Source organism: Arvicanthis niloticus, chromosome 1 (assembly GCF_011762505.2).
Source record: "Arvicanthis niloticus isolate mArvNil1 chromosome 1, mArvNil1.pat.X, whole genome shotgun sequence".
Classification (NCBI taxonomy): domain Eukaryota; kingdom Metazoa; phylum Chordata; class Mammalia; order Rodentia; family Muridae; genus Arvicanthis; species Arvicanthis niloticus.
In genome coordinates this window covers 24,061,435-24,195,331 of record NC_047658.1, presented here as the reverse complement: position 1 = coordinate 24,195,331, position 133,897 = coordinate 24,061,435, and the positions used below count along the sequence as shown (strand labels likewise).

At 39.2% G+C, this 133,897-nt stretch overlaps 1 protein-coding gene and 3 long non-coding RNA genes across 5 annotated transcripts in view; 3 read left to right on the top strand and 1 right to left on the bottom strand.

The window, feature by feature from the left end:
- LOC143442862 (uncharacterized) overlaps nucleotides 1–38,715 on the top strand; it is a 54,561-nt gene extending 15,846 nt beyond the window's left edge. For both annotated transcript variants that reach the window (XR_013111421.1, XR_013111420.1), the window contains exons 7-9: nucleotides 1,976–2,176; nucleotides 3,039–3,115; nucleotides 38,247–38,715. This is a non-coding gene — a long non-coding RNA (uncharacterized LOC143442862). The remainder of the gene's footprint in view (nucleotides 1–1,975; nucleotides 2,177–3,038; nucleotides 3,116–38,246) is intronic.
- Nucleotides 38,716–71,302: 32,587 nt separating this feature from the next.
- Nucleotides 71,303–112,179, bottom strand: Slc17a6 (solute carrier family 17 member 6). Its single transcript, XM_034521055.2, has 12 exons — nucleotides 111,690–112,179; nucleotides 108,823–109,075; nucleotides 107,353–107,471; nucleotides 91,830–91,944; nucleotides 90,674–90,761; nucleotides 88,804–88,890; nucleotides 85,562–85,704; nucleotides 80,416–80,565; nucleotides 76,010–76,142; nucleotides 74,708–74,818; nucleotides 74,200–74,327; nucleotides 71,303–73,388 (listed from the first exon to the last, which is right to left on the bottom strand). The coding sequence occupies exons 1-12, from the start codon at nucleotides 111,773–111,775 to the stop codon at nucleotides 73,053–73,055; spliced, it is 1,749 nt and encodes a 582-aa protein (XP_034376946.1). The 5' UTR covers nucleotides 111,776–112,179; the 3' UTR covers nucleotides 71,303–73,052.
- On the top strand, nucleotides 111,487–116,533 carry LOC143442460 (uncharacterized). The gene is made up of 2 exons (XR_013110698.1): nucleotides 111,487–111,663; nucleotides 112,176–116,533. It is a non-coding gene; the product is annotated as an uncharacterized LOC143442460 (long non-coding RNA).
- Nucleotides 116,534–121,479: 4,946 nt separating this feature from the next.
- Nucleotides 121,480–127,178, top strand: LOC143442461 (uncharacterized). Its single transcript, XR_013110699.1, has 2 exons — nucleotides 121,480–121,596; nucleotides 125,439–127,178. It is a non-coding gene; the product is annotated as an uncharacterized LOC143442461 (long non-coding RNA).
- The last annotated feature ends 6,719 nt before the right edge of the window (nucleotides 127,179–133,897 follow it).

Here is a 133,897-nt window from a genome sequence, read left to right as displayed (position 1 = left end):
GAAATGTACCATGTTCTGCTGACACAGCATGGCAGAGAGTGCCTGGAACCTCAATGCTCAGGACACAGATCCAGGAGCATCACAAGATACAGAGTGAATCCCAGATGGTGAAACTTAGTATCAACAAAGAAACAATAGTGTGGTGAAAGAAAGAGGGGGCAGAAAAGAAAGAAGGAAGAGAGGGGGAGAGACACAGATGCAGGCAGGGCAGAGGGAGGCAAGCATACATCAACTGTTAAATTGTTATTTCCAAATGCGAAAGCATTCTTTTTAAAAAATCTTTTCTGTGAACCAGACACAACCTACTATATGGTGAATCTGAGAAGCCTGTGATCTAGCATAGAAGCATTCATTCACCTGGAAAGAAACAGTGCTTTTAAACATGCAAAGCAAGAGGAAGGTGAAAGCAAACCCACGTGTGGGGCCTGCACACAGCTCACTCTGCTTCTGGAGCATGGTTCATTCCAATGCACACACATCTAGGTGCCGGCCTTAGCATCATTCCTTGACAGCTGTACTTTCTTAGGTGTCTGGGACCCCAAACCAAACCCGATCATGTGTCAGAATTCCAAGGGCAGCGGTTGATGAAGAGCACTGCACTGCCATTGCTGAGAAAGCAAACAAAGTGTGCTGTTCGAGACATAGGTTCAGTTATCATCTGCAAATAAACCCTGGTAATGAGGTTTAGGGTTCCTCTCGGTTGCATGTTGATGATAAATTCTCAGTGGAACTGCCTCAGACCCATTAAAGCAAGCTTGCTCCTGCCACCGTGGCTGTTAATTTGACAGGACACTGTCACATTAAGTAGAACAAACATGTTTTCGCCCAGTCGGCCATCCAGAACCGATACGGCTGTTACTTTAACAACTGGATATTGATTGGAGTCGGTCACCCCTCCCGACCCTCCGCTGGGAAGTGGAAACCAATCTGAGGCTGGCTGAAGCTCTGCCTGTTTGGCACACATGGGTACCCTGTTAAGAACAGCCACAAATTTTAAACCATTTAGCTTCCTGTCATGCTCATCCTTTAGAAACCGCCTGCTTCTCATTTGTATCAGGGGGCAATAGGCTCTGAATAAATCAGTATCGTTAATTTTGTGCATCTACACAATCAGCTGGGAGAGCTATTGTTTTTAGTATTTGCCATTTAGTATAAATACAAAACACCCATAAAAAGATTTTATAGCAAATCCAAAAAAAAAAAAAAAAAAAAACTTAAAAAAAATAAGAATCATTGAATTCTAAAGGAAATGAGTTTAACATCATTTTGTTTTAAATTATGCATTAGGAGACATCTATTTGTTGTTTTAAATTATATTCCACTTGCCAGGTAACATATCTGAAATCCTGTAAATCAAGTTACCAAATATCATACTGATATCTAACCTATTAGTAGCTATTGGCTTTTTGCCTCCCTTACTAATATAATAGACATACCTGGTATTTAGCAAAATTTGCTTTCTAGCCAGTAATTGACTTTCCAGAGACAAAATTCAGTGTGTGAAATTGCTGGGCCTCTAGTGACTACAGTAATGCGGTGCTTTGTGCCTAAAATTCTATTTATTGTTGAACCTATATCTGAAAAGGTAATTTAAAGAATATGGGGTGAAGTTGTCCTAGAACATTCAAAGAAGTGGGCATCTGATATTTTCTTGATATTTCCAATGACTGCAAGCTCATTGAATTCATGACCCCTCTGGAACTTGCATTAAAAAAAGACATTGTTTTACTTGGCAAAGATGTATTGGCATAAAATCTAACTCACTGCTTATAAATCCCCTAGTTATGTAGTATAGCTCACATTCCTGTTCATCATGGGTGTAATTCAAATACCTGAAAATAGACATAGTGCACTTCTGTCTATTCCAAGTCAAACAACACGAGTCTTTCTACTAGTCCCGTGACAGCTCTTAAGGTTTGGGTCTAAATATGCAGTGTCCCCCACAGGCTCATGTACTGACTACATTTCCCAGCAGGAGGTGCTCTTTGGGAGGTTGTGGAAACCTTAAGAAGTGGAGCCTTTCTGGAAGAGATGGGTCCCTAAGGTCTTGGGAAGGTTATATGCAGCCATGGATACTATCTCCTCTGCAGGGACAACCACTCTGTTCTGCTGCATCCTCCCTGCCATGGAGACTGCAGCCTCAGAGACTATGAGCCAAAATCAAGGCTTCCCTGGTGTAAGTAAGTTATTAAGTTGGGTATTTTGTCACAGTGATTAAAAATCTAATTAACATAGTGACCTACATATAGAACATATCTATTTATTTACATGTTTTTCATAGCCACTTGTGCTACAATAGCAGAACTGAGTAACATGGATAGACTGTGTGGGCTGAATGAGAAAAAAAATATATAATTGTGTCATCTGTCCATAGATATAGCAGGGTTGCTGATTGTTGCCCTATACCACAGTGTGTCTTAAGCCCTCTTAACATGCTTGGTTTGGTCATCTTTTAGTTTTCTCTACTCTCATGAGAGTGGCATCCCCTAAAACATGAGAAACATGTGTGACTTCTTGTGCAAGTTATATCTACTGATGCAGGGAGAAATCAGCCCATCAACATTAAAAACTCTCTCATGATAAAAGACCATAAAAGCAAATAAATAAATAAATAAATAAATAAATGCTAAAAACTCATGATAAAAGACCACATAAATGAATAAATAAAGAACCCAAATTCTCAGAAAAGCCACTGAGATTGTCTGGTACAAGTACAATCTGTACTTTATCTCCAAGTCTATGTTTGCTTTAGATGCTTCTTTGAAATGATGGTGTGGCTCAGAGGAAAGCCTGCCTTAGCCAGTGTAAGATTGTGGGCTCCATCCCTGGCACTAAAACCCAAACAAATAAGAACCTTTGAGCACCTGTTTCTTTATAGTCTTGTTCTAGATTCTGTATGAAACAGAAAAGATAGAAACGCACCAGCCTCTGGTTACACAGACACATGCCTTTGTGAAATGTGTTAATTACTTTGTTTTATTTTTAGTCTCCCCTGAGTGCCGCCAGAGTGGTTACTTTGCTCCCTCGTGTTTCCACAGAGTCAAGTACAGCTCCTGGCATGCAACTGATGCCCAGTGTACATTAGCTGCATGGGCAAAGTAATAAGAAAGTGGAGGTGAGTGCAATCACACAGTAAAGTTACTGATACAGGCTAACTTAGAGGTATGGGCTCCCTGAAAATTTGGATTCCTTGATGTAGATAGATCAACCTGGACATGACAGGGAACTGGTTGGAGACTACATTGTGTAATGAACTTCCACTTTAAGAAAAGTTCCTTTTTATGGTGGCTATGTTGACACTTCTCACATGAACCTTCTAGTTTGTGATTTAAAATAGAGATTCTGACTGGGTGTGGCAGCACTTACCTATAACACTAGCACTGATTAGGAGTTTTAGGAGGACAAGGTTAGGCTCAGCTCTAAGGTCACCCGGGTCTTTGAGAGGCCCTGCCTCCAAAAACATTAGAAATCCCTGATACCCATGACTGACATATTGAGGAAACGTAAATAATACACCCACTGCACCAGAGTCTTTTGTCCTGAGTATGTAGCTCCAGTGAAAACTTGCAATTGAATACTCTCAATAGAAGATGAGATAGTTCCAATATGAATACCACTAGTCGTCAAGAACTCTGATACTCAAGGACTACTTCTCATTTTTGTTAACTTTGGGTTTTTACAAAAGAGATGCTTGTCAATCTGCTTTCTGAGGGCTCCAGTTGTTTTCACTGGCACATGTGAAGTCACACGTGGAAAACCTCCACCCTATTCTCCCACTTGAAAACTTCACATGTGACCAAAGTCCTATAAAGTTTCTTCTCCAAGCAAAAACTTGTTTAGACAGTTTGACTTTTCATTTCTGTTTGCTGGTAGAACATTCTGAGGTCTGTTTGCCCAGGATAAAACATTTTGTTCCTGGGAAACCTGCTACACTCTGAAGAGAGCACATGGTCCAAGAATCCATGGATAAACCTCTTGTCTTTGTATTCAGTGAGAAACAGCTCAGTAAAACTCTATGCTCATCTGTATCCAAAAACACATCATGTACCTCGTACATGTTCCTTGATGTTCTGTCTCAGGAGACTCCTGGGAAGGCCATAGTGCAGTTTCCTGTATCCAGACAAATCTTGACTGCTGGTTTATAATCTTGCTATGTGTCTCCATGAACAAACTATACTACAGCCAGGGTACAAGCTGTAGGAGTCAGATGTAACTGTGAGTTCCATGTGAATCTGTAGGTGGTTATAGCTTCTACTTTCTTTTGATCTCTACCTGGTCCACAGTGAGCTTTCAGGAAATACTAGCCACTGTTTCTACCCTCCTGATACATTAATTATATTACTTCCCAGATATCCTATAATTGTCATAAGATTTCTGATTTATATTTGACCTCTATTTGCCAATGATAAATGAGAACACATCTGGTTTATCTCTAGCTTCAGCTACTAAAATAGCCCTGGGGGAACTTGGGCTTATAAGTTCAATGCTATCTACATACTTTATATTGTCAAGCTCTCATATCCTGAAGCTAAGCTAGGTCACACATACCTCTGAAGGAAATGGATTATTTTTTAATTTTATTTGTATATTTTGTGTATGAGGGCTCTTTCTGCATGCATGCTTGGATGTCAGAAGAGGGCATCAGATCCCATTATAGACATTGTTGGAACTGAACTCAGGGTCTCTAGAAGAACAGGCCATGGCATCTAGAAGAATAGCTATCACTCCAGGACCCAAGGGGGATGAATTTTTTTAAAGTTACCATCTCAGCATTCTTGTCTTGGTGACTGTCTTGCGTTCAGTTTTTCTTCATCCTGCTCTGTGAAGAAAGTCTGTCTGTTCTTTACACTTGATCCTCTGGCTTAGATGCAATACTTAGGTAATTACTCATCTTGTGTAGCTAAGGTCAAATTTTAACTCAATCGATGAGTCACCTCACTTCTGACTCTTATGGCCACTTGGATACCTTAGCTATAGCTTGCACAAATTAGGGCACCATCTTGTATTGGTCTTATGGCCAGTGCTCTAGCATGCTTGCAGTATCATGTCTAGAAAAGACCCATGATTCCAGCTTAGCTGCACACCTGTCTGATTTGTCCTCAGTTTTTTTTTTTTTTGTTTGTTTTTTGTTTTTTTTTGTCTGTGAAGATATAGGGTGAGAATACCACACTGTTAATAATTCATTGCATAGTCAGCACTGATGGGTCTGTGGAACTACATCAGAAAGTCTTGGGGTCGAGTACATAAAGCCCCCAAAATTTCATTATCAAGCTTCACAAGCCAGAGAGGATGAGGCTGCTATCCTGTCTTAAAAGCAAACTGTGAGTGGTGAATCTGACCTCCTTTGTTTTTGTGGCAGTGACCCAACACCGGCTCAGTCTCAGAGCAGGGGCATAATGCTCTGCACAGACGAGGCTGCTGCATGTCAGCTGAGCGAGCAGGCTGATGGAAAGTGATTCCGGCCCCGCTGAGTTCAGATGGAATTAAGGATTCATGAGAGCACAGAGCACGCAGAAAGCACAAAGCCCCGAATGAATCCTGAATGAGTCACAAGGGAGATCTGGCCAGGCTTCGAAGCCCAAATAAGGAAGGAATTGCCTTTTGATGATGCTGTAAATATCATCATCACCTCAGAAAACTAGATCCTCCTTTAATTCTATCAGGAATGAGCAAGGGATAGTGCAGGGCCTGTCATCCTGACGGTTTGTCTAGCTAAAGCTGCCTACGCAGAGCAATTCTTCTAGGACTTTTGAAGAAAATGATTTTATTAAGTTGTTACTTTAATTTTTCAGCCATACCAAAAATCATAGGTGGGATTCAGATAAATTCATCTTCTTTCAGCCACTCACCAGATAATAGAGTTACGACGTCCCTGTTCTTCTCTCGATGGGGCTGTAGGATTGCTGACGGTGACGCATTGCATGTCAGGAGAAACTCGATGTGTCAGGCTTGCCTGATGGATCTATCCTTCTAGTTCTGAACTTTCTGCTATAGACAGAAAGCAGAATAAGAATTGTGTATTTGCCACAATGTTCTTAAAGGCACTTGGCTGAATGTGCCCAGAATCTCTGTGCAGCTGCTGAGAGACCTCTCCCTGCAGGACTGAATGGAGCCGACCTCACTCCCAGCCCACATGTGTGCTTAGGGCTGCTGCCTTGTCCATATCTGCCAGGGAGGACAGACCATTCTTCAGCCCAGACTATTCTTTCAAACTAGGGGAGGACGAAGGCCCTGTTTTAAGCACCAATGCCATGCTGTGTTAGCGATCGGGAACATAGCGGCCTGCCTTACATACTGGAGGTCTATGCTGGAATTCTTCAAAGATGAACAGAGATGCACACCCTACATAAACCTGTTACAGGGCTGTATTCCTTCCATCGAAGCTTTCAAAGTAACACCAAAAGGAGGGAGTGAACCGAGACCTAATTTAGAGAAAAATAAATTATGTATGTGTAGCCTCCATCGACATGGCTGTTCCCGACTCTAATGTTCAGCAAGCTGATTAAACCAAGGCAGCTCTGAGCTCTGGGCTACGTGACCAGAATCCCATTAAGGGAGACTGCTTGATGGAGAAGGCTTCAGCTTCCTCCAGGCTCTTCTAGCCTCTGAGTGTTCCTTTTGTGGTTATTTGTCTGCAGAGGGAAAAGAAGAAAAAGAAAAAAGAAAGAGAAAAAAAGAAAAAAGGAAAGGAAGCCAAAAGGGTCCCATTTTAGCAGACGTCTTCTAGAAAAATTACTGCCCCTTGCCTGACAAATGCAAATATTTTATCCATTTAACCTATCACCACAATACTACAGAATGGTCATTGTTTGTCAGAAAACCATCTTTGGATTTCAAGAATTATCTGGTGGTTTTAATTACTTTCCTCAATTTACACTGATAACAAAAAAAGAAAAAGAAAGAAAGAAAGTGGGTTTATGTAAGTAAAGTACAGCCTGCATTCAAAGCTAAGGAGTATATATTTCTCTGCACTGAAGTGCTATAGCTTGGAGGGTGTAATGCATAAGATACTGTATTCTTACAATTGCTCATGCCCTGTCTGTACACTGCAACCAGGTTTTGATCACTGAACATCCATATATGACTGAGATTAATGTAAAACCCTTACATTTATTTTTACTATTTTTAATTGTGTATGTATGTATTTCTCTCTCTCTCTCTCTCTCTCTCTCTCTCTCTCTCTCTCTCTCTCTCTCTGTGTGTGTGTGTGTGTGTCCCTGTGGAAGTAAGCATATCTGAATGTAAATACCCTTGGAGGCCAGAAACTTTGCAAACCCTTGGGCATGGAGTCACACATGTTTTGAACCATCCAATGTGAGAGAATTGAACTTGGGTCCTCTAGAAGAGCAGAAAGCACTCTTATCCACTAAGCCATCTTTCCAACCTTTGATGACTTTTCTTTTCTTTTCTCTTTCTTTCTTTCTTTCTTTCTTTCTTTCTTTCTTTCTTTCTTTCTTTCTTTCTTTCTGTAACTTGTTTGTGAAGTTCTCCAGCATGAAATTTGTAGAAGAAAATGTGTTACAACATTAAAAGTTTGGGCAGCCTGCTTAGATTAAACAAAATAGAGAAAAAGCTGGCTGTTTTATGTATTCATTGAGGCAGGGTCATACTGGGAGTCTTAGCTGACCTGAATCTATTTTGTATACAGACTCTAGGCTTCCCTAAGACTTGTGATCCTCCTGCCTCAATATCCTAAGTGCTAAAATGACAATATGGGCAGCATCTGAGAATGGTCTTGAGTGGTGTCCTCTATGGAAGTAATTGAAGCTGATAAAACTCAATCCACTTATTCATTCAGTAACCATTTTCTTCATGTCAATATATGTATAACAATATATAAAAGCCATCCAGATGCACATTTAGCTTATGTCCTGGTAGAAAAAAAGGCCCAGATATTAAACAGAATAGATAAGTATCAGCATAACAATACCTATATGTGTGTATTTATACATGTGTCTACATCTATTTACTTTTCCGGTGTCTATTAAATCAGCGGGTGGCAAGTGCTGCGGAAAAGCAAGTTTACAAACAGAATAAGAGAGTAATATGTTAAGAATAAAGACAGTGCCTATGTTACAATATATTCAGAGAAGGAACAATGGCTCTTTCTTCCTAATAAATACTGGCTGATTGATGAGAAAGAGAAGGGACAGGAGAGACAGGTTAGGCAGTGCTCAGGCAGAAGGGACATAGTCTGTTGTGTGTATCAGACTGGCTTGTCTTAATGAGAAAAGAAATTCCATTGAAATAGGAGAATCATGGAATACACAGAAAGTGATGAATTAAGTTGAAGGAATTGCGTGCAGAGGAAACACCAGGGCCTTGAAGGCCAAGGTGAATATAGGTTTGAGTGATGAAAAGCTGAAGAAGCTATTAAATTAATAGGAAAAGGTAATACTCTTCAATTCAACCTATCAGTTCTTACAGTGATCCCACATGAAACTGTAGCTGACAGAAGTCAGGCAGAAGCAATGGCCAGGGTGAGCAGCTACTGGGTTACACTGAGGGTTTGGAGACTGCGCTGATGGAAGTCTCCCTGGGCTTCAAATGCGCATTTTGAGATGGAGGGAACTGAAGACCATGATGAGTGTTGAAGCCTGTGGGGGTGGAAAGCCAGAGGCTGTGCTTGGGAGAATAGGGGAGACTTGCAGAAGGAGCAGACAGAGCAAGACAGAGCTTGCATGTGTGCTTTGGAGATGGACCCATTGTGAGGTCTCTTAAGCATTCTAGAGGACATGTGTGGTAGCTCACTAGGCAAGACCCTAGAACTCAGGAGCAGGAGATATTCTTAGATTTACACCTTGGATCATTGTGGCTGGAGCTTCCGCCACAGCTGGGAAACTGGGTGAGAGCATCCGGAATGAAGTAGATAGAAACGATGGGTGACAAATAGCACATCACCATCGTAAGAGATGGAGAATATGAAAAAGCCAGTGACAGCGGGAATTAGGTAACATGGCTGGGACTAAGCGATGGGTGATGTCAAAAGGAGGATGGACCTTAGGAAGCAGCTGAGGTGCAATGGGCGGATCTTGGAGCCGACATTCTCCACTGAATTGGGTCTAGTCATAGCCATTCTCAACCTCATGCTTAGCAGGGACTTCATAATGTCTTCATGTTCTGTCTGAATTCTTGTGCTCAGCATTATTCTATGCCTGACAGCCTGAGCTGGCTATGAGGAGCCAATAAGACCTGTCTGCAAGTTCTACTACATTAGCATCAGGGATACAGTTCAGTGGCAGTAAGCAGGTATTGTTTTAAAATGTGCCTCACTCACTACCACCCAGCTACATGCCTTTACCCCTACACACCCCCCTACCACCACCCCTACACACCACCACCCTGACCACCCATAAACACAACATCAATACCACCACCCATACACAAGCCACCACTACCTCTCCTACACACACTAACACACACACACACACACACACACACACACACACACATACAGTCGATCAATTAATAAAAGGTTTTAAAGTTAAATGGGGATGGGGAAATAGCAAACCCATAGTAGCTTTCTGTCTATTATGTGTAAGATTTGGCATTATAAATAGGGGCTGGGGTTTGCATGGACAATGGCTATAATTGTAGATGTTATTAATTGCTTATATTTTTAGAATCATCATGGAATATTAGGACACACACACACATACACATTCATTTCAACAAGCCCTCTGACATCCTAGGCTAATGGTAAGTTGCCTTGACTGAGTTTAAGAACAGGTTCTGAAGCCACTGAGAGTCAAATAGCTCTTCTAAGTTCACACATGTAGCAAGCTAATACCCACTCCCCAAAAGAAAAAAAACAAAAAAACAAAAAAACAGAAGTCTGTGTCTGGGGCTCTCAGCTTGGGAATTCAGGGTGGAGGTGTTCGTCTCCCAAGTCTTTGGCAATACATGAACCTTCACCTCTGTTATCAACTACCCTTCTGCAATTTCCCACAGAGTTTATAGTCTGCAGCAATCTCTCAAGTTTTCTATCAGATGCTGCTAAAAGCATTTTGTGGTCAGTCTGACTAACAAGTATCCAAGAGACATTTGAGATGTGTCCTTTTGTTCCTTCAGGTACCTAAGATGGACTTGACAGTGTCACTAGCTAGTGGTTTGGGAATCACCTTGACGTGACCTTGTCAGCCTCTGGTTTTCTTCTTTTGCCCCCATTCCAAAGCCCACCTACCATACCTACAATGAGGGCAAAAACTAGAACATCAATAACAATCAAGACCATATTTGCAAAGAAATACGATTTTTTTTTATTATCATCTTTGCTTAAGAGAATTGTGTCTGGGATGACTGTTAAATAAAACAGAAAAGTTAAGCTTTTTGCCAGAGGAGAAACGGAATAATTTGAATGCCTTAGTATGGAAAGTACATAAAAATATCTGTGCTACTGGAAGGGTATGAAGCTGTTTCACTTTCCTCTCCTTAAATGCAAACATTCCAGACAAATCTGTCCATTTCCTCCCAAGTCATTGGAAAATATTGCTTCATTGATAATATCATTCAGTAACTCTAAACTATGTTTAATGAATGCCAGAAAAACTGTGAAGTACTTCAATTATTCAACATGGCTTTCCCATCTAACAGTCCAATCAGATCATATAAATCTTTGCAACATTCCACAGAGGAGGAACAACTGGCTGGGTGGTGTGAAGCCTTTGTCTGTTATTCTTACAAGCTCTGCTGGGTCACACATAGCCTCACCAGCATTTCCTGTTCTTCCAAGACCTTCTACATATCTTTGGAAAAGGTGTCCCTATGATCTGATATGTGGTCTTGAGCAGTGATTCTCTATCTATCTATCTATCTATCTATCTATCTATCTATCTACCTACCTACCTGTGTGTGGTGTGTGAGTGTGTGTGGTGTGTGATACAGATGTGTGTGCATGCAATGTAGTTTGTGATATGTGTGTGAGTGTGTGTGTTTGTGTGTGTGTGTTGTGTTCTATGTAGTATGTGATGTGTGTTTGTGATGTATGTGATTTGTGTGCTTTGTTGTGTGTAATGTGTGTGTGATGTATGTATATGAGATGTGTGTGTGTGCAGTGTGTGTGTTACATAGTGTGATATGTATTGTGTGTGGTGTGTGCAACATAGTGTATGATGTGCTATGTGTCATGTGCTATGTGATGTGTGTATGGACACAGGTACAGATAGAACTATTCATCTCCATAAAAAACAAAAGGTTTTGGCCAACAGAATTATCTGGTGCATTTAGCCATGACATTGATCATGTAATTTCTCTTGGGAGAAACATATAGTACATTCTACATTCTCAATCCTATACCATCCTAGAAAATCATTTACATACTGAGACTGGATGTTCCCACCTTATCAAAGGGAGAGAATGCATTTGTGATGATGCCTGAAGGATGCTGGGGTGATAGGGAGTACACACACACACACACACACACACACACACACACACTCCTTTCTTTGTGAACATCAATGAAGACAAAAATAGTTTTATCTTCAGTTGTTCAGTATTATCTCCTCTGATCTTCTGTAGTGTCTCTCCCCTGAGTAGTCCATGTTTGTATCTTTGACTCTGCTGGGCTCTTCTTTTTCTCTTGGTCTTTTTATTAAGCCTATATTAAAATATATTTAAGAAGCTCTCTAATTTTGTCTCATAAAAGTAGTCATTCTTCACTAGAATATAAAGTTACCAAACTATTTTTAAATAAAGTGAGAATATATAATTGGTTTTTGTTGAGGCCTGAGCTGCCCCACTTTGGGCGGCCAAAAATGTTGGGGCTCTCTCCACTCTAAGCGTGGCGGCCACTGTTTCCCGGCCCAAGCTGCCGCTCCGGTCTGCGGGTCAGGGTTCAGCAAGAGAGAAAGAGAGTGAGGATGAACTCGAAGAATGGAGACCAGACAGAGTGTGATTCAATCCCATTTATTCTTCAGTCTCTCTTCCTAGTCCAAGTCCCAAGTCTTGAGTTCCTAGTTCCTACTTCCTAGTTGTACTCCTTCTAGTTCTCTTCCGAGTATCTAATGTCTACTCCTACTCCTAGTGTCTGAATCTCTGTTACTCCAAAATGTTCTGTCCAAATTGTTCTCTCCTGTTTGCCTCTTATATGTCTCAATTCTAAGACATGCCTTTTGGTCACGCCTTTAATCATGCCCTTAGGTCTTGTCTCTAAATCTGATCTCTAAGTCACACTCTTAAGTCACACATCTTTAATCTTACACAACTTTAATCTCACACACCCAAGGAAAGTCATGGGTATCTAAAGCAAGATGTTATCAGAGTGTGCTCTGCTGTTGTAGGCTATTGTAATCCAAGTCTCATGTCAGGGTATATGGCCCAAGATGGCTGCAAAGCAGATAGCTGCTTTCTGCTAAAAGTCGGCTCCCAACAGGTTTTGAGCTTAAAAATTATTTCAAAATTAAATTAAATATTAACATAAACTAGCCTTGATTATATAACAAATGTGCCCAAGTGACTAAAACATTTCTGTAACTACTGATTGCTAAGAGGCAGTGATGGCAGAAAAAAATGGAGGGTAAAGCTCTCTGCTTTATAACAATGAAGAAGCCTTAGGAACTAAGCACATGCAGATGGCTTCCTCTAGAGAAAGTGTCAGCCACTACATTCTTTATGATCCAGGCATTGAAAGTGAAGTCACAGAAACCAGCCAATTGCCAGGAGAAGAGAGCAGAGACCCACCTCTTCAAGAAATGACTGTCATTATCCGAATTCGTGGACCTATTTGAAACCACCACACTTTACCTCAGAGATAAGATGGGAACTATTCCATTTAATTTGAACCATAACTGGGCAAGGTCAGGAATGACTACATCTCAGTTTAATAGGTGAGAAAGCTGACATCAGAAAGTTTAAGCATCTCCCACTATGTGTGATTACAAAACAGCTAGGCAGAAATTAGGGACAAAATATTTTGGATCTCAAAATAAAGCATTATTTTCTTTAGATAGATCTTTAAATGTTTCCTTGAAATTGATAATCAATTCTTACAATATTTAGCAATTTTTGGTTAGTCATAATAAATGTATTATGTTAAAATACATATTTGGATAAAGTGAAATAAAAGAATCTATGGCTTTGAGCTAGATCAATTGAAACAAGTTAATGTTCTGCCATATTTTCTGTATATGCTATATTTTCATTATCAAACAAAACACATCTTAGAAGAATAAGTCTTAGAAAGTGGGAAATAAAAAGCATAGCCGCTTAACCAATGAGGTTGAAGATTTTGGGAGATTCTAGGAGTCTGGTGTGAACGTATCTTGGTATCTTTTTCACCCTGCTATATTTTTTGTGCCCTATGTTTTATTTTCAACATTCATCTCCTGAATGTATTGAGAGTAGAAGAGTTCCATAGATGGGTAACACACTGTCTCTTCTGCCAACAATGGCTTGAATTGAATTTAAAAAGGGGGATGAAATTGCAGTTGTTGAACAAATCAAGAAAAGGGAGGCAATGACTGATGGTCCAGGCAAGATTCCAGGTACAAGCAAGTGAAAAATCAGAAAGATGTTTAATTAAACAGAGGAAGAAAGGGAAGGGTCCCTAGCTATTACAGGGCCCTCCTGGCTTGCGTACCCTGTCTTTTTCCCTAAAGTTCTCCACCCAAGAGCCTTGGGTTGCCCTTTAGTTGCCCTTCCCCTACTGACCTACATAATACAATCACTTCAGTTACCTGGTCCTTTTCTCTCTTGGCCATTCTCTTGGTCCAGGCTGCCCATCTTGCTCAGCATCTGCTCTTCTTTCTTTCCTTCCCTTCAGTCTGGTTTCTCCCAGATGTCCCTCTCTCTTTTATCTATTTTTATCCCTTTTATTTGCAAAAAGCTTTCTCCTCCACTATACTTAGGATCAGTCATGACCTTTTCTTTTTCTTTTCTTTTCATTGGGGGAGGGGGGAGGTGATTCAAATGGAGAGGGCAAGGGAGGGAGAGGGATCCATGAGAACAAGAAGTGAGCCTGCCAGTGTCTGAATGTGTAAGCCCAGATTCATGGGATGAAATGAAGTGGCCAATGTGGTAACAATACTAAAGGTAGGAATTCAGAGATAATTAAGTCATGTGGGGGGATCCCTTATGAAAGGGCTTCAGGGAGGGAATCCATGTTCTTCTACTCCTCACAACTGAGGACACTGAATTCACTTTGTCTAAGTGATGCATTCCTGACCATCATTTTCATGGCATAGACACTGAATCTTCACCTGAATCTGGACATGGTAGCGGTTTGCTCCTGGCAATTCCCACACTCTAGAAATGTGAAAAAAGTTACAATACTATATTGACCAGACATGTGCATTTTCTTAATTCAACATTAATGAATAGGTTGTAGCCAGACTGAAAGATTAAAAGAAGAAAAGATAATGGAGGTGAAATGTCCTTTGAATTGGGGAGAATAAGGAAGTCAGCTATTTCCAACAGCTGATAATCACTTCCAGCTGTCACAGCAAGAATAAGAGAACTCTTGTCCACTGGTGCTTTTACTACCAAGAGTACTACCAACTAAGGGAAGAGCTGATCTGCAATGAGCCTCAGAAGAAAGTGTTTGGAAGGGAAGGAAGACACAGAAAGCAGGGCTCAGAACCTTTGCCATCCCATCATCCCTTGCTGATGTGGACAGTAAATTATTTGTGTTGATTTGTTGACAAAGGGAAATATTCTGCTTCAAAGGTACTAAAGTCAAATTTCATCTGTGTGTCTGAGAACTAAAGACAGTCCACAGGTTTATTAGACCATTGCAGTGACAATTATCTGAGATAAATCAAGGCAAGCATTTAGCACAGTACTGTGCCAACACAATTACTATTTTTCTTAACTATATTGTTGACCCATTATTCCAACAAACGCAGCAAAGTTAAAGATTAATATAGAGCTTAAATGATGTACACATCCTGAGATCTCTAAATGTGCTTAATAAATGACACCTTTGTGATTACTCTGAGATCTTCACAAAATATAAAATCAAGGAATGGTGGTGGACGCCCCAACATTACATGTAACTGACACAATGTGAGCCAGGATACTAATGTCTGCATTCAAGGATAAGGAAGTTGAGCCAACTCAATCAGGTTTTCACAGGGCCAGCACTAGATCTGCAAGAGCAGAGAAGACTGCTTCAAAGGCTGGCACAGGGTTGGGGATGGGGCTAGGGCTGGAGCTGAGGCAGGGCTGGGGCAGGGTTGGAGCTGGGGCTCAGTTGGCAGAGTGCTTGTCTGGCACTCATGAAACTAGATAATAAAAGACTGCAACAGCTAGACTATGCAAGATGACTCCTTATTCACTCATTCACTGACCAGGGTTTGGGAAGAAAACACCAGGAAGACATTTCTAACTGAGCTACTTCTCACTGAGGAAACCTCTAGGTTTCAAAGAAGCCCCAACTCTGTGCCAGGTTTCCCCCAACCTTAACTTGGACCTGGGCTCAGAGAAATCTACAGAGGAGTTCTGAATATGTAAGCCTTCTAGTGTTGTGTGGCACATTCTTCTATAGACAACACATTGTTTTAGTGATATATATTTCACCCACTGAAACTTTTTTCCACATAGTTTACTAGATTATTAAAGCCTCCTAAAATAATCTCTTCATAAACAAATAATTCTTAGAGTAAACCTTTGGTTACAGTTGACTAACTTGGAGACATTGGAGCAGTCGATAGAATCCCTGAAAACCTTAACTTACAAACAAAAATCTCATTTTTCCATCCCACCTCAGTCACTCTTTAGCTGCATAGACTAGAAATCTAAAGTCTGATGTGGTAACAGATCTGCAAATAGTAGAGTGTGCTTTACTCAGGGAGGCCGAGAACACTGAGAAAAGCTGGAAGTAAAAAGCTCTTTGAGGGTGCTGGGCATGTGGCTTTAGAATCTTGAAGAACTTCAAATGAGATCTAATCACAATGAAAAAAAAAAAAAAAAAAAACAATCCATACCTCACAGCCATAAGTAAAGAAATAGAAACCACTGGTGTTTGATGTGACAGCCAGGCACAAAGAGAAGAGGGGAAAGGGGATTTTGTCTTTTTCCACTTATAAATCCATTAATTTTTCATGATGTACTCAGCCTTGGAGAGATTTTATATACAAGAGGGGTTTTTATGAGTCCCCGAGCAGAATATATGGGAATCAATAAGTTGTCAAACAATTGGATGTTTCGTGTGGACAGAAAACTGCTGTATTCATTCTTTAAAAAAAAAATGAAATCAGGCAGAATCTATTGTATCTTATTATGAATGCTTTTTATTCAAACCTGAGACAAAAGGCTTGCTGCTGCCAAGGGAGTCAAGGTCTAGAATAGCTATGTACCCTCTTATTATAATTCTTTTCTTTAAAATATGCATTCATGTCCCTGAAGGACAAGCCTTGAAGGACCCAGCTCCAGGACCTGATTAATGTCTCGTTGTGTGATGTATATTTAAGTCAGAGTTGTGGCCCATTAGCTGCGCAGACCCCATGTCTCTGCCTACTGCTTTGCTCTGCTCCATTCTGCATCACAGAGGATTCATAAGCCTGCCTCTGTTCCCACAATGCTTTATAAACACATCAGCAAATCACATGTGTATCAAGGAAAGGTAGGTAGGTTATAAATTTATAACAGCCTCAGGCTATTCTGTGACAAATTAAATATCACCCTGACTATTGAGGTCCTTCCCAGGTCAGAAGGAACTACAGACAGATTAAAAACAACTCAGTAGCAGGCCCAAATGTTATATACTCTAACCCTGAACTAGGCAGAAAATTACAGAACACTAATGACTAACCTCTCATTTCTATAAGACTGTTGGTTGAGATTTTCATAGGAATCTGGCTTTATGCTGAATCATAAAGATCATAGCCATGAGTGGCTGGTGGGGTTGGGAGATGCTGGGACAGAGCCATGTCTATATTCCCAGACCACGACATAGTTTTCATTTTCATGAAGAATGGGTTTCAGATTAATTAAAAATCCGAAATGCAGAAGTTGTCAGTTTTCATAAGAATTCACATCTATTTTATTTCACTTTCTCCTCACCTGTGGAAACCCATCAGACACGAGAACAATGGTTCTCATCCTGTGCGTATTGACTCCTCTGGGGGGGGGGGGGTTTCATGTATCAGATATCCTGCATAATAAATATTTACAGTATCGTTTATAACACTAGCAAAATTACAGTTAGGAAGTGGCAATAAAACTAATTTTATTGTGGGGCATCACCACAACATGAACTGTATTAAAGGATCACAGCATTAGGAAGGTTGAGAACCCACTGCTCTAGAATTTGGGTAGAAATGAGGTGAGAACCACACAGGTTTTCCCACACTGTGTTTACCCTGATTTTCAACAGGCTTTAGTTTCAAAAAAAAAAAAAAAAAAGCCCCCCCGCCCCATATCACCCTGAGGGACTCCAATCTGAGGGACTCCAGTTAAGTCTGGATTTAAAATCTACAAGGTTTGTTCAATGGTAGTTGTCAAACTAAGTCTACACAGGAACTGGTTCTCCTGAAAGGACCTGCCACCAATTGTAGGGTTTATCTGTTAAAGCTGTAAGCTTGTAAAATAAGATGTTATCATTTATGTTATGTATATATCCTCCCTATAGTAAGGCTATGAACAAGAGCAACAATATATTTTCTTTCTTTATATTAATTAGAATAGAAGATGTTTCCTATGCTTAGATCATGGAATTGAAAGCTTTCAGAGCTGAGTTTCTAAAACAGGTCTGTGAAGGGTTTTTCAACGGTGGAGTCTACAGCTAGTTTAACATACCAATAAGCAAGAAAGGTTCCAGGATGCTGGGTGTCATTTGTTCTGTCTGGCTTTCTCAACAGGTACTTCCAGGCTCCTTTCTTTCTGGATAAGTCACCACCAGTTTCCACGATGGTGTGTGCTGTTATTTCTGAGTGGATGGGTGGTTAATATCCTTTAAAAAAAAAAAATTCAGGAAACCACAATAAACAGAAAGAAGAGAGGGGAAGTAAAGTTTGGATTCGGTTGTTCTTGTTATGTAATCTAGCATAGCCTGACGTGTTTGAAGGTCACTTAAGGTCACCAAGACTACAGATACACACAGGTTTCTGTACCAGGAAACTATCAAGGCTCATAAGAAACGTCAATATTCAAGAGAAGGATTATTTGGAGAGATTTTTTCCCCCTTGTATCTATTTACCTCAACTGCATAATATGTATCAGGATGTCAAAGACTGTATTATTCCAAAAGCAATTAGGGAAATGAGGGTGTGGGTGTTTTTGTCCAATTTAAGCAGTTTATAAAATACTTTAAGTTCAAAGAAAGGATGTGTTCTACAAGATCAGATTCAGGTGGGTAGATAGCAGACGTGGAAGGTCTCTTGGCAAGATAAAGTACTTCCACAAATGCTTCTGATATTGGCTATTTTCCATGCCTCTTATATAAGTTTTCAAAGGATCGACATAGCATGAGGATCCAAGCCTAGAAGCCAGGCTTGGCAACATGTGCTTGTAATCTCTGCTGGAGAAGCAGGTTAATGGAATTTGCTGTCTACTGAGACAAATTCTAGACCAGTAAGAAACCCTGCCCACCAAGTTAAACTAAATCCAAAGTATGGAAGGTGGGAAGGAGACTCAGTGACTAAGAGCACTTTGCAAAGAATTTAATCTTTGCAGTAATAAATTGAAAACGTATAAATTTATAGTTAATAAAATTATAAATTTATAATGAATAAATAAATAAGCAAGTTAAATAAACAAGGTAAAAATCCAATTATGTTTTTCTTACAGAGACTTGATATAAGGAAATCACAAAACCTTTCTAAGACAAAAGCTGGATTCAGTGGTTTTGGTTTTGGTTTTGGGTTAGATATTTTTCCTTTTTTTTTCCATTTTAAATTTTTTATTGGTTATTTTATTTATTTACGTTTCAAATGTTATCCTTCTTCCCAGGTTCCCCTCTACTTGCAGCCTATCCCTCCTCCCTTACCTCTGACTTTATGAGGGTGCTCCCCCACTCGCCCACCCTAGGCTGGATATTTTTTTTTGTCATTGTTTTTGCTTTTGTTTTCAATGTGGAAAACAAAACAAAACAAAATCTAAGACTTATCTTTGGAACTGTAGCTCCTAGGTCTCTAGAGTAGCTCCATTTCCTTTCTAAAAACCGAGAGAGAGAAAGAGAGAGAGAGAGAGAGAGAGAGAGAGAGAGAGAGAGAGAGAAGAGAGAAGAGAGATCTCAGCCTGAGCTGAAAGGAAAAATACCTAGTTGCTGAGCTTCTCTTTACAGAAGACAGGCTTGGAAGCATTTCCTTTTTACTAATGCAGATACACTGGCAGAAACCCCCGCCCCCAGCTTAACAAATCCACAGCGGTGAGAGCCATGATGCTTCTGTGGCAGAGGGAGGAGGTCCTTGGGCAGCCTTTGGGTTTAAGCACCATATAACAAGAGAGGAACAAAAAGCTGCTTTTTCTGTAAACACAAAAGAAACTGAATATGGCCACATATTTCTTAATTGAGAGAATCTTCAAAATTCATTTCTTACGGTTACCTTTGGAGTCAGCCCTCAGCTTGCCCTCTGGGCTTCACTGCAGCATAAATCATTAGGCAATGCCTTATTACATAAATTGCAGACAGGTCCTAACTGTAGCTACCTTAAAACGTGGCTGCAGAAAGAAGCCTTTCCAGGGCTCTAGGAAGTACCCAGATTGCACTGGCTTCCTTACGTTGGTGAAATGAGATTTTTAGTTACAAAGTAATGAAATGTGATTAAAGTATAAATAATTTAAAAGATCTGGGTATTGGCTGAACACTGGTGTGTGAATAATTTCATGTCATGCACCAGGGAGTATACTGGTAGGCAGGCACAGGTGGGGTGTACAAAATGCTATAGACTGCCTTGAGGGGATCAGATATAATAGCTAGAGCAAACAAACCTCTTTTCTGTTTAGCCAAAAACCCTCCTTCAAATGCCTGCTGCTGCTCTTCTTCCTTCTGTGGAGCACATTGGTTCAAGAGTCCAGCAAAGTGCCCTCTGCCTCAACAGACATGTGTCACTGAAGGGCCAGTCTTAGAGCATCACCCCACAGAAAAAGACAGCATATTGTGCTAAATAGGAATTGAAATACGGATGATTTTGAAGTATGACTGCTGTATCAAAGGGCTCCCATGAGGGATAGGAATATGTGATAGAAGCTCCAATAAGGACTTGGAAGGAAGTAAACACTTGAAATCCACCTCTTCAGAAACATTGTTTTCCCCAGAGAACCCCCCTCCCACATCAAATAGAATGTCTGCACTTGGTAAGGTTCATTTGTCAGTAAGCAGAGTCTGTATTAGTAAAGAATTGTGGTCATGATAGGCTTTTCAAACATCTGTTTAGGGCTGGAAGAGATGGCTCAGTAGTTAAGATCACGTGCCACTCTCTTGGAGGACCAGAGCCTGGTTCCCAGAACCCACATCAGTGACTCACAGCTGCCTGTAACCCCAGCTCCAGTGAGTCAAATGGTCTCTTCCAGTGTCCACAAGCAAAAAACAACCAACCAAACCAAAGCTGTCTGGTTGGACCCCCCTTCCTGGCTTCCCAGTCATGCCTACACCTTGCAAGCATGGTCATCTTAAAGGTCAGCATCTTTTCTTCCTTGTGACCCACTTCTTTCATATTTGCCTTTACTGTGATCTAGTAAGAGCACTCTCTGGGAAGTGTTCTAGATCTGACAGCCTTTTAAAATCTTGTTCCAAGAGCTATGATTTCTAAAGAGAAAATGATAACTGTCATAGTTCAGAATAATGCATTTCGAAAGGTGGGCTTCCTAATTTTCCTCTCATTGATTTGTAGGAGAACAAGAGGCATCCACTTGCTAACCAAGCTGAGAGCAGAAAGTATGGACCAATCTTATCATGCCTTTCTCTAATTAGTATAGTTTATAAACATGTCATGGAGTCTGGTAAAGCTGAGCTGTGTGCACATTACCAACACATATGTAAAGATCCTCAAAGACACAGATGTCCATCTGAGGAAATTTGCAGTTTGGTGAGATAAACAGATATTCAAACAAATACTTAAAACACAGAGCAGAAGGAAAAGAGGTAAACGTAACCACAACATGCTATAGAAGACAGATAGGTGAGCAAATGGCTGAACAGGAAGATGTGGTACTGATGGGAGCCTGGAATTGGAGATGGAACTCCATTCATGGAAGAGAGGGAGTGTACACACAATGGTCTGATACAGGTGTGGGCTAAGGGGGCATGGCTAACCACAGAGACAGAATTAGACTAGTGAACAAGATTGTACAGGTCTCTGCAGGGTGTGTTTGAGGAAGCCCATTAGTAACTTCATTTGTTTTTTACATCTGCTATAACAAATTACTACAACCTGTATGGTTACACATAATGAGGCAGTTTCTTTCATGACTTTAGGACGGAATCCTACAGTCAAGCTCTAGTGACTAGAATTACAGTCAAGATACAAGGGAAGCCACAATATCACTGAGGTTTCTGGAGAATAATCTCACTTTTCCTATTTTCTAGATAATAATTCCTAAATTTTCAGCATTTCTTTTTAATTAATTTCTTAATTTCTGTTTAAATTCTGTCTCTTTCTTTTTCTGACTAACTTCCTACTGGATCTGTTTTCTCCTCCAATAATGAACAGTAATTGGGTTATGAATTCTTCTTAACAAAACTATAGACACTATTTTCCAATAGGATTGAATTATGAGACTTGAAGCAGACATGAATTTAGGAAAAAAATATGAAAAATCAATTCAGTAATCAATGTCAATTTTGAAGAAAGGAGTAGAATAACCTGATACGCACAATTCAGGAAGCACCAAGTATTGTGCATGGTCTCAAAACTCTTCATAAACACAGGTACACTGACTATTCCAAAAGTAACATAGACTAGTGTGGAGTGGTAGTTCAGGTATCAGGAATGAGTGAGAAGAGGTGATAAAGACATGATAATGGTGGTGGTGGTGGTGGTGGTGGTGGTGGTGGTGGTGGTGTCAATGATGAAGGTAATGAATGATGCAGATTATATCACCGTTAACAGCGGCTTCCTACAGCTAATAATGTTGAGGATGATGGTGATGAGGATGCGAATGAGGATGCCCACAATGAGAATGATGATGTTGATGATGATGATGAAACTGAACATGATGATGATGTCTTGGCCATCATGATGATAACATCAAAATGCTCCCTTGCTTAAAGCTCTCTGATGGTCTATGAAGTATATTTATTGTTTTTACATGGCTTACAGAATAGCCATGATGGTACAAGTGTCATATTCTTTTCTCAGTTAAACTTAAATTTCAGCTAGATTAATATTCTCCACCTTGTTTAAATAGGCCATGCTTTCATGTCTATCATTGTAAAGGCTGCATGTTCTGACCTAAATCCTCCTCCTATATTACTGACCTTTTCCAAAAATTTTCAACCAAGTTCTTCACCACCAACATACCACAAAGCACATGTAAACATATTCAAGCATGCAGTATACTTTCTTCTGGTCAGTATAATTGATTTTCTGAAAAAACCTCTGCATATAATATCAAAGAGGTAATAACCAGCCATGTGCATTTCTTTCTGTATTATATATGGACCAAGGAAGGTAATCTAAGTCCTTGAGAAGTAGTGTCTTAGTTAGGGTTTTACTTCTGTGAACAGACTAAGGCAACTTTTATAAAAAGAACATTCAATTGGGGCTGGCTTACATGTTCAGAGGTTCTGTCCATTATCAAGGCAAGAGCATTGCAACATCCAGGCAGGCATGGTGCAAGAGGAGCTGAGAATTCTATGTCTTCATCTGAGTGCTGCTAGTGGAAGACTGACCTCCAGGAAGTTAGGACTAGGGTCTTAAAGCTCACTCCCACAGTGACACACTACTTCAACAAGGCCATACCTCCAAACAGTACCTCTCCCTGGGCCACGTATATGCAATCTATAACAAGCAGCATCTTGAGAATTGCATGTATTTGATAAATAGCTAATCAACAAATAAACGAACATTCTAAATGACCATTTCCTTTCATCCATGTTTTAAATTTGCTCCTGCAGTGGACTTTCATGACACTGCCTTGATGCAAAAATTGATGACACCTAGAGAAACTCTTGACAAATATCAAATAAAGGCATTAACTCAGGACAGCAAGGGACCTTCCCAAAACTTGAAGAGTTTGCACCATCTGCCCAACCAAACCCAGATGAATAAAGTCATAACTACCTCTCCAAGACTATGTAAACTTTATAGCTTCAGAAAGGTGCATTCAGCTAGCCTGCACTGTGCTAACTCTCTCACAAAATCCCCCAATTATCTGTATGAAATTAAAGTTTTGAATAGTTTAAACAAATTTTCCATCCATTAACTCCAGTGATGTATGTGGCTTTAGAGTTCACTTTTCATCAGTCTCTCTCAGCCAGTAACACACTGATCTTCAAATGGTGGAGCACCCCATCTCCAAACTGCTTCATTAACCACCAAAGAAGGTGCAGGAAGGCACTGGAGCACTTCCTGTCCTTTTCAATTTAATTAATAAGTTGCTAAGCCCTGAGTTCTTATAAATATTTAGAATGAGAAACCTGTGGGGTTTTTTTTTCTCTTTTAAGATCATGTTCTCACCAATCTATCCTAAAGAGTAAAAATACTGAGTGAGCAGCATGCACTGCTGGTGGGATAGAGAGACTGTGTCAGCAAAACTGAGCAGGACCCATGTTGCTAATAAGTTCCTCCACTGAATATTCTGACATCATAAAGATTTGCTGTATTCAAAATGAGCAAGACTAGTTCTGATGGTAGAGAAAAACTTTGAGTGGGCTGCAGACCGAGGGGAGTTGCTTCTCAAGTCAAACAGTCAGTACAGGGTAGTGCTGATCAGTTCAATCTCTGACCTTGGTCACTGTGAAAAAATTAAGAAGGCTTGTGGAAATTTTGAGATTCCGTGTGAACTTAGAGTAAAATCCACACATAATGAACCGGATGAAACTTTGAGTATTAAAGCAGAAAGAATATAAAGGGGATAGCATACCTATTATATTTGTTGCAGTGACAGGCAGAAGCAATGGTCTAGGCCCAGTGATGTCTGGTAATACTGCATATCTGGTTATCAGCTAATCACCAATCACACCAGACTAGGGTGCTCAGGTTGTGTGGACATCTCTTCGACTGCCCAGTGGTCTTGGCTGTTCAACTATAATTTCTCCAGAAGGATCAGCTCAGTTTGCTACTCAGATATTTGGGTTAAACAACCATTTGGTGTGAGCCAAACTTCAAGCGAGCATATTGAACACATAGATATCCTTAAAGCAGGTGGATAAGAAAATCAGGGAGTGCAATTTGTAAAAAGGCAGTTTATTTAATTTGTAGGAGAAAAGTTACATGTGGGGAGCTGACAGAAGGTAGCTATCATCCGTGCAGCTATCTTGAGCCATATACCCTGACAAGAGACTTGATTACAACAGCCTACAACAGCTGAGCACACTCTGATAACATCTTGTTTTAGATACCCAGGATCTTCCCTTAGGTGTGTGAGACTTAAAGGTGTGATTTAGAGCCAAGACTTAAGGGCATGACTTAAGGTGTGATTTAGAGATAAGACCTAAAGGCATGACTTAAAGGCGTGGCTTAGAAGTGAAACATATAAAAGGCGAGAGGCAGACAGAAGAAATTATTATTAAGTATTAAGCACTTGGTAGTATACACTTGAGACAGAAGAGATTATTAGGTATTAGGCACTTGGCACTTAGAAGAAGAACTTGGAATTAGGTAGTAGGCACTTGAGACTCTAGACAGGCAACTAGGGATTAGGCACTTAGCAGTGGAGACTAGAACTTGGAACTTGGAACTTGGAGGCACTAGGAACTAGGAACTAAGGACTAGGAACTCAAGACTTGGGACTTGGACTAGGAAGAGAGACTGAAGAATAAATGGGATTGAATCACACTCTGTCTGGTCTCCATTCTTCGAGTCCATCCTCACTCTCTCTCTCTTGCTGAACCCCAACTCACAGACCAGAGCAGCCTGGGGCAGTGTGGGCTCTAACAACTTAGCCCCCAAGGCTTTTGGCAGTGTGAGTTCCAACATTGATAGAGCAGCGGTCCCTGACATTTTGGCCACCAAACGTGGGGCAGCCTAGGCTGAAACAGTTGCATATTCCTAGTTTGGATTTAAAGAAAAAAATCAAGCAAAATGATTTCACATCAGAGAAAACAATTCAGTTTACTAATGAACAAATGGTCCTCAACATTTATTAGTTGGTACATTGTTAGTGGATATTATTATTTTCTACTCTACATAGTGATATGTCCCTGTAACTTTAGCACTCCTGAGGCTGAGGCAGCACTAAATTCAAGGCTAGCTTGGACTTTGTATTGAGACCTTATATTTGCTGGGGAAGGAATCTTTATAGTTAGCAAAATTGTCATGACATCACTAAATTACATCTCACCCTTTGTATAGTCATTGTTGGGTAAATATGTAATTATGAAAGTGGAGCAATGTCTCTGCCATTCAAGAACCAGTATGGCTCTCTTGCAAATGACCTGAGTTTAGTTCCCAGCATCCATGTAGACTACTACACAATAAATAACCTGTAACTCAGGGGATCTGACCCCATGGCTTCCTTATGCACCTGCTCTCAAATACTACTACATTTTACCACCCAACACACACAATTTAAAAACATAAAAAAATTTGAAAGGGTATTTAAAAAAGAAAGAGAGAAACAAACAAACTCAGTTTTTCCTAAAATGTAGATCCAAATCCAATGGAGGAGTTAGAGAGAGGACTGAAGGAGCTGAAGGGGTTTGCAACCCATGGGAAGAACAACATTATCAACCCCCTCACTTCCAGCTCCCAGGAACTAAACCACCAACCAAAGAGTACACATGGAGAGACCCATGGCTCCAGCCATATATGTAGCATAGGATTGCCTTGTCAAACAACAATGGGCGGAGAGGTCCTTGTTTCTGTGAAGGCTTGATGATGCCCCAGTGTAAGAGAATTCCAGGGTGGGGAGGTAAGAGAGAGTGGGTGGGTAGGTGAGCACCCTCCCAGAAGCATGGGGAGGGAGAATGGGATAGGGGAATTTCTGGAGGGGAAACCAGGAAAAGGGATAATGTTTGAAATGTAAATAAATAAGAATATCTAATTGAAAAAAGAATATATTAAAAATAAAAAAAACATGTAATCTAGTAAACAAATGTACCTGTGGCATAGTTCATGATTTAGAAAGGCTTAGAAAGAAGGGTGATTTCAGAAAGGCAAAAGTCTCACTCATGGGTGCACATATATAACATAGTCCTTTGGATGTTCTTGTAGAGTTTGTCAAATTCTCTGGGAAAAATAAATTCTTAAATAGGTAGTGTTCACATGTGATGCCATGAGCAACCATTACCTTACTGAAAGATCTGAATTTTAAGCTATGCTTTTGATTGCTCGAATATTCTGTAGGCTGTAGTTCTCTGCAAGTTCTACTAAACCTAGTGTGTTTTTTTCTTTTTTCTTTTCATTTTTATTGTTTAATCCTTTTTTACAGTCCAGACTTTATCTCCCTCCTGGTCTGCTCCCCCAACTGCTCCCCCTCACTCATCTCCCCCTCTCCCCCATGTGTTTTATTCTTTAAAGATGAATTTTAACTTTCCAAGTAACACTGTGATGATTGCTGTACTTAAATTAATCATAATTTTGAAATTTTCTGAGAAGTCCTGAAATATTGGTTTATTGTCACTGATTCTCAAAGAGCAGCATGTTAGGAATTTGAAAACATGGACAAACTTACTTATGGTTTTGGAGTTATAATTCTAAAAGGTATCATTAATGTTAGATAAACATAATTAAAAAATAAAATTATATTAGAGAAAAACATAATCTGAAGACCTCAGGAGAACTGTATTGGGCACTCATCTCCTGTACTCTGGGCTAGCCAGGCAATGTTGGCTTCTACCATGCCTTTGAGCTATGACTCCATTCACCCATCCACACCCTCCACCCCTGCAGATAAGCCCCAACCCTTGTTTTTCTGACACTATTTGCTTTAGACAACTTGTCTTTGTTTCTTTGAATACATATGTTTCCTCAATACCCTTCCCACTTTACAACCCAGTGGTGCTCTCAAGGAACTTGAAACCACCTCAGCAAAATGTAATCACAGGGAAAACACTGCTTTTTTCCCAGTCTCTGCAGGACAGGAGGGGCCCACTTTGATGGCTATCTCTCAGATTGCACAACCATGTTCTTTTATACACATGTGGATATTTGTTTGTTCAAATCTTACCTTTGGGAAAAATCACTAAGCAAATGAAGGAGACCTATTACTTACCTCCAAACCCTGCCACTTTAAACTAGGTCAGCCTCACACTCAGAACCCTCCCCACACATTGACTGCAGATGAATGTAGACTCAGTTCTGGCCTCTTTTATTTGTTGCAATATTCCCAAATAGAATTGTTTTTACCAACTCTGTTCCCCCCATCCCCCGTCGGAGTTTGTGGTTTTACAATGGCGCTGAATTTCAGTCATTTTATACACCATGTCTTAGGAAGTTTTAGTGTCTTTACTATAGTCTTCCAAATGTCTACATTCGATGTGGTTCATGACAATTATGTTTTCTTTTGTTTAACTGATCTCCAATGGTGAGAGTTTCTTGATGGGCAAGCTTATCTTATATATCTATAGCTCAACTTCTAAAATAATCTTCAATCTTTAATGGTTGTAGAAAAATGAATGATAAAATAAAGTCCTATATTGAGTCCAGACATCACCATAGCTAGTGGGAACCATACAGCTACCTATCTTCTGAAATGCCTCTTACTTTCTGTATTGCTTTTTGGTATTATATTCATCTCAAGTGATGTTATATTTATTAAGCTATGCTTTCTAGTTTGCCAAACTTATAGAATCATGTGTCAAAATACTTCATTTTTTAAAATAAGAAATGACACTATTTTCTACATCCATTGCTTAAGTTACAAGGGGAAAAGCATCTCAAAGCTGATAACACAAAGATTTTGCTTCATAAGGAAGAATACAGCTACACAAACTAGATCTCAGTGCTAAGGAGGGCAAAGAGCTGAGGCCAACAAGTACCTCATACAATCTGGCTTGTGTGCCCTCTGTGAATGGAATGCAGCATTGTTTCACTGACCAGGCTTATCTTGATGAAGTCTCTTTTTACTAACTTTGTCACACACACTACACAACCTCCATCATCTCTCTGAATTCCCTGTTTCTGAGTTTGAAAACTAGCTAAGTCTGATTTTTTTTCTTTTCCCTTTTCCCTTTGGCTGGGTCCTTCCTGACATTTTGATGTCCCTTTAAATTCTGCTCTGTGTAAAAACTTTTCCTGACACAGGAGTTGAGTCACTGTCTGCCCTTTCTTATCTGCCCCTATAGTCCTTGATTTGGCTTTAATATAGCTAGTATTTGCAAAGGTTTCTCTGCTGCTGGAGAGTCTTAGGGGATCCATAAGGACAATGAGATTTTCATAATAGTACTAGACTTGTGCTTGCTTTCCCCACTTTATTGGCATTTGTACTAACAATGCAAGTGTTTGAAAAGACCATGGGTACCTCAGAAGGAATCAAAACATCAACACCAAACTCAGCAGGGTTCAAGAATTCTCTACCCAGCAGAAACAAGATGCAAAGCAACAATGAAATAACCACCAGACTGCCATGGAAGGTCTTGAATAAAACAGCAAAGTGTGTTAATGTTATGAAATGTTCTAACACGCTCATGTAAGTCTTCTATGTGATGAGTCAAGCAGAACACACCACAAGCATGTCACTATACACATGGAATGGGAAGTATAGCAAAGAAACACCTTCCTGTGGCTCAGAATTGAATCTGCCATCTTAAAATGGAATGGCAGGTTATTTAAAGAAACAATGGGCAAACATCTGTTTGGGAGGCATTTTTCATTTAAAATAGCAACAGGACTATCACATTAAGTAAAACAAATGATGGTGCTTTTTTCACAATGACAAAATTTAAGGTTGTCAATAAAATTAGAATTTTGAAGAATGAGCAGAAGGAGGGAGGGACCTGGGTAGGAGAGGGAAGGAGGAGGGGAAAAGGGGAATATGATCAGGTATTGGGGAGTGGAGGAAGGAGTGAAGCCAGAGGGCCAGCAAAATGAATAGAAACCCCATTAGAAGACCAACAGTCTCAACTAACCTTGACCCCTGAAATCTCTCAGACAGTGAGCTACCAACCAGGCAGCATACACTAACTGATATGAATCCCCAAACACATATGCAGCAGAAGACTGCCTGGTTTGGCCTCAGTGGGAGAAGAACCTAACCCTTGAGGGACTTAAGACCCTGGGGAAGAGGAAGGTCTGGTGGGGTGAGGTGACATGGATAGACACCCTCTTGGAGACCAGAAGGGGGATAAAAAAAATAAAAAATAAAAAAATAAACGTTAGAAAAAAATCAAAGTGAGTATGTTTTCCTGAGAGATCTATGGACACATTGTGTATTTTGATATTATATAAATAAATACTTCAATATGTGAATGATGTATAATCTGAGGAAAATAGTATTTTATAAATTACTAGTACATGATGTTATAAAACCATGATTCATTGGAAGATCCATTCATGCTATAGAACAGATTGATGACTTGCAACTGAATAGAGTATAAAGTTCATTCATATGGTTTTAAATTTTAAATTGTAAACTACAATTAATGATTGAGAAATCACTACTTGTCAAGTTTCTCATATAGTACCAAAAGGACATTCACAATTATCTGAAAAGGATCTGGGAATAGCCTTACTTTTCATCTTCACTTATCCTTTGGTACCCATAGAAGAATAGCTATAGAACACTCTTCCTGCATAGATAAGAAGCCCAGGGACACTCAAGACCCTGCTATGAAGTGGTAGAGTGTCTAGATATAAACCGCACACATCCCCCCAGCAGCTTAACTCACTCCCAGATTACTTTGTATTAATAATTCCTAATACTGGTAAATACAAGTGGTGAACTTTATTGTTCAGAGAGTAATGGGGATGGAAATGAATACCTGTGAGGCATAATCAAAACAGGCACACCCTTGTAAAACTTCTGCTGTGGGCTTGGTTGAGTCTGTAAACTCAGAACTCTTGGATAGAAAAGGTTTAGTGTACTCACCTGGTAAAGTTATTCTTCATACAAAAGAATGTCCCAATAAACTGAATGAAGGGACAAACATGAAGAGACAAACAAGAGATTCCAACCATGCTCATTTACTGGTATATCAAAGAGATTAGCAAAAGTGTACAATGAGGACATTTATTTTTCCATTTAAAAAGTAGCAATTTTAATAAAATATTTCAACACTAATATGTCTCAATACAATGAATACTAATTTTAGATAAAATAATATTGAATTTGTTACTTCTTACTATAATATTATGAATAGATAGAGTGCATATAACTAAAAATTTTTAGTTATTCTATGATATAATATTTTTAAAGAATTCTACAACAAAGAAAATTGGTTATCTGTGGGTAGGGTGGCTGGAAATGCTGAAAGTTCCCCCAGCTGGGAATTTAGGCATGGTGGCTGTAGCTACAGTGGCTCATTAAAGGCCTTCTCCACGGTTCCTCACAGCAAGGTCCCAATGACACATAAAAGTCCATGTGTTTCCAAAATGACTTTATTGGCATGATGGATGATAGTTCAATCTGGATGGGCACCCCCAGTGAAACTCAGAGCAGACCTGAGTTAAATAGGGAGAGAGAAAGGGGAAAGGGTCTGGGGAAGAATGCTTAATTGTCTCTGCCCTCTGGCCTTCAGGCATCTCATTAGTATGTAAATCTCTCTAGGGCCTGAGGCCTGTAGTCACCTCTACCCATGTTCTTTGGGTGGGGCTGCATTGCCCTGAAAGTGACTGAACAGTGCAGGTCAATGGAGTTCCACACCATGTGTTAGGAGCCTGGATTCTGGGAGCACAGAATAGATTCCCATCCCTTACAAGCAATGGACACCTGTTGGGTCTCCCGGCTCTCCAGCCAGCGTTTTGACCAAAGCCAGCCATCCTATCACGGTCCTACAGTTATCCATGCTTAATAGCATCTATTTCAAGTTTAAATATCTATTTTTATCTTTTAATGTTTACTGTTTATCTTACTGTCGTGTCATTGGAGAGAAAAAAAATGGCCTAAATTCCTCTGAGCATGAAACAGTCACTGGCATATATTATATATTCAATAAACATTTGAGCATGTGAATAGATCCATCAGAAATGACAAAACCGAGTTTTATGCTCAAGGTCACATAGCTCTCAGTAGGTCAGCCAAGATACAAATTGAGCACCAGGCAATTTCATAATTTAATCATTCTAGAAAGTTGTTTCTGCAGCAAGGATTTGGAAGGGGTCTAGTCAAAGAAACCTTTGGTTTTAATAACAAGAATCTCCTCTCCAAGCTTTCCATTGTATTAGGATACTCTGGACTTGAGATAAAACTGCTTTAGAAATATAGAGAACCACACAGGATATTCAAGTTCAACTTCTTTGAGCCTTGCCTATGGTTATAGAGTTGATTATTCAAAAAGGTGAGTTGCTGACCCCTGCCTGGGCTTCCATTACTTCTATCTGGGCAATGTGTGTGAACCCAATACTGTGAAGGTCACATAAAATAATTTTCATTTTTTCTGCCTCACCCCAGACTGGATTTTCTAAGACCAAAGATGATGAAGGAAGATATGAAAGAGATGAACCCAATCATGCTAAGTTGAAGGGTTTGACTTCTGACCACAGTAATCTATTTCCCCATCACTAATGTCTTAGCCTACACATTGTTTAAGGGTGCACCCTGATGACTGATACCCACACACATACAGGAGTCCCTTCCAAACCACAGTCTGCAGAACTTAAAACACATCCTAGTCATTTTAACAATTGGCAGAGATAACCAGCAAATCCAGTGAGAGATCCTGGACCTTTTGAAATACCCATGCCAGATCTCTGTGACAATTTATAGCTTTACATTTGTCACTTAGCTATCAAAATAAGACAGTTACTCAATCCTTCTAAACACTGCAGGTTGCTGATCTGAAGTAGTGACACAATTAATAGGAAGAAGTACGTTCAAGCTGGCAGTGGTGGCACATGCATTTAGTCCCAGCCCTCAGGAGGCAAGGGGCAGGTAGCTCTCTGAGTTCCAGGACAGTCAGGGCCAAACAGAAAAACTCTGTCTTGAAAAACAAACAACAACAAAAGCATGTTCATGTGTGCATTCACATGTGTAATAGCCAAGAAACTGAAGAATAAAGCATGAGCCCTTATCTCCTGCACTTAGCCCTAAGAAAGTTCAGAAAGATGACACTCTCCCATTGGCTCCAGTGCTCAGAGAAATAGCATTGATCAATGCTGGACTTAAGTACTAAGTGGCTTCTTAGGGATATAAGCTCCCTGACTTCTGGCACTCAGCAGATGATCAATACCTGATCGTTGAGTGACTAATTTTTCCCAGTCCCATACATATGTCAGGCAATCAGCACAGGTATGGTTTCTCTAGTCTGGATACACTAACAACCAAGCAAATCCTGCTGTCAGTGGCAGATGGGCTAAACTTCATAAATCATAGAGGTATGGGTACTTCTGCTGGGAAGATTATGTATTATCCATGGGCAGGCTTAAATCTAGATCACAACTATCAAATGAAAATATTTATTTAGCTTGTAGCCTTACTACAAGTTATAAAATATTAGCAATTTGAAAACTGTATACATTATCACTAGGATATTATAGAGAAAAGATTTTGACATCCTAGATTCAAAGTTATTAAGTTTAAAACAAAACAAAATGAAAAAAAAAAAAAAAAGGAAAGAACATTTAAACCTTTCCTAAGTGCTGTGGTCTAAATGTATGTTCCCATTCCCTGTTACTATGGTAACTACAGTCATCATTGTGGCTTCAGGAGACCAATCAAGTCACTGGGGCAGAATCCTACTGTACCTTCAAAAGCGATGCCCAGAAAGCTGCTTGGCCCAGCCATGTTTGGACAGTGAGGGCTCCAGCAGCTCATGGACACTGAACTGGCATGTACCTGTTCTTTTATTTGGACCACTGTGAGAAATAAAAGCCTATATATAAGGTACTCTGTGTATAGCATTTTGTTATAGAATCCCAAATGACATCTGCAAATTCATTTTTGTACCATTGATATTAACCCTTTAATTTCCAAGTTTTATCCCAACTAACATCCAGACAATCTATGTGCTTGCTTTTTTTTTTACTGACTTGAATTTTGACAAGAATTTAATGCAATTTTTTGTTTTCTGTAAATAGAAGATGGAAAATTCCAGACCCAAACAACAGTGTAAATCCATGCATCCTTCTGAGTAGCATTTTAGACCTTCATGCTGTCCTTCCATTCTGCCCAGGATGTGAATCATATCCTGCACAGGATCTCCACACTGACGACAACACACACTCATTGCTCTGTAGCTTCTCCATCACGGCTAACTGCTGTGAGTAACAGGGCTGGTGTTAAATAACAGGAAACATTAGCTTACACTATGTCATGTTGCCAATACCATATGCCTACACTTCTCATCTCATCCTGAAGCCATGTATCACATCATCACATTACCACAATAAAGAGTAGGAAACACAGAGAAGGGGGGAATGAATAGCTATATAACCATACTTACAGCCTTTTATTGCACTAATTATTCTTAATAGCTTACTTATTAATAATTACTTAATAATGCTTAATTGATACATTTTGCCATATGAACATAGTATAGAAAGTACTCATTGCTCTCTACATCACCTAGAATTTCAGGTATTAGTGAAGTCCACAAATCCATCTACATTTGATAGGAATGAACTATAAAACAATTATGTTCTCAAAATGATGATCAAATGAGACCTGAAGGGAGTGCTGTGTTGAAACATTGCCATCATTTTACAAGGACCAAATCTCAATACCTTAAGATTTTGTAACCAGTTGTTAAATATACCTATTATTAAAGATTAAGTTTTAAAACTTACAGTTATGCACATTACATTTAAAATGAAAATAACAATACTCAAAAATCCATCCCTTCTTGCCTTCCTACATTTTGATGTCATCCATTCTTTTGAATTCATTGAATCTCTCCTGTTCTTTGGTAGAAGAACAACAGAAGCAATTGCTGCTGCTAGACTCCCACCATCTTTGATTACCAGCTATGTTGGGAGTATTTACACCAGAGAAATTACAAATGAGGCTTTTTAAGACCCACTGATGGGCTGAAAGTTAATATACTGTTGGACAATAGGACATCCACCACCACATGCTGAGAGTTCTAGACCACTTCTTTCTGGTATTTTACCAGTTCTGCAGTGGAGGTGAGAGAGGAGAGAGAGAGAGAGGAGAGAGAGAGAGAGAGAGAGAGAGAGAGAGAGAGAGAGAGAGAGAGAGAGAGAGAGAGAGAAGGGGAGGGGCGGGGAGGGGAGGGGAGGGGAGGGGAGAGGAGAGGAGAGGAGAGGAGAGGAGAGGAGAGGAGAGGAGAGGAGAGGAGAGGAGAGGAGAGGAGAGGAGAGGAGAGGAGAGGAGAGGAGAGGAGAGGAGAGGAAGATTGTGTTTCTGAGGCCTTGAGGAATTAATTCATGACCTCTTTACTTGCATAAGTCAGGACTAAACCTCTTGGTCTCAGCGTCTGTTTTTAGCTCTTAGTTTCTACAGCTATAACAATGATAAATGATCTTTGCTCCTAGTTTGAAGGCAGTAAAACTAAGCCGGTTGTATTTATGTGTTTATATACGTGTGTGTGTGTGTGTGTGTGTGTGTGTGTGTACATACATATTTGGATATAACAAGTAATGAAAAAAGAAGCCATGAATTTGAAAGAGCAAGGAGAGTTATATGGGATAGTTGGGGAGAAGTGACAAGAATGGCTAGTGGTATCATTATATTATAACCTAATAAAAATAAAAGAAATAGTTTAAAAATATGTGTCTAATTTTTTTATGTCACTAACAATCCATATTACAGTATTAACAATCTTTTCTAAGCACCTCCTTTCAAGATTTAACATTCAATGACAGCATTGTAATTGCAGAAGTCGGTGTTTTCAATCATACAAAGGTCAGGCCAGTTCCTGTTCTAGACTAAACATCTAGGCTTGTAGCAGACACACAAACACAAGCTAACAAAAGGCATGGAGGGTCACCCATCCATCAGGTAGAAACCCAAGTGCCCAAAGCAGCAATGAGACAGAATTTAATCAAGCGAACCATTACCAGGCCTGCTTAGCACCGCCCAACTGCCCAGAGTGAAGACAGCAATGAGTGATTTATGGCCCACAGAGACATGGGGGATTAGGTTAGTGTGAATGACTATGCGATTGTCAGGGTTGGTTTTATTTGTTTGTTTGGTTGGTTTGGTGTTGTTGTTGTTGTTGTTGTTGTTGGTGGTGGTGGTGGTGGTGGTGGTGGTGGTGAGTTTTGATTTTTGTGAGAGGGACCACTTATGCAGCCCAGGCTGACCTCAAACACAGGATCATTTCCCTACTTCAGCATCCAGAAAATGCTGGGATGACAAGCCAGAGCCGCCAGACAAAGCTGCCTGTGTTTTGGCTTGGCCAGCAACTGGGACAAAATGCAAATGGAATACAGCAGGAAAGGCCTTTACTACCTCAACCTGCAGCCTTCCTGTGCATCATCTGCACCTCTTGCCCTCATGCAACCCTTCCTTCTTCCAACTGTCTACCCAGAGTACTACAGACTGAGTGGAGTCTACAGGGCCACAGATGGAGTTTGAATCACCCCACTTTGTTCTGAGCTTCTTCCCAAGGCCAAGGCCAGGTCACCTTCACGTACCCCTGCATCTCTGCAGAAGGTTGCCTCAGCCTGACTCCTTGTGTGTGGCTCTCATTGTCATGGCAACCTGCATCTTCAGGTGGTCTTTATTGAGCACTTGAGGGCACTGCCCTCAGCTTGTTACTGTATGATTTAATGGGGTACTCATCTTGCTTTCCTAAACAGTGTTTTTTTTGAGCTGCACACTGGTTCCATAGATTAAAAACAGATAAAACAAAACAGTCTCATGAGATCTCCTCTCCATTCCTGGGGTCAAATGTCAAGGCATTCTATTCTCTTCCTTCAACCATGTGCCATAGAATAAACTGGAAAAAAGAAAAGCCTGACTGCCACCCTTGTTGATAGACAGCACTGCCACAAAGGTGCTGAGAGGTCTTCTTTTCCCAGCCGTAAACCACAAACACAGCCAACAGGCAGTATCGTCCTCATAAATGTCATGTATGAAGAAACTGGTACAGTTTTCCAGGAGGTGAGATTTTAAGGAAATGATAACTGGTTTGACCAAAACACACTTGTGGATCTTCTCACAGCACCATTATGCATGTTTGTTTGCTTGATTGTTTGTTTGTTTGTTTTTCATTAAATCAAATACAAAAAGAATGGAGTAGCTAGAAATATCACGTCAGGGAATCTCCGGCACAGTGACTCAGCCTGGAATCTCTGTCTATGAGAAACTGAGGCAGAAGATTATCACAAATTCTAAGCCAGTAGAGTTAGTTCACAGTGTTAGAACCACAAGGTTAGAGCCACAGTGAAGTTCAAGCTGGCTTGGTCACAGGATGAGGCCTAGCCTCGACCAACAATAAAGAAACCAGTGCAGTGAAGTGTCTGTAAACTTTTATTTATTCTTTGATAATTTCATATGCATACAGTGGTCATATTCATGCCAAATACATTCTCCTCTTACTGAGATCACACTTGTAACTCTCAACACAGCCCACCTTCCAACTTCTTGTCTTTTTCCTTTGTCCCCTTGGTTTCTTCCCTCTGTATCTATCTATGTATCTATGTATATATGTATGTATGTATGTATGTATGTATGTATCTATCTATCTATCTATCTATCTATCTATCTATCTATCTATCTATCTATCCATCCATTCATCCATCCATCCATCTATCCAATCCATTCATCTATCTATCTATCTATCTATCTATCTATCTATCTATCTATCTATCTATCTATCTATCTATCCATCCATCCAATCCATTCATCTATCTATCTATCTATCTATCTATCTATCTATCTATCTATCCATCCATCCATCTATCTATCTCTAGCTCTAGTTCTAACTCTAGTGAAATGGAAATTTCTAGTTTCTTTAAAAACTCACTTGTGTATCCAATAGATGGCTAATATCATATATATATATATATATATATATATTCAAGAAGTTAACCACTCCCCAAAAAAATAAAAAAAAAAATGGGGTATAGAACTAAACTAAAAATTCACAACAAAGAGCTCTCAAATGACTGAGAAGAGCCTAAAGAAATGTTCAAAGTTCTTAACGACTGGAGAAATGAAAATCAAAACGACCCTGAGATTACACCTTACACCAATCAGAATAGCTAAGATCAAAACCTCAGGTGATAACACATGTTGGCAAGGATGTGCAGAAAGAGGAACACTCTTTCATTGCTGGTAGGATTGCAAACTGGTACAACCACTCTGAAAAATCAATCTGGAGGTTCCTCAGAAAATTAGAAATAGATCTACCTTAAGACCCAACAATAACACTTTTGGGAATATACCAAATGATGCTCCACCATGCCACAGAGGCACATGTTCCACTATGTTTATAGAGGCCTTATTTGTGATAGCCAGAAGCTGGAAACAACCCATATGTCCCATGACACAAGAAAGGATACAGAAAATGTGGTTCCTTTACACAATGGAATACTACTCAGCTATTAAGAATGAGGCCATCCTGAGTTTTGCAGGCAAATGGATAGAACTAGAAAATATCATCCTGAGTGAGGTAACTCAAACCCAAAAAGACAGGCATGGTATGTACTCACTAATAAGCGGATATTAGCCAAAAAAAAAAAAAAATACAGAATACCCAATATACAATTCACAGAACTCAAAAAGGTCAACAAGCTGAAGAGCCCAAGTGAGGACACCTCAGTCCCACTGGGGATGGAGAAGAAAGCAGTCACGAGTTGGGAGGGAGGAACCTGGGATGGAAAATGGACAAGGGTGGGAGGGAGAAGGGAACCTGATCTTGTATTGGGTGAGGGAAAAGGACTGAATTCCTGAGGGCCAACAGAAAGAATGAAAACAAGCAACCTAGAAAGGTAGGAGGTAGGAAGGCCCTCCAGAATGCATCAGGGACCTGGGAGGTGAGAGACTCTCAGGACTCAAAGGGAGGAACCTTAGATGAAATGCCTGACAGTAGGGAGAGGGAACTTACAGAGCCCACTTCCAGCAGGAAGACAGGGCATCAAAAGAGGGAGGGGGTTGCCATCCTACAGTCAAAACTTTGACTCATAATTGTTCCTGTTTGATAGAACTACAGGAATAAAAATGGAGAAGAACCTGAAGAAAAGCCACAGGCCCAAAATGGGATTCATCTCAAGGGGAGGTCCCAAGGCATGACACTATTACTGAGGCTATGGAGCACTCACAAAAAGAGAACTATTATGACTGCCCTCCAAAATACCCAACAAGCAGCTGATAGAGTCAGATGAAGATTTTTGCAACCAACCAATGGAAAGAAGCTGCTGACCCTTGTGGTTGAATTAAGAAAAGGCTGAAAGAAGCTGAGGAGGAAGGCGACCCTGTAGGAGGACCAGCAGTCTCAACTAACCTGGACCCCTGAGATTTCTCAAACACTGGACCACCAAAAAGTCAGCATATGCCAGCTGATAATGAGGCCCCCAACACATATGCAGCAGAGGACTTCTGGGTCTGTGTTCAATCAGAGATGATGTACCTAATCCTCAATAGACTGGAGGCCCCAGGGAGTTTAGAGGTCAAGTGGGGCAGGGGATTGGGGTGGGAACAGCATCTTGGAGACAGGGGGTGGGTTGGAGATACGGGATGTAGAATAGTTGGGGGCGTGGATGGGGAGGGAATAAAATCTGGAGTGTAAATATATAAATAAATAAATAAATAACCTCAGTTGTGTAGTGTGATGTTTTTCTGGAAGCTGTCTTGAAAGAGGGCATATGATGTTTTGTTGAAAACAGACACTTGAGAAGACACGTGATGTTTAGAAAGGATATATAAAGAACCCCACAAACAGTGAGAGAATGCTCTTGCATTGTTATGCCATGTGACACTTCACTTCCCTGGTCTTTGTTGATCTTTGCTGACTTTGCTTGTCTTCACTTTGTAGAGAGAAATGCCAAAGAACCTTGTGTTGCAGTTCTGGCTGGTTCTGGCCGCTTGTGCTGACTCATGCTGATTCAGCAGAGCCTTGCTGTTTCTGCTGGATTGAGCCACCTCTACTGATTTGTGCTTGGTGTTTGCTATTGAATTGGACTGCTGGTATCCTGACAACAAAACGTGGAATTACCTCAAGTAACTATTTCTAAACAGGTCCACAACACTTTCCCTATTAATCTTTTCTTCCCCCTACCTCTGGTCAGTGGGTTGAAGTGTTTAAGAACCCTAAATAAAGTGGGTTTTGAAAAATATAAACCTACACTCTAGCTCTCTTTTTGTAACACATTGAGTCCAATTAGTGTTGTGTGCTGGAATGGTGTGCTTTCTTACTGGCATTGTCTCATGCAGGTAACCATAGCTGTAGTGAGTTCATGGGCCCAATGGCCAAGCCATGTCCAGAAGACAGCATTTTGCCATACCCCTTCCAATCTGTCACCTATTACATTCTTTCCAGTCCTTCTTCTGAATGAACCCTGAGTCTCGTGTTACTAGAGTAGAGGAGAGTGATAGTTATGCCTCATTTAGTGTTGAAAACTCAATACTCATCAATTCTCAGTGCTTGGACCAGTTATGAGCCTTTGCGTTCACTGCTGCCTGCTGCAGAAGAAGCTTCTCTGACCAAGATTGAAAGCAACACTCATCTATAGATATGCATATAATGTAAATATTTAGACTTTCTGTTAACATGTCCATTTAGCAAAATAACAGTAGGACCCCCCCCCCCAACATGTGACTTCCCCAACTGTGGGCTTTTGGCCAGGTTTACTGTACAGGGTATAAATTTTCCTTCAGTAGAGTGGGTCTCAAATCAAATTGTGAATTGATTGGTTACTCACATAACTTTCATCCTACTACTGCATCAAGGGGCACACTTGCCAGGAAGGTTAGCACTGCATCATTTAGACTTCCCCATGGGTAATACTCACTGGCCTACACAGCACCTTCCAGCAACATGAAGACTAGACAGGAGAGAGAAAGCAGTCCGGTCAGTCCCAGCTTGCTGTCTCTGCATCTCGCAACTAAAGGTTGTTGTATAGTCACTTATGGTGAGCAAACAAGACCATAGGCAACAGCCTATGTTGTTTGAGAGATCTCTCATAGTTTCTATTGTACTAAAACATGTTTTGTTTCTATTATGTCACTTGGTTTAAAATATTTCATAAATAACTAAATAAAAGGGAATATTTAACTGTAGCAACAGAACCATCATTCATTTACAGACAGACTTCAATCAAATATATTTTTCCAAAGGAAAATTGAAACGTTCAGAAGAAGAAACTATGCTTAACTTGAGTTACTTACTATTAATATTTGTCTCCTTCCAATGTCAAAATATATTGTGACCACAGATCAACTGGGTTCACCTGAAAGGGGGGCTGGAAATGAAGAACGGGGTGAAGAGCAAGAGGAAATAAAGCCAAGACAAAGTTCTCTGATCAAGGCTCAAAGTTTAATGTTCAGCTCTTAACTTAAAGGGAAAGCCTCACCACCAAACGCCTTCTTGCTTCAGCCGGAGATGGGTGAGGTGACCCATCCTTGGTCACTGCTGGAGATGGGTGAAGGAACTCATCCTTTGTCACATACAGAAATGTCTCAAGGCAAGCTCAGCGAGCAGTTTATTCTTCTAAGTTCCTGTAGCAGGCTGTATGTGTAGCCAAGGTGGATAACTCCACCTAGGTCCTATTATTTAGTCTATTGTGGTAAACAAGGTCTTTCAGGCCTGCTCAAGGCTAGGGGGAGGGCACAATATATGAATCAAGTTTGAAAGGAATTGTTTCTTTATCTATACTATATCATAGGAAATAAAATATACTTCTCTTAAAATAAAAATATTAAATAATATCAAATCGTTTTAGTAACCCAAGACTGTAGTAAGGTCTAGGACATTCCTCTTGGGCTGTGTCATGGACATAGAATTTGAAAGTGAAGAGTAATTGTTGGATTGGAATGGAATCCATAAGTGAGGAGAGGCCGGGCTCCAACACCAGACTTCTAAAAAGAAAATCAATACTCCCTTCCTGTGGCTTCTATAGCCAGGCCTGGGAACAGTGGGGAATGAATACGAACTGCTTGATCCTCAGAAAAACTGGCATCTTCCATGTGGTGAGATGGGAAAAAGCTGCCGTGGTACAGCAGCTTGTAAGAGCCACTCAGTAACAAGAAGGAAGCCCCTGCTCCTGAGGAAGGGTCAGGCTGAGAGATGCCTGACCAGTGGCTTAAATAAAATCCAAAAATGCTTTTAAATGCTCTAGAACTGCTGCTAATTACCCTATAGGGATAAACAAAATAATAGGTATAGGTGCAGATTAGCTAAAATATAATGTAGATTTTCACATTATTTTACAGCAGCAAAATGAAAAGCCCACATAAATGTCCAAGAACTAGAGAAAGTATGCTGCACCTGACCAATTTTAAAAAAGAAAAAAAACCTGCTGGAGCTGTTAAAACTGAAGATGTGCAATTCTCCATCATAGGGGAAGTGTTCATATGACAGGTGTGTTAAAAATAGTCAGGAGGTGTGACCCAGTTCCTATAAAATAGGTTTTATTGTATACATTTCACACGGAACTGACAACTTAGAATCCGGAATTACAGCTTGCCGGTTAGTTTTTATTTTAACTACTCTATAAATCCACTTATTATGAGGTAGTTATTAATAAAGCATCTACAAAAAATATTTGTTTGGTCAGTATCTAGGCCAAGGTTCTCTATGTTGTGATCAGTTTTGAGGTACGTGTTTTGTAGCTAACTTGATTCTTCTTTCTTTTTTTTTGACACTGAATCTATTTTATGTGTATAAATAAACATACATCTGCATGCCTAAACATAGATCTGTGCATCATGCATATGCCCAGTGCTTGTGGAGGCCATGGAGAGCATCAGAGCCCCTTGGAACTGGAGATATAGGTGATTATGAGCTGCCATGCTGTTCCTGGGAACTGAACTATGGACTTCTGGAGAAGCAGTGAGCACTATTAAATTCTGAGTCATTTCTCCAGCTCATTAAATCACTTTAAAGCACGTATCTTGTTAATTCCAGTGATTAAAAGATGACAGAAGACCTGAGTTTCTTCTACATATGGTTTTCAGAGCACACAGAATTTACCTAAGAGTGTCTATGTGCTTGGAATGGAGGTCTGAGTTTCCACAGATCCCCCATCTATAAACGGTGAAAGGATTGTTCATATGATTTGAAAATACACAGAGATTATCCTCTCAGAATAGATAGCCATGGGTTTTATCACACCTTTGCATGAAATTTACTGCCAAATCCCTCCTAACTCACCAGAGCTATGAATCCCAGCATTGCTTTTTCCTTAATCTCCTGTTGTTGCATACCATGCATGCCCCTGCAACAGTGACTGCAGATGGAATCTTTGTACATGGTCGAGGCTGGGATACCTGCTTAATCCATTGATATGGTTAAGCATCACTCTGATATTCTGTTTTGATAGAGAAATTAAAGTGGAAATTTCTGGTTTCTTTGGAGACTCGGTTGTTTCATGTGAAGTTTTTCTGGAACCTTTCTTATGAAAAGGTATTTTTGCTGAAGCAGACAATGTTTTGCTAAGAACAGACACGTGGTGTTTTTCTGGAAGCAGCCTAGAAAAAGGGCACATGATGCTTTGCTACAGTGAAGGCTTGAGATAACCCAAGATGTTTGGAAAAGATATAAATATAGCCCAATGGACATTGGATGATGCTGGATGGTATTGATTTGCTGTGCCATTCTTGGCTGGTCATTGTTGGGCTTTGCTGATGCTGGTGTTCGATGATGACACTGGGTGGTATTGGTACACCTTACCATTCTTTGTTGGTCATTGTTTTTCATGACTTCATAGAGAGAAACACACTGAAAAACTTGTGTTATTGAGGTAGCTTTTTGCCTATTGGCAGAACCTTACAGTTTCTTTTAGATTGACCTGCCATTGCTAAATTCATGAACAGTGTTTTTGAGACCTGCCATTGCTAATTCGTGAATGGAGTTTGCAAGGCCTGTGGTTGCTGATTTGTGAATGATGTTTGCAAATGGATCGAGCTGCCACTGCTTATTTGAGTGAACTGAACTGCTGATATCCTGACAATGCAGACTGGATTTGCTCCAAAGCAATAAATCTAAACAGGTCCACATCCTTTTTTGCTCTATTAACCTTTCTTTTCTACACCTCTGGTGGGTGCTGAAATAGAAAAGACATTAAAACATTTAAAAACCCTTATTAAAAGTAGGTTTTTAAAAATCTAAGCCTACAAGAAATAAAATGACGCACGCACACACAAACAAACTAATCTATAGTTGCTACCATCTACAATAAATAAACACTTGGCTCTGAACCCAGAAACCACAGCTTTAACTCTTACCATGGCAGGTGACCAAAATCTTTCATCATAGTCACAATGACCTTTTTGGTCTAGATTATTTTCTTCTCTGTAGAAGCTCCTTTTCTTTCCTCCAAATTTTGAGTCTTTTCTCAAAACCCAGATGTAATGCACTCTCTCAAACATCACAGGCAAGTGCAAGGATTATCTGTTACTCTATATGTCTCTTGATGGTAATTATCACATTATTGTAGGACATAATTAATCATTTCCAGCCTCCATCAGTAATCTGTGAGTCTGAACATTTTATGTTAGATGTTTCTTTTCATGCCTCCACTGCCCAGATTAATATTGGAAACAGTATACTTGTGAGTGACCGGAAGTGTGAGCATACATGTCTGTATACTAATGATTACTGCATATGGCGTCGACATTAGCCTACCACTGTTCAAGGTGTCACAGGCAGCCACACTCGACAAATGGGCAGACGATCCCGTATAATGTGAGCTCAGCTACTACAGTGCGTTTTTTTTTTTTTTTTTTCTTTCCAGATTCTCGTTTAATGTGGAGTGAATGTTAAGAGGATGTCAAGAAAATGTCATCAGGAATTAATTTTTATGGTTTTCTAGTCAGTCTATTTAGAAAAAAAAAAAGAAAAAGAAAAAGAAAAGAAAAGCCAAAAGGTCAGCCTTAGAATGGCTAAATGTAAGAAAAAGATGGGAGCTCCACAGAGAATCGGGAAAAATAAAAGATCGTGTGGTGCTCTGTAGTCAGCAAGCATAAAAGGAAGCAGAGACATCTCCTAAGATAGCCCCTATCTCTCCCATCCCGCAGATGTTATCAGTACAGGCCTGACACTCAGAATATAAGCCAGTGTTGTTGGAAAATAACATCTTATTCTGCTTATCTGAGCCAGTCTACTAGCTGGACTGATAGAAGTGATGGAAGGTAACTGTCATTCAGGCAATAGAACAGATACATAATACATATTTAACAGAGGTATACCAATATGCCTCATTCTTAATAGCCTTACCACACTGCTGTCTCTGCATTTTTATTTCATTTTCTCCAATGTGTTTTTGGACAAGCTTTGAATAAATAAATGTATAAGATGAATATTAGCATGTTTTAAGGATCTGGTTTAATCTAGCTTTCGGGGTTTTGTTTTACTTGTAGCCACATTTCTAAGGGAGTCTAAACTATCCTCCCAGATGTCAAATGCTTTGGAGGTCAGAGTTAACATCCCAGGGACTTCCTGTCACTCATTTGGAAAAAAATACAACTAATTTTGTGCTAACTTATATCCTGCATTCTAGTTATAAAAATTGAGATTTGGCTATTTAAGGATTCCTTTGGCTGTTGCTGAGGACATCTGCATTGTGGGGCTGGCACAGCTTTGGGAGGTCATTCTGAAGGCTATGACATTCTCATAGCTGCTTAGTGGCTCCTTATAGTGTTTTTCTTTGCATAAGTGACAATTCTCCACAGAGTTAACTCCCTCAATCCGAGTGGCAACCGACTTAAGTTACCTCACCCATTCCATGGAGTCATTCATCTATACTGAATAAATTCTTGGATCTCATGTTTCTTTCACACCTGATTTCAGAGCACATAGAATTTACCTGAGAGTGTCTTTGTAGAAGTGTGAGTCTCCACAAATTCCATATTTATAAATAGTGGAACAGTTGTTCACCAGATTCTATAATTGAAAACACACAGTGATTATCCTCTTAGAGTAGACAGCCAAGGCTTTCATCATACCTTTCCGTGGAATTTGCTGCAAATCCCTCCTAATTTCCAGGTGTTGTGTAGCCCAGTCCTGCTTTCTCATCCCTTCTAGTTGCCTACCATGCCTCTCCAGCAGTGACTGCAGACGGAATCTTTGTATGTGCTAGAGGTTGTGATACCTGCTTAACCCAATATGGTTAAGCATCATTCTGACATTCTGTTTTGATAAAGAAATAAAATGAAGTGCAGACATTTAAGCAATCCAATCCTATAGTTAATAAGCACTGGGATGTGAATGTGTCATGGCGTCACATGCCATAAGTTATTCGTTGTTTACTGATGTACATATATACTTTTCTTTCTACTCAAAGTGTTCAGATGCCCTGCTTTTACTTAATCATTTCCATGAAATTTATTTTGTACAGTTTTTTTCCTCATAAGCCTTGAGAGTGGACAGAACCAACCTCCAAATGGTCTATATATTCCTCGAGTGCACATGTTCACTGTACTTATGAGCCTATATTATATGGGTGGCTTGTCTTTTTCTGCCACTCGAGGAAAAAATATGTGAACGTTTGTCTAAATTTCAGTGTCTCTCTCTGTTGACTGAAATATACTAACCTTAAAATTGCTTATTGAGAAACTAAATAAAATGACACATTAGTTGGAAAAATAATAATTTTTGTGCCCCCAAACCAGGAAACAACTTGACTTCTAGTTGTAGCTACTCACTGGGCCAATAATCTTTATGAGACTAAGAATAAACCAATTCTATGCAAGATAATATATCATGGATGTTATCAGCAAGCCATAATTTCATGAAATGTATGGAAACACAAAACACAATATGATATCTCCCCAGTGGGATAATATTGGCCATTAAAATGTTGCAGAACATTCTAAGACTTTAACAGTTTTCATATGTATGAAACATAACAGCTTTAGAGCCGTTTAATAAAGAAATCTTAGGAGAATGTTTAATGTCAAGGTCTTATTATATAGTGGTTGCTCCTATTATTCTAAGCTTTGAACTAACATTGTTTCCAAAAGTAGAGAAAAAACTTAGTTTACTCAGAAATTTATTGGACATCTTTATCTCCTGGTGCTATGTTCTATTACACTGAACTTAATAAGCGTGTCATCAGTAGTACAGATGTTCAGGTCAAAAGGTCATGTCTGGAGATGGTTCCAGCCAAAGAACTCCTGGTTATATTTTTGTTATAAAAATCTTGAGTTTCCAAATGGGCTTCCCTTTGCCTGGATTACTCCAGAACATTCTTTTGAAAATACAAGGTAAAGGAATAAGACAGGCAATGACTTGAAAAATATAACCAGCTCCTCATCATAGGAAGTCAGTTGCATTCTGGCTATCTTTGAATGACAAATAATTCTTAGTTAACTACATGGGAAAAGAGGTAATTCCAGGATTTCTGAATCTTAGTCATTATCTTGTATATTTATAGGTGGACTGGTCTGGCAGATAGGCTCTGTGTCTTTAAATAATACCATTATGTTGGAATACTGGCTCATACCTGAAATTTCAGGTCTTAGGAGCTTGACACAGGAAGATCAAAAGTTAGAGACCAGAAGCTCTTCCGTTTTCATCTCCATTTAGTTTAAAAGCAAAAACTGAATGGATAAACAAAGAAATGAAAAAGAAAGAAGGCAATGGATATCTGTAAAATTTATTAGATGAATAGCTATCTCCTAAAAAAAAAAAAGTAGATATGTATACGTGTTTACTCATGTTTGAGAGTAATTATAATAAAATTCAAAATATCCGTGTGAGCTAAAAGGATGGTTCTCATCTGGATTTACTTGAAGAAACAGCTGGAAGAATTTAGGATGGTCTGTTTATATATAATGCCATGATATATTCATATGTGGCACTGCACCATGCAAACTAATATATCTTAGCAGAAAACATAGCTATTGTAGGTCTTTTGTCAAACTACCCGCTTGAGTATTATGAACTTAGGGAGTCAAGTGTGAATTTCCTTTCCTCAGTTTTTCCACATGGCTGATCCGTAGTAACTTCTTTTATATGACAAGCTATAGAATGTATCAAATATCAGGAAATATATGGAAGAAATTTTAAGAGTTGAACTATTATTTGACTTAAAATAAAACACATTTCTTCTATGGAAAGTTTGGCTGAACAACATCCACCTTCTAAATGTTTGCAAAGTCTCAGAATGTCTGTGCCCATACCTCATAACCAGCTTCTAGAACAACTATTAATGCATGTTGGTATGCCCTAAAATGAGCATGAAGTTGAAATGATGGCTTAAATCAGAGGAAAACTGAGACATGAGTATTTCCAAAAATAGCGAATCCAAGGATTGATGCAAATGCATAATGTGCTTGTTTCTTCACAGGACTGTGCTCATTGCCCATTCATTAAACCAATGCCTAATTTGAAGCATATTTTCCTTCAGAGAAATGATTGTTTATGAAAGGAAACAACTCCTCACTCCCTCTGTGCAAATCAAAAGAGAAGCCCAGAGTTTTAGTGTGGTTTATACTTGAGATTTTGATTAAAAGATACAACAAAATTCCCAGGAGAACTTAGCTCATGGTGAGGATTTGAATTGAACATATTGAAAACAGATTGGGAAGATTCTCAAAATGCATTTGACAACCAGATCTCTTTTCAATATGTGACCATGAGCCATCTTTTCTTTCTGAGTCATGGAACAAACAATCCCCATGAATGTAAAAACCAGAAATTTTCTAAGCAGAGGCCACATCTGTTTTCCACTCGAAGTTAAACTTCATCTCTGAGTTTGGCGGCTGATAGAGTCTCAGGGTGGAAGGAAATTTAGTCCAGTTCCCTGATATGGCATGCAAGGAAAGTGAGACACAGGGACTCCTCTTTAATTGTCTCTACCAATTCTTCCAAATCTGCCCTTGTTGAGGTCTTATTTCCCATCCACTGTAGTGAAAATGGGTTCCCTCACTACATAGAGATTTCCTTGATAGAAATTAATGTAACTTTTGCTTATGTAATTTAAAATCTTGACTTTTGAATTAGTGTTTGTTCTGCAGAGAGAACCCTGATTAGCTCTATACTCAGTGTCCTCACTGAGTAACATAAGTGTGCCAGATGTATATAAGGAGTGTGTATGTATGCATGTGATATCTATCTATCTATCTATCTATCTATCTATCTATCTATCTACCTACCTACCTACCTATCTACCTATCTATAAGTATATGTGTGTGTAATTCCTAATGTGTATATCAACAAATACCTAATGAGTCAGTGTTTTGAAAACATGCAATTGCACACACACACACACACACACACACATATATGTGTATATATATATATATATATATATATATATATATATATATTCATTTATGAATGAGAGGCTACAATTTTGTAGATATACGACAGCACACATGTTATCTTATGGTATCTACTTACTATTCATGTAAATGTGTCATGTCCCATTACATTTGAAAGTATGCAGTGAAGGCAGACTGGAGCAGAAGAGGTGAAGGGTTTGCCTTAGTTGTAAACAGTGAGACTTTACACTCTAGTGGTCATAGGTTGAGCCAATATTTGATAGTTGCAAATTACAAGCCAAATACACAAAACACCTGCAATTGTGGGGCTAAGGTTTCCTGTCTAGTAGTGTGGAAATAGCAGATGTATTTGACTTTTTGATATGGACACATGTTCCCAGGAATAATGTTTTGAATCAGGTGATCAAGTAGACATTGTCACTCAGCTGCAAACAGAGGTCACTTTCCCTTTTGACCTACAGGGACACTTGACTCCTGGTGCTGGCATAGAATTCAGATGAGGTCTTAGAAGGAATATAATGTGGGGGATTTAATTTATTTTGCCCTATTTGGGCAAAACCACATGTTTCTCACATGTAAAATAATGTGTTTATTAAATTTTAGGACATAATTCTTAGGGTACTTCCCTCCCACCCTGTGACCCTCTAATGAAAAATGAACACACACAAGAGTGTAAGAAATAAAAAGTAAAAATTGTCTGAGTTCTTAAAATGTTCAAAACCAGAAAGACAAATACAAGATCCTGAAAAATGCTCTACAGATGCTCCAGGCTAGAAGGAATATGCCTTTTAGTATCTTATTAAATTAAAGTAGTTAAAGCTACTTATTTCTATCATTTAATTCCTTCATTCACTCGTGTATTTTGTAACATACTTATTTCTTTAAGGGGCTGGGGAGATAGTTCAGAGCATTAACATTTATACTTAAGAGAAAAATAGCTGCATGTGGTGGGAAATGGAGAACATATAACCACAAGACTGAGGCAATAGAAACAGGAGGATTCAGGCTACTAGCTTACCAGACAGCCTAGATGATCAGCCCCAAGTCTTAGTGAAAGATCCGATCTCAAAATAAAACTAAACACAGACACATTAGACTTCTCAAGAGGAACAATATGAGGTTGAAATCTGGCCTCCAAGTGCATTTGATGAATAATTTCACGTGTACTTGCCATGAGAGAGTTCAGTTACTTGGTTTAACTGGCATGTTGTGGATGTTGCCATGAAGAGGTCTTGTAGATGTCAGCTAATATGTGTAGTGAAATAACTTTCAGTACAGGAGATTTCCCTCAAAACCCCAAAGCTTACTGGAGAAGGACTGTGGAGAAGTTCCCTCCTACACCTGCATCCCATACCCTGCACCTGAAGCCTGGCCTAGAGGCATCACAGAGAAGACTAAAACACTTTCCACAGAACTTCAGACCACTTTATATTTTATGTGTCTATTCAGGTCCTTCTTTAATAAGTCAAAAGTACTTTTATCCTCAGCACTACTGAAGCTGAAACAGCAGCAAGCACTTACATTTGACATATCTGATGAAGAAGGGTGAAGTGGATGTTTTAATTTTTTCAGAAATTCAAAGAACTTGCATCAGATGATGCAAGTGGTTACTGGTGAATGTACTAGTGGGAACCTGCTCAGGCTTGGTATACTTTCTTATCTGGGATTACTGTATGGGCACTGAAGACATGGTATCTTGAAGATAAAATATGCTGTCAGAATCTCCCCACATCCATTTTTAGCACCATAGAACAGCTACTCTTTCATTTCTGCTGAGATCTACATGCTTAGGTGGAATGGCCACCAAGGGTTATGAAAAAAAAAATCAGCATGCACTTGTGAAACTCACTTTTTTAGCATGAAAGGTATGGTGTTTTATACTCTGTGGGAAGAAAGGAGGATAATATAGATGTGGAAAATAGAATTACATCAAAGGTTTGTGACCTACAACATCTAAAGAATCCCTGACTTTGAGTTTAGCTCTGGCTCATGAAGCCAGAATTCAAGTTCAAGGCAGAATTTCATGCAACTTTTATCTGCCCTAAACTCTACAGAGAGACAAGGATGGGTCCTATCCACCTCTCTAGGGTTTAGGGTTCTGGCATCCAGAGAAGTCTTCTGAAAAAAAAAAAATTAACCAAATTAAATGTCGGTAAGAATCAATAGCTCAAACACTAAGCCGCAAGACTATTTGACTTCCTAGCTTCTCATACTAGCTATAAAATATTTGTGTAAGTGATGTGTTTCTTCATCTGTGATAAGGAATTATTAGTAACTTTTCAGTTACACAACCGGGTATTGTGTAGAAGGCCTTGTAGAAGCTCCCACTCTTCAGTAATATTTTAAAGCACCATAATCTGGAACCTTGCACACTCATTCTTAAAGCTACCTCCCACCAGTCTTAACAGGGCAGTTGTGTGGGTGTGATACATATTACTACTCTCTGGCCACAGCTATGGTTGCAGGTATGAACCCTGAGACTTTTGGGACAACAATTGAAGAAGCCAAACTCTCTTTGAGTAAGTTCTAGTCAAAGATAGAAAATGCAGAAGCAAACTTTTCGGATAAGACTATCTTATCCTGGGAGTATAGATCTGGTGATCTTTCGTGGAAAAGAAGATGCCTACATGCAAGTGGAAGTAAGCAGGAGGATTAGTGGTGTTCAGATTGGATTTGGCTGTCTGCTTCCCTTTGGTGCTGACATAGGTCTACCCCTGAATGTCCTAGGCCTTTACATTCTATGTTGCTTCTCAATAACTTCCTAACATTCAACCTGTTACACTAAGATTGGTGGGTTTGAAGCTCCTATTACTTCATAATTCCAGTGTCATTTGCCACATGGCTTTTCCCTTTTCAGAAATGCAAACATTGTCACCCTCACATTCAAGATGAAGAAGTTGACATTCAACCATGACCAGTGCCTAAGTCAAACCACTGATAAACTTGCAAGCCAGATTAGGATATGATTATTGCTCTTTAACATCTCTTCTCAGAGCAGCATCTTCTCTCTCTCTCTCTCTCTCTCTCTCTCTCTCTCTCTCTCTCTCTCTCTCTCTCTCTCTTCCCTTTCAACTAACTAACTCCCATTGAACCCTTTTGGCCAGCCTGTCATGGTGCAAGTTTCAGGATACTTTGCTTAACTCCAAGACATAAACTATTTGCCTCAATGGTCTTGTTCTATTCTGACACAATGAACCGTAACATTCTTTTGCTAAGTTTTCCAGTCCAGTTCCCAGCAGTTATAGCTCTGCTCTAACTTCAGGAGTGAGATGGAAAAAGACAAATGAACTAGACACAGTTTAGATGCTGGTGAATCACATGCCTATTCTGCAGGGTGGAAAATAATGACTTTCATAAAAATTCTGATTTTCAATTCAACCATCCTGCCTTTGAACTCACCCAGAAAAAAGTGTTATTATTTTTACTGTTTTACCTCAGAACTTAATTTTTTTTAGTTTTTGTATTTTATTCTTCATACCCAAGAAATATATACACAAAGGGATATACATAGGAAAGTATGTATGTTTTACATGAAATAATTTTATCTAAAATAATGACAATATTTTAACTTTCTTCAAAATTAAACAAATTAGAAAAGACCAGAATCTATAATATTTTAAAGGCTAACTTTTGATTGATTCATCTTGAAATAGACAAAATTGAATGCATTGTTAAAGATATATCTACTTGGTTTTATATGGACAAATGTTTGTTGCATGTATGTCTGTACACAATATCTGTGCACAGAAGAGGGGTTTGGATCTCCTAACACTAAAGTTAATAATGGTTGGGGGCTACCATGTGGGTGCTGGGAACTGAACTAGGTCATCTCCAAGACCAACTAGTTCTCTTAACTACTGAGCCATTCTTCCAGACCCAAATTACATAAATTTCTTGACAATGGTAAGTTTAAAAACATATACATTTTATAATACAATCTAACATACATTGTTTCACATACTAATTTTAAAAAGAAATAGTCTATTTTGTGATTTTAAATAATGCATTTTAGTAACAATAATCACCATGTTAGGTAGTAGATTTCTTGAGTATATTCCTAGTACATCATTAAAATATGGTAGCCATTGATCGATACTGCCTTTTTCCTAAATAAATTGTTCCAGGATGCTAGTGGCTTACTGATTTCCCTTGTGGTTCTATGCAATTAACATGTAAGGGAACTCACACAGCATTTGGCTTGCTGAAAATCCAACTGATTTCATGCAGCATAATGTACATAATGTGTTCAAGTAGAAGCTATGACCTCATGAGCGACAAGGTTTGTTTGTTTTGTTTTGTTTTGTTTTCTTCTGAGTTAAGTATATAGAGACATACACATAGATATGTGTCCTGTGTCTGAAAACTATTCTGATTTTGTCTATTGAAGCATTTACAAAGCACTAAGGCTTTGTCCAGATCTTGATTGTGATAAACAGTGCTGGAGTGAACAAAACAATACAGATATCTCTTTGACATACTATTTAAATTTCATCTGGACACAGAGCCAGTAGTAAGACAGCTGTATTGTATGACATCCCTATTACACGTTTGTGTTTGATGTGTACTCATGGCCGTGGTCACCAGTATGCATGCCTGTGTGGAGCCCAGAGCTTAATATCAGATGTCTTTCTCAATTACTCTCCACCTTTGTTTTTAAGACAGGGTCTTTCCCTGATGTGGAGCTTACTGATGGCTAGATTGTTTGCCAGTTTGTTCTACTATACCAGGAATGTATGTGCATGGATTTAAACATTACCCTTACACAGTAAGTATATAACCAACTAAGCCATCTTCCAGCCCTCATCTTTGTAGGCATGAGTTTAATTTTCACTTCTCTGATCATTTTTGTGCTTGCTTTTATGTGCCTGTTATCTATTTGTAACTATTTCTTGAGATACTTATTTAAGCTGTTTTTTTCTCACTTTTTTTTTTTTTTTTTTTTTTTTTTTTTTTTTTTTTTTTTTTTTTTTTTTTTTTTTTTTTTTTTTTTTTTTTGCTATTGTGATGTTTGAGCTCCTTGTGGACATCAGTGACTTGCGTTAGGGAGTTAATTGCTTATCAGGAGCAATGTTTGAAGATACTTTTGCCATTCTATACAATGTCTCTTTTCTCTGGTGGTTTCCTCCTTGGCTGCATAGATGCTTTTCATATGATATAATCCATTTGCCTTGTGTGCTTTGTTATCTGTGAGATGAGGACCAGAAAAAGAAAAAAACAAACAATTAAAAACAACAACAACAAAACACTCTATCAACTGGTGGGATGGACTTTTTTGTTTTCTACAATTTTTCAAGTCTTCAAGTCTTTAATACATGTGTTGAATTTCACATATAATGCGAGATATTGGCCTGATTTTGACTCCTGTACAGATGTATCACTTTTTATATCATTTATCAAAGAGACTTTCTTTTTCCTATTCTATGTCTTGGCATATTTGTTGAAATTCAGTTGACCATAAATTTATGAGCTTACTGTTCTGGGCCTTTTCTACTTTGCTATGTCCTCTTTGATGATTATCGCTTCATAGCAGATTTTTGAAGTAACATCATAAAAATAAAGCCTCCAGCTTTATGCTTTTTTTGCTCTGTATGGTCTCGACAATTCAGGATCTTTTATAGTTCTATACATAATTTATAAATTAGTATTTATTTTTTATTTCTGTGATAAATTATTTTCAGATTACAATAGACTTGCATTGGGTTTGTAGGTTGCTTTGCATGGTCTAGATATGTCATAGTGTCATTTGTAATCCCTAAACACGAGACATATTTTTGATTTCTATATGTCTTCTTTGACTTATTTCGTTAAACATTTGCTATCACTATATAGTATAGTTCTTCAGTTTTTCTAAGTAACTGTTAATGATGTGATTATTTTATTGACTTCTTTCAAGGATGGGCTGTTCTGAGTGTATTTATAAAACTGCAGCTGACTTTTGTATGTAGATACGGTATTCCTCAACCTTATGGAATTTTGGAGATGTTGAGGTTTTTATATTTAACTATGCTACCTTCAAACAAATGGTTCAGGTTCTTCCTCTGACTGTTTAGATGGCTTTTACTTCTTGTCCATGCTAAGTAGAAGTGAGAACAATGAGCACCTATGTTTCATTGCTGAACTTGGAGCTCTTTTCATTTTAATCTTTGAACCTGATACTAAATATCACCCAACAGAAGCCAAACTCTATTGCCATTTCCCTTCTATACCCAGTTTACCTAAGGAATATTTTCCTCTTTCTCATGAACAAATTATGAGGTTTTCTTTTCAGATGCCATTCATAATCAAATGATGTAAGCAATTATTACTGGTGTTATTTCTGTGACTTGAAAACCTATTGAATCGTCTTTGAATACAGTGATAAAATCTATTTGACCATGGTAAATGATCCCATATAAGGACTTCATGTGTCATTGAGCTTGATTTGCTTGTATTTATTTGCCAGTGTTTTATTTATATATGTGTTCATCAGGGATATTGACCTGTTCTTGTATTGTCTTTATTCAGCTTTTATGTAAGGTCAATATCAGCCTCATGGAGTGTCGTTATCAGCATTATCTCTTCATCACTTGTGTGGAAGAGGTTAAAAATGTGTGTCTTACTTCCTTAAGTATTGGGCACTCAGCACAGAAATTATGTGATCCTTGTCTTTTCTGGATAGAGTAAGTTTTACATAACTAATTCATTATCTCTCATTATCAATATGTTCATGTTTGGTTTGTTCTTAATAGATCTTGATAGGCTCTCTGTGTTTCTTCTAGGAAAATTCAGCAAAAACTTCTAATATTTTCTCATCATCCTCTATTTTTATTATATATCCTCTATTTTTATTATATATTATATATATAATGCTTCCTTTTTCATATTTAATTTTATTTGAGTCTTTCGAAATTGTTAAAATATCTAAATTTTTGTTGGTTTATCTTTTCAAAATAAAATTCCTCGTTTTATTAACATTTTCTATTGTCTTCCTGGCCTTTACTTTTTCTATTTTTTGACATCCTTTTGGCTATTTCTGTCTTTCTACTAGTTTTGAACTTAGTTTTCTACCTTTTTCTAGTTCTTTGAACCATAGTGATAAGTTGTTTATTTGAAAGCTATTTTTTTTTTGTTTTGGATGAAGGTGTTTATTATTATAAACATCCCTCTCAGAACTACTCCAGATGTGACATTTTAATATAGTCTGTATTCATTCTGTCTTAAGATATTTCTTCGTCCTCTCTTATATTTCCCCCTTTAACTTATTGTTCAGGTTCTTCTGTTCATTTCTATATAATTGCTGGTTTCCTAAAGTTATGTTTCTGATTGCTTGTTCACTTTACTAAAATAATTTAAAATTTTTAAATGTAGTGAATGGTTTGTGTTCTTACACATCACACATCCTGGGAAGTGGTTAGTATGCTTTGTAGAAGTTTGTGTGTTCTACTGCTGTTAAATTGTGTACACGTGAGTCCTCTGGCCTCTGTTCTAAAGGATACACTAAGGTCAATGTTTCCTTCTTGGTTTTCTGTCTGGATGATTTGTCCATTGATGGAAGCAGGATGGTGAGGGACTTCTCTTCCCTCACAGCCCCCATTCTCCATCTCTCCTTTGCTTAATATTTTAGGTGTTCCAGTGTTGTGTACACATATAATACTTCCATCTTGATGAAAGGTTGACATTCTTATGACAGAATCTTCTTCATCTCCATTTATGGATACTAACATACAATCTATTTCACCTGAGATTCTGTATTCTTTTTGTTTGTCTCCACTTGTTTAGACAATCTTTTCCATGTTTTTATTTTCACTAGTTTCTGTCTAGAGGCATAACATGTCTCTTATTGGCAACATACTGGGTACCGCATCTTAATGTGTTTCATTCACCTATTTGATTAAAAATTGAATCCATTTGCATGTAAAGAAGTTTTTGATAGATGATAACTTACCACTGCTGATTTAGCAATTGCTTTCTGCTTGTTTGTAGATGTTTCTGTTTTCCATCCTCTTGTGCCTATCTTTGGATGACATGGCTTTGTTTTGAAGATCTTTTGTGTATCTTCTGTAGATTTTGTTCTTCCACAGGACTTATGTAAAAATGATTCCGTTCTGTCTTTCTTTTTCACCTAAAGATGCCTTAACTATAACCATCTTACAAAAAAATGCAACACTTTGTCTCCACTTTGTTGCATCACTTTCATGCTTTTGACTTTGTAACTTGTAGATTTCTATCCTGTATACTGATAAGCAGTTAAAATCATTTTTAACATCTTGAAGAATTTTGTCTTTTGCCATCCATATGAAACATATAAATGATTTATATACCCCATCAACAGAATATTGGGAATTTGACATGTAATTATTTTTACCCATGAGGTTTTTTTTCTTTTTACTTTAAGAAAATTCATTTTTAATGAGTATAGTTTGAATCTAATTAAACTTTCTTCCCAGAAAATTCCTCAAGCAAAGGTATAACCCCTGGGATCTAGGCTTTAACAAAATGACTTAGCAGATATGGGTTCAGTTTGGTGTGTCTTACTTCTCAGCTGATTAGAAAAGAGAGTGTATCTTTTTGTATGAAGACCATACTGAGGTGCTTTTAAATTATGAGATGTCTGGCAAAATGTGCCAATTTTAGACAGGACGCTGTTCTGAAGTTGTGAGTTTGCCACCATCCTCATTAAAAAAGAAAAAAAAAATCCTGAAAAAATCAAATCATCATGCAGTTTTGGACCAGAAATTTTCAAACAGCTGCTGAGCAGCGAGGGGTCTACTTTGAGGCCAACAGCTACCCAAGTTGCTCTTTGAAAGCATTGTCTCCTTACCAAATGGAGGGAGTCATAAGAGCTCTTCAGCACTGCACAGACACCGCAAACAAAAGCATTCAGGGAGAGAGCTTTTAGGGCAGTGCTGCTTGGCTCAGGAACACTGAATATCGCCTGTCCTCATGAGGAGCTGGGAGCTTGAGGAAACTATAGAAGCCTAGAGAATTAGCATAATTAAACCAAGGCCAAATGATTGGGAAATTGAATTTGACCAAGAAAATGGATCCCTCAATCACAGCCAGCTCTATTTCCTACAGAAATTCTTAGGAAGGTCCTTACATCTTCAAGCTTGCAGGACTTAAACATCAACTTCCCCACATAGTACTTACCATCTTGTCTACTTTCCTTTTTAAAATTAAATTTCTATTTTTAAGCACTGATATGTGCAAAGGATCTGTTTAAGCGTAGCTCTTCATTTGCTGAGCCTAAGAAGGAAATGGTTAAAAATACAATTTATCACAAAGGTGCTAACTACAACGGATAAATTGAATGGGGTGTTTGTATTTATTACCATGAAGATGAAAAGAGTTACTTGGAAATAAGCTGCAAACCTGCTCCCCAATCAAAGGCAAGTGAAAATCAATAATTCATCTTCCTATGTCTTCCTGCCCTTGGCTGGCAATGCAGACAAAATTAACAGCGAGCTTGACAGCCGAAAGAGATGGCTGTACTGTACTGCATTCCCTGGGGCGGGAGGGGGCATCGTTTCCACCCGAGCAGCAGAGTCTCCCCATTTATTATACTCTTTACTCTAAAAATGGATGACTCAGACACTCATTCTGACTTAGCTTAATCTGTAATCTATTTAGCTACTGTTGGGTTATAACCTAAATTACACGCTGTTTCTTTCTGCAAGAATAGGTCATTCCTTAAATATACCTGTACCATAATTCAATCAGATAGAACACACAAATACTAGTAATGAGCTGTGGGAAAGAAATAGCAGTACCTTGCAAGGTCTATGGGCCATGGTAGAGGAGTAGCACTGAGTGTCACAATCAAAGATCATTTTGTTGTTGGGAACTATGTGTGAACAGTTAATAGTAAGGCTATAGATTCACTACCACAGGTATCTAGAGAAAGAAATGAGATGTCTGACTCTGGAGAGATAGCTCAGGGGCTGAGAGCAGTTGCTGTTCTTGTAGAGGGCTTACATTCAGCTCTCAGCACCTCTGGGCGTCTCACAACCATCTGTAGATCCAGGTTTCAACACCCTCTCTGGCTTCTGGAAGCACACACATATATTTAAGTAAATAATACCATCTTCTTTTAAAAAATAAATGATGTGTAAATATTTTTTACAGCAAAGTAATGTTATATAAAAATGTAAAATTGAGCTCCTCACAGCTGCCCCATGGAGAAGAATGGGTTTCCTATCCATAATTTGGTTCAGATATTCAGACAGATAATACTACAGGAACACATACTAAGAGATGAACAAAACATTAGTTTACAAAATAAAACTTTTTGATAGTAAGGTAGGCTCTTCCAGCATTTCTAGAATGGCTTGAGAAAGCACAGAAGGGTGGGTTAGGGGTTTAATCATGGTAGGGTGGGGCTGAGGCGATGTTTTCTCTCCTGAATGGAGAGTACTTGCCTGGTCTGAATTTCTCCCAGTATTCACAGCATGGGAAGCTAGCATTTGTTATCAGCCTGCTAAAATGTACAGCCAAAGTGATAAGGGTAGAAACAGGGTTTGAAAGCTGTCAGCTTCTAATCTTCACAGTTTAGCTATACTCTTTGACTTACCCTTTTTCTCTAACTTACCACTTTTCTCTGTGTATTATTTCCTGTTTATGTGTAGAAGATACAGTCTGTAAGTCTCTTATACATGATATCCTTTAGGATAGTATATCCACTCTGAATGCTTAAATCTATCCAAGTAGGCAAGATCAGATGGTCCACATACAGAAGCAAAGTCATAGTCTCTCTTTTTAAAGTGGTTGAGGTCACATCCAGTAAAGGTGATGCCAAGAACCAGACTCTGCAGCATCACTGCACATGAGTCAGTGTCCAGAGCTGCAGAACTAGATCAAGCTGAAGGATCGTTATATAAGCATGAATCAAAGACAGTGGAAAATGGGGTGGGGTGTGATCACAAAAGAGATAGCAACTCCATGTTACCATGACATCCTATGAAAATCAAGCATACCAGAGACTGAGAGGTTTGAGAATAAATGAGCTCACAATCAATCCAAAAAGTTTGGCATGTTACAGAAAATGGACAGACATATTCTTCACTTAGTAAATACTTCCTGGTTTCCAACTATATTTTTGCTGTTTCTGGGTGGTTGGGTTGTATCAGAAAGCTAACTAGAAAGAGCTTGTACATATAGCTGCAATCAGAAAATATTAAATCTAAAAATAGCTTATAATAAAATGTGTCACAATGATAAAAATACTTTAGTCAACCTCCATAGAGGAACTTCATGTAATTAGTTGGTTCAACTTAATGGTTCTCAGAGCTAAATAGCCTACCAAAGTCCTCCTCAGATGAAGAATGGACTCAGTACCAACTCTCTTCTCATAGGGAATTCTAGACACAAACATACAATTGTCTTTTACACAGGATTTCCTGGAACACTGAGGACTTCCCTACCTGCTCCAGAGAAGTTTTTCTTTCCCATAGTTGGTGTTTCTGAACAAGTTCATCATTTGGTAAGCTAATTACAGTAACAGAACATTACAGCAAGCATTTGATTTCTTGTTTTGCTGTATTAAGAACAAAATAAAATATAGGAGCAACTAAATAAGTTACAAAAAACACACGACTGATAGCAGTAATGAGGTGGCAATGCTGTAGCTGGAACTTTGGGTGCACAGACCTTGGAAAATTAGCAAATTTAACGCCTCAAAATAGAACACAAGAGGAAAATCTGATTGAATAAGCTAATATCTTTTCAAAATTACAACTAAACAAGAAGACATGATATTTCAGGGAAGCATCCTTGGAGTTAGTTTTCAATGGCTTTCAGTTGAATTTGGTCAGAGTTACAGAGAACATGCCTAGAAAAAAACTCCCCCCTAACCCCTTCTCAACAGCAAAGTAACATAACTGAGTCTCATAGAATATCTGCACTGAAGCCAGACTTCAGTCAGATGATTTTTCTGACTGAACCTTCTCCCCCAGCTAAAGCTGAAGCTGAAGCTACAGTCTGCAGGTCACCTAGAAGGTACTTCCTTATCCTGCCCTCTTACCTCTGACATAGCTATGCTGACAACTTCCCAGGTCTCTAAGGCTACTTAACTCAAGAGTGCCTTCACTATGACTCAGTGGCTTTGATCTTGAGAATGAACTGGTGCACTTCCATTGTCTCCATTTGAGTAGCCTGACTCTGTGTATGAACATGAACCTAAAATACACATGCTGGTCGGAGGCAGATGTAGTTTGCTTTTCTACATCGTGTGGAACCAACTAAAATTAATCAATTGTGGAGAAATGCTTTCTGGGATAGAGAAGTGTTGTGTTGTAAGTGTCCCAGTACTTAGCCCAGGCATCTAAGGGATTAATTCCTAGAATGTAAAGTGAAAATTTGGTTAATCAACATCAGTGTTCTGAACACTGAAAATACCTGATTCTTGATTTTTTCTCTCCCTATAAGATCACATTCATGTTATCTGATTTATGGAGCGTTCATTCATTATTAAATACTTTTCCCACAAGCAGAGAGAGGATATATCTTAGTAAATGGTATTATTTCTCACTGGGAATACCGGGAAGAAAATACTAGGAAAAAGAGAGTGGAGACCACTGTCAACACTTGAAGTGAATTTGGTCTTCAAAGCAGTTGTGTTGACAAGGGCTCCTCAATTGTACCTCCTTAACCCCCATGCTGCGCGCCTAAGAGCTGTCCCCCTCACCTTTTATCAAATTCTGTTTCCAGATCCTTTATTTACACCCAGATTCTGCTGGTAAAATTTGAAATTTCTATGGAATCTCTCTTTTTTTTTTTTTTTCAATCCCTTTCCCTTGGGCTTCAAGTCCTGTTTTCTAGACCCTCAAAACCAAGGAATATTTTATGACCCTGAAATTCCCCAAACATAACCCTGTTTTATTTTAATAGGCTATGTTTATTTAGAACCCACTGTAGGCTTATTTTTTTTACACTTACTTCCACACCTGCCATGCAGGTCCTCTTTATACCCCAGATTCACAGATGTGATTTTCTTGAGACACTAAATAGATTCTTTGTTCAAGCTATGCTCTTTCTACCTGGCTGACATAGATGCTTGACCTGAGGGATTGCACACTTAAGCTCAGGCTTACCTTGTAGAAGACTTTCCAAGTATATGTAGTTAGTGCATAAACTCAAATATCAATTACCATTTTTCCTAATGAGTAATCAGGGACAATACTAAAGTAAAAAAAAAAAAATTCTATTTCTGTGGGGTCTGGATTTTTTTTATTCTAGCTTTGATTAGAAAAGACGAGACAGTCCATGAGATTCAGAACTCATTTGTGAGACTTCTCTTGAATGTGACTTTACAGGGAATATCATTCACATCAAGTGGGCTTGAGAAATGAGTGAACTTTAAACCATGTGTCTTAATCAAGCCTTTGAGTACAGGCTCTTCTGTATTTAAACAACACATCACTGTGGTCCTAAGCTTATCAAAAGGTCAAACTGAGATGAATTATATGTGGAAGAAGAGGAAATGACATAGGAAAGGAGTGAGCATTTATCCCAGAGGGAAATGGCAGACCTAGTGCTGAATGCATTTCTTGGTGAGAGTCAGGGCTGATGGTTATAAGAAAGTAATCTGGTTTGTATAAATGTCCATATACGCAGAAGTGAGAAGAGCAGATTCTGCGCCCAAGCCTTCCAGTTGAAGACTTTCTGAGAGACCCATCTATAGCAGCCTGGATCTTCTTCTCTGGCCTGACAATGCCTCCTGTGCTGATAACTGCTTCTCACAGGGCAGGAGGGTTGGATCAGGACCAGAGTCTGGGGAACAATTGTTGGAGCATTGGAAATCTCTGAAACCATGAGTGCAAGTCAAGTTTTCCTCCTTTACAGTGTCTCTATCAGACATTTTGTCACAGGGATGAAAGCCAACAGACACATTACCATAAGTGTAGAAAAAAAAAAAAGTTTGTTGGGAGAATCAGTAAAGTGGAAAAGCAGGAAAAGTAACCCATGAGAGCAGAAAAATAATGAGTAAAATACCAAAATAGATCCCGTGTGAACAGGTCAAAATCCCAAAGCTGTTAACTCCCTCCTTAGGAACTCCCAGACATGGAATATGATCTAGCTAATAAGAGTGCCTTCCCTGCTGTCTTTGGGGTTTTTGATTTATCACTCATTTTGTTTTCCAGAGTTCTTTATAAGCATGCGAACTATTTCCAAGTCTACATTTATGTTGAATGATATAGAAACAAGTGCCTTGTCTTCTTCTTCCTCTTCTTCTTCCTTCTTCTTCTTCTCCTCCTTTTCCTCCTCCTCCTCCTTCTCCTCCTTCTTCTTCTCCCTCTCCCTCTCCCTCTCCTCCTTCTTTTTTCCATCTCTCTTACTCTCTCTCTCTCTCTCTCTCTCTCTCTCTCTTTCCACACACACATTTAAAAATGCAAAGATTCTATTCTTATACAATAAATCCAGATTTTTCCTTCTTATACTCCCTGTTCCTAACCACCACCTCTCCCCTCCAAATCCACTCCATTTCTGTCTCTCATTAGAAAAGAACAGGCTTATATGAGATAACTTTTGTTACACAGTACACAGTTACTTTGTGACCCTTTTGTGGTAAGCCATTTCGCATTTTAAGGATCTACTTTAACTTTTATATATGTGCATTTGTTTATGTATGTGTATGTGGGTGCCAGTGTCCACAGGGCTGGAACGCAGGCACTCGTAAGTCACCTAGTGTGGATGCTGGGAACTGAACCCCAGTCCTCTATAAGACCAGAAGCATGGTCAAATGCATAGTCACTTCACCAACCCGAGGACCATTTCTTGATTCTTGGAAAGCTGCATAGTGGGTCACTTACTTTTGCAGGTTCAGACACTAAAATCAGAAATGGAAGTGTAACAAAAGCTGTGGAGTTTAAGTGCTAAACTCTTTGATATGCTAATGTGAATCTGTATGAATGTTGGGCAAAAACCGCATATTAGAATAGTGTTTCTTTCAGAAAAGACCTAATTCTAACATTTGGATTTAGCCTTGTGTTAATTCCTTTTCTTTTTAAATTTCCTTTTAAAAAATTCTGTTTCCTAAACTTCTGACCAATACCCCCACAGTGCACACCCATTCAAATTTGCCAACAGACAGTGCAGGGTAAAGTGAAGAGCAGTTTCAGACCAACAAGTAGACAAGTTTTCTTTCCAGACTTGGCTTTCTCAAAGCTGACCCCTGAAGTGGGGAGATTTTATTTTTAATAATATAATTTTTTTTAATCCAATAAGAGAAACAGGTGACCTGTTCCCCCAGGGAGTTAGCCCTGGATCTCACTGTAAAATCAGACTGACATTTATAAAAGATGCCTGAGAGAAGTCTAACAAGGGAACCTTTAAAATAACCAACCAAGAACATTCCAAGTACTGACCTGAGGTGATGCTTGTCCTTGAGACACTCAGCTCATTTTGTGCTAAGTTTTCCTTGCACACCAATACCAAAAAGACAGTAAATGTCACGCAAATAATTCAGTTCAGGGTCTCCATGGGAAATAATTAATAGTCAGTATCATACACACATGCGTATGATCTGCTGGGACCAAGGAGCCAGATGCTGCTTTATTTGAGTGTGTGTTTTTCTGCTTGCTACACCCTTCACCAAGGGTTCTTTTATATAGTACACTTGGTTTATGTAAACCTTCAAGTTCCCAATCCCCTTAGTGACAAGTTGGAAGTTGCTTATACAAGTAGATGCTTTCAGTAAATACCATTGTCTTAGATACGGTTATTGTGATGAAACACCAAGACCAAAAGCAACTTGAGGAGGAAAGGGTTTATTTCACTCAGCATTTCATATAAGAGGTCATCATTGAAAGTAGTGAGGTCAAGAACTGGAGGCAGGAACTAATGCAGTGGCCATGAAGAGGTGCTCCATATTGACTTGCTCACAGCTTGTTCAGCATGCTTTCTTATTGAACCCAGAACTGCCTGCTCTAGGGATGGCCCCACCCACAATGGGCTGGACCCTTCCCCATCTATCGCTAATTGAGAAAATGCCTACAGACTTGTCTGTATCATCGAGGCAATTCCTCAACTGAGGTTCTCTCTGTCAGATAACTCTAGTTTATGTCAAGTTGACATGAAACTAGCCAGCACGCTTCTTGTTTTGAACTCTGCTGTGAGTAACTAAAGATTATATGAAATCTCCCCATACCTCTGTGCAAAATGGGGCCTTTGCAACAACCCAGAAGTCTGAAACCTTCTAGAACTCTGTGTACCTAGCAGTGTGGCCTGCAGCAAAGCAGCTTTAGCCAGAAGGAAATGTATCCTCATCCAACCTCATCTCTCTCTTTGCAAGCCCTCTGCTAATGGTCATATGTAAAAAAAAAAAAAATGTGTTGATGGGAAGACAATAAATCCCAAAGCACCATGGGAAATGAAGTAAATACCTGATGTGACTTTTAACAGTGGCACAGGCTGTGTCCCATGGGTGGATCAGCTCTCCAGCACCTAACAGGGCAAAGGTACAAAGAGTGAATATTTGTGGTTTTACTTGGTTTCCAGTTTTCTACACTTTGCTGATCTCATATAAGGGTGTATATAGAGTTGTGAATTCTTAATAAACACATTACTCCACATAAAAGCTGTATCTTCTATAATAACTGAAGTTGCTAATCACACCGAATGCCTTCAATGACTTCTTTAAGTAATGTTAGGTATCGTAACAAAGACCACGTACTGGGAATCAGGCTCAGAATGATTTGGGATTCAAGTCATACCTCTAGGGAGACTTGTTTTGTGCTATGCTCATTTTACTGCTTGCCCTTTGATACAGGATTTCTGACATCTGATCCTTGAGGGAATCAACAGCATGTCTTTTTAGGCAGGCTTCTTGTCATCAGGACCTCAGCTCAGTGTCTCTCTGATGTCTTCTTTTCTGTGCAGCATCTGTGTTCACTTTGCCATTGCTGACCAGTACTCCACATGCCCCATTCCAGACAGGGTTAATGGTGGGTTCAGATGGTCATGTTCCTTAGACACAGTTCTGGGTAAACAATATACTTAACCAAGTCAGACTATGCTGGCCAAGTATCTCATTGCCTTTTGTAAAGGGAAGTGGGAAGCTGGCATTAAGTCTAGTTGCTTTGTGAACGGAGAGGTGCCTCAGTAAGTGATAATGTACACTACTCTTGTAGAGGGTTCACTTTCTCATACTCATGTGGGGTAGCTCCCACTGCTTATATCTCCAGCTCCATAGGATCCAGTTCCCTCTTCTGGCTTCTGTGGTACTTAGATTCACACACATGTACCCACACACTGACACACCCAAATACACTTATTTAAAAATAAAATAAAACAAACAATATGTTAGAAAAGAATAGCTGCTTTGTGGACATAAGTTAATAAGATATAATAATAATAACAATAATGATAATGATAATTTAAAATCTGAGAGCCTGATGATTTCTGAGAGCATAGCAAAGTTGTTATAAGTTAAATGCGTTAAACTGTGTCTTCCAGAAATTCTTATGTTGAAGAATTATTGCCTTAGAATGGAGATGTGGCCACTGCAGAAAATAATTAGCTAATATAGTAGCTAATTATTATTAATTATTATAATTATTATAATTATTAATATTAATTCATAGTAGAATAGAGTGAAATTATACTTAAATACAATCTGTGTCTCTATAAAAAGAAAGCCATGTGTAGAGAGAAAACTCACAGGGAGAATTCTGCACCAAGATTGGAGTTGTGGGGGTTGTGGAGGTGGTCAGTAACTAAATGCTTCTAATGAAAGTGTGTTGACCAGAGTTCAGATCACCGTAAAACCCACTAAGTGATAGGTGGACTTTGCAGCCCAGCTGTAATTCTAGCCTTAGAATGCAGAGTTGGTAGATGACCAGAGCAAGACTAGTCTTATGGATGAACTCTGTGTTTGATTGAGAGAACTTGCCTCAAGGAATAAGGTCAAAGATTGACCCAGGATAACTTTTGAGATCTACATTAGGCATTTGCATGCATGTTATAGATTTGGGACTGTACACTACTCCATTCCCGTCGATTGTAAAAATTTCTCGGTGAAAACTTAAGAAGAGGCATAGATGTAATTTCTAGCTTTAGTAACCTTGCCGCTCAGCACACTGGTTGTGATTGTGTCTTGGAGTTTGTGTAATGTAGGTTAAAAAAAATGTATCCAAGAACCTAGCATTTGCATTAGTGCTATTCCTGGGTTTTAGTTCCAAATATTAAAAAAAAAATACAGCAAGGTGGCAGAGAGAGGTGTTAAGCTTGAGAGCTTTCCTGTGATGTGTAGAGTTTCCATATGCAATTCTACCTCAATCATAAGGAGCCATGCTCTGTCTAGTAGAGAGAAAGCAATCGATGGAGAAAACTTGATACACTTGAGAGACCACTAGTCTGTCTAGATCTGACTATCTTGGTTCTCCTTAAAGCTACTATGATTTTAATTCCAACATCTAAGGGACTGCCTTATCCTGTCCAGCTTCTTACCTGTCCCTAAAAGTCTCGGACTGATTATTCTTCAAACGCACTGTAGTTAGCATACTTCCCATGTGTTCCTAATGTGGCCTCTTGGTTGCCTGCTTGCCTCCCCTTCACCTCTGAGGTGTGTAGGGACTTGCTCCACCTACAAACTCAGCTCCACACTGTCTATCTTCCTCAGGCCTCTTTCAGGACCACAAATTCCCCGTGCGGGATAGTGATGCTGCCCCTGTTCATTCTGTGTATTAATTATTTGTTAAGTTCCTAAACTATATCAGGCCTTGGGTGTGGAACCACTAACAACTTGTGTTTTTTACATGTTAGTGGAAGAAATAGCTCATTGGTAGTTGTTGTAAAGACAGCATAGAAGAGTTAAAAGGCATTTAATAGTATAGTTGTATAAGAAATGACTATAGCTTTCCAGAATATGAAGAGTTTGTTGTCCAAGTATAAGATTCTGAATTTACAAAGTTCCTTGTTTGCTATGCAGATCCTATTCCTGCCTTGCTTACTTTCTTCTCCTAGAAGGCTTCTTTAGAAATTAGAACATGTCCTATTTATTCTCCTTAACTTTCACATTTCAAATGCAACTACAGACAGCAATGCTTGAAGGGAGCAAGGAACTGAACAGACAGAGAATATGGCTTTGGAAAGATGTGTTTGTGTTCTACGTTGAAGCTTAGGAGATCTGCTTTTTTCTACTTATCAAGTGGCCCCTACATCTTTGTGTACTTTTAACTCTGAAAATATTAAAATGCACACGGATACTTTCCATTTTGGGTCTTCTCCACCAGCCACCTTCTCTAATGCTTGCTTGCTGGCAAGCTCTGCCAGGCTAACTAGCTCACTCACTTTGATGTGAATGCTGCCTTTCACATTGCTGAGTTAGTTTCTCAAGCAGTCACTTCCTGCTTCTGGCTCCAAGTCTCAATCTACTTCTTGTTTCATTTAAGTTTGATAGGGCTCGGGAAATGCTCTACCCCTCCCAGTTATTTATGTCCTGTCATTCGAGTGTACACCTGTATTTTGTCATGACTGCATTGCACCCCACTGCAGGACATCAGAGAGTAAATGGCTTCATGGAGTCTACAATGAGACATTGTTGAACAATGTTTTATTCCCTCATCAGAATTAGAAATAAGAATTACACAAAATAGCCTAGCAGGACAAAGATACCCTTCTTCTGTGATACCCACCCTGCCAGAGATTTAAAAATGTGTGGCTAATATTTGTACTGTAATCAGAATGTAGACAAAAAATAAACATACAGGTTTATCTTTCATGGAATTCTGGGAAATGACTGTAACAATCAACTTGAGGACCTCAGTAATTTACCAGAAACAACAGAATGAAATAAATGGAACTGAGAATAGTTTACAAACAACTTTGTAAACATTTTTAAAAGACATTAAGACCATTCAATTATTTTAGAGTACAGGTTGGGGAACCTGAATCCAAGCAACCTGTCATGACTTGTATTAGAGTATGTAAAACAAGAAAAACATTATAATGAGGCTCAGAGACAAACTTTTTATTTTCTCTGTCAATCTGCTGCAGTTAGAGCTGAGAGCCCACTGTATTTTACATTAATGTTGATGAACTAATTTGATTGATTGATTGATTGCTGTTGTTGTTGTTGTTATGAGGTCTTCCCATGTAGCTCCTGCTGGGCAGGAACTCATGGTGGTTTGCCTGCCTTTGCCTCTTGGGTGCTGGGATTAAAGGTCACTACATACTAACTTGTACACTGTAGTCTGGTAATAGATGTGAGCTTTGTAATATCATCATAGCTACCAGTTTATTTTCAAGTCTTTGCAGAGCAATCTTCAAACTTAATGAGATCTGCTGGAAAGATAACCTTCACCAGTGACTTTGTCTCATGCATGCATTGGTTGACTTTGTACTGAAGAATTTTAAAAATGTGTGCAGTCTCTCCTTTGCCTTGACTTTATTAACCAAAAGCACTTCCCAGGAGTGATTGCATTAATTATTTTTTTAGATTTAGAAAAGTGTCAAATGTCCTTGAAGAACAAGATTGTGTCTCCATTGTCAACTCAGAGATAAAAATAAATAAGTAAAAGGACTAGAGAGGACTAAGGGTTGGGTTTTTTTTTTTTTTTTTTTTTTAGAATAAAATGTTATATATAGCTAAATAATTCTTATTTATACAATTTTTAGTCAAGAAAATATAATTGAAATCTTCATGTGAATTCCAAGAACAAATACTGATACTGTGTCATATTTACTGCAGAACCAATAAAAAATGCCTGTTAAAATTTGATTCATGCCCTGTCTTATTTCTCTGCAGATCCAATTACAAATATCTGCAAGTTACAACTCTGTCTTCTCCCTGTACACTGTGAATGATGGCTTAGTATATATTTATTATTTGGCATAAGTCATATTTTTGACTTATATATTGGTGTATGTGCAGATGTCAGAGAACTTGAGGGATCCAATTCTCTCCTCCTATTGTGGGATTCCTTGAATGTGGTAGAGCCTATTTCTTGACTCAACTCAGAAAACTAAGACCTCAGATTTAAAGCAATCCTCTTGCCTCAGATTCCAAAAGGCTAGGATTCATAAGCTTGATCAACTACTTTTTAACAATGACTTTTACATAAGGGGGCTTCTGGCCTTGTATTGGATTTATAGTACAAATGGGAACACAGGTACTTGAATGGTAAAAGGAAGTTCTTGCAGGACCAGTCTGGAGTCTAGTCTGCAAAATCTTCACGAAGTTAAATACCACCATAGTAATGATTTCTCACATAGAAAATAGAAATACTAACAACAACAAAAGCCTTTCCATTTAGAAATAAATATGAAAATAAAACAAGGGAAGGCATGGGGAAGTAGCTCAGAAATGCAAAGTAGCAGATTTGTGTCATGATGACAACCAGGAGAAAGGAAGCCATGGACTATCTGACCATGATGAGAGAAATGAAGGGGACATTGGTGCCACTTAGCTGGAGACAGCAATGAAACAATATAATTAGAGAAAATGCGAAATCGGTGCAGTGGAATTGGGTGAGTTTATGGTGCTAGCAGTCTTTGAGATATAAAGAGACAGCATGTGAGCTACCCAAGCATTAAGCTGGGTTTGCTGTCTGTCTCCTCATGCAGATGATTATGATTATGATGATGATGATGATAGTGGTGGTGGTGGTGGTGGTGGTGGTGGCGGGGCATCTACATTCCTTCACTTGTAACTAGAGTTGGTGGTTTGTCAGATAGTGTTTGAACTGACCAATACCTATTTAATTAATTTGTTCAAAGAAAATCTGGCTAAAAAATCAAAGCTTACCTAATTATAATTTATTTCAAAACTAAAAACTTCTAGCAATAGCTGTGTTGCCTTGACCAAGTCTAATCCTCCCTGCAGATCTTCAGTGTCCTCAGCTATTAACCAACAGTGTCAACTAACACATCACACAAGTCCTTTGAGCAGTACAGTATCTGGAGTCTGATTTTATGGTCATTTCACACACAGATTCTAAATATTTAATTAAGATTTTATGTGTGCATGTGCATGCGTGCGTGCGCATGTGTGTGTTTGTGTGTGTGTGTGGGGGGGGGGGGCAAGCACACCTGACATGTGAGGGCAGTGCCTACAGACTCCAGAAGAGGTTGCCACACCCCCTGGATGGAGCTTGAATTGCAGGTGATTGTGAGCCACCCAACTTGAGTGCCTAGAACAGCGCTCTGGCCCTATGGCAAAGCATGATGTGCTCTTAGGCACTGAACATCTCTCCAGCTCCCCGATTCCCACCTGACTCCCATTGGGTTCTATACAGATTATGAGTCATAGCACAGGCTTGTGTCTTCACATCTGTAAAACACAGACTCTGAGCCCTGGCTGCGTTTCAGGTGATCTACATATTCCATCAGATGTCTTGCTCACTGCTAAACAGTTTGCCTAACACATTTAACATCGCAGCTGTATTTTAGTTTTGCAAAATTAGACTTTCCAAGCTTCTCTTTGCTTATTCTTCCTAAGCTGGGAATACATGAATACTTGCTTTAGAGAGCCACTGTGGGTTTACATAACGTCAGGGACGGTCACTGAAAGTGACTGGCTCTGTGGGCAATGAAAATGAGGTGGCAATGTCGAACTGACAAGCTGAGGTTTGTTTCCCAACTTTGCTTTAAATTTAGCAGCAGTTGTGATGACACAGTTATTGAAAGATAGAGTTTGACCCATAGTCTCATTTCTAAGTTTAAACTCTGTCTACAGAATCAGGTCTCCTATCTTAGGAAGAGTATTAAATCCCAAGGCACTAATTAGCGAATCTGTTACAATTGAGCCTATATTTGGCACCACTGGAACCTCCATAAGCTACCTAATGTTAAAGCTACAAGCTAAACCATATCGAAATAACGTACTGATTTTACAAAAGGGTAAATAGAACATTTTATTAACACTTGCTTTGCAGCAACAAAATGACAGTTCACATCTTTTTACTCAGCACAGCAAAGGTTATGGTCACATGATAGTACTCTGAGACACAAAGCAGAGAGGGACTTTAGTTTCTTAAGGTCGGGAGTGGTTTGCATTTAAAAACAAACTTCACGTTTTATATTTGCAGTAGCAGGGCCTCCAGTCAAGAGCACAGGACACCGAACAGACCAAATACCCAAAAACAGACAGGTAAACACACCAGGTGACACTTTGCCTTAAATTGGGGTGTGCATTCTTGTCAGCGCAAAATGTTAGAAAGAGCCCCGATATTAACTTTTTTAAAAGAAAGAAATCACTGCTACCACAAGCAACATGGGGATAATTTACAAACAGGAGGTTTTATGCTTTGCACTTATTGCTTGGTACACAAATGTTGCAGTTCCTGTTGAATTATATTTAAGAAATGATGAGCAAAATGCCTTTTTTTTTTATCCATCTAAAATTCTATGACTCTATGAAAGTAGAAATTACAATCCCCAAACCCAACATTAGGTGTATGCTTGTTTTTGGTTCTGTGTGAAAAGTATTTGTTATGTTTGTATGAGTGGATATGTATAAGATATACAGGGATGTAGATATAATTTTAATATACTTTGTACTATATACTCAAGACAAATATCTCTTAAATGGGACATTAGGTAATAAAATTGTCTACATATAGAATCTCTATTGTTTATATTTTCATATTATATATAGCTTTGTGGCATGAGTTTCATATAGTCTCTAGTTATCAAGAAAGATTATCTAAATTTTCTATTTATTTTGTAGTTAATATTGCATTTTAAGGGCTATATCTTCATAGTAAATTTTTATTAGATTCTTTATGATTATACATATATTAATCATTTTTCCTAATGTAAGTTACAACCAGTACAAAGTTGTAATAAAAAATACATTGAAGTCTATTTCTTCTTATTTTTTTTTTTTTGCAAAAAAAGTTATGTGATATGTTACATGAAGGTTGGATTTGATTGCGATGTGAAGGGTTTGATACTGTCAGGTAGTGAGTGGGAGAGCATGGAGCATACTCCTCCCTTTACAAGCTCTTGTTCATAAAAATAAGTGTTTGTGCCCAAGCGTTTCACAAAACACTGCAAGATAAGCTTTTGGAAAATCACAAAATATCACACACTGTGCACTCCTAGGAATAATTCAGTACAGTTTGCTAGCTACACAATATAGTTCTTCAATTAAAAGATATAGCCACTCCATGAGATACACATAATGATTATAGTCAATACCCGATCTAGCCATCTTTCCAGGTCAACTATATCTCTAGACAGGATTTCCCTGGGATAGTTCACAGTCCAGTGTAATAAATAAATAAGTGCAGTTTGCATGATCCGGTAGCTTTGGCTTTCTAACTTCTGTAGGATGACATGTGCCAACTGTTGTAGTTGTGCTCTCTAACATGGTGATGGGTCCAAAGAATACCTACTTATTTCTACAGGAAACCTTTAAATCACAAACGAAAGGACGAACTGAAGGGAAATGGCGTCACGTGACAACCGCCACAGATTGCACTTGATGGGAATCTCATGGTCTGTTTTAAATTCAGATTTTTTTTTTAAACAGCAAGACTTGCTTGGTTGATATGTTTACATGTTCACACCACATTTTTAAAATTATTTTGTGCAATCACAATTAATTGAATCACAAACACTACAAATGAATCCAGCAACTAGCGTCGTTATGAATAATCATCTCGATCCTTATAGGTGTACGCTTCTTGTGCACCTTCTTGCACAAATTCTTCCTTTTTCTCCCAGCCGTTAGGCCAGCCTCCATTCTCCTGTGAGGTGGCACCGTAAGATTTGGTGGTACCGTAATTTATGTAATTCTGAGTGATGTCCCCCGTTTCTTCATCCAGTTCATCTTCGTGAATGAAGCCACACTTTTCTTCGCTTGTTTCCTCAGGGTCTGCCCAAGGCTGTTTTTCTCCTGAGGCAAATATTGCATAAAATATGACTCCACCATAGTGGACGAGTGCAGCAATGAGGAAGACATACTGCCATTCTTCACGGGACTGTAGTGAGAAAAGCAAGGCTGTGAGAGCAAATCCCCAAACTGGAAAGTCACCTGGCCAGCGTGCTTCAGAATAAAACTATTTGCTTTATTATTTAACGTTTCAAGATAAAGGTTTGAAAATAACATTTCAAATATACCTCTAGACTGCAGAGTATAAGAATATTCCCTTTTATGTTTATTAATTATTCTCTAGGTTTGCGTCCTTTTTGGTTGCAGGTTTTTGCTATGTAACCGAGGTTATTCTTGAACTAAGAATTCTCCTGACTCTTTCGCCTCAGGGCCTGAGTGATAGACATATACCATCTCAACCAGCTCACCATTGGTTTGCCTGTACCATTCATTTTCTTCACTTCCATCTGTGAACCGTTAAATTTGAAGCCCTATATGTATATAGAAGGACAGCGATCTGACAATAATAGCCTTCCTCATAAAACTGCCTTGGAATCTGAATTGAGTTGACAAAATAAAGTGGGGGAAAACTGTCTATTTTATAACATGGAGGCAAAGATTTGCTGAGCTTGGGGGTGATACTCTTGTCACAACAGGGACATCATAAAAAAGACCCTACATGTTGTGTAAGGTCCTAACTTGGCTAATTAACACGTCTAAATAAAGAAATAAAAGTAGATATTGGAAGAGCTTGAGAAACAGCTTGCTTAATGTTTAAGGAGGTGGATCATATCTATAGAGATCTGTGCCTCTGAGCTTCCTATTTAAAAGTGGAGGAAACACTACCCCAAAGAGAACTTGAAAGCTACCTCCCAGCTATAAGAGAGAATCTTTGGTTATGGAAAAACTCTCGCTCCTACCTTGTTCTTCGTCATTGCACCAACAATGATAGGGCAGACCATCCCTGACAGCGTGCCAACACCATTTGAAATGCCCATTAGGATACTGGCATATCTTGGAGCAATATCCAAGTGGTTCACATTGAAACCTGAAATATATACAGACTCTTTGGCTCAAGGCAACATAAACTTCTAAGAAGCAAGTACAGAACATCGGATCCCATCTTCCCAAAAGATCCTGAGTACATACTATGTGCTGAACAGTGAGCTTTTCACAACTCCATTCAAGGACATCGTGAGGAGGAAAGGACAGGCATTTTCTTTTCCAATACTTAACATGACCCACTGCAAACATTCTCTTAACAAATGGATCAAGTATAACAAAGAAGGGAATGGTCAGTGTGGAGAAAGGTGAACAGTAAGGAAGCTAAATAATGTTTCTAAATGTCATAATTGTTGTCCAGCACATAGACAATTACTAGCAATGTTCAAGATGTAATATAGGAAGATAAAAAAGAAAGTGCCTCACCAGAGATAGCAAATCCACTGAATCCCACTGCAAGCACCAAGAAGGAGATGGCCACTCCTCTAGTATGAGAGTACCCAACAACCAGAAGCAGCGTGGCTTCCATGCCAAAACCTTTGAAGGCAAGCAAGCATAGGAGAGTATTACAGAAATTTCTGTAACCTTTTATAAAAATTTCTTCCAATGTGTTTTGATCATATTCATTTTCTCCCCCAATCTTTCCAAAGCCACCCCCACTTTCTTACTCACCTACGTGTGTGTGTGTGTGTATTTTAACCTATCAAGTCAAATTTGTGGTGACTATATATTATTGGGTATGTGGCTTTCCACTGGAGCATGGTCAACTTAAGAGTTATACTCTTTAATAAAACTGATTCTCTCTCTCCCAGTGGCAATAAATGGCCACTATCTCTTTATCTGGGGTGGGTCTTGATGCCTGCCCTCTTGAAGTGTAACAGTGCCATAAATGCAATGTGATTAATAACCATTAATGGGCTAAGAACTTGAGGCTAGACCGGCCATGGGTCTTATGAGAGAACCTTCTACTGTTAACTATGCTAAATCAACATACTATTAAACCAACTGCTAATGACAATCCGTTATTAACTTATCTCTGTAAGCAGAGAAGCTTCTGCTTACAGTAAATGTTGATCAACTTAGAGACCCACAATGCATCAAGTTACAGGAAATAAGAGACTGCAGAATTCTCAGCACTAAACAAGACATATATATTGTACAAACACACACACACACCTTCAAATGCTCAGGGATCATTGTGGAAGAGGTCACAGAAAGATTATAAGAGATGGAGGCAGTGGATGACTACAAGGAATCAGTTTCTTTTAAACACAGAAAGGCACCTACACATATGACCTCAGTCACTGTGTCAATATGCAGAAAACCTGTACAAGCCTAAGTCAGACTAAGCTCAAGAATAAAATTACTAGTGAAACAAAGATAGTAACTATGCTTAGTCATGCCATTTTAGACAGTCTACCTCAGAAAGACATAGTGTCAATAATTTATGCCAGAGATTATTGGAGCATCCATTATGTACTTTTAAATCCAAACTAACCTAAAGTTTTAGAGGTTCAGTTACAATACATACAAATGACATTGTTAAACAGTGTCTTATAAAGAGGTTTGAAGAACTTGGCTATGGGAAAATGGTTTGAAATGAACGATGAAGGTGCATATCTCACTGGCATGAAGTAGTCTGGCACACATAGAAAATCATATTCATGTGTATGTGGATCACAGGACCCCAAAACAGCAACATATGCTTACCAGTTCACAAGCACTTACCCCCACAATTCATGATCTTTCTCACTGTAGTTGTTGAAAGAATTTGCTTGCTCCTTAGGAAATCTGCAATTTGCCCCCCGATAGGCACAATGATTGTCATGACAAGGTGAGGGACCGCAGACAACATGCCAACCTGACAAAAACCAGAGAGAAGAAAAGTAGTGGAGAATAAGGGATTCAGGCAATAAAATGACACTCCCTTTCTGTATCTGTCTTCATCCACTCCTATGTCAAAACACTGTCTCCAAGTGCACACCATCTCTCCCAGAACAAGCAGTAATGTCCACAGAACAAACCATGAAAGCTAAGTAAATTTACTTTGATCCCTTTTTTTTATTCTCACAGAAGAAATCTTTTTATTGCTACATTATGATTCAGTGCACACTAAGTTTATGAATCAACTTTCCCGAATCTTGTCAATGAGTGAATCACACTGGCTTTTCCAGTTCATATTTTTAAGTGTGTTTGCATAAATGCATCATTAGTGAGAGGAAGAAAGTGGTGTGTGGGGGAGGAGTGTGGAAATCTAGGAAAAGATGCCTTTGCTCTTCAAAAGGGTATATTTAAATTTCTATTTTCTTGAGAAACTGAAAGACTACATATTTACATTTAAGACACCTCTTCTAAATTTTATAGCATAGGTTTCATCTACGTCAAGTGAATTGCTCACAAGTTCTTCAGTTGGAGTCATTTGCAAACAAATGTAGTCACGTTGTCATACCATGGTATGCAGCCTCTAAACTGATTCTTTAGAAATTAGAATCATCTCAAATCTAGCATGCCTTCAATATAATTTGTAACAATTAATTATGAACAAGAGGAGGTTCCCTATGTATTGGGGGGGCATATAAAAAAAACACATTTTAAATGGGTTATTACCATATGATTGAACTTTCTTACTTGAGTATACTTTGAAGCACACAATTTGGCAAAAAAAAAAAAAGAAAAAGACTGTAATTTTTTTTTTTGTGTGTGTGTGTGTGTGTGTGTGTGTGTGTGTGTTGGCTGGATTATTGAAGCTATGAGATGTATATTCTGGTTTTATTTTACAGTGGCACACAGCGTGTGATTAACACTCACAAATGGTGGTTGTGGTCCTAACCAATTGAGAGAAGTGTTCTAAGACTAAATGTTTCAACTGTGGAGTTCAATCTTTTCCCTGGGGCAGAAGCTTGTGAGATTTTATTATTGAATGAGGAAGTGAAGATTGAAAGCGGCAAGTTTTAAACGTTTCTATCAACAGTCAAAGACTGAGCTTGTAGCATGTGTGCTTAAAACCTATGTCGCCACCTAAGAAATGGAGACTAACAGCGGGTACTGTCTGTGAGTGTGTTTGTTTGCTTACAAGTGGACATTCAGTAAATATGACATAAATAAAAATATAAGGCAAATTGAGTTAATGTCAAGTATTATTGGTTTGAGAATAAAATCTTGGTCACAGTAGCTATCTATCAAAATTCAGTGTAAATCTGGATGATGCTGAGGAGAACACATCCTGAAACACACAGGTAAAGTTTTTCTCAGAGTCCCATGCCATCCTTTCATTATACAAATGTAGACTCCCTGCTTGAGAGTGACATTTCCTGTGTCCACATAAAGTGTTTTACATCTGGAAAAAAAAACCTCTTACCCTGGGCAGCCCCGGCTACTTACTATTCATTTGAATGAATATTTTGTCACTTTGTGTTAGCAAAGACCAAAGATAAACATGACTATTTACTACTCTTTCACCAGTGTCAGGAACAGCAATGCCAGGAAGTATCAGCCAGACCACGCTAACAGGTACATTTTGTTCCCCACTTCAACACAAGTATAGAATCTTCTATTTTCTTAGACAACCTTTCCTGAAAATTGTCCCTGTGTAGGTCTTTTCAGCTCTGATAACTTATTATGAATAATTAGTGCACACATTATCTGACCGACCCATCCCCTCTAGGATTGTCTTTAGTTGACTCGTTGTTTTTAAAGTGTTTGGAGGATGACCTGGCTATGAAGAATTTTTAGCTCATTTTTCTTAGTAATCCCAGGTTCTCTGACACTAGTTTTCCCTCTTGTGTGTCTCTTTGGCCGCAGTTGGATGGTAACTCTATCTAAACCACATTTTGAAACTGTCAGGAGGCAAAGCATGAAGCATAGCCTCTCTAAAGAGCTCAAAGGAAACAACTGTCTCCTCTCATTTTCAATGCTATATTCTGAGGTTTAAAGGTGCTCATTAAAATTCTAGACTTAATTTGCTATTCTCAAAGGAGCTGAAAGCCCTTACATACTAGCATGGGAAAACACACACACATACACACACACACACACAGAGAGAGAGAGAGAGAGAGAGAGAGAGAGAGAGAGAGAGAGAGAGAGAGACAGAGAGAGACAGAGACAGAGAGAGACAGAGAGAAAGAACACTAATATAGTTCAGTTATGTGAATGCATACATTATTTACTATATATAACTGTGTGTGTGTGTGTGTGTGCGCGCGCGTGTGTGTGTTCATGTGCTACATAAGCACACAAAATAAATATTAAGGTGTACCCTGTGTGGTTCTATCTATCTGATATCTAGCTTTATGATGTTTTGGAAAGGCACCTTCCATGTAAGAATTCTATTTGTATAATATGCGCTTCACTTCTAAATGATAGCATTACATCTCTCACCCATAGTTAAGAAAACTAAGGGTGATAATTATTCAAAAATCAACTCCAAGTTGTATGCCAATACTTTATTATAAAGCTTAGGTTTAAAGCCACATGACCTAGACACACCTAGATTTCCTACCATGCCCTTCTCCAAAGTTTTTTTTTTCCGTTAAGTTAGAGAATTTGAAACAATTTTGGTCAGCATAATAAAAATCTTCAGTCCACACTGCATGTAGAATGTATCCACAATTTTCACTTTAAATTAGCAAGTGAATTAATCCACCCATGTGTAAGTTCATTTAGTTTTTACAAACTACCCCTGATCTTATTTAATGTTTTCAGTTAATTGCAGACACAAGCCCAGGAAGATCACTTCATTATCATCAGTTGGCACCTCTCCCCATCCCTGGCTTTATTAATAGCCTTTGCGTGTCACATTTGTCCTAGATTATGAAAATGGACTCACACCTCCAACAGTCTTTGTTGAGAGGTGTGATACTCTCAGAGGTCTCCAGGCTGCCCTGTAATGTTTGATCAGCTCCAGGGAGAAGAGGCCGGTCTACAGCAGCCATTCTTCTCAGTGAGAGAGGAACTGTTTCCTTAGAAACAGCCGCTTCAAAAGAGCTCTTAGGCCAGCAACTGCCAGGCTCAGGCTTTCTCTAGCCTAGCTGTCAGATAGCCTTTCAAGTAGAGACACAATATGAACAGCCCAAGCCCAGCTGGACTTATGTAACAACACAAGGAGAACTGGCAAGACCATTGCCAGCAAAGATAAATGGATTTGAGACTCAGCAGAGAGCTCAGAGCTGGCACTCGACACTGAACTGCAAAGTGTGTGATGAGATGTACAGGTCACCTGATGTATGACACTAATGGGAATTGAAACAAAATTGGAGTATCCATATCTTAAGCCTGTAGTTACTATAGCATTAGGTGATTTCAATAATTACCCTCCGTTCTGTTTTACCATCAGCCAAACAAAACTGATGATAACTATCCATCTGGTCTATCAGAGGAGATTATTCATGAATATAAAAAAAAAATTCCAGAATTCCATACCCCCATACAAAAGGAGTAATTAAAAGTTGAGTTCTCCTTATAGAACAATCTGGAAATGCTTTTATTTCTGCGTCTATGAACATATGCCTCTCACACCTTGTGCATGTGAATTGGTAACACAAGAGCTCTGTCTGCTACTACAAAGCTGCAAACATTTGGGAGAGAGAGTCCATGTTTTAGTATTGAATAACACAAAGTGTCCCATAATAGCCACTCAGCAAATGCCTGTTAGAGTAAATTGGATGAACAAAGCGCAAGGACATTTTCAGACTTTGAGTTTGCTAAGTGTATTTTTCAATTGGCGAGATCTGTGAGAACACGTAAAAAGAGGAGGTTGGCAGTAGCCTAAACACTGTTCCATTCGAATAGGTGACCTTTCTTGTTAGCAGTTAGCTTGCCTTGCACTAAAGGGTGTTATATTTGTTTGTGGAGAAAACATTGCATTGATGATCAGACCCACTGAGATGGAGGCTATATGAAGGCAGAGACAAGATTCTTTTTGCCTGGATCCCCAAAACTAGAGGGATATTTCTAGAGGCAACAGAATAGAGTAGGATGGGGATACACATACACACACACACACACACACACACACACACTTTCCTACTGGCAGTAAATCATGAAGGTTTAGAAGACAACCTTTTGGCTAAAGAAAAGAATATTCACTTAAGTGCAAATATTATCTAATATTTTAATAAGGGTGAATTTGTCCATACCTTGCTGATTTCAAATCCAAAAACTTCCTCAAAATAAGCTGGTTGACTGATGAGCAGTAAATAAAAAGTCCAACTCCGGCAGAAGTTTGCAACAATTATCGCATAGACGGGCATGGATGTGAAAAACTTCCTCCATGGGGTCTTGAATTTCTGAAAGGCCCAAACGAGAATTACACTGTTTCAGCATTTTCTGACTTAAATCTGTGCTATTTTCAGGCTCATAGGATGGAACACTAGTGTGAGATAATTAACTTTTAGCTACAGCATCCCAGTTAACCTTAGGTGTGTGAATAATCATTAAAAGAAGAAAGAAAATACCAATCTATCCCTCTGATTTAGTCTAGTTTTTAAGTATGCAAATCCATATTAATAGAAAGTAAATTCCAACACCATGTGTTCTAATTTCTAAGAGTTTAAAGCAGCTTACCCCACCACCCATAAAAATACTGCCAAATGAGTGGCTTTGTGATTTCCAAAGTGTTGAAAGTTCAATGTACTTGGACAAGAAAAAGAAAATAAGAACAGGTTACTACCCACCTCTCTGAAGTCAGCTAAGCTATCATCATCTCTGTGAATTCTCTTGACAGTTAGTGAAGATCAATATGTTTTATGACATTTGAGGTATAAGTTCCTGAGGTAGTCCTGTGGTGCTGACTTAGGCCTAGGGAATCATTACCAGCTATTTTCTTTTTTTTTTTTTTATTAGATCTTTCATTTACACTTCAGATACCATCCCGTTTCCCCATTCCCCCCCCCTTAGAAAACCCCTGTCCCATGCCCCCTTTTCCTTTTTGCATTTATACATTTTTTTAAGAAATGTTAATCATAGGCTTTATAAGTTTGGTATTGTTCAATCAGAGGTGTAACCCACTACCCAACCTAGATATATCAACTATCTTTGACTGGTGGAGATACATAAACATCTGCTTCCCTGTTTCCCCCCTCTATCTCTCTTTCATCACCTAGCTTCTCCTCTCCTTCTTCTTCTCCTCTTCTTACTCCTTTTCTTCCTCTCAGTACTCCTCCCACCTTAGCTCCTCCTACACATCACCCTTCCTGTTAAAAGGAAAATTTTCTCTCAAAATACAATTAGAGCATAATTATGCCTATTTGTACCAGTGAGGTACAAGATAGTCCTAATACCCAGTCCATCCTTTTGTTGACTAACCAGCACCTCTGTCATCTATCCTAATTAAAACACTTAGTTCTGAACCTGGCTTTTTCCTTGGCTTTAGGATGAATGTCAGCTGATGACCATACACTCAGATCTTTTCTCTCAAAGTAAATAGCTATAAGTTTTCAACCCCATCAGAAATCCAGAATGACTGAGTTGACTATAATTGTGGGAAGCACCAAGCATAGCTTCTAAAACTTAGCCAATTTATAGAGACCTCTGAACACCTGGACACTCGCTCTACTTCGAAACGTTGGAGCATCTGTTCTTCTGCCTTCTGGCCCAGGATCATCTGACAGACCTTAGTGCTGCAGAATTATTAAGGGCTGATTACTCTGTCTAGGCAGATATAATCAGTCGACTATTCTGCAAGTGTGTCCTTTTCTGGACAGTAATTTGTCTGTAGAAGGAAAGTGGCAATTCTTGCCTAGTGGCTGTCTCACCACAACTGGAGTAACTCCAAGGATGCTCAATTTCTTCTTAGAGTTTAACATAGGAAGCTGTCCGGAGCAGACAGGTCTCTAATGAAAATGAACATTAATACTGAAATGTTTGTCATGTCAATTCTAAGGATTTCTGATGTTTTGAAAACCAGCTATCCATGTAAGGTAATCTGGAGTGTTGCCTGTTAACTCCACTCAGCTATTTCTAAATAAAACATAGAGAACACCCTTATAATAAACTCCAAGTCATGAATTTGCTATAGTCCCTTAACTCACAGGCTGACCATCTCAAATCAGTTAAAAAAGTTAAAGAAGGACTGGGTCTAAGCTTTGTATTCCTAAGTGTGTTATACTGGTACAATGCCTATGAGAGTAACAATATTCATCTCACTCTTATATCACTAAAAAGCTCATGCCACTGAAAACCTTAAAATTTGTAAACAAAGTAAATTATTACCAGCTATTTTCATTTGAATCTTTTCAAAATGAAAACATAAAGTGCCTAGAGAAAATTGCTGTAATTATAACACCTTTACAATTTAAACCTCCTACACTTAATATGTTAGACTTCAAACTATTTCTCATAGTCATAAATACTTTCTTAATCACCTTATCTTGAAGATCAAAGAACACCTCCCAAAGAAGTAATCTAAAATAATTTCAATCATTGTTTTATGGTGTCCTTGACATAATAAAATGATCCAAACAGGAAGCAAAATTTCTTCACACTGATTCAGTTATTCTTTTTGAGTGTTGAATCCCATGATTGATGCTATGAAACTGTCAGTACTCCGAGTGGCAAAAAATCACTTCAATGTAAAACATTAAGAAATCACATGGTGGCGATCAGAACTACATGTAATACCAAAGAGAGAGAGAGAGAGAGAGAGAGAGAGAGAGAGAGAGAGAGAGAGAGAGAGAGAAGAAACCCATAGCAATAACACAATAATCACTGCAGCTTTTGGTAAATACTTGTGTTGTTATAGCAAGATAGGTAAGCTCCAAGGGATAGGAATTGTCTCTTTAATCCTACATTCCATAAATGATGAAAGTACTTCACAGATAAATAAAAATGCGCAAAGACAGCAGTGTGTGCACTACAAGATCTCTGAGTGAAAGAGGCCTAACTGAATTGTTAAAAGGCAACAATTTTTTTCCTGCTAGAAGAATATTTCTTTGCTCATGTCATTATCTTTCCTGAGAATTATATTCTTCATGTGGTAAAGCACTTCCCTAACAGGAGGAGAAACTGTCAATGTTTAAAATATTTATTTATTTTATTTTGTATGCATTCATATTTTGCTTCAGTGTATGCATGTGCACCATATGTGGCCCACAGATGCCAGAAGAAAGCATCAGATCCCCTTGGAATTGAAGCTACAAATGATAGTGAGCTGCCATGTGGGTGCTGGGGATTGAACCTAAGTTCTCTAGAAGAACAGTGAGTGTTCTTTCTAAACTACTAAGTAATCTCTCCAGCCCCAAACTATCTTACTTTATGCCTTAAAAATTACCAGGAATTACACACAGATGTTAGGCATTTTAACAGTGTTCTGTTCATTTAGCTGTTCCAGGAAATGTGATTATAACAGCAACTTGCCCATATATATAATCCCTGCATATATATATATATATATATATATATATATATATATATATATAATTTATTCATATATATATTTATATATATTCCTGAGAGAACAACATAAAAGATGTAAGTTATTAGATCTTTGCCACTCTGAGTACTGATAGTTTTAGTACTTAGGAGACAGTAACCTGCAATCTTTCACTGGATCCACACTTAGAACCAAAAACTAAAAAATGATGAAGATGGGCTAGGACAGGAAAGTAGGCTCAGATATTTTGGTCATCCTGATAAGCCCTTAGAAAAAGTGATCACGGGACTGATCACGAGACTGTTTACTGCCTTGCTTGTTCTTTGACTATTGGTGATTATTGTATTGCTTGTTCCTTGACTATTTGCATCTATTGTATTGCTAGTTCTTCAATCTAGAACTGACTTTAATACTTGCGGTAAAATGGTATGAAAGCAAAAAGGAGAATGACGGATAGGATAGTGGGCTTATTGGGGGGGGGATGGGGAAAGGGGATAACATCTGAAACGCAAATAAATAATATATCCAATAAAAAAAAGATGAAGGAGTGGTACTTCCCACAGATATTAGAAAGTGGCCTAGGCGTTAGAAATTTGAATGTGGTCATGAGTCACACAGTGTCTGAGAGTCATTGCTGATTGCATTAGATCTGATAGATCTTTATCGAAAAGAATCTAACACATTCATGGGGCAAATGTTTGTATCTGTCCAGAAAAACAAAAGTAAAGTAAACAGGACAAGATGTCAACTCTGGTTGCACCTGTGTAGGACCCTTCTGGATCCTAAGGAACATAGTCCCCATCTCTGACCCATACTACATGTCTTCCTAGGAGGCTAAAATTTAAGCTCAGGACTTGAACTTTTTCAGACCAGGACATTTCTCCCAAACTCTGAAAGAAATGGGCCTCATCCCTGAGGCACATTCATTAAACCTTCCCATAAACCCTATGTGCTGATCCCCTTGCTGCTGGCCAAAAATACATTACATTCTCTTATACAACTGAGCTTGCATTGCCCTTGACTCCTTTTAAGAAGCACATTGGGCTGGTATTCCTGGTATGCAGTACTATTCTTCCCTTTTAGTTCTTTCTCTAGGGTATTTTGGGTGTTCTGTGTGGGAACTCCCTGGCCACATATTTTTGGGACAATGCAGCTGATGTCAGAGAACCATTGTTGCTTGTGTTAGTGGTATTCAGACAAAACAATCTGAGACTATGCTGCCTGCTTTGTTGTATGCAGAATTTGGTACCCCCCCCCCAAATGCTCAAAAGAACTTGAGATACAAGTTCTACTTCCATTTGATCTTATTTTTAAATCTGTTTTGAAGTGACAGGAACACAGGGAACCTTGTAAGAAGAGAGATACAGTGCTTTTAAAAGACAATGCAATACAGGAAGTGGAAAGCCAGAGACTGCTGTTTCTCTGACCCGTGCTCAGTGGTTCTCAACCTTCCTAACGCTATGACACTTTATTACAATTTGTCATTTGTTGTGATACCCTCAACTATAAAATTATTTTTGCTGCTACTTCATTACTGTATTTTGCTACCGTTACGAATTGTAATGCAAATATTTTTGTAGATAAAGGTTTGCCCAAGGGGTTGAGCTTACGGGTTGAGAATCACTGCTTAATGCATTTACTTTTTCTTTGAAAAGAAGGTAGTAATTATTCCTGGTAGAGGCCAGGGAGAATGGATTGGGAGAGGGAAGGAGGGAGGGAGGGAGGGAGGGAGAAAGAGAGAGAGAGAGAGAGAGAGAGAGAGAGAGAGAGAGAGAGAGAGAGAGAGACACTGAGAGAAAGGTTAGTGCCAGACTACTTTTCTACTTTTGTTTAATAAGGACCTGTAACACAGTCAGTCCAGGAAGGTAAGATGAACAATAACAATAGGTAAGACACCGTAATGAAATACTTACTTCCATTGCACCTAACAGATTTGCGCTCTCTCCAATGCTCTCCTCTATGTACCTACGTTCCTCATCTGTAATGGTAGGATGCTTTGCAGGGCTCTCATAAGACACCAGAAGCCAGAACATGTACCAGACCATGCCAAAGCTTCCTGCAAGAAAAGATTAACAAGAAGATCAGAGACAGTAATAAGAAATACAGTTAACAGCTAAAGGTCGAACACATATAACAATCTCAATGAGAACCATTTGATGTGGTGTGGGCAGGTGACTTTACTCACTGCTTCCTGTCCTAAGCCACTGGACATCAGATTTCTCAAAGACTTATCCCATGCTCCATATCTTTGACTCTAATTGAGCAACACTGATATACAGAAAACTTACAAGCTGCTACTGAATGATATCAGTTGGAAATTTAGTCATACAGCTTTTATTCCATTCTTGCGCTGTTACAGACTAGACACAATGACATACAATGGAAGAATATTGAACAAGACCACATTCTTATGTTTGGAGGATTCCATGGAATGAGAGATGAATACGCTTATTTGCTGACTTTCAATATATAAAAGTGGTTTAAATTTCCCAAGAGAGGAAAAATATCTGTTCCCCTCTCTAACTGACACGTCTAAAGACCATAAATAGTTTTGAAGTAAAATAATGAAGAGTTTGCTAGCCTAAATGACCATATCAGATGAACAAAGGCTTCTGCAATTAGCATGGAAGCACCTTCATGTGATGTGACTATACACTGTGCATCCTAGCTCAGACTTTGTTGATCATTCTTGGAGACTGACAGAAGTTACATCCCTAGGCCACAAACTGTGGTCTATGCCTTCCAATTCTTTATCTTTGCCTATCATTCTCACCATGAATGCATATTTTTGCTGTGCATTATAAATCTGTAAGCCTGACAGGAGGAGGAATTCCAAGTGAATTATCCTGCTCTCCACACTGCTAGCAGGCCTTTTCATTTTTCTTTCAGATTCTTCCCTTCATCCCTTGGGTAACAATCTAAATGCCCTTGAGCTCACTAATACTTCATGTTTGTCTGTTTACTTCTAAGACAACTTTCTTAACACCATACATAGCTGCTGATGTGCTGTCTTCCCTTTAATTACTGAACATGGAAGCAGATGTGATTTGAGGCCAGATGTTATGTTAAACACACAGACACACACCCATATATTTGTGTGTGTATACACATACGTATACATATACATACAAAATTTTCGTAAACTTAAATACTAACTGTGCTGTTTGTTGATTGTATGATCCAATGAGCAATAGAATCACTTCACATCTCCACTACTAAATGAAAAAAGGGGTTGTTTTATGAGCCAAGGTCCTGTTATATGCTCTAGCACGACCTCTAAATCAGTCCTCTTGCTTTAGCCTCCTAAGTGCTAGGATTTCAGTGTGTATTACAAGGCTCATTTGAAAAGTAATTGGTCTTTAAGTTCTTGGCAAAAGAAAAAAAAAAGTAGGCAAAGGAGAGATGTTGCTTATATCACGCAAAGCAGTGGGGGGTTACACTCTGAGCATCTGTTAACAGAGTTCTGTGATTTGGTGAAGATTAGCAGAATGCCTCTGATGCCTCTAACTATTCACCATGCTCACTAGATGAACGCATCAAACATATCTTGTACCACTCTGTCCATCACTACCATGAACTTAAATCCATGTACTGTGCCCACCTGGTGTCTTGTAGCTTTTACCTCCTTCCATTTACTCTACTTCCACCTTTCATCACATTAACTTTTAAAACAAAAACCGAATGCGCAACTCAAGATTCAGTTTTTGTTGTGGCCAGCAAGCAAACATAATTTGTATGTTTTTTTCAAACATCTACTGCATATCCTTTGACTCACAGTAAAGGATAAATATAAAATGAGATTCAAGAAGATAATAGCATTTAAATTAGCATTCCTTTTATCATTAAAATATATTTTTTATTGAAAATAAAGTCTTCTTACATTTTCTGATTACAGTTTCTATCCCCCCAACTCCTTCCAGATCACCCCTACCTTCTCTCCCACCAACTCCATGCGCTATCTCTTTCTTTCTTTTTCTAGAAACAATTAATATTTGAGACGTGTATATGAATGTAAGAGTCCCATCAAATCTTCAAGTAGGTAATAAACTAAGTCAAAATTAGGGTAGCAATTAGCCATGCTATGGGTTGAATCACAGACTCTTGTGAAAACTGAGTGGAAAAATAAGACTTAAAATCTGAATTTTAAAATTCTCTCTAGATACCCCTGAGATGGCCCAGCAGGTAATGACAGTTTCTATCAAATCTGAGTTTCATTCTCAGAACCCTCGTGGTGGAAGGAGAGAACTGACTACTACAAGTTGTCCTCTAACTTCTAAACACATACCATGCATGTACTGCATTCACACACATAGAGCGAGAAAGAGAGACAGAGAGGCAGAGATAGTGAGACACAGAGAGACAGAGATATGCAAAAACATATATGGCTTACAGTGTAGAGCATTCATCGATCCAAAAATCTGTTAATGTGCTCTTCACTACCCAAAGAACCCTTGTTCTATAGCAGTATTTGTCTAGGAGGATGTACTTGGCATTTTAAGAATATTTCAAAGTAAGAACAAATGAATATGGCCAAACTCAGAGGCAGCCAGACACTACTCTATCTACAGCACCACGTGCTTAGTCTAATCCTCTAAATGCTTGTGCTCACATCTAAAGATGTTATTAGACACCTTGAAAAGGGAACCTCCAGGGCAATCTGGAAAGCATTCAGCTTCTGATTAGCATATTCGCAGTAGGATTTCATCTTTATTTCAATGTGCGATCTCGATGGACTTCAATCTCTGCTTCTGTGACTGGTTATTATTGATACTGTATCAAAACCAATGGATGCATTAGCAGGACAACCATCCCCCTGCCACCCACACTCATTCAGCTTGAGGAGATAGAATCAGGAAAATGGCCAGGAAACAATAGAGAAAGAGTGAGGTGAGTTGAGGCTAGCTTTGTAATCCCAGAATTTTATCAGGAGTTCCTTATTCTCCTCACTGTCAGAAGCCTATCACTCAATACAGTGTTGCAAAGTCTTCATAAGCAACACCATTTTTGCTCTTTAAGGCAAAAAATAACAATGAAAAATAGTAATTTCAGAATATAGAGGTTTTTTAAAATGAGAAAGTAAGGAAATAACTGTGTTGCCTGCTACTACATTTGTCTTAGCTTATGTGTAACTCTATTGTAAATAAATGAGACCTACCATACACATAAAATACTGAAGACCATCCAGTGTACTGCACGAGAATACCAGCTAGAGGCATTGCAATGACTGCACCAGCATAGGAACCTGGGGGTGAAAAAATGAAGGAAGAAAGTAAGTGAGAGCCATACTGGGATTTTCCTCAGATACTCAAGGATTGGCTCACACAAACACAACAGCTGTACACACACACACACACACACATGCGCGCGTGCACGTGCACACGCATGCGCACGCACACATGAGCACATGCACATGCACATGCACACCACTCCATCAAACACATGTTCACCCTGCATTCTTACAGAAAACCATAGGACCATACCAAGAATCAAACTTAGGCATCAGGACATAACAAAGATTTGAAGAATGGTAGCAAGGGTGTGGACTGCAGAAGTGGGTAAGAACATTTACTGCTCTTGCAGAAGACACATGTTCTATTCTCAGAGAATACAGAGTAGCTCACAACTATCCATAATTGCAAATCCAAGGGCTTTGATGGTCTTTTCTGGCCTCCAAGGGTGTGATGGATATTCCCAGGTGTCAATGTGACTACTTCTGGAATGAGCTACAATCCAGGAATGGAGGGCACACCTGTGATCCAGATCTTCAGGCTGGAAGACACATGCTTTTGATCCAGATCTTGAGGCATAGTGGCCATGAAAAGTCTGGGCCCAGGCAAGGTGGTTGACACCTTTAATCCCAGGAGACAGATACAAGCAGATTTCTGAGTTCAAGGCCAGTCTGGGACAGAGCAAGTGCCAAGTAAAAAACAACTTAGATCACAGAGTGGTGGTACACACCATTAATCTGGGTCATACCTTCTGCTGGAGGCCTACATAAGGACAACAGAAGAAGAAAGGCTTCTTCTTCTTTGCCTGCTATCACTTACTTGCCAGCTCATCTGTTGGAGTCTACTTCTTCAGGATTCCAGCTTATACAGAAGGCCAGCTGAGACACCTAGCTTCCTGGGACTGGGCAACTACTAAGTTCTTGGACTTCCCATTCACAATTGCTCATTGTTGAGCAAGTTAGATTTGCAAATTGTCATTCTAATAATTTCCTTTAATATATAGAGACATTCCATAAGTTCTGTGACTCTAGAGAACCCTGACTAATATAGAGGGCACTGGGAACACAGATGATGCACTAACATATGTGCAGACAAACACTCAAACAAATAAGATAAAAATAAGAAAATAAATCATTGTTAGAAAGGCATGTCTTACTTCTGCATGTTGTTTTCTACATTTGTTTTAAAATATATCACAAATGATTGTGAAAACAGTATCTCAGATTCAGAGACAAAAGTGCAATATTTAAAGCCTTTGTTATAAACCTTAATGTTTACAAATTCAACATCTATAGGCAATAACATTGTTGATAATTTATTATTGGTGGACTTTTACAGAAGCTCTGAATTTAAAAGTGAATTTGTATTGTTTCTTGTTACGATTTAGGAATGAGACTTTCTTGCCTAAATATTGAGGACTCAAAAATGTTTTAAGGTTGCCAGTCATGGTGCAGCATGCCTTTAAACTCAACACTCAGAAGGCAGAGGCAGGAAGATCTCTGTGAGTTCTAGGCCAGCCTGACACACATAGGGAGTTTCAGGCTAGTCCATGCTACATAGCTATCTCAAAAATAAAAATAAAAAAAAATCAACAAATAAAGAGAAAACCACCAGTTAACATATTTGAGAATGGTTCAACTCCCAAAATAATACAAAACATGAAGAAAAGCTGCTTTAAAGATGCCAGTGAAAATTAAAATAGTGGTCCAAAATCAGATGCTTTGTAAATGCATTTATCAAACTTTGAGGTATTACCATGTCTTCCCTGTTAACCCACCACAGCAGCACAATGCTCACCGCAAAAGGAGGTGGTAGCCAACCTACTCCTCTCCAAAGGAGGGGCCCACTTGCTCCATATCCCATGACAGGCTGGGTAGGTGACGCCCTGTGGTGGGAAAACAGACATGGGCACTTAGAATGAAGAGCCACTAGGAAGTTAGCACATCCCCTCCACTGAGCAGGTTCCTAATCTAATGGCTCTTACTGAACCCATGGACTCCCATTTGAAAAGCCCCACACACAGTCTCTTCAGATGCTCCCACCCATCAGGGTTTTCTCTTATCCTAATTTTCTTCTTATTAAAGTGAAAGATAAGACTGTCTGATAATCAGTTGACCTGTGAATCTAATCATTTTGTGTAATTCAGACACCTTTTTGTAAGACATTGCATTGAGTGATCCCCAAATACAAGGATTCCAGGTAGTTCAGCCATCTAGAAGTTGACATTAAAAATAACTAACCTTTTCTAGAATTCTGATTCTATCATATTGTTTTTCATTTTGGAAGAAAAAAGAATCTCCTCAATATTTTTATATTCACATTATTTGTCTATTTCTGTCCCACTCCATGTGGAGAAAGGACTGTTCATAAGTCAAACTGGGGTATTTATGGCAGTCTTTCAAAGTCTTCTAGATACTACATCAAGATCCAATTGTATAACCACGTGGCTAAGAATATACTAAACATTTCAATTTGTTAAAGAAAAACAGAGACTTAGGATAAACCTCTCAAAAGGGATGGAGAGATGGCTAGCAGTTAAGCTGAACCCAAGTCTGGTTCTCTTCACCTATCCACAATTGGTCTATGACTCCTGCTCCAGGGGATTCAATGCCTCTGGTCTCCTTTGGCACCTGCACTCACATGTACATACACACATGCAGAAATACACAACTATATATAAATAAAAAATAATTTAAAGATTAATCTTTTTAAAAAATACATTCAAGTCCAAGGGATGTAACTCAGTGGTATGTAATACTTGCTTGTCTAGCATGCATGCATGGAGCCCCGAGTTTGAGGACCAAGTAGATTAATCACCTTACATTCCAGTGCTTCATTTTTTATTTTAACACTATGCAGTACAGTTAATATCTATTTATTCATAAAGACAAAAGTAAACATGCAGCTTTTAGTTGCAGCCAAACTTGAAATGATGCTGCCCTGTAGTTCCTACCTCCACAAGTCCTTGCAATATCCTAACAAAGATGACACATCCATAATGCACTCTGGCTGCAGATGGGATCAGCATATTGAGGGTAGAGGTGAGCAGTATTGCAGCCCCAAAGACCCTGGAAGACAGAGATGGGAAGATGTGAGTCAATGTGACTCAGACCACTCAAAGCTCCTTAGGCCAATTTAAGTGGTTAAGAAAAACCAGTTTTAAAGTAGATATTTTCCTCCTAAAAGAATAAAATATTTCATGTGTGGATTGTCTAACTGTAATAAATGCATTCTTGAATTACCTAAAACTTATATATTATTTGATATGCAAGAAACAAAAGAGTGGGCCAAAAGTAATCACATTTCAATGCTCCAGACATCCCAGAGGTAGATCTCATAGAAGATGTTTTTCTTACTGAGTGTACTAATGTTAATTCCCCTTTTGTTCTTCATTGTGCGATACAGAGGTGAACAGATTTTGTCTGAAGTACACCCATAGGATCATATATCCACAACAAATTAAGAAAGAAGAAAGAATTGGAAGAAAAATGTTAAAGATTTCTTTCTGCAAGTAAAATTCTTATTTAATTTAATCATTTTGAAAGCTTCCATAATTTTTATATTAATGAATAAAACACACCCTCAATAGAAATGGCAGAACCAATCCCTTGCAGAGAAGTCTATTTTAGGAACAGATCATTCTGAAGGATTCAACCCAAAGTGTTACTAAGTCATACTTTGACCTTTCAGTTCAGTTGGGATTGTGTGCATCATAGATGTTCCATTTTTTCCAGGGATGTATTAAATATCACAGTTAACAAGTTGAATTTCTGAAGGGCACATAATGATTATTAACCTGCTACTGAAACTTAATAAATAAGTTCATGAAGTGCTGAAAAAGAGCAGCTTCCTCCAGGTCAGCCAAAGATTGAGACAGATAATTTTCGTGAAAAGTCAGCAGCCACATCTACCTCTCTTTCCTCCCAACAGGAGATAGTTTGATCCACCTCATAAAAATACTATGTCTACTCTTTGCTCTGACTCTGACGTGTCTGCTGAGTAGGCATGTACCATTTGGAGTCAGAGATGATATGGTGTACTAAGATTCAAGTTAGATAAACCATGTTATCTGGTTTGTCCAACCCATGTGTCTTCTTGTAGTTATTGTGGGGGTAGGTAAGTTGGATTAAATTTACTTTCTAGGAATGTAACATCTTGCCATGAGCTTCTTTCTGTTAGTTTTTAGGATGGTGCTGTCATTAAATTAGATGAAAAGGGGTGAGGTTTTACATGTTTCCTTAGCTTTGAATTTCGGGTGCTGAATCGCTGGCATTTTGTAGGGATAATCCTAAGTGCTAGAGTGCTGACTTGCACATGAAATGATGTTTAAGTCCCATCCTTGAACTTTACCCAACAGATATCAATGGCATTTTCCCTCTCAACCCCAACAGAAAATGCCTGCAGCAATCACCAAATATCACTTAGGGGACAGAATCAGCCCCACATTGAAATAAAAATGAGCACCGACCACCATCATAACTAAATAGAAAGAAGGCGTATTTGAGGGAAACTGTGCTCAGACCTCACAGGCTGTAACCTCACAATCACCAAAGGACTCATCAGCACAGGTATTACTTGATCTGTACTCTACACAAAAATGTTACCCTTGCCCATGGACTTTACTGCAGAGTCCACCTTATGACAATTACTGAATGCTTCTAAGTTATTAACTCTCCCAACTGCCATTCTAAGCATTGCCATTCTTTCTGAAAACACATTGACTTTATTCTAACTGATAGGAGTGAAGTCTATAGGCCTTTGCATAAGTTTAAATGTAAATGAGATAAGGATCTTATTTAATTTTAGACAATTGTTATACAAATAAGTACCAAAGAAATTAAATCTCAAAGCAGTGGGATGCTTACCCTGTGAGGAAAGCTTTTACATTTTTCTCTTGCTACACCATCGGGACTGATAAGCTTTTCTGCTCATGGTTCACCTGTGAACACTGACTTTAAACCTTTGTGATGCTGGAATACTGTGCTCAGACAGGGAAGAAAGAGTTTCAGAGGACTTATTTACCACCTTCAGCCACATGAACTCAGCTAATCTTCCAAGAAACCTTCGACCTGAGTTAGACTTTCTTTTCATCTTCTTGTTTTATAAATAAGGAAACTGACTTAGAAAGTTTGGTCAAGAAAACAGTAAGTAACAGAGCTGATATTTGAACCTAGACCCTTGCTCTTTTGTTAGTAGGATATTACCAGTATTCAAAAAGCATGAGGATGGCCCAATGTACACCAGGGAAGGGAGAGAGAAAAAAAACAAGAAGTCCAGAAGCAGCATTTTTCCAAAGCCTGACAGAAACACAAGTGGCAAGCACAGCCTACTGAAGTTGACCAGGGAGCCAAACTTTCACAGAATAGCCTTTGATCCAGGTCTTGGAGATGACTACATCAAAGATAAAAGAAATTCTTTTTTTTTTTTTTTTTTTTACCACGAGACGCGGGCGGGAGCAGGCGGGCGGGAGCGAGCGGGACTTGAACACGCACAGAGAGAGAGGGCACAGACGCCTTACGGGCTGCACCACCGCCGGTTCGCTGATAAAAGAAATTCTGAAAGGAAGAAATGAACCACAAAGGTTCAAAACTGGAAGTGGTTGCAGTATGGACAACTGTACCTAATGTATTATGTATGCATTATGTGATGCCTGGCTTAACAGATGCCATCTGAGAACTGCATGATTTGGCAATATCATCCTAGAAACACAGAGCATGTCTGCATGGATGAAGAATGGCTAAATATCTAGACAAAATAATCTAACAGTAGGTAGTCCATCTTTAACTGAAACGTTACTATTGGACTATTGGACACATGGTTGAACTAAAAACACAGCATTGTTGAAGATGACTAACTATGTAATGCAGAGTATTAGAGAACAACACAAAACAAAGCAAAACAAACAAACAAACAACAACAAAACACAGAGCAGATGATAAATGAAGAATGAATGAAGAGGCCTAAAGAATGTGGATAGGCCAGAGTCTTGGGATGTGGTCAAGGCTATCATATCACAAAATGATATTTCTCTTGATGATTATACAGAGGCTTAATCATCTTGTAGTTAATGATTAAGGTGAAATGAGTGTACAGTTTACTAAAATTGAAGGGCAGGAGATGTATGGCCCAGGAAGTCAAAAATGATCAGATTTACATTTCACAGAAGGAAATGACCAAACCTTCCGACAGTGGGCCAAAGGAATTCAGGCTGGCATATGTGTGGTACATAATGTTTGTAATGTTCTGTCTTTATCACTTAATAACTCTATGATAGGCAAGCTGATAACCTTCTGGCTTCTGAGTCCTTGTCTATCACAAGAATTGAACCTTATATCACTCTCAGTCATAGACCTGAAGTAAATGATGGCAGAACACAAAAGTGACACCTGCAAACTTGTATTTATCATAACTATTCAATATAGCCAAGATTCAGAATCAGTCTACCTGCTCATCAACAAAAGCAACATGAAAAAAATATGGTCTTTACACAGTGGAATATTAAACAGCCATAAAGAAAATCACAATCATGTCACTTGTAAGAAAATAGATGAAAATGTAAGACATTAAGAGAAAGAGGTAAGGTAGACATGGAGAAATAAGCAACCACTCCAGGTTTTCAACTATGTGAAAACAAAAAATTTAAGGATGTGCTATTGTGGATGACCACAAGGAAAATATGTTTTGCAAAAACAATAGGATAATTGCACATATGAACTCATAGCAATTATGACAGCATGCACAAGATCTGTGCAAACTCAAAAGAAACAAAATTCAAGCTTAGGAGTGGAGTTGCTTATGGATTCCCTCCCTTAACTGAGGAGCTATTGGCATTTGGTAGCTTCTGGAGAGGAAGAATCAGTTTTTTCTAAGGATGTGTCTCCTGGCAGGTTGACTACACTCCAGTGCAAGGCTACATATACATGGGTATATGGGCAGCACAAGTTGGACTCAATGGGTTGGAGTGAAAACCATAACCCACAAAACTAAATAGGCGATGGATCTGGGAAGAAGTTGAGGAGAAAGGATAAATGTGATCTAAGTACGCTGTACAAAATTCTCAAAGAACTTTGGAGAAGTAAAACTAAATGTACAGAAGAGTTCATAGCATAAAAAAAAAAAAAAAAAGAAATTATGAAGAGGAGGAGCCACAGACAACAGAAGGTAGAGGGCAGAAGGCATGCTGAACAGAATCAAAGCACAGTGGATGCTTGTATGGGGAGTCATAGCAATGACCATGTGCTTGTGAAGTTAACCTGTATTCAACAACCATAATTTAATAAATTATGAAGGAAATACACAGTGACTAAAATAAAGAGAACGGCATGGTCAAGAACAATGGCTTCAACCCAAACCCACATGGGTTCTAAAGTCTCCCTTACTAGTGTCAACAAGAGACCTAAACCAGCTTGTGAAAAGTCCTGTGCCTCATTCACTGACTTCAAACCAGGAACGTTAACAGGCTCAGTGGTAGAGATCTGTGGATTGTTATACACAAAGCACACAGAAGGGTGCTGAGCACATCCTAAGCACTTACGGACTGTTAGCTTGCACAAGGCAAGCATGGAATCAGTGTGCTGATGTAGTTTATAGGGTTGTTCAGAATGAAAGTAAGGAGTCTGCTATACAAACATGTGTCCACCAATATGAGCCAGTCAGTTATTGAAGAACATTGTGATCAGCTCTAGATTGTCACATAACCATTGCAATGGCATTAAAAGGCTACTACTAGGGCAGTAGAGATGTTTCAGAAGGTAAAGACATTTGCTGTACGTGTGAGAACCTGACTTTTAACACCTGAGAGGCCCATGGTGGAAAGAGAGAACTGAATTCCCTAAGTTGTGCTGTGATTTTTCACATGTGCACCATGGTACACTCCTCTGCAAATAATCAATCGGGCTTTTTGTTTTGTTTTTTAAAGAAAGCTGCTACTACTATCCTTCCTGCCCACATGGTGTAGCCATATGAAAAATGGCTTTTTAATGCCATTGTAATAGTTCTGTGACAATCTAGAGCTGATTCACAATACTCTTCAATAACTGACTGGCTCATATTGGTGGATACGTTTTTGGTTGTTTTGTTTGTTTGTTTGTTTTATAGCAGCAGAGAAATTAGCAAAACCTTTTAAAAACAACAGTCATATTGAGAGATAGATGGTAGCAGGTGTTGGGGACTGAGGAGGAGAGAATAGCTTACCACCCCTACCTTTGCCCTCCAACACCAGCCTCTCACCCCCACCACAGACACAAGAAGTTGTTCCTGTAACAGTTCTAAGAGCATCTTGAAGTCATTTTCAGAGTGAGCAGATAATTTTGTAAAGAGGGTCCAGATGTCAATAAAGACATGGCAGCTATAATGCTGAGTGGGAAAGGAAGTTACAAACCACAGAACAGGTTAGCACTGTGGAGTCTACACTACACTAAGCATAATGATGACTGGAGAACTGGTTATAATAGAGTCTGAGGCTCAGAGTTCCAGACTCAGTGGGAATGCGTGGACTTAAGAACTGTATCTCCCTGAGATGCAGTAGTTTGGCAATATCGGGGATTACCCAAGGCATCACACAAAGGAGGTCATATAGTACTACAGTACTGGGCTTCCTTTCTTCACAGAGGACAGAAGCAAGGGAAAACAGAAGCACCTGCTGCAATGAAATATGTCATGTTGTGTGTGTGTTTGTGTGCCTGTGAGTCCCTGTGCATAGAGGGGTATGTTGTTATGGAAGCCAGAGAACAAATGTGGATGTCCTTGACGCAGGAGTCATCATGTTTCATGAGACAGAAACAGCCTGGAACTCACCATGTAGGCTAGGATGCACCTAGCATTTTTACATGGGCTCTGAGAATCAAACACAAGTCTTTCCTGGTGCATGTAGCAAGCATTTTACAGACTGGACTGTCTTCCAGATACAAAATTAGCATAAAGCAAAAGAGGATCGAGAACTAAAATGTTCAGCCTGAGCTTGATGACGCTGCTGGTCAGAATGGCTAAACAGCAAGCCTGCTTTGCTCGAGGGCATTTATATAGCCTGATATTGTGCCAATTAAAAATGAAACTGGAGACACAGCTCAGTGGTAAAGAGCATTTGCTAATTTTCCAGAGGACGTGGGTTTAGTACTCAGCATCTATCTTGGTGCTCACAAGCACTGTAACTCCAGTTTCTGGGGATCTGATAGCATTTCTCACCTATGTAAGCATGTGTGTGCACACGACCACACACACAAGTAAAAAACATATCTTATTTAAAAGAACATAAATAATTCAAATACAAACTTCTTTCCTCCGGAGGATGCCCTTGGGTGAGTGGTCATCACTTACATTTCTAGGCCTCACCTTTTCCATTTGTAAACGTCAATGATAAAACTCCATGAGAGTATCATGAAGATGAAATGAACAGATTATGGACCATGCTTGTGTCACGGTGAATAGTTATGAATGCCGTCGGTAATATAGAAGTGCCTTAACCTCAGATAAAGCATTCAGAGAATTATCATTCCTCCATCTGTTCTTTCCGTAACAATGTTACCCCATTAGATAATGTTATTTTTATGACTGCAAATGCACAATGGTTTCATGTCATACTGAGATTCTAGAAGCTTAAAGTGCATGAAACAAATGTAGTGGGAATACTATCTCCCATTAAGTAACACTGGATTGATTGAGATCCATTAGTCTCTTAATCTGTGCCTCATGGTGTCCCTCAAAGATACAGGATGAGACATAAGTAATGATATTAGAAAAATGGAGAACTCTCTGTAATCCTCACCTGCCTAATTTTTTATTCTTTAATTCTCTCTCTCATTCTCTCTCTCCCTCTCTCTCTCTCCCTCATACACACACACACACACACACACACACACACACACACACACACACACACACAAACACTTTGATTTCCAATTGGTCTCCATTGAAAAATGTCCCTAAAGTGCTTAAGAAATACTTTGTTCATTTGATTGTTTTGAGACACAGTTTCTCTGCATAGCCCTGGCCATCCTGGAACTCTCTCTTTAGAGCAAGCTGTCTTCTAACTCAGAAATCTTCCTGCCTCTGCCTCCTGAGTGCTGGGATTAAAGACGTGAGCCACTGGCCATCTATGCTCCTTTCTTTCATGAGCAAGCAAAGTGTGAAGATGCTCAGTATAGCAGGTCATGCGAGGAAGGAAGGCAAGAACACAGACAGACAGTAACGTGAGATGTACACTTGTTTGCCTCTAATCTTATATGCTCCTCTGGAGAAACATAACAAGTAGAGAGGTGTTTTGTAAACCACATTTTTCTCCCTTCTTAGCCTCCTACCACCTTCCTATGTAAAAGGAGGTAAATCCCACTGGTAAGTAGCCAGTCACATATCTGGAAAGTTACTTGGCCAAACACACTTCCGTCTGGTTTAAAACTACTGTGCTTCTACTCAGATGGGGGATGACTTCCCCTTGGCTTGCTTTTGGTTAAAAGCTAGACTGTTTTTTTTTTTTTTAAATAAAATAAAATAAAATAAAATAAAATAAAATAAAATAAAATTATGTATGATTTTCAAGTGTATGTGCCCACAGGAGTTTGTGTACATGACATGTCTGCAGGATCCCTTAGAGTCAGGAAAAGCTTGTTAGATCTCCTGAAGTTGGAATTACAGGCCATGTTGATGTGTTCAGAGTGGATGCCGGGAACCAAACCCAGGCACTCTATAGGTACAGTAAGTGCTTCTAACTCCTGAGGCTCCCCTACTTCCCACCACAAGATTCCTGAAATCTAGATTTTTATTTATATTCTGTGATATACTGTGAGGATTGAGAAGTCTCTTTCCTGCTTCACTGTTTACACTAAGTGACATAACTGCGGAGCATCCTCTGGTTTAGGGACGGATTTGTGGTGTTCATATTCTGACTTTCACAATCCTGGTGTTTTAAAATTTAGCTAAGGTGTACTTTCAATGTTTTTCCATAGATCCATGTATATAATAACATGAAAATAAGGTAGTTTATCTGAGAACATTTTAATGAATTTGTGATACAGAAGAGTTCTAAGGTAATTTGACTAACCAATTACATATTTACAAAATTAATCTTTGGATTTGGATTTATATAAAATATCTTAATTCTCTTTTTTGTTTTGCTAGGCCACCCCTTTTTAGTAAGGAAATTAGTTTAAGGTCAGAATTTTTCTGTAAGGGTGAAGAAGGAGCAGAAAAAGAAGTATTCAACTTCATATTAAAAGTATTTTTTAAGTGAGAAAATTTACCCAAAGTGAATGTTTGTCAATTTAGTTAAATTTTTTTTGAATTGTAAAACCCATTCTCCATAGCATTGTAAAAATATATTTATGTTACTATCATATATTTACATATATGCTGGAGTATTTAAAGCATAAATAAAAGCTTCCAACAAAGTACACATTTCAACAATGAACTAAAGAACTTTCTTTGCTTAATAATACAAAATAGTGAGATGGATCTAAAGTATGCAAATATTCAATGTTGTTTAAACTTCTTTTTGATAGCAGATAGCTAATTTCTGACATGGGAACCCACAGTTGTGTTACTGTGAGTCAGATAAAGATGAGAAATCAGAGTTGGAACAAAATAAAATTAAATTTATCAACTAATGTTTGATCTATTATTTTCTTTGCTCTACAAAAACATTAGAAACTTATAAGTGCTCTTAATTTTTCAAAGAGCAATATGAGGAACTATGACATTTGCTTATTGAAGTTGTTTTTTAAAATAATAAATGATATGAAAATGACTTAAATTTGGTTCCCTCGTTGCTTCCTTAGCTTAAATATTACAGACCAAATGAATCCTTTGGATTTTTTTTTCCAAGTAAAGGATTAATTTCTATTGATTTTCACTTTCGAGGTATACATGTGAACACAAATACACACATGCATACATGCCCACACACACAAGCACAAACACACACACACACACACACACACACACACACACACACACTGATGTTCTTTCTCTTTTCTAAAAAATGTACTAATTATTGAGAATGTCATACCAAGCATTCTGATCAAATCCCCCAACTCCTCCAAGCCCCCCCCCATGTTCCATTTTTCTCTTATTCATGAAATAATCATACATTCTACATTCATGTGCAGGACTGGTTTGTGAATAATGTGCTTCTGAGGACGGAAACATTGGGCTATGCAGACAATACCTACACTATAGACGACCCATGCATGATTAACATGCACTGCGGTTGCCAGCAGGGAAATGTAAAACTTTCAGTTATGCACATGTCTGTGATCTTCTGCCCCCAACACCCTGGAGAATTGCTTGCACCCCAGAAATATTTGCCCTGCAGACAGAAGCTGGTGGCTTGTCACCCATGCAAAGGACATCCGTCTTCCCTAAGTCAATCAACTTGCTGGCATTTGGGCAAGGCTTGTCACTTAAAGAGGAGACTCTTGTTCTCACCGCAGGTGTGGGACTAATCCCCTCCTGCAGGGTTTGCAAGAATAGACTGATTCAGGCAGTTTTAATCTATTTAATCTAATCAAATCAAGGGCCAGGCACCTCCCTTTGTCACATCTGATGCCTGTCCCCATATTAAAAAAAAAAAAAAAAAAAATCTCATAGGCTGGAGGCAGTCCTCTGGGTCCCTTGGTACATCATTAAGTTGTAAAAATGACTTCATCACTCACGACAGAGAAATTAGACTGCCCCAATGGTGGCATAAGGCAGCAGGAGAATTATCCTACCAGCTGCCTACCTGCCTTTTTTGCAAAACCTTTCCTGCTGCCCCCACCCAGAACTGCAGCGCAGTGGCAGAATAGCAACGTAGAAATCAAAGCTGGGAGGGGGCGAGGGGTTTGTAGAATGGAGAGGGAAAAAAAAGCCTCTGTCAGCAAAGCACGAGCTGGTCCTTGGAGACTCCTCCCCCTCCAGCCTATCTTTTCATCATTCATCCTGCAGTAAAGGGTATTTTCTTTTGTTAGAAAAAATAATAAAAGGTTCCATTACCCCAGATACCTAACCTATCGGGTCCACAATGGCAAAGCAGCTAGACATTTGATAGGCTACTAGGTGAATGGGATTGAAAAGGTAACCTCTGGCCCCCAAAGACTGGATACCTAGAAACCACTTCCATCACCAAGGATGGTGGTCCCTCCTCTGCAGCAAGTTTTATGCTTGGAATATGAAAGATTTTTTCTCGTGCAGAAGAGATTGAAAATATTTCTCACTGAGGGCTAAGAAACTACATCTGGAGGTGGACATTGCCATGAAAAGGTAAGTAGACATGGAGAAAGAGAAAGACAAGTGATAGACATATGATGCATTGATATTGATAGAGCGACCACGGGAAATAGATAGATGGGTGAAACACAGAAATGGCTGATGTAAAAGAACAAAGATGCATATGTAGATAGACAGTGAGTGTGTGTGTTTGGTGTCAGGGCCTTGGCTCTCATTTCCAGAGCTCATTCTGATATATTAATTAAATATATTAATACACCTTTGTGATTGATTTCTTAGCAGAAAGAACTAACAAATTGTTCAGATCTAGATCTGAGACAACATGAAGTGGTTAATGCTAAAAAAAATGTCATTCTTCTCTTTCTAAAGATCAAACTAACAAAACATTTTTTTTAATGATCAGGGAAGCCATAAAATCTACCTAAAGTATTTTACTTTTATAAAGAAAAGTGCACATTAATATAGAGTTTTAAAGCGTGGTTTGGGGTGTTTCCTTTTTAGTTACATATTACTGTATATTTTACACTAGGAAAACAAACTGAGTTATATTAGAATCCTAAGGAAGAATTCTTTCTGTTTTGCACACAAAAGGTCTAAATTTCTTGCAGTCATTCTGCAGTCTTCCAGGATCCCAGGACAGACAAAGGCATAAGTGTGGAGGAGAAGAACTAAATTGCTCTTTTCTCATGGAGAACTTCAACTATCTGAATGATTGTCAAGAATGAAGCCATCTCTCCAACAAAAAGAACAGAATCACACTGCTGCAAATGAGTTTAGAATCCAAGACACCCAAACACACACACACACACACACACACACACACACACACACACAGAGAGAGAGAGAGAGAGAGAGACAGACAGACAGACAGACAGACAGAGACAGAGAGACACAGAGAGAGACACAGACAGATACAGAGAGATAGAGACAGAAAGACAGAGACATAAAGAGACAGAGTCAGAGACTAGAGACCCATAAAGACACAGATACACACACAGACATAGAAACACAAACACACACGCATAGTGTGTTTCTTTTCAAAAAGAAAAGACAAATCTAATGGTCCCTTGGGCTTGTGATGCCTAATTCATGGATTTATCCCCTGGATTTGAGGCATGACAGACAGATTGGAGTCCTTCCTTCAAGGAGCAGATGGTTCAGCCTGCTGCTGTGAGTGAACGTCACAATGGAGCACACAGTAGCACAGTAGTATGCAGAATATTACACTCCCTGTAGAATTAGCCTGTAGTCCTTCACTACAGGAGCCTGAGCTCTAGATGTGGTCCCTTTGCAACCTAGGGAATGTCACCACCTCTCTGACTTTGTATTTCAGGTAGTATCTGTCTGTGAGATGGGAGCTGGGCCAGATAAACTCAGTCCAGCTTTAGCAGGGTTCCTGCAGAAGGAGAAGACTATGCTGCAAATAAGTATGGCCCACAATCTCTTGTGAGCCAAATAAACATTTTAAAAATTAAAAACTTCTTTTTTTTTTCCTTTAGTGAACAACAATTTAATTCTAAACAATCGGTTTGGAAAAATTAATTCTTAAAGCAGAAACACAATGCAACACATGAACATGGATGTTACTATTGCAGTGGAAATAATCCACTTACCTTGCTAAAAGTGAATTTTAAGATGAGTAAGATCATGATTACAAACTATTTCTTTCGCTTTTTAAATGTAGGGTTGGATCAATGATAGTTGACCTCAGCCAACAATTACATTGTCCCAAACACTTCCTTATAGCCACATGCAGCCTCTGTGTAGCTATCATGATAGCAAAATGAAGTTGGCACTTGGCTTTCGACAAGAAGACAAAGGAAGCAAGATTTTTGTGCCCCTAAGTAACATTCTGGATTTTGAACTCAAAAGGTTTTGCTTTGGAGACTAAAACTTCTTGCTTCTTTTTTTATTTCTTTAGCCAAATATGTATCATGGCCAGGTAATATTCAAGATGGTAGCAATGCCACCATGAAATTCCAAACAAACAAAAAGAAGCACAGATATGATTGTTGGAGCTCACACCTCTTAGGAAAAGAAGGCATTAGACCAAGAGAAAACTAAAATAGCTATTGTGATCATGTTGGTTGATATAGTGGTATAGTGCATTGAGAAATCAGGATAGGAGCAACTAGGATAACTTGCAACAAATGTTTAAATAATATTGGCACATATAGTTACATTGCTATACATTAAAAATAAATACACTACATTTCCTTAGCCTTCTTTAGTTATATCATGAAAAAAATCCAATGTTCCTGTAATTAAATTCACTCCATATCCCCATACAATATTCCAAATGCTGGGCAAACACACTGCTGGGTAACACCACATGTGTAAGTATCTAAATTGCTCTGAGTCTCATTTGTCCTGTATTACTTAAAAGAAAATTAACTTGTTCCAACATTTTTATCACCTTTTAAAATATGTCCTCATCTTAAAACATTACAGATCTGAAAAAGAATCATCCTCTGAAATCCTATCTTGAGCACCTCCGTAGAGGTGACTAAAGTCTTCCTCCCATAATATGTAATGCCTCCTTAAGGAAAAACAAAGGAAGTGGGTACAAGAAGCATTCTAGTGAATTGAATGGTTTTCCCCCTGACTCCCTCAACAACTCCTCTTGAGGAATAGGAAAGACAAATGCTTATAATTTGATTAATAAAATGACCCAGAGTCTGAATCCTGACCAAGAGTGAAGCTGTCTTGATCAAGAGAGTGGAGAAAGTCAAATGTGCTTTTTATGTCTTATTGAGAAACCAGTAGAAAGCACAGCTAGGGTCCCTTCTCTCACACCTCCTTCCTCCCCAAGAACAATGGCAAACACAACCTGTTCCTAAGAGCCTCTTCACAGCGAGCCAGAGGAGAAGTCCCTGGGTTCTGCCCCCAGGGAAATCTCAGCCTACAAGGAGGAACGCTGTGAATGAACAGACAGGCAAGTCTCCAAGGCAGAGACCTGCCCTGCATGTTCTACTATTTCTAGAAAAAGAAGATAACAGGACATATTCATTGCTCCCAATCAAGTCTACAGGAGTCTTAGATACTCCTGTGTGGGAAAGCTTTCAGGGACAAAATCCTAAGTACATTTTTTTAGCACCAGATAAACATTCAAAACTTGTTAAAAAACAAACACATCTGGGTGACTGAATAATTTATAATTCTGGTCATTTTTCCCCCATCATAACCCTCTCCCCTGCCGGCCTATTGAGCAAGAAAGGCTTTTTATAAGCAAAAAAGGAAAATGTCCACATACTTTGACCTATTTTCACAGGGAGCTCATATGTGCTTAGGTTTTTTTATATTAAAAAACTGAAGCAAAGAGATCTAAACTCTGAGATGTGTGTCTCTCTAAATCTGTATTTTCACGTTACTTTAATACATTTATCAACTTTCTCAGTCTGGTAGAAGTTAAAATATCATGTTTGGAGGTATTGAGTCTCTTTTGAAAATAGGTTTAAAGGTAAAAAGGATTCGGTGCAAATTAGAATTCTAAAGCTTTGAGGATTTTCCTTTGAAGAAAGCAAACCAACCACCTAGTCATCCTTGTTCACCGGGACACCAAAAGTCTCAATAAGCTTAAAAAAAAAAAAAAAAAAAAAAAAAAAAAAAAAAAAAAAATCAGGAAAACCTGTTTTTCTGACTCCCGCTGTCACCAAGAGGTAAGACTGCAATCCTTGGTGTTCCGTTCCTGGCAGGAGCCCTGTTAGCAGTTTAACTCTTGACAAGCAGAATGCTCAGCCATTACAACCCTTAAAGGCAAGACTATCATAATTATGACATCGAGTTGAGATTTTCGATATCATTTGGAATTACTTGTTGGTGAATCCTCTGTTGATTATTTTCCCTCGTAAAAATACTTTATATATGTATATTTAAAGTATCTTTTGGGAAAATGTATCTTTTTAAAGCAGTAATTTTAGGAAAAAATAACCAAAGAAACCATGTTTTAGAGATCCGAAAAACCAAGAATGTTGCTATGTTCTTAATCACTAAGTGTCAACGAAGTTAATGTTTTCTTTTAAAAATTGCCTCCTAATGTTAAATGTTTCCTAAACTTCCATAAAACTGGCTATTATTTTACGAAAGAAAGCCACTTGCTGGGTAGAGTGTTGGGTGCCCTTACCCCTTGAGGTAGATAATATGCAAAAGATATCCTAAGCTATCTACTGTGCTTCCTTTCCCATTTTGATCGGTCGCCCTGAAATGTCTCGTCTTCGATCTAAACGCCTAAGATAAAATTTCAAGAATTCTTCTGGAGGCCTGGAGACCTGTCAGCCTCGTCCTGCAGGACCCGAGGATAAGCCAGGGCGTGGGTCAGGAAGATGCAGGTGAGAGCTAAGGAGAAGAACGCTTGAAAACAGACCTAGGAGCTGACCTGACAGAGCGGATCGCCCTCTAGTCTCAAAAACGTTTGCTGACATAACGGAGGAGGGGAAGGGCTGCATGTCAGAAGGCTGAAGAAAGGCCCCAAGTCTCAGCCTCTGTTCAGACTCAGAGATAGGGTTAGCTTTGTTGTTTTATTTTTTCATTAAAATGCACTCAATGAAGCAAACAGAAATGTCTCTTGTCCTCCAGTAGTCATACCCTTCTCCTTCGTATCGCACCCACAAGTCTTTATGCTTCGGGGTGTCTCTGTACGTGAACCTTGGGGGAGGGGTGTCCCCAAAAAGCCACCGCTAGAACGTCGGCTCCAGCCACTGCTGCAAGACTGGAGGTCGGAGGCCGAGGGATGCAGCTGAGCCGCTCAGCTCACCCCTGCCCCTCTGAGCACAGAGCTCATTAACAGGTGGAATCGCACCTCGAGAGCCTTAGATCCCGCCTGCTTCCATAGAAACAAATCCTTCAGGCTCACAATACCATCTGGGCTAGCACAGGGGTTAGCCTTTGATGCGCCTTGTCGTGAGTCCGCACCACCCGGTACCTATCTAGGCACTCCCTTCCTTTCCGACTTGTGCATCTTTCGGCACTGCCGCATCTTCAGAGCATCCAACACAGACACCAACACTTCCCTACCCTCTCCCCGCCCTACTGGAAGACACAGGGTCCGCTTCTCTAACAAGCTTGATTAGAATGGCCTAGCTTAGCGGACTCCTTTGCGCAAATCTTGGAGCACCTGAGCCCTTTTTGCTACTGGCGACACGACACAGCGGTCAGGTCTGCGGCCTGGAAGGCGTGTTCAGCTACAAAGAAACGCCCTTGGGGAGTTCCCAAATTCCCCAGGGCGATCAAGAACCGGCACAAACAAGGGCGGGGAGACCCAACCACACACACAGGATTACCTGTTAGCAGCCAGCCGCGATGCGATATATCCTCCCGGAATCTGGGTGATGATGTAGCCCCAGAAGAACGACCCGTGAATCATCCCCACGGTCTCGGGGTCCCAGTTAAATTTGGCTTTCTATAAGAATAGAGGGAGAACACAAAGAAACAATCTGCCAGGGGTTCAGTATGACACCTATCAGTGTGGTCTGTGTGCCGGAGACCTTTAAACAAGCAGAACATTTTCTGCAATACTGAGGCCACGACCTTAATTTTCGTTTCATAACAATTTCTTCTGACAAGAAAGACTCTAAAAGGGCGTTGTAGTTCACAATGAAGTATGGGTTGTCAGGTTTCCTTGTGGATTTTACTGCAGTCAGTGAACCTGGGACCTCCTTACAAGGTGGAGGAATTTTAGAAGCCCAGTCTAAGAATTTGGACTCTCGGAAAAGACTATTGGTTAAGGTTCTTTTAGCTGTTGAAGGAGTTAGAAAGGGTGTCTTCCTTAAATCTGAATGGGTAGAACAAAAAGGTTTAGTCTTTCATGAGTTAGGAGACATTATGTAGTGGGGGCGGGGTGCACAGTTTAAGGTTCTGTTTTCCGAGCTGTATAAACATCAAGGCCTGACTTCCCAGACCTCACAGGATATACCTCTCAAGAAACGGGAGCCAAATACCTGCAAGTTACTGTAAAATACCAAGCTTTTGCCTTGTCCAGAAACTGGGAATGCGATTTTTCTCTCTTGCAATGAAAATTTCCTGGGTATCCTGGGCTCCAGAAGGCTCAGGAACACCAGTTCGGCTCTCAAATTGTCCCCAAATTCTGCGACCAAATCAAGCAGCTCTGCTACATTCCCCGGAAAGATTTTTGTGCCCTTCAGCTCACCTTCGCCCACGAGGCATCACTGCGAAACACACTCTGTAAAGTTACCGTGGTGTGCACTCTAGTGAAGGCGGACTCCCCTAGCCCGCGACTTCTCTTCCAGTCTGGGTCCTAAGCTTTCCAAAAGGCCTCTTAGTCAAACCTGATATGTACACGCTGGCTTTCTGTTTGTTTGTTTGTTTTTGTTTGTTCTCATGACTAAACACGTTTTAAGGGGTGCGAGTTGCAGCGGGAGGATCTGGAGGAATCTAGGGGGAGTGTATATAATGTTATGCGCTCCCACTAAGAGGAAAATGGTTTTTTTTTTTTTTTTTTTTTTTTTTTTTAGATTTAGCAGACTTTGCTAGCTTTCAGCTGTTATTCTTTACACGAGTCTAGAGAGCCAAACACTGTTTTATGCCTTGCAAACCAGGAAGGAAAGGCCTGAATCAGAGAGGAAAATGGAGATAATAGCACTATGGTTGTCTGTTCTGGGATGACATGACTGGGGAAGGCTTAGACAGCACGCCAGCCTTCCTCTTTCAGTGAGGAAATTGAGCTTAGACAGGTGAGTGGCTGCGAGTCAGCCAGAGGAGGGAGTCCCCTTTAGAGCTCGGTCAGTGCCCACCTCCTTGATAACTTTGCCTCCGCGGTGGATGGTGCTGTTGTTGACCATGTCCACAATAGCCACGCCCAGGTTACAGCGGATGCCAAAGGAGATGCAGAAGCCGAGGCCGCTCATGATGGCTATGATGTAGCGGCGCGGCAGGCCGAAGCATGTGCAGTCGCACAGCGGGGCCTTCTTCTCAGGCACCTCCAGGGGCTTGCCGTCCTCTGTCAGCTCGATGGTCTCTCGGTTATCCTGCTTCTTCTCCAGCACCCTGTGTCAGATTAAGAAGAAAGGACGCCTATGGTTATGCACCTCCCCACACACTTCCCACTTTGTTTAGGGATAAAGATACCCTAAGCCCAAGCATTCGGTTTCCTCGATCTGGGCTGGGGAGTTGGACTCTGACCTTGTTCTTTCGGAAGAGTCAGAGTGTGAGCAATACAGAACTTAGGGTCTCTTACGTTGTGTGAAATTCTATGCCCTCCTCCCTAGGCAGCATCGACTTCATCTTATTACCCTCAGGCCTAACTCAGTGAACCCCAGTTCTGTCACTTTTATATGTCTAAATTTACATACAGGTCTGCTGCACCTAATTTTTAGGGTCATTAGGTTGCGAGGGACAGTGTTGGGAGAGGAATTCTTTCTGCGGGATGCCATCCTGATTCCTAGGTGCTGTACTCTGGGTTACTGAAGGTCCTTTCCGACACCTCAGTGTATCAAGGGCTTGAGAAGGACCTCACAGGATCAGAGGCACCTCTACCCAGCTGCAGCTGCTTGGAGACCATCATCTCAATCCTTCCCCTCACTTGACCCCAATGTGCAATGTGCAATGTCTTTCTTTACCCTGCCAAACACTTCCCAATTTTCTATTTCATTTCAACACTCCCTCCCCCATTTCTCTCTCTCTCTCTCTCTCTCTCTCTCTCTCTCTCTCTCTCTCTCTTCCTCCCTCCTCTCTTTATTCATGTTAGAAACAAAGGCATATGGCTGACACCTCAGCTTCCTTCCTACAACATGAATAATTAATCATTCACAGTATTGCGTCATTACTATCTCAGTTACAGCACACTGAAAAATACCACGGGCCCATTTCCAGACACAGAAAATGAGATTCTCACATTTACCAAGGGTCACCCACAGGGCCATCTGTACCACTAAGAGGAAGATCTCAATTTTAAAATCTTAAGATTCGACTCTTCTCAATCAATTCCCTTTAGGCTCTTATCCTTGAAGGAGGAAGGAAGAGACTTGGAATGATAGAATGGACTTGATAAACAGTGGTGCTATTCTCATACTAGCACACCCATAAAATGTCCAATTTTATATTTAAAAAAACATAGTAGAAGGTAATTGCTATCTTTCAACAAGACTGGGTTTTTTTTTTGATATTTAAACAGTGTCTTCACTTACAATACAATTTTCTCAATGCATCTTGTGGTTACTATTAATCGTGTACATACCATTAAATGGCATAGCATTGCTTACACACACATACACACACACACATACACACACACACACACGTGAAGCCTATGGAATTTTAACATCAATTCAAAGCACATATAATAGCATGGAATATGGCTGTCAAGAAACTTGAATCTATATTCCAAATTGTCTCAAATTCTACTGCAGATTTGGTCATTTAAAGTATGGATATGCTATGTGTGTGTTTGTCACAGATATACAACCTATGTACTAGGAACACTGCAGTGATTTTCTTTTTCTTGCAAGGAAGAAATTTAACCAATTTGATCATTTTTTGTCTTGCCTTTAAATACCTGAATTTGCAAAGTTGAACTGTGCACCTGAGTTCCCCACCCCGCAGCAGTCTCTAAGCAGCTGCAGGACTGCAGGGTGCTTGCTGCGGCATCCTTTGCCGCAGAGGTGCGTGATGGTGTCTACTGAAGCCCACCAGAACCAAGCAACTTGGACAAAAGAGATGTACATTGGCCATCTTGTTTACAACTCTCATGGGTAGCCAAGGCTTCAGTTTCCAAACATGTAAATGAATGATTTTTCAAAATCCACTTTCCTACTGTGTTTGCTGTCTCATTGATTTTGCTTGTGTCATTGACAATAAAAAATGATATTAATAAAAGATAAAATACATCTGTCAGGACCTGAATTCATGCAAAGCACAGTATGCTTAGTGTAGCAATTTCAACAAGGATAGCATTTAATTTTTTTCCCTATTACTTTCAAAGTAATTTTGCAGTTTACTATTCTGGTTCTTAAACCGCTGTGACATTTCCCACACAAGAGAAAAACTCCTAAAAAATAGCAAACAAATAAAAATACATATACAATATTTTAGATTCAACAGAGAAACATCAATGATCAATTATTGATATATTTTGATCCTGTTTCATTCAATACAGAATTTCCCTTGAGAGAGTTCTTCACTATGTTTTTGCAGCTGAGGTCTAGATTTCTTTTTTCATCGTTAGTCTTTGGAATTTATTTTTTAAAAGTGTTTTGGCTTTTGTTATTTGCTTGTTTGGATCAAAGGAGTTTCATTTGGAAATTTTATAAGAAAAAAGACAGGCTTTATGAACAGATGCTGAACGAACATTTTGGAATTGCAAAGGAGGATTAAGAGCTGGATTGAAACACATGAGAATCACCAGGTAATGAAACAAAATCACACACACACACACACACACACACACACACACACACACACACACACACCCCAGACTGGTTCCTTTAGAGCCACATTCCTGCATTCATAAGCAGGTTTCCAGTAGAACCTAGCTGCAGCAGTGAGCAACAAAAAGACTTTTCCACCATGCTACAGTCTTTCTAAGTAATCAAGCTTTATGGGAATGGCTTTGCAGATTCTGTCATGGTGAGTCCCAGGTAAGCATGGGGTTGCTTTCCCTTACCTGTAGATCTGTCCGAGGGATTTTCCAGCAAAATTCTTTATCCCCTCTTTCCCCGGGGCCAAAATCCTTTGTTTTACCGACTCCATTCTTGTAAAGACGGGTGTCCAAGCTTTCCAGATTTAAATTGTGATGGTTATGAAAGGCGAGTTCTGCGCATAGTCTTAATCGGTTAAGGTAGAGCTTTTTCTTCTCAGCAGAGGTGAGCTTTCCAGCAAGGCTGTGAGTTGGAGAGGGGAGGGAGAGCGAGAAAGAGAGTAGAACAGAATAGCTGCATGCAGCCCACGGGTTTCCTAATAGGAGAATTGGTACACACAGTCACAAAGTCTCATTGGAAGGGGAGGATCCGGTGGCCGAGGGCGCGCGCAGTGCCGTGGTATTTGGGCGGGTGCTGATGAGTCCCTGTTCTGGAAGTCACCTCACCGATAAACAACGTAAATTCCCGGTTTTGAAGTCTTATCGCAATCAAATCCGCTGTCTTTTAATCAGATTGACCAGAAACGTCATCGAACCCTTGTGTAAGGGGGGAAAAAAAAAGCAAAAGAACCCTACTGTCTAAAATGGTGACTTTGCTGATCAGATCTCATAGCTCTCAGAACCCTTGGGAGCTTCCCAGGACTCAGGTGAGCGGCGGCTGTTAGCTTCCTGCCTTAACATGGTCTCCTCCCATCGCGCCGGCGTAATTATGCTCTGCGGCAGAGTGGCAGAGTGGAATTAAGACTGAGAATGTTAGCTGCTTTTTGCGAACGTGAGTGAATAACAGACACACAGCTATGATTTAGGCAGCATCAGGGGAGACCTTTCATAAAACCTGACCGCTCCCGTCTGTGCGCGCGTCGCAGATTAGCATTTCAGCACCACGGACAGAGGAAGCTGAGGCGTCTTGGATGCTGCTTTTGGCTAACCAGCTTTCCAACTTCCTAGGGGAGCTGGGCGGATCGCCCTGACCAAGGGCCTTTCTAGGGCTCTTCAGGAACGGATGCTATGGAAACCAAGTAGGGAGATGTCATCGTCTGCAGAGTTCTCAGGAGGAAGGCTGCATTTGGCTCTGCAAGGGAGGAGGGCTTTATTAAACCTTGACAAGTTACTCTGCTTGGCCACCCGTTGTCCAGCATGTGCAAACCAGCTCTGACAGCTTGGAGAGGAAGCAACACTGCAGAAGCTGCTACTTTAGGTGTGTGGTATCCAGGTGACAATCTGGTCCCCCTCTAATATAAAGCATATGTTTATGGGATGCATAATAATATTACTTATGTGTTTGATTCAACTCCTAAAATGAACAAGAAAAGATGCAGAGAGAGAAATGGAAGAGACAAAAAAGAGGTAGGAAAGAGAAGGAGGAGAAACAGAGAGAAAATGACAGCTGTAACATTAGTGCAGTTTTCCAAATAAAGGACAGGCAGTCTGGTATGAATTCTTTGGAATTTTAAGCTTCTTTAATTAACTAATGTACAACACAATACTGAATTATTTCTAATTACAGGTAAAATTTGTACCTATACTTATGCTTATTAGCAAATAGTAATTGATGATGTTTTAAAATTTTACTTTAATATATTTACACTCCACTTAAATCTTATTTTTTCCCCTTTTATGACACCTTTTTCCAAGAGGGAGGTTATTTTTGCCATTGTCGCTTGTTTGTTTTGAGAGATGGTCACACAAGGTTTTCCATCTTGGTTGTGTATAACATCATTAAGTTTATTTTATTAAGCAAAACAATTAAATTTTGCTGAATTAATGTGAATTATTAATGCCTTTCACATGGACCACAACCCTCTTAGATGCAGTTAAGGCAAGTGCTTATGAAACAGATTGGCCTTGAGCTACATCCCAAGGTTAAAGCTTGTATGCTAGCTATACCAACAGGGGGAGTGGGTTTTATATAGGGACTATTGGATTACATCCCAGCGGTACCAGCGGAATCTAACAAGAATGTTCTACGACTATTTCAAATGATATGTGGAAAAAATTTTCTAAAATAGAGAGATTAAAAAAATCACAAATAGCTAAAACCCTTTTGCAATTGTTTAATTCAGTGCCTACAAAATTGTCTTTCATTAGGAAGTATGGTTGAGCAAGAATACCAGGAGCACATTTCTGTTATTTTGGGACATATGCGTTATGTGAGTGTTATATATTATATTAAATATATATTTTAAAAACCAGGAAGCCATCTTCAAAAATATCCCTGGAAAGTCACAAAATTGTATGTACTTCCATAGGAGGTAGGGTATAAAAGAAAAAAAACTCATCAAATTATTTTATCACAAAATTTCAAGCCCCTTAGGACTTGTTTCACAAGGGCAGTTTCTCATTGGTTATTTCATTTATCTACATTTCAAATGTTATCCCCCTTCCCAGTTTCCCCTCCATAAACCCCTCACCCTTCTCCCTGCCTCTACGATGGTATTCCCCCACTCACCTACCCAGTCCTGCCTCAGAGACATAGCATTCCCCTACCCTGGGTCATCCAGCCTCCACAGGACCAAGGGGCTCCCCTTCCAGTGATGCCTGATAAGAAAGTCCTCTGCTACATATGCAGCTGGAGCCATGGGTCCCCCCATGTGTACTCTTTGGTTGGTGGTTTAGTCCCTGGAAGCCTTGGGGGGGGCACAAGGACATTTTTTAAAATACAGGTTTCACAGGTTTCCTTAGCTACTCAAGTCACTGAAATGAATTCTCTTAGAAAGATCAATGATTTTTCCATCGTGGAAGTTTAGGTAAAACTGAAGGTGAAGCAAAAATGATTCTCCTGAGCATTTCTTCTTAAGTTCCATCCCAGTTGACTAGAAGTCAAACCCACCAAAAACCAAGATGGTGGCATCATTCATATACATTCCATGTAATAGTACTTTGGTACGAAGATATTGCTTTTAGAATAAATTACTGCACTGAGAAATATTATCTAGTTTTCCTCCCTTTCCCAGTAACAGTCTGAGTGTCTGAATGGAAATAAGAGCTAATATTGATTTACTCACTCTAAAAATATTTGTTGAGAGCCAAGAATTGTACTAGGTCTGGAAACAATCCCTTGAAAGATCTCACAAGTCACGGGGCAGATACACATAAATATCAGTAGGAATAATTATAGATGAAATCAGACATGATAAGAAGCCCGGTCTCTGTGTAAAAGTGTATAGGAAGTGTTTCAGGAGGTAATTTAATATTTTAAAGGAAATTTAAGCCTAGAAAATGATGACAGCCCAGTGGGTGGGGGCAGGGGAGGCGGGTGGTACAAAGGGAGCTTGTGATACTTGGACAACATTTCCATCACTGGCATGAAAATGCATAGTCGTGAATAAAAGGAAGTTCTGAACATGAAAAATAATGAGAATTGCTACTCAGCCCCCAGAGACTTGGTGGTGTCACAGGCTAGGCCCACAAGGGTAGCTGCTCTCAACATAGCACACCTACTTAAGCAACCCAACAGGTTTTCTTCAGCTTTCTTTATGTGGTCCAAAAATTTCAAACACAGACCACAAATTCCTTGGGCCGTAGAAAAATAGTTAGATTTATCTTTTAGGCAAATATATGATAATAATTATGAAAATGACTTAAATGTAGTTGTAAAAGCCTTGATTTCTATGGGGAATCTCCTCTTCCCTATAAATAGTCTATCTAATTTTATCCATCTCCTTTTTTCCATCATTACACAGCTTTTCCTCTGAAAGCATGGCCCCTTTTCCTAACAGGGTTTCATTCATTTTAACTCATGTGCATAACAGATTATAGTTTATGAATGAGTCACACTCAGGTCACCTCATTCATCCCTGGCAGTTCTCTGAACTGAAACAGTTTTAATTCCATTTTCTAGAGAAGAATGAGGTCTACAAATTGCAGTAAACTTCGGAGCTGGTAATGAGGGTGAGGAAGCAGAATGGGTTGGAGTACTTTCCCAAAGACTGAGATCCTGTTAAAACAGAAAATAATTCATGAGGTCCAGCTGGAGCCCTAGGAGAGGCAAACTTACCAAGTTTCCAGGACATATTGTTACCTAGATCACACTTTAGCTTGGAGGATGCAGCTGAGATCAGCTGATCTGGGGTTGGCTCAGATTGTATTACTGTCATAACAGGCTCAATGGCTTTACATTGATAAATTTCCATTTCCTCATTGGTACAAAGAAAGCTGTATAGGAGGTTATTTCTAACATGTCTTCCATTCGCAAAATCACACAGTTTCTATTTTTCATTGATGGGAACTGTTTCTTTTTATTTCCTTCAGTACTAAGGTGTTTTCAATGCTGAAGCTTAATGTTAATAATAGTACAGGGAGGGGGTAGCAAAAAAAAAACCTTCCAAAGCAGGTTTCTTTTTGAAAATTCTGTCTTCTTATATAGACTTACTGCCTTTTTTATGACTAGATAGGCATTTTATATATAATTGCTCAAATAATCATATACATGGATACCTTGATATTTACAAAGGGATTACCCACAGCAATCAGGCCGGTTTATATTTGTTTATGTGAGGAAATACTTGGAAGGATTATTTAAATGTCTTGCAAATGTTGCCCTCTGGTGGAAGGCTTAAAAAGAATCTTAACCCTTAATTATGTAACTTAAGCTACTGGTTTTTGTGTGTTTGTTATTTCTTTCTTACCCTTTCTTAGTATCAGTTAAAATAAAATCTATACCTAAAAGCGTAAAGTCTTTCTTGTGGGCAATGTGTATGCAGTGGTCAAAATGACTACTAAATTTCTTTTATAGACTCACTGATTGCTTAAGAATCTCACTGGAGCACAAAAGGAATTTCACTATGCAGAGGTTTAGAAATGCCGGCTAACCATATAAGAGTGGTGTTTTAAATCTGACTCTGCAGTACATTAAATTGAGTCTCTTGTAAGCTGTGTTTTTTTTTTTTCCATGTCATTGTGTACACACTTTTGTGTGTGTGTGTCTGACTATCTGTCAGCCTGCCTGTCCCCAGTCCAGTGTGTGTGTGTGCGTGTGTGCATGCATGTGTGTGTACGTACATATGTGTGCATGTGTGTGTCTGACCATCTGTCTGTCTGCCCTCTCTCTGTGTGTGCATGTACATGTGTGTCTGACTGAGTTCTCTCTTTCTCTCTCTCTTTCTCTGTCTCTCTGTGTGTGTTATTGTCTGTCCACTCTCTCTTTTTCTCAGTGTGTGTGTGTGTGTGTGTGTGTGTGTGTGTGTGTGACTGCTCTGTCTGTCTGTCTCTGTCTGTCTCTCTGCCTCTCTCTGTCTCTCTGTGTATGTATGTGTATTATAGGTATCATACTGAAAGTCATACATACATTTTTCCTAGGGCATATTGCTATCACAAGTCAAAATTATCAATTCTCTAACTATCTGGAATAGAACATTTTGTTTGTTGTAGACTTTTGGCCTTTCTTTGGCTTCACCTTTTGCTGGGCCATGGTAAACTCTGAGTTCAGTGAGAACAGTATAAAGTGCATATTCTCAGAGAGAGAACTGTATTCTGATGCTGTCTGATAGATAGTATGGCTTTATTTACCTCTGGATGCTTAAGTAAATGTTCACTGTAATAACCCCACACATCTTTCAGGTTTAGGCCAAGTAAGCTCCAGAATTCATCTTGACTCTTTTCTTATCAAGGGTTTTTAAGTGGACAGTTTTTACTTAAGCTTTATTTGATTTTACTTTGCAGTGTTATCCTCAAAGACTTTAAATAAATTAATTTTTAAATTTTTAAATAAAATAATTTTTTTGAGTGACAGAAAAAAAGATATAATTCATTTTGAGTTCCATGTAAAGAATGTAACTATGTTTCTGTGTTTTATGGCCTAATATAAAATCTCCTCTGATTTCTCTGTCATCTGCCTAAGTAAAAATATGTAAGCAGGGAGTGTTAGGTAAATAATCATTCTTGGGGTTGGAGAGGATGGCTCAGTAGAGTCCTTGCAGCTCTTTAGAGGGCCAGAGTTCAATTACCAGCAACTACATTAGGCATCTCACAACCAACCACCTAGGGATCTGACATCACCTTCTGGTCTCAATAGGAATCTGCATATACATGAATATATACACACGGGCACAAACATAATTAAAAATAAATCTTTAAAATTATACATTCTTGCCTTATCTATACATTTTAAACACAAAAACATATGTATATAATCACATGTAAAACATAACTTTTAGTATGCACACAATTGGTATTTATTATTAAAAAGAACTAGAAATCTTATTTCTGTGTTGTCTTTCTGTACTCAAGAAAAAAATAACCTTTATCAGAATAGCCCATGATTTAAGGCAAACAGAAGCCACTGCCAGAAACAATACAAAGAACAATTATGTTCCATGCCAGGAAAGGGCTTTCAGGTTTGAATTCCTTAGCTATCACTCTCTACTCAGAGTTCCTGACAAATTCCAAAAGAAGTTTGAAATCATTGGCCTCTTTGAAACCATAAAAAGTATCTTCTTAAAGGAAAATTCGTGCTCTGCTCACATAAGCATTCATTTGTGAAAAATAAGAGTTAAAAAGTGGTACAAGCTATGTGAACACAAAATAAATAAATAAATAAATAAATAAATAAATAAATAAATAAATTCCCACTATTAAAGAAGCCAAGGCAGAGGTAACCATGGCCTGTGATCTCTCCTTCTGGTTCTTCTTATTTTTTACCTTTTTTTTTTTTTTTCCTTTCCTTTCCTTTCCTTTCCTTTCCTTTCCTTTCCTTTCCTTTCCTTTCCTTTCCTTCCTTTCCTTTCCTTCCCTTCCCTTCCCTTCCCTTCCCTTCCCTTCCCTTCCCTTCCCTTCCCTTCCCTTCCCTTCCCTTCCCTTCCCTTCCCTTCCCTTTGCTCCCCTCCCCTCCCCTCCCCTCCCCTCTCCTTTCCTTTCCTTTCCTTTTCTCTTATTCTCTCCAGCTTTCTTTTTCTTTCATTGTTTCTTTTTTTGAGAAAGGGTCACATTATATGGCCTCGGCTGTTCAGAAATTCACTATGTAGATCAGGCTAGTTTTGAACTCACAGAAGTCGGCCTGCCTGTTTCCTGAGTGCTGGGATTGTGCCACTGTACTTGGTGCTTATGGTGTTTCACAGATTCATATAGAGAATGAATTACAAAAAAGATGGGCTGGATTTTGGGTGTATTTTTATCTCTCTCTGGATTCTAGAATGATCTTGTTCTTTTTCTGTCCTGGCTTATTGCACCTTTTTCTTCTCTACTATGTATTAACATCACATACTGACAGGCACTATTTTCCCTGAAAGAAGTTATTCAACATTACTGAACGCTCCCACCTATCAGTCAACAGTTTATAATTTCACTCTACCTGCTACATTATTTTTACTACAGCAACTGACTACAGAGTGAGCAACTGGTGCATCTGCAATTTGACCCTTATACCTATAAGTCATTGTAGTGGAATGTGGTGGAAAGGACGGCAGAAAGATGGTAAGAGTCAGAGGACCAAGATGTCTCTTATGAGTCAGTATATTCTACATATGTTATGGAAGCTGCATCTACGAAATCTTCCAATTTGGCTATCTAACCAAGACCTGAAAAATAGAGATACCAGTTGACATGCAAGTGTGGAAGTATAAATCCCAGAAGGTCTCACCCCTAGATGAAGAACTATAGGAAATCAATGGCTGATACAAGAGAGAGAAAGAGTCCTCTTCATGATGAGACTTGATAGGTTATTCAATCTCAAATGGCCAGCTCTTAACATACATATATGCATATGGGCAACACTAAATGGTGGGCTCATCAGTTTCTACACACACACACACACACACACACACACACACCCCTTAATAATTAAAGAAGAGGTTATAAATTTGAGAATAAGTTGGGGGAACACACAAAAAGTTCAAAGGTAGAGAGACGGGGGTGTAAGTGATGTAAATACAGCACTCATATGATATTCTCAAAAGAAATCAAGTCATCAAAATAAATAAATGAATGTACTATCAAAAGCAGAGTGGGCGGCACTCCCAGTTTATAATAATTATCCTGATGTTTCCAAAACCAAAGATCTACATACATGGTTTTATTATAGAACGGACAATGTTGAACCACTCTGTAAACATTCTCTAACTATACCAAGAAATGAGAAAACAAGGTCTCCGCAGAGGCAAGCAACGGTCATGTTTCTCTAGCTGCTGCCCTCTAGTGGCAATAGAAAAGATTACTTTGACTTTAAAAGTAAAGTTACTTGAAAGCGATGGCTGAGCAAGTTTCCAGGAATGCTAATATTTTATGCAGGATTTTCTCATAAAAACACAAATACTCCCATCAGTAAGTCACAATGAATAAGGTGTGCCACAGCTAGGGTACTATCTGCCCATGGGACAAAGCTGTCAACTTTGAAGACTGAAGTAATTGGCAATGCACGAGAACAATTTTGATAAGGAGTGACAGTCCTGTTGGTCATTTGTGATGCAGAAGAAGAGGCAGAGGGCTGATCAAGCCACTCTGAAATTTGATCTTTAACTAGACAGAGACAATGAGTTTCTTTAATTAGTATTTTATTCTATTTGAGTTAGATTTCCCTTACTTGTAGTACATCCTGATAGATTACTATACTGGTTAGTTTTTATTATTAACTAGAACTAAACTAAAGACACTTGCTACATCTTGTGTAGAAGACAGTGTGTGTATGCATATGTACATATGTACATATATATGTGTGTATGTTTGTGCTTGTATATAGGTACATATATGTATGTGTTTGTGTATTTGTGTTTCTCTGTGTGTATGCATATACATGTGTATATACATGTTTGTATATACATATATGTATGTCTATGTTTGTGCATGTGTATTGTGTTTCTGTCTATATGTATATATGTGTGTGCTTGTGTATGTGTTTATATGTATGTGTATATGTGTGTATGTTTATATATGTGCATGTGCATAGTTTTTGTGTGTATGTTGGTATATAAGTATGTCTTTGTGTATAAATGTATGTGTAAATGTGTGTTTGTGTATATGTTTATGTGTGTATGAGTATACTGGTACAGTATAAATCAGTGTGTAATAGAATAAGTACCACATAAGTTAATTATATGATACCTATACTTGGCTGGTTTTCAATTTTTGATGATTCTGTACTCACTCCTATGAAAGATGCCCTTAAATCTCTCCCTGCCCCTCTTCTTTGCCTCTGCCTGCATCTTTTTCTCTCTCCATATACAGATATTTTTCTATGCCCTACACTCTATTGACTGTAACAGTTAATGCTAAACTACTCTCAAGGTCACATGATTCCATGACAGAATTAAAATTCCAAGCCCCGCAAAGCCCTCAATGCTCACCACCTCACCTGACTGACTGCTCACCAAGGTCACTCACTCACTTGTTAGTTCTCTCATACACAGTGGTTTCTTTTCCCTGGGCTTCATGGCATGCTCTCCTGGTGTTTTATACAGTTTCTGTGTGCTGTTGTCCTCCAATACTCCAAAAGAATATTAAGATCTCTTGAGTGTGGTCAGACTTGATGCTCTCAGCTTTATGTGGGCCACTAGATATTTTCCTCTGGATGCTTTTCTCTTGTGCTTTAATACAAACCACTCATTTGTTGGGCTACATAGCTACCCACTTGGGGTCCCTTGTCATTCCTAATCTTAGGCGATCACATACCTCTTTTTTGAATCAACTCCTTATAACCGTTTTCCTACACCTTTCCTTAATGACATTTTTTGCTAGTTTCTGGAACAGAGAATTGGGAGGGGGGGATTATTGGGAACCTGTGTATCTGAAAATTGATTATTTTTCTGCCTTCACACTTAGTTTCCTTGTGTTTATGAATTCCAAGCTTCTATGAGGGTGTGTCCCCACCCACCCACCCACTCCCACCTCCCTGTCCTCAAATTCTCCCACACTGGAGCATCCAGCCTTCAGGAGACCAAGGACCTCCTCTCCCATCAAAGCCCAACAAGGCCATCCTCCACTACATCTACAACTGGGGCCATGGGTAGGTACCATGTGTGTTCCTGAAGGGTATAGAAAACTTATGAAAAATATAGAAAGTTTTTATGACCCCTAGACCTGAGCAAAAGAATGCAGGTTCACTAGTTCCTCCAAGAAAGCAGAACTGAATATAAGATTTTAGGCCTTCACTACCCCGGGATACATTCTACATTCCGGGAAGGGTACATTATCCCTGAGTCAGAGGACACTTGCCGGATTACATTCCTCAGATCTCAGGGAAGAGAACCCACCTGCAGGTGGGGAAGGCTAAAGGAGGAAGACACATTCCTGACCACAAAGAAAGATGCAAATCATCTGGGTGGTTCCAGGAACTGGCTGACCAAGAAAAATGGTTGAGCAAGGTTACATTCTTACAAAAGATAAGTGTATACGATGTTTTCTGCATGACCCTGACTAAATTTGGGTTGGGACTTTTTAAGACTTTCTACTGATTTTATGTTTCCTTTGTTACCTCCTCACCCCACCCCCTTGGTTTGTGGTTCTTCCCTATATAAGCCCTCCACTCCCAGACGAAAGGAGCCAATTCCTCTGCTCCTGCGTGGGTTATGAATTGACCATCAGTTGACTGATCCTGAAATATACCTCTTGCTGTTGCATCAATAATGGTGTCTTGTGAGTTATTGGGTAGCCGCAAATCCCTGAGGCTTGAGGGAGGTCCTCCCTTCTTGGGGGGTCTTACATTCCCAGGCTGGTGGTTTAGACCCTAGGAGCTCTAGTTCATTGGTATTGTTGCTCTCCCTATGGTGCTGCAGACCCCTCTAGCAACTTCAGTCTTCTCTCTAACTCCTCCATTGGGAACTCCGTGATCAGTTCAATGGTTAGCTGTGAGCATCCGCCTCTGTATGTTTTATGCTCTAGCAGACCTTTAAGGAGACAGTTATACTAGGCTCCTGTCAGCATGCACTTCCTGGCATCCACAACAGTATCTGCATTTGGTGACTGCACATGGGTTGGTGAGATGGCTTGGCAGTTAAGAGTACTGACTACTCTTCCGGAGGTCATGAGTTCAACTCCCAACAACCACATAGTGGCTCACAACCATCTGCAATCTCTGTCTTAATTAGAGTTTTACTGCTACCATGACCAAGGCAAATCTTATAAAGACAACATTTAATTGAGGCTGGCTTACAGGTTTAGAGGTTCAGTCCATTATCATCAAGGTGAGAACATGGCAGTATCCAGGCAGGCATGGAGCAGGAGCTGAGAGTTCTACACCTTCATCTGAAGGCTGTAGCAGAATACTGGCTTCCAGACAGTGTGTCTTAAAGCCCACACCCACAATGACACACCTAATTAAAGGCCACACCTTCTACTCATGCCATTTCCTGGGCCAAGCATATACAAGCCAAGACAAGGAACAAGGAAGTAGGCTTCAGACATGAAAATGACTTTGGGCTAGGACAGAGAAGTAGGCACAGATATTTTGGTCATCCTGATAAGCCCTTAGAAACAGCATGTTGTGTTTATTGTCTTTCTTTTTCCTTGACTATTTGCATCTACTGTATTGCTAGTTCCTCAACCTAGAACTGACCTTAATACTTGCATGCAATTAAAATTGTATAAAAGCAAAAAGGAGGATGGGAGATGGGATAGGGGTGTTCTAGGGAGGGGAAATGGGGAAAGGGGATGACATCTGAAATTTAAATAAATAAAATATCCAAAAAAAACCCAAGCAAACAAAACAAAACAAACAAAAAACTCATCATAATTTCCTTTCCTCTGACTCCCTCCTTCTTAAAGTCCTGTGTGCTGGACATCAGCCACACTAAATTGATCTTCATTTTCTTTTCAATGTGTTCATCCTGATTTTTGATTTTTGATAGGCTTCCATTTTTCTTTTCAGGCTCATTGATTTTTCAGGTTTATGTGTTTATATTTCAGGATCTCCTCACTCTTTGAACCTTCATATTATTCATATTGTTCTTGTTTGAAGGAGTACTACTTTCTTTTCTTTCTATGAAAAATTTAAAATGCGTTGCATTATTTTAGATTATTCCAGGGTCTTTTTTTTTTTTTTTTAAATTAAACAGCTAGTAGTAGCTTTTAGGTGTTCATTTTGTCCATTTTGTTAAAGGCAAGATTGGCTTATAAGACTCATGAACCAGATTGCTCCTGCAGCCCTTCAGGCAAGACCCAATGGGTAACAATGGGTGAATGCCTTTTGATTTTCATTGATGAGCTTCCCTCTATACAGATCTTCCAGTTCTTTCTATGGAGAGAATTAGACTATAGGTAAGCAGCTTTCTGGAAGCTAAACAGGAAAGGGGCTGAGGACCAGTTCTTGCTATACATTCATATTTTCATGTTTTATTCATTATTTCCTTCAGGGCTCTCATTCTCGATCCTGTGTGCCTGCTAGCATCGAAGCCCACATACATGTGTATGCATGCCCACGGCATGACTGCAAAGTCCATTTTCCCAGTTTTATATGTCAAGAAAGAGCTAAGTATTCATTATATAGACATGAAAGTTGAGTGTGGTGGTCTAATCCTGTCTTCTCAGCACTCATAGTAGACACACACACATGGAGGCAAAACACCAGGAAATTGCTCAACAGGTACAGAGGGCAGACATCTGTTCGACTCTACACAGCCTGAAATATCAGGGTGAGGAGCAGTGTTCTCAGGCAGGAACGGGCAGCTTACTCTAAAACTGGTCCTTTGTCACAGCTTTTTTTGTTTTGTTTTGTTTTTTGTTGCTATAACTGCCCCTTCCTTTTGTTTCTTTTCAAGATGGTTACAGAATTGAGAGCAGAGATGACCTCATGTAGGGTTCATATGGTCTGTATAAGCATATCTTTCTAGAAGAGTATCTGTCACATAACACTCTTTGTGTTGTCACTGTACACTCATGCTCAATAAGCATATGGGTATCCACTGCCTTTTGAACTGCCTAGGGAGAAGTCAGGGCTACATCATTAAGTTATCCCATCTAAGCCCACTTTTCAAATGTATTTCATGAAAAAGACACAGGAGTAAGTATACTTAGGGAAAAGGTGATAGAGTGTTGTTAAAAGCCCAGAAATATGGTGTTAAGCTCTGCGGAGTGGTAGTGCTTCTTTGGTGGTGGTAAGGAGGGACCCATGACCCTTCCTGTTTGTTGGTTGGTTGGTTTGTTTTTGCAGAGGTGATTCCTGTTTTACCATTGAAACTTTTATGTCCCTGGAGAGCCTTGTAACCTCAGAGAGGCATGGACATTTGGTTACCTACAGGTAGGGTGACATCCTGAAGTAAGTTTAGTGCATTCCAGTCTACTTTCTCTCTATATGAAAACACGTTATCACAGAAAGGTAGAAACAGAGTTTGTCCTGATCCAAATTTGAAAGGTTGCCTTCTTTAAGGCAGTCATGAGTATGTTGAAGGCTTAGCAGGCTAGGAGATGGAACTGGGAAGATACTTGTCCAATAGATAAGTTAGGGCTTTCCAACCATTAATTGCATGAATTAATCAACTTATTCATGAAAGCAGAGCCCAAATACCCCCTAAGGATCCTCCTTGCCCCTCTTTATCACTCATAATGAAGGTTACCTTTCAACATGCACTTCAGATATAAAAGCTGCTATAACATTGTCCAATATCTAATGCTATAGCACAGTGGAAATAGGTCCCTGGATTTAGTGCCTCAAAATGACAGTGGAAAAAAGTTTTACATTTTTACAGTTATTACAGTTCATGGTGGATGTGGCTATTTCCTCCCAGAAGCTGAGCTTTGGGTCTTTTTCCCATGTTTCCAGTAGTTTCATGAGTTGGCAGATAGTAAGTAACACCTTTAAGCCTGTAGCTTCTACCTAATGCCTCTAACCAATACATTATCTTTCTTTTCCAGTCCATTCTTTGTTCCTGAAGTTAGAGTTGTCAAATGTGACATCAAATGATAAAAAAAAAAAAAAAATGGACAGTGAGCTGGGTGGTGGTGTTACATGTCTTTAATGCCAGTGCTCTGGAAGCAGAGGTGGGCAGATCTCTGAGTTTGAAGCCAGCCTGGTCTAAAAAGAATGTTCCAGGACAGTCAAAGCTACATAGAGAAACTCTTCTCAAAATAAAACAAAACAACACCACCTCCCCCCAAAAAAACCCAATGAACAAAAACCAAAACAAAATAAAAAACCGGTGGTGAAAATCAACATATAATGACAACCAAGTGAAAAGAAACAATGAGCTGTGTTATTTCTGGATGCATTAGTTGGTTTCTGTTGTTTTGTGAAACACCATCATCGCTCCACAAAGAAACTTGCAAAGAGTTTATTTTTGCTTACAACCCTCTAGTCACGAATTCGGAGCAGGAACCTGGAGGTATGAATGAGAGCAGAAGTCATGAAAGAGTCATGATGTTCACTGACTTGTTCTCTACGGCTTGCTCATTTTGTGTGAGAAACACAACTCAGAGTCACCTGCGGAAGGGGAGGCTCTACCCACAGTGGGACAGACCCGCCCATATCAATTAAGATGATGCTCCACTGACTGGGTTACATCCAGATTTAATGGATACATTTTCTCAACCAAGCAACCTCTTCTCAAATAGCCTTGACTTGTGTCCAGTTGGCTAAAAGTCAATCAACACAGAGACAACGTTGAATCAATGGTCAAGTCCAAGCTTTGCCTGTCTCTGACTTCTCTTAATCCAAGAAATAAATGTCTGGCTTTACATCATTGGATATGGTTTTAGGAAAACCGCCAAGAGGTTTTAAGCTCTCTCGAATCATGCTGGCTCAAGTTAAGCATCCATGATGTGACCTGCATTTTTGCATCATTCAGTAGTATTCAACCTTGTACTTTTCTGCCAAGGGTGTCGCTGATGGCTTCTAGGAAGGCAAACCCCACATTTGTTTGCATATCTATCCTAATTCTTCTGTGTTTTGAAGTATTTTCTAGTCCCTTTTTGTATCATAGAAGTTACTAGATAAAATGTGAAAATACAGTTCAAGGTGAATATTGGATGGGAGATGATGGTAAAGCTTACTGTGTAAAACCTGCTGGGAAGCTTTTCCTGCTTTCCGTGGAAACTCATAGTTACTGGAACTTGGGAATTATTTCCTTTCTTTCTTGTTTATGTTATGACTGCAGAAATGGGCTCTGATGAGACTACCTTATTTAAAACCAGTCAGAATACCTTATTTAAAACCTCTTCCAAACAGGAGGAAAGACAGTTGTCAGTTGAATGAAGTTTTATTGGCTTAGATGATTGAGAGATGATAGATAAAAGACTAAAGAAATGTATGAAGAAGAAAAGAATGAAAGTTAATCGGCACCAATAGCGAAGGGTAGGCAATGACAAAGAGATGAGATGCAGTTCTCAAACTAAAGTCAGGGCATCACAGGGTAGCCTGTGACTTGGGATGAGCCTTGACCCTACTTGTCAGCTTCTCCTTTTAGAAGGTCTTTCCATTTACTTTATTGTTTCTTCTTTTCAGCTCAGTGACTCTGTAAAATGCAAAATGACCTCTGTGTTCAAAGAAGGAACATTTTGTCAAGGGAAGATGTTGTTCTCAGGTCATATTGCCTCTGGCCAAGTTTCCTTCAGCCAGAGAGCCATCGGCAGCAACAATAAAGTGGATGTCATGGTCAACCTGCTAGCGTGGAATCATTGTCTATCATACATTTGCAATGGGGGAAGGAAGTAAACCTTATCATTTATTACTGGGACTGAAGTCACCATCACCACTCCCAGCATGTATGTCTACTTCCTTCTCAGCTGGCTTTCTGAATCCCATCTTTTCATTGTGCAATGTTTGTCAGAATTCAGAAATGGCAAACACACACCCCATATCTATGAGAGCAGCCCATAATTACCACAGTGATGGAAATCACAGCCGTGGAAGCTACTTCTAGAGAATAGCTACTTGGTTCTATTGTTGAGCAATTTTTAAAATGGTATTTGTTTATCATATGTTGGCATACCATTATCCAAAGCAGCAATAGTTAATTTGTGTATGAGAAGCCTTATTGAAAGACTCTTACGCTACAAAGTTGGTGAAGGATGAAGCAAACACTAAGACTGTAAAGTCATAAGAAGAAAGCATGGTGAAAATACTGCAATTCCTCCATTATCCCTTGCACTGTTTACCCCATGTGCTTTCTGTCTCAGTCTTTTCTCTGTCTGTCTATCTGTCTCTGTCTGTCTCCCTGACCCTGTCTCTCTGTCTCTGTCTGTTTCTGTCTCTGTCTGTTCCTGTCTCTGTCTATTCCCGTCTCTGTCTGTTTCTCTCTCTCTCTCTCTCTCTCTCTCTCTCTCTCTCTCTCTCTCTCTCTCTCTCCTCTCTCTCTCTCCGTCTCTCTCAGGCAGAGTCCATTTCATGCTGTCTCTATATGCCTTCATGTAGGACCATCAATGGAGACATGGGTAGTCGATTAAGGACATCCTTCAAGAAACCTGATTCCCTCCTCCAGTAGCTCTCAGCTGGAGTGGACTGTTGGCCTTCCCTCACAGAAGGGTAGAGAGGGTCGCTGGATCCTCACCTGAGAGTGTCTAACCACTGGTCTTAGCCACTTGGACAGAATTTGGTACTGAATGCACATGGCCTGGAAGGTCTCAGGGAGACACTAACGTATACAGTTGGGAGAAGGCTAAAAAAAGGTGCTCCATCTATGATGGAATGGGGGAGCCATTATTCATGTTTGCTGAAGACTTTCCAGTATGGTTGCTAGAGTCTATACTTGAAACTCATGAATTCTATAGCATGAATATTGGTAGAACAACACTTTGGCTTGTCATTGGGACCTTGTGAGGAGGCATAGGTATTATTTACATCTCCTCTAGGACTGCAGATTTGAGAAATGGTTTCTCATATCAGACACTCAGTTTCTCTGTATGTGATATAATAGCAATCAGAATTCTGAGGTAGGCGGATCACAACTCTGAGGTCACCCTGAGCTATACACCTCAAAAAGGAGCAATCACACCTCCAGGTATATACTCCAAAGAAATAAACTAAAAATTGAGCTCATGCAAAACTGTGTCCATGTATCTTTAAATCAGATGTCTTCATAATAGCCGAACAGCTATAAGCCGGTAAGTTCTGTGGTACATATTTTTTTTTTTTTTAATCTCAATAAGACTATTTCATTAGCAAACACATTCAGGTCTTAATTTCACAAATGAAGAGATGAGTACAGCAGAGCCACCAGAGAGTGCTTCCGGTGGGTGAACAATCGGGAGAGCTTGGTCACTGAAAGCTTAAGCAGGGGGATTTAAGATTAGAAAAAGCAAAGCATGGGAAGGGAGAAACTTGCTGCTTACAGCTGTGGAGGTTGGAGATAAAACGAGGGGGACTGAGGGGATACTCACGTTGACTGGCCCTGGGTCTTAAGTTCCTTCTCCTAGGCCACAGCACAGGCAACATGTGTCCTTATACCCACCCTGTGCCTCACTCACCCAGAGTTCTTCCGTGGCTTGGTTGGGGGCCGAGATTTTCATTCCTTGATGAAATCTTCAATCGGTGAAGGATGACGTGGACCACACCAGGATCTTGCTTGTATCTCAGTGCAGTAATTCCGAGTTTAGCTTTACACAATCTCAGGAGACTTCTCAGTGGGGCTTGTTTCTAATTTACAGTTCTGTCAGTGCATTGGAAGATCTCTGCTGTATTTCTTGTTCAGTTTTCCATCCTTACAACCCCTCCTAAGCACAGCACCTCACTCAAGCAGGGAAGCACCTCCCTGACTTTGTGGCTGTGGGAATCTAGTAGAGAATTGGAGAATCCCACAGACTTCATCCACCTTGGCACCCTAACGAGTCGTGGGCCAGATGATCAGATAAGATATTGACTCGCCCTCAATTCCTGTGTATTACATTGTGTGGCGCTCCAAGGCGTGAACTGTGAAAGAATGAGGACCGTAGCGGAAGGAGGAACAAGCTGTGTCCTGGAATATGAGGTAAGCCTAGGGATCGCAGCCAACACACTTCAAAGGGGAGTGGAGCTGGCTTGTGCAATGCAGTTGCCACTCCATAATAGTTATGTTGTTCATGTCCAAGAATACGCTGCAGGCACGGTGGTGCATGCCTTTAATATCAGCCCTCCGGAGGCGGAAGCAGGAAGCAGGATGATCTTTGTGAGTTCAAGGCCAGCTTGGACAGCCAGGGATATAGAGAAACAACTTGTCTCAAAAAAAGAAAAAAAATGCCGCAGCAGCTTCATTTTCCATAGAATATCAGAACCACAGGGTAATTTGCTCAGAGAAGGTGGACTGCAGCTCTCATGCACCCCGAAACTGTGAACCACACACTCCCTTTATCCACGCCATATTTCACTCTCTTCATAGCCCTACACACCATGTTTGCAATAGGAGCACTTTATGAGGAGGGTTGCCCAAAGAGTGCACTCTTTGTATTCAGGTTAAGGAATTGCTTAGTTTTGTAGTTTCTGGGAGCCATTTAAACTGGAAACCAATTTTTATTTCTCTTTTATAGCCAGCAGGGCAAGATAGGAAAAAAAATGAAAACAACAACAACAAAAACAACTATTGCTTATCTCTGTAGTGGGAATTAAGTTAGAAACTCAGTTGTAGACTTGTATGTTATACTATAGATTATGGCTGCTGTACCAAACTGATTTTCTCAACAATAACAACAACAACAACCCCAGATTTTCCATATTAATTTTGAAAGAATTGCATTATATTAGAAATGAACTGTGGTTATCATTTCATGTATTTGCCTAAAATCAACTTTCTACCCATAGCTCACAGATTTGTAGATCTGAACATAGTGGGCATTATTATGGTCAACTTTATCGTATGAAATTACTCATCGAGTGGTACATAGTGTGTGTTGATGTTTGTTTGTTGGGAGTATCCTTTCTAATGAAATTGAAACAATAGCTTTCAGGTCTCTCTTACTGAGATAAATGACACACAAACACCAGCAAATTATGTTTTACTGAATTTCCTGATTTAACCTCCCCCTTTCCCATCTAGAATTACATGAAGGAGATTCTAGTCACTCCCATTTCAGAATGGTGTCTCTGAAACAATGATTGCCTAGTGGTTAGGAGCACTGGCTGCTCTTCCAAAGGACCTGGGTTCAATTCTCAGCACCCGTATGGAAGATCACAGCTGTCTTTTACTCCAGTTCTAGATGATCTGATACTCTTATATAGACATACAGGTATGCAAGACATCAATGCATGTGAAAAAATGTTTAAAAAAATCTATAATTTAGTTTATGGCATCACTAGCTCTCAGTCCATTCTGGTTATCTATCTATCTATCTATCTATCTATCATCTATCTATCCACCTATCCATCTATCTATTTATCTATCTGTCTATGTATCTCTGTCTGTCTGTCTATCTATCTATATCTATCTGTCTGTCTGTCTGTCTGTCTGTCTGTCTGTCTAGCTAGCTATGGTTCAAATCATATTCCATTTAGATGACACAGCAGAGTGATGTTTCTTAAACTTCATTTAACAGGTGGATTCTCCTTCATCCCTTTTTGCTGCCAATTCACTTGCATTAGAAAAACAAGTTGTTAGCCTGATTGAGATCTTTTCAATCTGAATACTGATGACTTTGTCCTGTTTAACATGGTATTAGACATCCATGCTTTCTATGAATTGGTAGATTAAGAAGTGAATGAGGGTTCTCTCTTTTTATTTGTGGAATTAATAAAGTTTCTTTTTTGCATCTGTCTATAATAAACATGTTGAATAAGAGGAATAGTTAAGATCTTTCTTCTTAACCAACTTTTACTTGACAACCTTCAAATATACAGAGTTGAAAATAATATACCCAAATGACAGTATACTACTTGTACTTTTCACTCAAATTTTAATAAGATGAAGCAGTTTTTCTTAAGATCACATTTAGATATTTAATGAAGTGTGTGGCTGGAGGCCCTTCTCTAGCTTACAGGGGTATTGCATTCACTTGGTGTTGAGGCAGACATACAGACAAATGTTGTACACATAAAATAAAATAAAGTTAAAAAATTACAAGACTATAATCAAATATACAAGGAAAGCTACCATTTTCAAACTTTTAACATTGCCCCATTCATTACTTTTAGGTAAGCAATTATTATGTTTTTCTCTTCTTAATTTTATTTAAAAATAAATATGGCATATATTGATCATGTGTAATATGGTGTTTTGGAATATGTAGATGGTACAAGAAAAGAAGGAGGCAGAAAGATGCATTGGTCTAAGCCTCTTGCATCAATATGATTCAGGTATGTTTGTCAGACCCAACTACTACTTGTTCCTTTGAAATAATTAAGCATGTGTTTTCAACAACAACAACAAAAAAACATGGTTTCACACATTACTACCTTCATTGTCAGATGCTTGACATGGCACACTTGACCTGTAGCCATTATAGTAGCCGAAGCATCTGATCATAATCACATAGTGCACTTACCAACTTTCTTTAATGCATTTTGGTTTAAGACTTCTCTCTAAGATCACTTTAAAAATTGGTTACTTTGTGGGTTGTTCTTCAATCCAGATGTGTTCTGTTCTTACCCACAGTTTTGTTTTGTTTTTAAAACAGGGTTTCTCTGTGTAGCCCTGGAAGTCCTGGCACTCACTTTGTAGACCAGGGTGACCTTGAACTCAAAGACTGGCCTGTCTCTTCCTCCTGAGTACTGAGATTAAAGGCCAGCATTGTCCAGCTCCACCCACCATTTTATTGAGAACATATTTTCAATCTGACTCCTGTGTTTTTACCTTTCACCCTTTGTGAACTTTTTTTGCAGTGTAGCATAGCAAGATAGCCCAGATGGCAAGATGGTCAATGTAGGTACTACATACTCCAGTATGGTTGCCTATGCATTCATATACACACAAGTGTACCTGTGTATACACAATAAAGTCTGCCTTTATGAGACACTGTGAATTGTCTTATCATTATTTTTATTTGAATGTGACACTGCTTGCTCTAGTTTTATCTCTTCTGTTTCAATGGCTACTCCATCCTCTAACAATTGCTTCCAGTGTCTTTACATATCTGCTCAACCCTACACATACACTCGTCCTTTCCAAATCATCCTCTTATTTCTTTTAGGACCCCCACACTCTAAACTAGCCGCACCAACACAGATGCAAAGATGGTTTCCCATATTTGGATTTTGAGGCTTCAATGTTTGTATTGGTGTGAGCTCCTGAAGTCCACTCCCCAGGCTTCCTAAACTACCTTCAGCCTTGTACAGGCACTGGATGGGCACTCTCTTCATGTCACTCAGCTTCCAGGCTAACCTTATGTGCATCCCATCTCCTTCCTCCATGCTCACCTTGCTACTTGATCTGAGCTCCCCTTTGTAGGGATGCATCAATTACTTTTCTTGGGCATTGACTCTCCATGTTGTGCTTTGACCATCATAGATGCCCTCTTCATCCTCTTTGTGTTCCAGTATTTGGTTCACAGTCACTTCAGGCTCCTTTGAGGGCTTTCATCTCTTCCTGCTCCTAGACTTAGTCTTCAAAGGAGATCAACTCACAATCTCACCAAGGTCACAGTGATTGGTCTGAGCCCACAGTGCTCCAGTTTTACATCCACTATTTGATTTGTTTAATCTCTTACCCCTTGAGTAGAATGTTCTTTCTTCCTCTTGGGTTCTAACTCACCTAGAAAAACATTGTTAAAGCTACCTGTAATGAAACTCCTTCAGGATTGCTTGGGTATGTTAGTTCTTGATCCCTCTGGAAATCTGCTGAGCACAGAGACAATCCCCCACCCTCCATCTTACTGCCTTAAAGACTACACTCCCAACCCTACTGTCTGAGCCCCCACCTAATTTTTACTGCAGGTTTCCTTTTCTTCCACTATTCTAGAAATGATATGATGGAGGAGATGTAGACAGGATGAGAGTGGCTCACAGCAGTGTTGTCTAAAACTATAAAGAAATACATTTTCCCATCTTATACAGTCTATGCTATGCCTTCTTGTCATGGACTTTGTCTCTCTATAACTGTAGTCAAAATAAATGCATCAGCCAAATTTGTTTCTTCCAAGTATTTTATCACAACAACAAAGATGGATCTGGACTGTCCCTCGATGCCTTTCATTCTAAGTCTCTGGTGCTCTGGTCATATCTTCTTATTTGTTAGGATATTGGTAGGCTTTCCATGTTTTATCAGCTACCTTCATTATGTGCTTTGAGAAATGCCTCCTTATGTGCTTTGCCTACTTGCACAGTAAAGCTCTTCATCTTTTAAAGTTTGAATTAGAGGACTTCCTTACTTACTCTGGAGTAGTCTTTAGGAAATATTGTTCTTATCTGTGGTATGGATTTCCATGTTCTCTGGTAGTGACTTCTTGAACAGAATTTTCTAGTTTTTAAGACATCAAAT

Excerpts from the sequence above, each read along its gene's own strand:
- Slc17a6 (XM_034521055.2), bottom strand. The coding sequence starts at position 111,775 with ATGGAGTCGGTAAAACAAAGGATTTTGGCCCCGGGGAAAGAGGGGATA. Across the intron at positions 109,076-111,689 it reads TCCCTCGGACAGATCTACAG|GGTGCTGGAGAAGAAGCAGG; the intron begins GTAAGGGAAAGC and ends AATCTGACACAG. Across the intron at positions 80,566-85,561 it reads ATCTGTTAGGTGCAATGGAA|AAATTCAAGACCCCATGGAG; the intron begins GTAAGTATTTCA and ends TGGGCCTTTCAG.